General features: G+C 37.8%; 6 protein-coding genes across 14 annotated transcripts; 1 reads left to right on the top strand and 5 right to left on the bottom strand.

The window, feature by feature from the left end:
• The first annotated feature begins 63,073 nt into the window (after positions 1 to 63,073).
• On the top strand, positions 63,074 to 95,145 carry LOC104607181 (uncharacterized). The gene is made up of 8 exons (XM_010272746.3): positions 63,074 to 63,327; positions 71,155 to 71,235; positions 75,997 to 76,192; positions 85,223 to 85,377; positions 85,627 to 85,770; positions 85,878 to 85,981; positions 86,117 to 86,258; positions 94,726 to 95,145. The coding sequence occupies exons 2-8, from the start codon at positions 71,164 to 71,166 to the stop codon at positions 94,795 to 94,797; spliced, it is 885 nt and encodes a 294-aa protein (XP_010271048.1). The 5' UTR covers positions 63,074 to 63,327; positions 71,155 to 71,163; the 3' UTR covers positions 94,798 to 95,145.
• Positions 95,146 to 99,350: 4,205 nt separating this feature from the next.
• On the bottom strand, positions 99,351 to 105,365 carry LOC104607180 (putative transcription factor At3g04930). 5 transcript variants are annotated; one of them, XR_016084178.1, is made up of 4 exons: positions 103,839 to 105,365; positions 103,253 to 103,444; positions 100,066 to 100,199; positions 99,351 to 99,987 (listed from the first exon to the last, which is right to left on the bottom strand). XR_016084178.1 is itself a non-coding variant. In XM_010272744.3 (2 exons), exon 1 carries the CDS (start codon positions 105,109 to 105,111, stop codon positions 103,867 to 103,869), a length of 1,245 nt encoding a protein of 414 aa, XP_010271046.1. In that variant the 5' UTR covers positions 105,112 to 105,363; the 3' UTR covers positions 103,056 to 103,322; positions 103,839 to 103,866. The 5 variants fall into 5 exon arrangements, 1 of the variants encoding a protein (XP_010271046.1); XR_736909.3 differs by having other exon boundaries at positions 103,253 to 103,322; positions 103,839 to 105,363; XR_016084179.1 differs by lacking the exon at positions 103,253 to 103,444.
• A 2,105-nt stretch (positions 105,366 to 107,470) lies between these two features.
• Positions 107,471 to 111,774, bottom strand: LOC104607178 (cyprosin-like). The gene is made up of 14 exons (XM_010272743.3): positions 111,636 to 111,774; positions 111,038 to 111,543; positions 110,847 to 110,907; positions 110,622 to 110,716; positions 110,363 to 110,475; positions 110,040 to 110,208; positions 109,437 to 109,476; positions 109,200 to 109,264; positions 108,936 to 109,049; positions 108,756 to 108,820; positions 108,461 to 108,641; positions 108,125 to 108,244; positions 107,934 to 108,028; positions 107,471 to 107,789 (listed from the first exon to the last, which is right to left on the bottom strand). The coding sequence occupies exons 2-14, from the start codon at positions 111,470 to 111,472 to the stop codon at positions 107,705 to 107,707; spliced, it is 1,638 nt and encodes a 545-aa protein (XP_010271045.1). The 5' UTR covers positions 111,473 to 111,543; positions 111,636 to 111,774; the 3' UTR covers positions 107,471 to 107,704.
• Positions 111,775 to 116,362: 4,588 nt separating this feature from the next.
• On the bottom strand, positions 116,363 to 122,779 carry LOC104607176 (cyprosin-like). Its single transcript, XM_010272741.3, has 13 exons — positions 122,637 to 122,779; positions 120,676 to 121,151; positions 120,446 to 120,540; positions 120,139 to 120,251; positions 119,869 to 120,040; positions 119,177 to 119,216; positions 118,139 to 118,203; positions 117,941 to 118,054; positions 117,770 to 117,837; positions 117,504 to 117,677; positions 117,223 to 117,409; positions 116,930 to 117,138; positions 116,363 to 116,806 (listed from the first exon to the last, which is right to left on the bottom strand). Exons 2-13 carry the CDS (start codon positions 121,136 to 121,138, stop codon positions 116,722 to 116,724), a joined length of 1,785 nt encoding a protein of 594 aa, XP_010271043.3. The 5' UTR covers positions 121,139 to 121,151; positions 122,637 to 122,779; the 3' UTR covers positions 116,363 to 116,721.
• A 2,936-nt stretch (positions 122,780 to 125,715) lies between these two features.
• LOC148801844 (aspartic proteinase A1-like) lies at positions 125,716 to 130,954 on the bottom strand. Of its 2 annotated transcripts, XM_088902033.1 has the most exons (13): positions 130,667 to 130,954; positions 129,712 to 130,153; positions 129,570 to 129,630; positions 129,341 to 129,435; positions 128,930 to 129,211; positions 128,397 to 128,436; positions 127,424 to 127,488; positions 127,222 to 127,335; positions 126,986 to 127,044; positions 126,668 to 126,842; positions 126,437 to 126,556; positions 126,251 to 126,342; positions 125,716 to 126,091 (listed from the first exon to the last, which is right to left on the bottom strand). In XM_088902033.1, the coding sequence occupies exons 2-13, from the start codon at positions 130,114 to 130,116 to the stop codon at positions 126,007 to 126,009; spliced, it is 1,593 nt and encodes a 530-aa protein (XP_088758159.1). In that variant the 5' UTR covers positions 130,117 to 130,153; positions 130,667 to 130,954; the 3' UTR covers positions 125,716 to 126,006. The 2 variants fall into 2 exon arrangements, with proteins under 2 accessions (XP_088758159.1, XP_088758158.1); XM_088902032.1 differs by lacking the exon at positions 130,667 to 130,954 and having other exon boundaries at positions 126,668 to 126,839.
• A 3,012-nt stretch (positions 130,955 to 133,966) lies between these two features.
• LOC104607174 (aspartic proteinase-like) lies at positions 133,967 to 140,264 on the bottom strand. Of its 4 annotated transcripts, none has more exons than XM_010272738.2 (14): positions 140,108 to 140,264; positions 139,086 to 139,453; positions 138,943 to 139,003; positions 138,712 to 138,806; positions 138,509 to 138,621; positions 138,194 to 138,362; positions 138,064 to 138,103; positions 137,697 to 137,761; positions 137,405 to 137,518; positions 137,042 to 137,106; positions 136,804 to 136,963; positions 136,594 to 136,716; positions 136,166 to 136,254; positions 133,967 to 134,348 (listed from the first exon to the last, which is right to left on the bottom strand). In XM_010272738.2, exons 2-14 carry the CDS (start codon positions 139,440 to 139,442, stop codon positions 134,264 to 134,266), a joined length of 1,536 nt encoding a protein of 511 aa, XP_010271040.1. In that variant the 5' UTR covers positions 139,443 to 139,453; positions 140,108 to 140,264; the 3' UTR covers positions 133,967 to 134,263. The 4 variants fall into 4 exon arrangements, with proteins under 4 accessions (XP_010271040.1, XP_010271041.1, XP_010271042.1 ...); XM_010272739.2 differs by having other exon boundaries at positions 136,813 to 136,963; XM_010272740.2 differs by lacking the exon at positions 136,166 to 136,254.
• Between the last annotated feature and the right edge of the window lie 1,630 nt (positions 140,265 to 141,894).

The following is a 141,894-nucleotide window of genomic DNA, read 5'->3' as shown; positions in this document are numbered from 1 at the left end:
TCAACTGTGCTAATAATGAAGCTACTAGGCACTAGCTAGCCTTTGATTCAATTAGGTTATTTAATTTGGAGTTTGGCCTGTTTCTTAGACTCAGTTTTGAAGGAGTGGGAGACAGTGTAAACAAATACAAAATAGTATATACAAGTTTTTACACTCCATATTTATATTTGTACTTGTTCCAGTTTGGAAATAGTGCAAATATAAATATGTTACACTTTTATCTGATACACCTACTTCCAACTGTAAATATATATATATATATATATATATATATATATATATATATATATCAAACTTAATTTACAAAACTAAAAAAATACATAAACATTAATCACAATTTCAAGTACCCATACTTTGAACATTGTCCAAACTGAACCTTAATTCTTAGCTCGGACTGCACAAGCTGTTCCAAGTGTGCCAACAGGTTGGGTGTGGGTCAGCGCTCATGGTCTAGGTAGGTATATATAAGAAATGTGTGTTCTGCAAAATCCTATCGGCAAACACTAGGGCTGTGTTTGGTTTGAAGTGAAAAGTATGGAAATCAAGGGAAAAGGTAAAGAATTTTTTATGAATCTTGTATAGGTTTTCTTGCCTTTTCCTTCCTTTCCCAACCTTTTCCTTTAAACCAAACATAGCCTAAAATTTAATTACAATTTGTTGCATAGTCGAAGAAAAGAAGAAAACATTGGGTTTCCTTTCATTCCTCCTCATCCTATATATGATCAATTTCAAGGTTCATAATTCATTTATGCATTGTTATCGGCTACCTTGTGAATAGTCAGATCTCCAAAGTTTGTTGGACCCAAAACATAATCGGTTCTAAATGGATGCATGAGTGCAAATTGGACACCAATTAAATATATTAATGAGTTCAAAATTTTAAACCCAGACTTTATTATTGAATATTGATTTGGTTTGGCAATCCCCATTTGCAAATTATAGCTATCCCATTCTCGTATGGCCTTTGAATTAAACATTCCCAAAACAATGTGTACTTGATGAGTTATAACGTCAGGTAAAAATACGGAAGAAAAAGTACGAAGAAAAGAAAAGAAAAAAGAAAAAAGTTTTGTACTAGACTTTCTATTAATATGTAAAATAAAAGAAAATTGAGAGGAAAAGCATGCATGCATGCATGTAGAATTTGCATTACTAAATTAAATTAAGAAAAACTAGGACCAACGCCGAACACGGCTCCTGGGAAAAATACTTTGTTCCCAGCTGAATGAAAGGAGAGGACACGCATGCAGCATCCATCTCCGAGCACCCCCCAAGACCCAGTGCAATGCATGGCTAGTCCATTATATCATATGTTGCTCTCAGATCGCTAATAACCCTATCAACTGATTAATTATATATAAATTCCCGATTTATTAAAAAAACAAAATAGTTCTGTTGTAACCTTAATTAATGTAACAATCGGGATTTAATTTTGAGTGAGCTGCAGGGGCCAATCAATTATTATTATATATATACATAATATATAAATATTCAAATTAATTGTTGATTATTAATCAAATTCAAACACAGCCTCAGCGAATGGGCGTGGCATGGGTAGCTGTTGCATGTGACTTGTTGTATGTCGTGTAAATGTACGAAATCGACCTAATTAGTTTTGTTTAACGGCTTCCATCTCCGTGCATCTTTCTTGATTTATTATGATTTTTAAATTAAGCCATCTGTACGTATATGTCTAATAGCTTCTTCTCATCCAATCGTCTGTCTCACTCATCATATCATAAAAGAAAATTCACCTTATTGTATATGGTCGGTCACACACACACACTCCGGTCTCTGGCCCAAGGCAAGAGGAAGATGATATAATTATATAGGCTCTTACTGCGCTGCATGCATCAACACAACGGAAATAGTAGAAAAACAAGCATTCTTCAACATAAAACAATATAAGTTCTTTTCGTAATTATTTACAAAACCTAACCATAATATATATATATATATATATAGATAGATATATTAAACAGACATATATACACGATTTTATTACATTAAAATGATGGATGAAACGAAAACAAATGTAGAAACTAGGGAGCCAGTTGTGTATAATTATAGGTTTCCTACCAAATTAAATAACCAGTAGCGACATATGTACATAGGATTAATAGTAGAATTCACATCGCTCAGCACATCCATAATTGGTCAGAGTTGATAGGCAGCTTTTCTCTTGTTGATGAAGGCCGCAGCTTTGCTGTTAATGTCTGGATCAGCTACCCAGCCCCTTCTATCGCCGTCGCTACGACGTGATGGTGGGATACCATCCAAATCCCATGATGTACCAGTACTATAACCATAACTATCCTTGTTGTAATACGATGATGATGATGATGATGACGATGACCTCCTAATCTTGAAAACGCTCAAGATTGAGAACACGGAGGATGACTTCCTCTCCCCACCACGTCCGTTGCCACCCATACTTGCTAATGCTAGCTTCCTCTTCTCTCTTCTAAGACCCACCTAGCTAGCAAGCTCGCTCTTATTATTATTGTCAAGCAAAGAATTGAAAATAGAAAACTAAACTCAAGGGCCGGGCGGGTGTGTGTTGCTTGCTAGCTTTGATGGTTGATGGTTAGAATTATTAGAAACCTCTCTTTGATTTATAATGGTTGGACTTGGAGGAGCTAGCTAAGCTAGCCCAAGGTTAGGGAATCTTAATTACCGTTCGTTTGGATCAATATGAATGGTGGATATCGCTTGAAATGATATGTCATTCTACCAGAACATTCCCAAGAGCCCCCAATTGCTGTGGTCCTCTACTTTTCAAATTATACGTTTTCTACCTTTCCAGTTCCCCCATGTTGGCTGTTGTTCTTGAACACGTACCCAATCTTTTTAGGGTTTCTCCTCACTTTCTTGAATCGAAGACCCAACGCTTTTTGGTGCTTTGCATGTGTCGCTTTCAAGAATCAAAGACCCTAGGCTTTTTGGTGCTTTTGTATCATTTTCAATACCCAACGCCTGGTTTGGGAAGACTATATATAATTTCTATATCTTTCCAAACAGGGCTTACATGTGGAGAAGGTTAATTAAAAAGAAAAGATGATTCATCGTTTTAAAAATACTACCTATTGGATTTTAATCTCATAAGAGATTAAATCTAATGGGTTTGATTGGTCAATTACATGAGAAATTGCACCTGCACACTTGATTAAAAAATTAACTTTTCTCTTGCAAAACCTATTTTTGAACTTGTCCCACATTGGGAAATTATAAGCTTTGTTTTCAGTATTTTAATAGGAGTTGATTTACACTCCTTAGAATTAGTAGAGGAGAGTATGGGGTTCCATACCGCACAACGCGCACGCGCGTGTATGCGGCACAATGAGGCGCTTTAGAGGCGCACTTTGCTCGCCATTGATCACCGTTGATGAGATCAACGATCACGATTCGATCGGGTGTGATCAAGAGACACAATTCAAAGTTAATAATCATTAACTGTTAACTACTTTTTAAACAGTCACAATGTTTAAAATTGGGACTATTCAAGGTGACTTGTCTAAACCAACACCTACATTTTCTTCATAACTCTTCATAAACTATTTAAGGAGCATGAATCAGACTCCAAAGACACACAATTTCGAAATTTACCATCTCTCTCTCTCTCTCTCAGTCCAGTCTGCTATAGTCTCATAGAAGGTTTCTTTGGAGACTCTTCAATTTTATTGGTTGCAGATTCTCGTCCAAGGCTCTGTTGTATCTTGAGAACGAATTTCCTGTAACCCAACAGCAAACTCAGTGAAACTGAGTGGGAGCAAATAACATTCTAAAGACAGTGTCTTCAGACGCGCCTCAGAGCTTCTCCTCCAAAATTACAGTGACCCCATTTCTTCCAACACTACCTATCTACGGAGCTATATTTCACTAATCGCTATTACTATTTTTGATGATTTTATTTCTCTTTGCTTTCCCGTTTCTTTTCTTTTAATTAAGTTCACAACTATCAGAATGCAAATGACACTTTTAGTGCATAATTACCATTTTGTTTTTCACTACTTCTTAATCCATTTTTGACAATCCAACTGATTCAGGTTAGTCCCATCCCATGGCATTGAACAATAAAAATAAAAATTAACATAACTCTACAGCCAGATTACAAATATAAATATGTAGAATGGTTTATTGTATATATTTGAATTTATAATCTTAATCTTAATTTGGAAGGAATGCAAATACAAATATCTAAAGTGGAAAACCTTGCATTTTGTATTATTTGCACTAATACAAATGCATGGGAGTGCAAATATAAAAATTGTAAATTCTTGTTTAATTTTGTTTTGAATTTTATTCTGCTTTATGTCTTAGTTTATTTCATGTGTACTATAATCAAATAAAATAAGTTAAAATTTGAAACAAAAATAAGTCAGAATTTACACTCAAATCATTTGCATGCACGCCATGATTTTATATGAGTATAAACTTATTTGTATTGCAATCAAACACAACATTTGTATATATTTATACTATACATATTTGCATTTATAACACTCAAACTGAACCTAAGAAAAAATACATAAAATTCCTTTTAACTTCTCCATCAATTTTCCCTTTTATTTTCTGTCAAACCAAAACAAACTGACTAAGGAATTCCTTGCTCCTTGTTTCCAGCCGGAGGAATAGTGCCACTAGATTTTTTGCTCTACTGCTAAGCGGCTTGTTAGCTGATGGGGCGGCGTGCTTAATTTATTAATCCCCTCTAAGAATTAATGTCAGTAAACAACGTTTAACGGTTACTTATTATTTGATAAGTCTTTTTTGAATAATTTTTTAGAAGATCGAACAGTTAAAAGACGTAGTGGGCTTTTACATAAAGATTTTAAAAGATTATTTTTTCGCATAAAAATAAGAAAAAAAAAGCAAAAGCATCATTTTTAGCTTCCTAAAATAGGTTTGAATGGAGTTCTTAGCGCCTTTTCAAGGCAGAGTCCTTCGGCGGCTTGATCTTTCCCCAACCAAATGGGAAAAGCGAGCTTCTAAACAACCAACAATCTGTACGAAAAAAATTGCACCAAACGGGGCTTTAGACAACTCCAATAAATTTGAGCGTAGACACAGTAAAACCCATATGGAAAGGACATCGTGCATGCACTGTGTTAGCTTTTCAGCAAGGTTTTAAAAAACCAAACCAGACATGAAACCGTTTTGGAGACCGATTCCCGAGTTGAACGGTCCGACGATCTGGTTTGAATGGACAGCCCGTTCTAACTAAAAAAATGAAAAACAACTAAAACCATTATCCAAGTCGACGGGCCGGCAATTCGACCACGGGTGGCAATTGGGCGGGTTGGGTTGGGTTGGGTTTGGGTTGAGCTTCAACCCAACCCATTAATGACCCAGTTATATAAAATTAAATGGGTTGGTTTCAACCCAAACCTGCTTTAACCCAATCCAACCCACCCAAACCCATCAATCTTATATTTATGAACTTAAAAAGCAAACTAACTCTCTCTTAATAAAGAAGTTGGTTATAGTGTGGTGGTAATTGTACTTACTATTTACATAAGTGGTGAAGGTTCAAATCACATTACATGCATGTTATTTTTACACAAGCGGCAAAGCCATTTGACTATATTTGCATTTCGGGTTTGACCAAACCACTTAGGTTCAAACTGGTCAGACCAACTTGAACTATCTAATTGGATTATGTTCGAGCTAATCACATCAAGGGTGATTGAACCGTTTAGATCTGAATCAGTTTGGTCAGACCAGACCGGACCGGTTTAGCTAATGGTTGATTGACTTGGACTGGACCATATCAGGTTTGTGCATAGGTTTGGGACCAGAATGACTGACCCAAACCGGGACAACTTAAGTAAATCGGGTCGGTCCATATTCGGGTCGGGTTGTGTGGATATTGGTCATGTAGACGGTCCAGGCCGGGCAAAGCACATGGACACTGAATCATCCCGTCCGAAACCGTTTCAGATTTGGGTCAACCCGGATCGACTTGTGCCAGGTCAGCTCGGATTGTGTAAATACCGGTTGGACTGGACGACCCAAACTGGACAGAGAAAGCGGTACCAAGCCATCCTGTTCAAGGTCTATTTCAGATTCGGGTCGTCCCGAATCAGTATATGCTAGGTAGACTGCGTTGAACTGGTCCAGACTCGGGTCGAATTGATTTGGATTTATGTTGGGTGAAGTGTGTTGATTCAAGATAGAACTAAATTTAGTCAATAATTAATAGAAAATTAATGCATTAATTATAAATTATTTAATTCAAATAAAAAAATTAAAAAAAGCTACAAAATTAATACTTATGTCTGCAATGGTTATCCACAACCCAACCCAATCCAACCCATTTAAATGGATGGGTTAAGTGATGGGTTGATCACATAACCCGCCAAATATATGAGCGGGTTGGATGGGTTCAGCAGGTTGGGTAAAAAATTGTCACTGCTACTGACAATTGATCGATTTGAATTTTCAATTTTTATCCAGATAAACCATTATATCAAACCCCATTTATTAGTGAATTTTCAAAATCCATTATTATAAAAATCCATTTAACAATTTAAAAATTTCGTTATATATAAAGTCGACAAAAAGAAGTTAGGCAAGTCTAGATCAGGGATATGCCTAGAATGGATTTTCTCTATTATTACTCATTGAAACCTTTCCTATAAATTTTTTACTTCATTGTACACTCACAACAATTATAAACATCCAACATGCCTATTTATGACACCATTCCAGTGTCACAGTTTCTTATTCCAGTGTCACAGTTTCTTACTATACAGTAAAGTAAAAATTTGTGAGTAACGAAGGTTCCGTAAGACTGCATTTGTTTTGGTGTAAATTCAAGTTTACATCGATGGAAAATATGAACTGGCTCAGTGATGGGTGAAAATTAGAACCAGTTGTTTTTCTTTATACCAATCATATTTGATTGTCAAGGTATAAAATTTGGTGAAAATTTATGTTGGTATTTAAATTACACCTCGATGTTTGGAGCTAGAGATGAAATAATGGATTTGACTGGCTTGGACTGATATTCTCGCCCATGTGAATCCTTCTGTAGCTTTTACAATTAACCAAGTAACCGGGAGTAGCCGATGAAAAATCGTACGGAAGAGTTGTTATCGGCATCGTCAAGAGAGCTACTGAATATCAATATATTGAGGGGCGAGAGAGTAAAATGAACAAGCTTGGGGCGGAAGAAAAGTGAGGTGGAATTTGACATGTGGCGGTTATGTCCGGAAAGGTTAATCTCTTTATTGTCCAGTACATCCAACGGTGGATTCTTGTGCAGTGTTGGTACTAGCCAACAACAACCGTGTGATTGATTGTAAATCCAATGTTTCACATTAAGCTAGTGGTAGGCAAGTGATCCTAAGAATAAGTAAAAGCTGAAATTTTCTTCTTTGACCTTTTCTTGTAAACTGGTTGGGAAGAGTTTGACACTACAATCGTTTTTATGGTCCGAGGAGGGTATGAATCTGAAGTTTTCTTCCACTGAATCCGGTGACAAATGGATTGTCGAGAAGGAGACAAAGGAGCAACAATATGAGGGATTCGCCTAGTTCAGATTTCTCCAATCTATCTTTAGTACTGCTTCTCTGACTTTTTTCTATTCATTGGTTCGTCAGAAGAGAGAGTAGAATCTCGTACCAGATATTCCACAGAGAAACAATGGCACCAGCGAGAGATGGAGCAAATGGAAAAATGGAGAAGAGAGATATTAGAGTAAAAGGAGTTTTACTTGATGGTAGAAATGGGTAAGTTTTAAATCAATAATTTCGATGTATTTTTTACATCGATTATCAATGTAAAAGAATTTCAGAATGGAATTTTACACCAATTTAAATACATTCTATCCAAATGCCTGCAAAATCAAACCGGGGTATAAAGTTTACCCGAATACGATTTTACACTTCAAACAAATGCAGCCCAAGCAACTAAAGTGCAAATGAAAAGAATGCAAATTCTAGTTTAACTTTGTTTTGGCCATTACTTCATTCTGCTTTGGATTTTATTTTAGTTCGCTTGTACTACAATCAAACTAAACAAGATAAAACTTAAAACAAAATACATCAGAATTTGCACCCAAATCAATTGCACTACTATAATTTTATATCAATATAAATAATAAGTTTGCAGTACAACCAAACACAACCTTAAGAATGATTTCAGGGTGGGAGACAATTGCCTTAACAAAGATTTTGCTGAATTAGGTTAGGGTAGATATGTGGAAACTAGTTAGATTCGCAAATTAAAGATAAAAAAGGGAGAAATGGGATGTTAATTAGCAGTAAGAGACGCTGGCAGCTAATTAATTAAACTCAGCCTGCTGGTTGCAACTGCCTACTGCCCCGTGGGAAGGGGAAAGGAGTCAAGAAAAGAAAAGTTCACAATTCCACAGACAAACAATTTGTTTTTCTAATATATAAATATAAATATATTTGCTGTATTTTCACAAGCTAACTAAAACTACATCAATTGTTTGTTTATATTTACCGATTTACAAAAAGAAAAGAAAAAAAGGACTAACTATAAACACACATACAACGAGACGAAAGAAATAGAAAAAGGACAAATGGGGGTTTAAAAAAAACAGAGAGAGAGAGAAATGGGATTAATCAGGACAGCACATATATAATTCAATTCCATGGGCAACCTGGTGCAGAATTCATTCCAGATTGAAGAGTCGATCCATCAAACTTTAACAATTTGCCATTCGGGATCTGAGATGCGGGTTGTATAAAACTTCGTGATGAACTGTGTGGCTTTCTCGTCTACATCTGGTTCACCCACCCAATGCCCCCTGTCTTCATCACTGCGACGCAGCCGTCCCTTGTTTCTTGCTTCAGCACCTACATCGTCCCTGTGATGCGGCTTCTTACACTTGAAAATGCTGAAGATGGAGAAGAGGGATGACAATTTCTTAGTCTCCCTATCATATGTGGTTTTGTTACCCATAACTACTGTATAATTAACTATACAGTCCAAACAAACAAACAAAAGAAAAGGGGATTTTGCCTTCTTTGTTCTTCACTGGCCAGAAGAAGGCTCTCTCGATCTATTTATACAGAAAGAATTAGTAAGAATCTCTTCGGTATAACCGAAGAACAGGAAATTCTGTGAGATTTTTGACCGAATTGGTTGGTCGAGATTGACTGAAATGACTTGATGCCAAAAATTACAATTTAGGACTAGAGAAAACACCAGACAAGATCCAAAAGCAGAGAACCTAACCCACTTTTTAGTCCGTTCACACCATTTTCCTTCTTTCTTTCTTTCGGGAAGTGGAAAAGAATATAATAGAAAGAAGAAAACTTTTTCTTCTCTCTGAAGAAACAGAAAAGGAAGAAGGTTGAAAGAAAGAGGGACACCACCACACTGTGAAATGAGGAAAGGTAAGAAAAAGATGTACATACTTTTTAGATTACAAAGCCGAGGAACTTGGGTTGGTATTGCCTACTGCCAATTGGTGATTTGGTCTCGTCTGGGCATGTTGAATTACAGAGAATTTTTATTTTTAGGTATGTATAAAATGGACGGAAACTTTTCTGACGGATTTGTTTTTTTTTTTTATGTATAACGGAAACTTTGTCAATAAATATTTTTTCTCCCCTTTTACATTAATTGAAAACAATTTAGAAAGGGTTGGAAAATCAAAGTTTAATGCCATTAAAGAGATAATTAATAGCTGAAGCATTTTAGTTTGAAAAGGTTTACATTCATTTCAGTGAAAATCAAATGCAGCTTGAGGGTAATATTTCTTAAAATTTTTGCTTTTGAGGATAAGCAAAAATAAACCTCCCCTCTCCACTTTGGCACTCTCTCAACATGTAGACTATAGTTTGTTTCTTTTTAATCAAAACATAGAATATAGCTGAAACCTTGTTAAAATTGCTTTCTCTCTTACACCCTTGTCTTTCTCTTCTTTCAAATTTTAATTCTAAAATCCTCTCGACTCTTTTACACCCTCCTCCCAACTTAGGCGAGTTGGGACAGCTTGAGAGCTAACCTTCGCCAAACCTATGGCATGGACCTCAGTCTTGGGCCTTATCAAAAAGAAAAGGTCAAATTTCCAATTTGCCAATCCAAGCCTAATCTGAGTTAAGCCCAACACAAATTGGGCAACATTCAAGCTTTATGTGGGTGAGGGTCGGGTTTGAAAGTCCTCTTGTTCATGCTTTGTATTTGTATATCTTATTTAGGCTTTCATAGTCCAATTTAAAAATTATATGAAATTAAAAAAACACGTAGCAACCATAACCAATGTGTGATCCTACATGTTTATGCATAATAATGGACCATTGTGTTAAATAAATTCAAATCGGATGTGTTGAGCAACAATCCAGATTAATTGTAAGAGTTTCAGAGCTACACTTTTTTTTAACCCAAAATTTGCTTCAGGTGGAGGGGGCGGCCACTTTAGAATTTATTAATCAACCAACCTCAAAAGTAAGGTAAAATAATGCAGGGAAGGACATAGTCCATCTTGCCCTAAAACCAAACAAAAGAGCATACTTCCTTACATTCTCAACCCAGCCCACAAGCATTATATTTTGGAGAATATCTTCATGAAGGACAAAATTCCAACTACCATCCACATTTAATACGTGGTTCAAGGGAGTATCTTGGACCTCATTGTCTTCCAATTCATTGGATGAGAGGACCCAAACCTGACTAATTATGATACCAGAAAAAAAATATTTCCTTTCCCAATTAGCCATTGACAATGCTACAATGCTATGTCATCGAGACTCTCATCATGTCATTCCAAAATTTTGATCCATTTCTAGTCTTAATAAGAAGCACCAAAGAATTGGATTTGACATATTTTGAATACATGAATTCATCCCATAAGCTATTTCTTTGTATGAGTCTAAACCATGCCTTTAAGTCTGAAAGTCCTTGATATATCATTAAGGGATCTAATATCAAGACCTCCCTCTTGAAAGGGTTTACAGATTTTTTGCCATCCAACCTAATGAGTTCTACTACCAAAAGTAAAAGCCCCCATAAAAAATTTGCAAAAATCTGGTGTATCCTGTTAATCACTGATTTAGGAGGACATATTATACTAAGAATGTAGATTGACATTGACTGCAGAACTTGTTTGATTAGCACCAAAATCGCGAGATTTCATTCTTCCTATTCCAATAAGAGCACCCAAATAAGTGAAAGGCAAATGCTTTTGATTAAACCCATTAACATTCTTAATCATGTTAATTGTAGATGAATTTATATTAGGATGCACAATAAAAACAAGATTTTTCTCTACTTACCAGTTGGCCAGAAACTTTTTCATATACATCAAGAAATGTCATCATGTTTTTAAGACCTCTTTTTTCTCCTGTAGCAAAAATAAAAGTGTCATCTACATAAAGGCTATGAGTAACTTTGGTACATACTCGAGGCAATGTGAAATAAGGAACATAACCATTGCTGAAAATTGCATTCAAACCCCTACTTTAGGACTTATTTTGCAAGAATGAAAATGCTAGGAGAGAGAGGATGACTTTGTCTTTAACCTCTTGTAGAATGAAAATAACCTGATGAAGCCATTAACCATCACAGAAAACCAACAATTATACATGCATAACCAAATTAATTCAATCCAAATATTGCTAAAACCAAATCTTTTGAGTACTTACGAAATAAAATTCCAATTCATTCTATCATAAGCTTTGGCCATATCTACTTTAAAAATCACATTACCTCCCCTAACCTTTCTATTAAGTTCAGATGCCATTTCTTGTACCATCCCAATATTATCATTGATACTTCTACCTTTCACAAAAGCCCCTTGCTCACTTGAGATTAATTTAGGCAAAACAACATGTTGCAGAAAAACCCAAGAAAACATATTTGAAATGGCACTCAAATGAAAATAAAATAGAGATAAAGAGAAAGCAAGCACAGAGAACACACAGATTTACGTGGTGCGGTTTATATCCTACGCTCATGGGTGAAGGAGGAACAAAAATCCACTATGCGGTAGGAAATGGAGAAGAAATACAGAATTTTGCTCTCACAGAAAACCCTAAGCCCCAAATACAACCAATGTCTCTCTCATATCTCACACGACTCAGACTTCTATATACAAGAGAGAAAACCCCCAAAATACATGACTCTTCGTATTTAATTTGGACCTATAAGATGAATATGGGTCGGGCCAAACCACCGCGGGGGCTGTGCCCCCGCACCCCCAATGGTGGTTTGTGGTGGGTTACGGGCCCTACGCATCCACCACAAACCACTATGAAATTTTGCCTTTGGGTTTTTCACAAATTAATTTGGAGCGGATTCATGAAGTGGGTAGCCACAAAGAATTCAAGGCACAAACATAACAAATCTCCACCTTGGCTTGAATTCTCTCAAGCATTACAAAATAGTACTCTCCCCCCACCTTCTCCAACAAAAGCCCCAATGGGCAAACTCAAATGCTTTAACTTAGCCATAGGAAGAGGCTTTGTTAACATATCAGCTGGGTTATCTACAGTACCAATCTTCTTCACAATGATATCTCCTTGTTCTACAACATCACGAACAAAATGGTACCTCACATCAATGTGTTTTGTCCTCTCATGGTACATATGATCCTTAGTCAGATGAATAGCACTCTAACTATCACAATGAACAATAGTCACCTTTGGACCCAAACTAAGTTCACCAAACAAACTTCTCAACCAAATAGCTTCTTTAACTACCTCAGTCACTACCATATACTTAGCTTCAGTAGTAGATAAAGCAACTATAGACTGTAAAGTAGCTTTCCAACTAACAACACAACCACCAATAGAAAATACATAACCTGTGAGTGATCTTCTCCTATCAAGATCACCTGCATAATCTGAATCAACATAACCCATCAAACTGTCACTGCTCCCAAACTCCAAACAAGTATCTGAGAATCCACTTTACTACTTGCTAATGTGTCTTGTTAGGACATGACATATATCTACTCACCATACTAACTGCACGTGAAATGTCAGGTCATGTGCAAACCATGGCATACATAATACTCCCAACTGCACTGGAGTAGGGGACATGTGACATATATTTTTTTTCTTCATTTGTCTGTAGTGACAAATTTGCTGAAAGTCTGAAGTGGGCTGCAATAGAAGTACTTACTGGTTTAGCATCTTTCATGCCAAACTGCTCTAAGACCTCTTCAACATACTTCTGTTGTGTCAAATACAACTTCCCTACTTTTCGGTCCCTTTGAATCTCCATGCCAAGAATTTTCTTTGTTGCACCCAAATCTTTCATTTCAAACTCACCACTCAACTGTGCTTTTAATTTGTTGATCTCATATATTTATCTTGTTGTAATAAGCATATCATCAACATAAAGCAACAAATAAACAAAAGAATCATCTGTAAGTTTCCTGAAATAAACACAACTATCATACTTGCATCTAGAATACCCAAGAGCCACCATAAAAGAGTTAAATCTTCTATACCATTGTCTAGGAGACTGTTTTAAGCCATATAGAGATTTCTTTCACAAACAAACATGGTCTTCCATCCCTTCAACAACAAAACCCTCGAGTTGGTGCATATAAATCTGTTAATCAAGTTCTCTATGCAAGAAAGCAGTTTTAACATCTAACTGTTCTAACTCCAAATTATGCATGGCAACCAAGGCAAGCTATGTCTAACAACTGGTGAGAAAACATCATTAAAATCAACACTTTGTACTAGAAGGTAGCATTTTGCAACCAACTGTGCCTTATATCTAACATCCTCTACATGTACAATACCTTCTTTTCTTTTGAAAACCCATTTGCATCCAACAATCTTCCTTCCTTTAGGTGGTCTTGCCAACTCCCAAGTCTGGTTCTTATGCAAGGATTCAATCTCTTCATTCATAATTGTCAACCACTTAGTTGAATTAACAGATGAGATAGGTTCTGCATAAGTATTGGGTTCTATAACATCAACATTCTCTGCAGCTGACAATGCATAGGCAACCAAATCAGCATAACCATATCTCTGGGGTGTTCTAGTCTCTCTCTCCTTGTTCTGCCTCTAGCAATAGAATACTGCTCCTCTTCTTCCTCTTGTACATGTTCTTCTATCTCAGTAGAAATGGGCACCTAGACTTATGTAAACTGAGGTGAGGAAACACTTTTAACTTCCAACTCCACCTTCTTTCCTGAACCTTGTGTTTTATTTGCATCACAAGAATTTAAAGACTCATTTCTTGGGTGAAGCATAGCAGATTCATCAAAAGTAACATCACTACTAACTATAAATTTTGGTGATTTAGGATTAGGACATCACAATTTATATCCCTTCACACCTGAAGCATAACCAAGAAATATGCACTTCTTGGCCCTAGGCTCAAGCTTACCTTCATTAACATGTACATATGCTGGACAACCAAATATTTTCAAATTTGAATAATTATGAAGGTTTTCAGACTATACCTATTCTGGAGTCTTACATTCAATGGCTATAGATGGAGATCAATTTACTAGGTGACAAGCCATATTAACTGCTTCCGCCCAAAAATCCTTTGAGAGCCCAGCATTTGACAACATGCACATTGTTCTTTCTAGTAGAGTTCTATTCATACGTTCTACAACTCAATCCTGCTATGGTGTTTTGACAACAGTATGTTGCCTTACAATGCCTTCATTTTTGAAAAACTCATTAAATTCATTTTCACAAAACTCTAAACCAGTATCTATTCTCAACCGCTTGACCTGTTTTCTTGTTTGCTTTTCAAGCAAAGTTTTCCACTGTTTAAAAGTCACAAATACATCATTCATATGCTTCAGAAAATAAACCCATACCTTCCTGGAGTAATCATCGATGATAGTAAGAAGATATTGAGCACCACCCTTTGATGGAACTTGTGAAGGTCCCCATAGATTTGAGTGAACATAATCCAAAGTGCCATTTGTCTTGTGAATGGCTGTATTAAAACTGGTTCTTTTCTATTTCTCGAAAACACAATGTTCACAGAAGTCAAGATTTCTTGTACTTTGGCCACAAAGAAGACCTCTCCTATTTAACATAGTAAGTCCCCTTTCACTCATATGTCCTAGCCTCATGTGCCATAACTTGATGGTGTCAGACTCAAATAGAGATGATGTAGAAATTGCAACTTGACCTATGATAGTAGTACCCTGTAGCACATACAGACTTTCTATCCACATGCCTTTCATCACAACAAGAGCACATTTACTAATTTTTAGAATTCCACTTTCAACTGAATATTTACACCCTTCAGCATCTAGAGTGCCAAGAGACATGAAAGTCTGATACATGTCATACATTTGTTAATGTTCTCACAACACCATCATGCATTCTGATTCGAATTGTTCATTTTCCCACAGTTTTACGAGAGGCATTATTACCCATCAATACAACTCTATCATTAATAGATTCGTAGGTGGAGAACCAGTCCCTGTTGGGACATAGGAGCAACCCGAATCTAGAATCCATTCATCCTTGGATCTGGTTCTATCATCTGTCACTAAGAAAGCATCCACATTCTCATCCTCAGCCACACTAGCCTCTGTAGAGTTATTCTTTTTCTTTTCTTCTTTCTAATTTTTATTTTTCAACTTATAACATTCTGACTTAATGTGCCATTTCTTGTGACAATAGTTACAGGTCAAATTCTTATGTCTAGATGTTGATCTAGACTTCTGTTTACTATTTGAGTCCTTATCCTTAGACCGCCCTCTTGCAAACAATCAAGAGTCTTGACTATCACCCCTGTTCATAGTCAAGTCTTTATCAAGCACCTCTTTAGAGAATAATGCATTTTTAACATCCTTTGTACTAATGGTGTTTCTTCCATAGATGAGAGACTCTCTAAAAGACTTGTATGAGGGTGGTAAGGAACAGAGTAACAAAAGGGCTTTATCTTCATCCTCAACCTTAACATCAATATTTTACAGGTCCATGATAATAGAGTTAAATTCATCAATATGAGATTTTATAGGTGTACCTTCAGCCATCCGAAACAGGAACAGTCATTGCTTCAAATTGAGCTTACCAGCAAGAGATTTTGACAAGTATAGAAACTTCAACTATCGCCACAAACTTCAAACAGTCTTCTCATGAACGACTTCCCACAAAATTTTGTTTGATAGCAACAACTGAATCATGATTAGGGTTTTAAAATCTAACTCCTCCTATTATTCATGAAGCGGGTCGCCACAAAGAATTCAAGGCACAAACGTAACACAACAGCAAGTATATCCGCCAACAATTTAGAGAAGATTTTATAACAGAAATTATATAAGCGTATTGGCTGGAAATCAGCAAAAGATTTAGGAGAGTCCTTAGGGAAAAGAACAAAAAAAGTGGATGTATAGTATTTAGGGAAAGATTTAATATTAAAAAAAAAAGATTAGTATTAAAAAGTGGATGTATAGTATTTAGGGAAAGATTTAATATTATACACATTCATACCAACAATTAACAAAGAAATTCCATCAAAACCATCATGGCCAGGAGCGCTCTCTGGGTTCATAGAGAAAGCCATATTTTTTATTTCCTCATGACTAGGGACCCGAGTAAGAAAAATGTTATCCTCATTAGTCACCAATTGAGGAATAATGTCAAAATGATAGTGATGTGACTCACATGCTTCTTCAGAGAGTAGTATATTTGTAAAGAACTCCAACGCCTTACTTTTAATGAGAGATGGACAGGTGATGGCAGTGTCATTTTCCCAAATTCTATTAATCAAAGAAAATATATTTTGAATTTTAAGTGAGGTGTGAAAGTACCTTGTATTGCGATCACCATCTCAAAGTCAGTTTTCACAAGATTTCTATCTCAAAAAAACCTCCTCTTGTGCCATGGTCTGGTGAAGAAAAGTATTAGCTTCTTGAAGGGCTTGTTTGTTCATTTCTAAATTACTTTGTTGAAATGCTATTTCTGCTTCAAGAACCTACTGTTCCACAATGCTAACATTGTTGAAGACATCTCCAAATGCAATTTCATTCCAAACCTTTAATGTGATTTTTATTATCTTCAACTTTTCAGCAAGAATAAATAATGCATTCCCTGTAATACATTCATTCCAGCTATTTGTAAGTAACTACTGTCATATGAAATCTGGATGAAGATGCCACACGCGCTGAAACTTGAAAGGCCTAGGGCCACCCAACAGTCCATCATTAATCACCACTAATAGTGGGGCATGATCAAAACAAGACCTATTAAGATGGAAAACCTCTGTTGTCAAAAAGGAGTTTTGCCACAATAAATTAACTAAACACCGGTCTAACCGAGTTGTAGCCGAACCATTTGTCCAAGTGAACTTTATTTCCTACGAAGCCCAAATCAATGAGGCCCGTATTGGAAATAAAATCATTTAATTCAATAATTGGGCCCATATTTAAACTATGGCCCACTTTCTCATTTGAACTAGCCAGTAGCCACAACGTTGAAATCCCCTCAGGCCTCAAGGAGGAGATGGCAATCTTGAGAAAAAACTTCTAATTGGCTCCATAAGTATCTCCTCTCCATATAATTACACTTTCCATATATGCCGGTTATGAAGCAAGAATGAGAAGTTGCCAATTTTTTTGCTATAACTGTTAAACTTCTTTGATCGGAAGAGTCAACCAAGTCTATTTGGAAACCCTCACTAGTCACTCCAAAATGTCCAAATCTTACATTCAAATTCATTTCGTAATAATTCCCCAACATTTTGGGTTTGGCCACATCAGTAGCCCCCTACTCCCTTCAATTAAATGGCTCCATAATTGCTGCTTTAAAGGAAATTTTGTGTATTTGAATCAACTTCTTTAAATGGCGCACCATCTTCTTCTTATTTCCATTCCCTCTACAATTCCAAAAGAAGGCTGAAATCATGGTTAAAAATAACTAACTAATGATTATAAATGAGAAAATCATAAGAAATTATTGAATCTCAACAATTATTACTAGAAGTTGTCAACATAAGCGTTCAATATTTTATATGATCAAACTACTCCTAAATGAGCAATCAAGCTTATTAAATATTTTTTTATGACAAAATTACCCTTAACTTGAGCCTGGGCCCACATCAGGTTCATAGCAGTCAGGGATAATTTTGTTATAAAATTATTTAATAAGATTGATTGATGATTTAGGAGTGGTTAATACTTAGGCCCCATTTGGTTTGTGGGAATAGGGGTCTGGAATCGGAATTGGAATAGAATGATCATTCCCTGTCCCACTCTTGAGAATAAAATCCAATTCCTGCTGATTTTAATTCCTATTCTCATTCATGTCTGAATCAAACAGACTATAGGAAATGGATCATTCCGATCCCGATTCCGACTGCAAATCAAACGGACCCTTAAATGCTTACAACGACAACTTCTATTATTGATCACTAACAGTGATATGACAGAAATCTTAATAAAATGTGAGTTTGGAATAATAGAATTCGAGGTTTTGAAAAGTCATGATGTGCTTAAGAGAAATGCCAAAAAGTTTGGTGAGTTTCAGTGAATATCCCTTATTTTAATTTTATTATTTAAACAACCTTAATGAATTGTTTTAAAACGAAAAATCTATGGTTTTAAAACCAACTTCGTTTAATGGTGTGGGTATCCAATACCTACACATTAAATAGGTGAGAAAAAAGATTCCAAGATCCGAACTATATTAATTGTTGCCTTAACTACTTTTCTGCTGGTTCATCTTCATCCCACATAACAGCGTAGGGTTTTTTTTGCTTGCCATTTCCTTTCTTCCTTCCCAGTAAAGAATAGATACAAGCTACGTTGTTGAAAGAATTCCCATTAACTGAACACGATAGCTGTGCAGCTGGCAGTGAAACCAATGAATTTTTAAGGCGTAAAGTCGTAAATCAAAATTCATTCAACTTCACCAAGACCTCGTTTATAATATATAGTTACATGTCATTGTTTATAGTAGATAAAATAAATGAAGAACATGAACTTGTGCGGTTATAATACACCACACTTTTCAGGCCCATCCTCAACCTCCAGCCCAAAAATAAAACTTGTGCGGTTCTTTTTACCAAGTAGTTTACATAGGCCAGGATGGCCCCACTACAGCTCTAAGTCCAGGTCCCTCTCTGTCTGCATGGAACTAAGATTGAGCTTGAGGCTTTTGCATGGATACGAGAATACGACAAATTAAAGCCCAACCAATTATGTGGCGGTCTCTATGGTTTGGACATTGAAGTTTAACATTTTAATACAAATTTTGGCCTTTTCTTACTTCATGGGTCTCTCCAATTGGAGTTATAAAACCTTTAGCTCTTTTGTAAGCCTATTATTATTGAAGATACTCAAATTTCTATTCTTCCACCATTCATGATTCACAGCCCGATTATTCTTTCTCCTCAAATTCAATGAGTCTTAGGAAATGAGCGTTTAGTCATCTATATTTGTTTTGTGAAACTATATACATGGCTTACATTTTCATTTCTTTCAAAGGCGAGCGAGTGTTCTTATTTGATAGTATGCCCCTCCCATATATACAAAAAAACAAAAAAAAAAACGTTTTGGTGTAATACCATTGGCTCAAGAGTGATAATTTTGGACTCCCGATCTCTCATTTTTGGCTACCCACATCCCATTTACGTGATTTTCATGTCCTCCCATGCAAATCTTCTCGACGCTCCTTTGGGTATATATATATGTTAGTAACGGATGTTGTGTTCCTTGTGGCAACAGTAGTCCAACCTTCACGAGCTTGAATCAACATTTTTATTTACATGGCTTTCTTGGCAGCAACTACTACTTTGTGTCCCAATCTTCTTATCTAATATAATTCTTCCAAGTGATAATTTATAAAATGTTATAACTACCCTTCTCCTAAGTTTTTAGGCCATTTTATCTTTTTCTTCAAAACCTTTAAAACTTAAAAGTTTTATCCTATTTTCGTTCAAATATGAATAACAACTGCATAAGAGAAGGTTGTTGAATAAATAAGGTCTTGAATGAGATCACAGTGCTGTGTTGGGTTCTTGAGAAAGTTAAGATTTGAATGAAGAAGGTTTTGAACGAAATCAAATGTAAAATTGCATTACACTTTTGAAGAAAAAAAAAAAAAAACAAACAAACAATTATATACTTCAATTTTCTTCCTCGATCGACAACACTACCAATCATTTGTATTCTCGGCAACAGCTTTGGTCTAAGAAACTGATTGGTGTGTTTACATGGAAGATATTGACAAATGATTTGCTGTGTAATAGAGAACTTCTTTTCCGGCAATGATTTGCTGTGTAACTTATGCCAGCGGGAAGTATAAGAAACTGATTGGTGTGTTTACATGGAAGATATTGACAAATCAGCCTTAATGGGTATCTTTGTCCTTTCACCTATAATCTAACATTGGTTAATGGTTCTGGCCTAATTTAATAAAGTGAAAGAAAGTTCAGATACTGTAGTGTCACAGTGTCCCATTTTAAAGTTAAGTGAAAGTGTGAAACTACCCTAAATTACATTTTATAAGTTAAGTGAAAGTTCAGAAACATGAAGTTATTATTTACTTAAAATTAGCTTTGGGTTGAGAATTCTTTTTTTTTTTTTAATTTTCTCTTATTTCAAGGGAATAGCATGCTTTCCACAAATTTACGGATCCACAGAAAATGCAATGGAATGTTGATAAGTTCTTTGGTAGACACTGTTTATATCTGTTGAAAGGCACCACATTTTGGAACAACTCAAATAGTGGGAATGGCACTTGTGCTTTAATTAATCCAAAAACACCTAACCCCTATATATCTATCATTATCATTTTCCTGATACATAAAAAAAAACCTAAAGTAGTCTCATGAGGCGTAGTCATTTTCAAAATACTTTTAATTAATAATTGTCATTGCTAGACTGATATGCTGAACCCAGTGGCCTAAATCCTAATGTAGCTGAAATCCATATATTAAATCTTAAAAATGCATTCTATCATCAGATCAGTCAGTGCGATGAATATTTTTAAAAGCCTTTTACAGCTTGGAGTGGTGACCTTTATATATATTAAGGCCCTTGACTACTTAGATTCTCTTCTTCTTCATAGCATTTATTTCAATGTCTGGAGACTGAAGCCCATTTGGTTGTGCGGGGATTTCAAACAAGGAATCTGCGTGGATGTAAATAGTGCACTAGAAATGCTTCTTCCTCCCCTCCTTTCTTTTTTTTTTTTTTTCCGAAACGAAACAGTAGTAGGCGTATACTCGAAATTTTCATTCATTTCCAGTTGCGGAGGCTCTCATCTGAACTCAACTGAATGGTGCACATACTTCACCTTGATCAACGAATATTATATGTATACCCAACTCATGTGGAATCTTAAACGAACAGTCCAAACCTCTAATCAATCACTGATGATGAATAAAGCTATGTATCATTAAATTCTGTGCCCACGTATATGTTCAATCAAGCTTAGTGTGAGGGCAGATGCAAGCAGCCAACATGGGGGTTAATTAAAATGAATTTGCCGATCCAGAAACTCTGTCTCATTTTATTTTTATTCTATTTTGACGACCTCTTAATTAAAGAGGGGCCTCATCTCATGCCAATTATCGGTGTCATTTCTTCCACGTATCGAAGAACAAGAGAAGACCGAGGATTCGAGGTGTTACAACAACAAGAAACGTCAGACGAATCATTTTAATTTTTCTGTCCAACAACTGTTAAAAAAAATGCACCAATAAATTTTCAACCAATTAATGTGAGGAATGACAGAAATGGTAGGGAAAGGAAAGGTTTTTTTTTTCTTTTTTTTTGACAAAATAAATAAATAGACATACATATAATTCTATTACCATGAATTTGTGATGAAATTTTTTATGTTTCGCTAGCTGCTGCAGACTGCAGGGAATTCTTTTATTCGTCATATAGATTATAGACCACAGAACCGTCTTATACGAGAATCCATAGATTCTAAGACATGCAATGTTAAAGGTTACATGTATGGAATTTTATTTGTTTATTTATATCTGTATATCCTCACTTGTCTTTAATTCTGTACAGACTAAAAAGAAAACTCGGAAAGAACTGATATGGCAAAGACACATAGACCCATTTAATTTGTCGTTTCATCTGCCAAGTGTGTGGATCTTGTAGCTAAAATTAACAAAATTTTCCAAAGCTACCGGTTTCCCAAAGGACAAATAGTTGTTTAAGGTATTTCAAAAAGTTGGTAATTAAGAACCAATTCAAATAAGGGTTGTGAGCCTTTCAGATTCGCGTTGGTTGCTAAATGCTCTTACGGAAGACCTTCCATTCCTGAAATTAAAAGCCTACTACTAAACAGATTTATTTTGAAGAAGGAGGTAGTTATTTCCTCAATAGATTATTCACATCTGTTGTTTCGTTTTCAATGTGAAGAAGATTTCTTAAAAGTTTGGCTCCGGGAAATAATTTATCTTAAAGGCTTTCTTTTCAGATTCTTTAAATGGACACCTATCTTTAACCCCGGAAAGGATCCTACCATTCTACCAATTTGGATTAGTTTGCCCAAATTACCAACCTATCTCTTTGGTGAAGATTTCATAAGATCAATCGCGGGTAATGTTGGAAAAGTGTTGAAAGCCCATTTAGCGACTCTGCAATGTACGCCAGAGTTTGTGTGGAAGTAGACATTACCAAGCCGTTGATTGATCAGGTGTGGGCCGGTATAGGTAAAGATGGCTTCTTCCAAAAAGTAACTTATGAAAATATTCCAGTTTATTGTGAGAAATGCAAGAAAATTGGTCATGAAGCCAAGGAATGTAAGAAAATGCAAACTGAAATCAGAGTTAAGGTGGAACGAGGAAAGAATAAACAAGAGAAAGATATCAGGATAGAGGCAAGACCTTCAAAAGGGGCAAGAATGGAGTGGAGGCCAACGGGTGCCGTTAGTAAATTTGGGGAATTAAGCTCCACAAATAATAAAGAAAAACCTCATTTGGTCGAAGTTTCGTCAACCCATGAAGCCATAAGCATTGTTATCAATCAAGATTTAATTACAACTGAAATACGTCAAGCCATTGAAGATGCGCTTCAAGAAACTTTTGGAACACCCTCTCCTTATGCAAAGTGTAAAGATGATTTGACTCCTACAATGGTGAAGGAATCTGATGGTATTGTAAGACCAAGGTCAGCGGATGGATTGAAGAATAAATTTGATAATCAAGCTACTGACACTTCAGTTTTTAATGCTTTTCATGCTAGTTTGGAAAAAAAGAGTTTCAGAAGCAATAGAAAGAGTTGATGAGCAATCCACCAATGAAGAGGAAGGCTCATTTGTTGAAATTGAGGACACCAATGAGTATGAAACTCCGATCAGGGAAGAAGAACATCAAACGGTGGTGGAGGAGACACCGGCATCTCGCATGGAGGTCAGACAAAACATTGAACCGGATGAGTTGGTGGTTCGTCCAAAGAGCGTAAGAAAACCGACCGATTGTGGAGGTGAGATCCCAACTAATTCTCCTACTTTTTAGCCATGTTAAATGCTCTTTTTTTGGAATACTAGAGGAATTGGAAACACAAAAATGGTTCGCCGTTTAAAAAAATTAATTCAAATCCATAAGATTTCCATAACAATGGTAATGGAGCCTTTTATAGAAGCTTGCAGAGCTTCTCAAATTGCAACGAGTCTTGGTCTTAACAGCTTTCTTACGGGTGATAGTAATGGCTGTAAAATTTGGGTCTTTTGGAGTCAATGCTTGGATGTGGAGCTAGTTGAAATTTCCAAGCAATTTATTACCTTGAAAGTCTCTATAATCCAAGGAGCCTATTCTTGCTATATTATTGTTGTTTATGCTAGCTGTAATTACTTGGAAAGGAGGGATTTGCGGAAACGTTTAGAGATTTTCTCAAACAATTGTAATTTCCCTTGCTTAATAGGGGGAGACTTTAATGTGGTTAGAAATAAAAATGAAAGATAGGGAAGGCAGGTAGTGATGAGACCTATTTTTGAATTTAACGATTTCATCTCTAATGCTGGTTTAGGGGAGTTGGGTTTCACTGGCAGCCGTTTTACCTGGTCAAATGGAACAGACTTGACCATTGCTTGGTGAATGTAGAATGGAATTTGAATATCCAAAACACTAAAGTTTACCACCTAAATAGTTCTGTTGCTCTGACCACACCCCTCTTCTTGTTTCTATTCTCAATGAACCTGAAAGTGGTCCAAGACCTTTTCGTTTTCAAAGGATGTGGAGTTTGCACCCCGATTTCAAAATGTTTGTTCATGATTGTTGGCAAATCCAGTTGATAGAAATAACTCATTTATTTTAGCTGAGAAACTAAAATTGCTGAAGAGGAAATTAAAAGAATGGAATGAGAGTGTGTTTGGTGATGCTTTTGACAATGTTCATCAAGCTGAATGGAAGGTGTGTGAGGCAGAAGCTAAATTAGAGAGAGACAATTCTGATGAAAATAAAGCTACTCTCCAGAATGCTACAGATAATTTAAACCAAATGTTAGCTCAAGAGGAGATATTTTTAAGACAAAAACCTCGCGAGAAATGGTTAAGAGAAGGGGATCGAAACTCTAAATACTTTCACTCCTCTATCAAGGTCCACAGAAAACATTCACATATTAATAAAATTTGGGTTGATGACGAAGAAGTCTCAAACATTAATAATATTAAAGCGAAGGCAGTGAATTACTTTAAACAAATTTTAACTGATGAGGGTAGTGAAAATCATGATTATTTATTTCAATCTATTCCTCGTCTAATTACTGAAGAAGATAATGAAAGTTTGAGTCGTATCCCTACTGATGAAGAGATCAAATCACCAGTTTTTTTTATGAACCATGAAAGTGCTCCAGGTTCAGATGGTTTTGATGGCTCGTTCTTCATTAGTTGTTGGGACATTGTTGGCATGGATGTAATTAAGGCCATTAAAGAAATATTTTACACTAAGTGTTTGCCAAGGTACTACACTTCAACTTTTATTGTTTTGATCCCAAAAGAAAGAAAATCCCAAGTATTTTGCAGACTTTAGACCAATAAACCTTTGTAACTTTCCTTATAAGATTTATGCAAAATTGGTGGCAGACAGATTGGCAGAGGTGCTTCCTAAGATCATTTCAACTGAGCAAGGGGCTTTTGTCAAAGGTAGAAATATAAGGGATAACATCAATTTGGTGCAGGAATTGGCTGGGGAGCTAATAAAAAATTAGGAGGTAATGTTATTCTTAAATTGGATATGGCAAAAGCTTATGATAGAATGAATTGAAAATTTGTCCTTTTAGCTCTTCAATGTTTTGGTTTTAACAGTATCCAGATTGAAATGATTAAATTATGCATGTGCAATTTTTGGTTTTCTATGCTTATCAATGGCACTCCAGCGGGATACTTTCATTCGACTAGAGGTTTAAGACAAGAAGACCCTCTTTTCATCAAGTCTGTTTATTTTAGCAGAAGAGGTATTGAGTAGAGGTTTGCATGTTATTTATGAAAATGGATATGTTCCCTTTTATGCTCTTCCTAGAGGTTGTGAATTAATTTCTAATAGCCTATTTGCTGATGATACAATGATTTCTTCAAAAGGTAATAAAAGAGGTCTACAAAACTTAATGCAATTTATTTCAGCATATGAGAAAGCTTCAGGACAATTGGTGAATAAAGAAAAGTCTTGTTTCATTGTTCATCAAAACATGGGTTCTTCAAAGGCGAATATGATCAAATAGGTAACGGGTTTTTCTCAAAAGCATATTCCTTTTATTTACCTAGGGGCTTCTATTGGAAAAAAAAATGTCTTCGAATTAAGGACTTCGAACCTATTTTACAAAAAATAAAAAATAAAATTGATGGTTGGAGTGCTAAGCTTCTAAGTAGTGGAGGGCGTTTGACTTTAATTAAGCATGTCCTCCAAAGTCAATTAATCCATGTCCTTGGAGCTGCTTCTCCTCCCAAACATGGTCCATAGAGTGTTTGCTAATTTTTTGTGGGGAGCCTCAAATTTTGAAAACAAAAGACATTGGGTTGGATGGACAAAAATTTATAACCCTATTGATGAAGGGGGTTTGGGAGTGCGATCCATGTTTGATATTATTAAGGCTTTCAGGTTAAAATCTTGGTTTAAAATCATTAAAAAAGAGGGCATGTGGGCAAAGTTTATGAAATCAAAATATATAAAGTCCACACCTATAACTTTGCTCACTACTCCTTCCTCTAGTAGTAGATTTTGGAAAGAGATGTTGGAGATCAAAGATATTGCTATTAATTCTTGTCAATGGATAATAGGGAAAGGTGAAATTTCCTTTTGGTATGATAACTGGATGGGTTTCGGGCCTTTGATTTGTCAAATTGATGAAAGTGAAGTTGAACCAAGAGGGAGTATGATCTTTTCATGACATTGGAACTATTCCTCATGCCATTCAACAGAGAGCTAGACTCAAATTGTTGTTTAAGCAATGAAGATGATAGGTTAATTTGGAAATTTAATCAAAGTGGCTCTTTCACTACAAAATCTGCTTGGAATATCATTAGGAATCATGGGCAGCACATCTACTGGTTTAAATATATTTGGAAGGTTAATTTCCCAATTAAAATAACCATTTTTATGTGGACATTTATGCATGGTGTTGTTCCAGTTGATGAGATCATATCATGAAGAGGTGTTAATTTGGCTTCCAAGTGTTGTTGTTGTGATAATCATGGGGTGGAATCATTTAATCATTTATTTTCCACTGGAGTTATGGCTTCTAAAATTTTGTCTTACTTTAGTAATCTCTTTAACATTCCCATCTATCCTACTCAACACGTAGTGGATCGAGTTCTTCATTGGTGGAATGTTTGTAAAAAAGATACTCAAGTGAATCAAGTTATTTGTATCACTCCGTCTATAATCCTTTGGACCATATGGAAAGAAAGATGTAAACGTATACATGAAGGTAAGGGTTCTTCATCCTTATTACTTATAGAAAATATTAAGAAATGGCTGAAGGACATCAATGCTCTTACTAATGATCCTTCAAATATGGATAACGACCCTCTTTCACTTCAAGTGCTAAACATTCCTTTAAAAGCTTCAAAACGGAACAAATACAGATGGGTTAGCTGGAAATCCCCAAGTAATTTTGCTTACAAGATGAATGTGGATGGGGTTTGTCGCGGCAATCTTGGTGAAGGAGGTAGGGGTTTACTTAGAAACTCGTTTGGAACTCTCATATTTGCTTTTTACTGTTACTATGGTCAGTCTACCTCTACTCAAACAGAATTTTTAGCTTTGTATGATGGTCTAAGCCTTTGTTTGCAAAGAGGCTGTAAAGAGATTGAGGTTGAAAGTGATAACATGATTATTATTGACATTCTAATGGGTAGATTGAATTATCCTTGGAATTCTGTTTACATCTTGCGTAGGATTAAGAACTTAGTGCAGAGAATGAATATTAAGTGGACCCATATCTTACGAGAAGGAAATCGTTGTGCTGATCTCATAGCTAACAAAGGAATTGATGAAAGATGCACGCTTAAAGTGATCAATGGAAATTCCCAAATTCCTAGAGATTTGGCCCGTCTTATTCATGAAGATAATTTGGGTTTTCCTATCCTTAGAATTAATTAGGTTTTGCTAGGCCTTTTTTTTTTTGGATGGGCCTGAAATGGTGAGGGAGAGCTATGTATGCTTGGGTAATGGGGCAAGGCGGGCAGAATCCTCCCCTGTTATTACAAATTTTTCTTTTGAAAATGGTTAATAAAATTTAAGATGGCCACCCCTCCACCTGGAGCAAAGTTTGGGGTTTAAAAAAAAAAAAAAACCAATTCTCCCATCAACCATCTGTTTGCCCTCTTATTTAATTTTTATAAAACCAAACATATTAAAGTAATAAAGCAGTAGGATGATGGATGATATATAAGTACACATATATACATATATAATTTCTATAACTGTGTTGCTAAACAACACCAATATATACTTGGAGCCTAGCTTGTGGCCTTAATTCAAGGTGTCTCCCACTCTCTCCCTTTCTCTCTTCTCTATTAATTATTTTTAATAAATGTAACAAATCTCTCTTTCTCTTATCACATCGATCAGTTCATTCCCTCTCTCCCTCTTCCTTTAAAATATGCAATATATCCATATGATAGAGGAGTGTTCACTTGCAATGAATTAGATTTTACTAATTTTGAATTTGAATTCAAAACTCATCTAGAAAATGTACAGTAAAAAAATTTTTTGGTTCCATTTTGCGGCTAATATCACAAGTGTATCTCATTAAAAACATTTTGCATATCTAGAAGAGTGTTATGCTACTGAGGGATTCCAAACATGCATTAATTCCAAGTCTTTTGAATTTCTTTGTGCCTTCTCCACTTTCTAAGTCCTAGTTTTCTAGAATATAGTTTATGAATCTTATTAATTGTGGTTCATTTTAAATAGATGCCTTGGTAATTACTCAGCTTGGGGAGTTCTTCCAAGCAAGTCCATATAAATCCCTCTAGTCTTGTAAGTTTGGTAGAATTCAGAATGTGAGCTGAAACACATTTCCAAGTGACGAGCATTGCTCTTCTCTATATAGATTCCATTTAAAATAAATGAAAATGAATAAAATCTAATAAAATTAGTAAAAATCAAGACAAAATTATCTAATAAAATTATCAAAAATAATTCATTTAAATTCAATCTAGAATAATAAAATTAACAACAATGTATCTAACCATAATAAAATTTAATAAACATTAATAGAAAAATTAATACAAGCTTATCTAACAATATGTACATAACCCAAAAATAATGCTTGGATTGGAATCAGTTTGGCTTTTCCCAGTTGAAAATGTCACAAGTGTCCTTCAACATGTATTACTGAATTTTGTTTAATAGGGCTTTGCTAAATTAGGCAGTCAATTTAACTAAGGCAGCTTAATTAGCTTTGTTAATGTAGTTTATATGGAAATAAAAAATACTTAGATTAATTATACCTATATTTGGTTAAGTTAATTTATATATTGATTTAGTTATTGGAGGAAAAAAAGTTGATACTAATAAAGACTTGCCCTATTTTACTAGTAAATATATTGTCCTAGGTTAATTATTAGTAAATATAAAAATTTCATTTCTATTAATAGTAAATTAATTAATTAACTATCTTTGATTAATTAATTATGTATTTAACCATTTTTATTAGGTAAAATACTTTTTTTTCCAAGGCAATTAATGATATAACAATTACATTTCTTTTTATTCCCTTGTATCATTATATTGGATATTGGGTATTCTTACAAATCCATTGCAAGGGGCCCACTAGCTAATACATATATAATTTCTACCGCGCACTATTGCTAAACAGCTAAGAAGCCAATATATAATTGGACATTGTGGCCTTAATTATGGACAAAGTGCAAATACGTAGAAGATAGTAATCTAAATGTCAAGGTTAACTTACTATAAAAGATAAATTAAATTGAACCATGCATATTCAGGAATTTGGAGTTTAATTAGTTAGGGCATGCACGCATATATGTAAAAGTGAAAAATTAATTAATTAAGCAAAAAATGAAATAAAATGCGAATTGCAAAGACATGCACTCAATACATAGTGGAGGAGAAAGGTGAAGATGGATAAGTTTAAGACCAGTCCTTTAAGGCTGCACATGTACTGGAAAGGGGATCCTGGAAAAAAGACGAAACTACTGGGAATTAGATGGCCGGCCCTCCTCCTTCCATGTAGCAGCACGAAAAGAAAGCAGACCCAAATTAGAGTTACTTTTAGGATGTGGTGGGACTGACTTGTTTCACTCCCTTTATATATCACCCTTAAAGGAAGGAAACCACCATTCAAAAAGGAAGAAGAGAGAAGGCTAGAATCCCAAACAATTAAGTTTTATATATATACAAAGAGAGAGAGAGAGAGAGAGAGAGATCAGGGAGAGATAATAGAAATGTGATGCAGTGGGGGGTGTCTAATGTCTCATGTCTGTCCTCTTATTAGTGAATCTTCAGTGCAACAAATCACTTTGGACTTTTGCAACTTCTTTAATTAAGGTACATGCTTCTTAGCTAGGCCGAGTTATCTCAGCTGTACACCATATATAAGCATTGGGTTCCTTTGACCATTTAGGATAAACCGCTAGTGATGAGAGAAGACAGAAACCCGACAACCATAGATGATAAGGATTATTCCAACTTGGGAGTAAGGACTAATGGATGAGTAATGCTCCCATCTTTACTAGAATATATATATATATATATATATATATATATATATACCTGAATGTCATGCATGCAATAATAATATTGCAATTAATGTTAATTTTGCAATTTGATCAGCATTACTAAATATACATATCATGATCTGTTCCGGGTTCGATTAACCTGATCATGGAACTAGCCCATATGCATGTATTTTCAGTCACCCTAAACCTAAAAAATATAACAAAGTGATCGTCTTTAATTTTAATTTTAAGATTCCAACATGACTTATTCGTGAAGAGAATGCTCTCCCCATCCAAAACCAAAAGCACATTCCCTTTCCACCATTTTGGTATCTCTTAAGAGCATTCTTTCTCAAGTATCCCGGCCGAGCAGACAATAATCCTCACCACAATGCTTTGTAACTGATCGATCATTCCAATTGCATGCACTGGTTTGATGAGTACTGTCACAGCATTAATGTAATTACATCATATCATCAGCCTGTAAATAACGATATCCAGCTTCATTAATTTCATCATCTTATTAGTTAATTCGTGAATCTGGAAATTAATTAAAGGCTGTTAGAAAGCCATAGCTAAGCTTCAACTAGCTAGTGTACGTGAGTCTTAATAATGAATTAATTAATTACACTTAATACTTCATCATACATATTAACGAGTAAGAAGCTAATTGGTAGTCGATCGAGGAGAACTTAAGAGTGGAGGTACGGAAATTAAGCTGCAAATAAGAAGGAATATAATAAAATGACAAAAGCAGGAAACGGGTTGCTAAAGACGTAAAGACTAAAGAAGCAAAAAGATACAAAAGAAAGACATAGAATCTACACTGCATTAAGTTTCTCAACAAACCACTGTCCCTCCTAGCTAGCTTCACACTAATGGTAATTATTGATATAAGTATTTTTAATAACTCCCCTCTCCCTTGTTGGATCCACGACTGGTTGGCTAACAAGGGCAAGTTAAAGGTATGTCATGGATGGAAGAATAATCACCCACTTAAATTAACTGGGCTGTGTATATAATTAGTTAATTGACAAGATCAGAGGACTCTTCCTCTTAATCTCACCTACTTCAACATTTTAATTGATTATCTGTAATTTAATTCCAATCTCCATTATCATCATCGATCACTATTTATCGTATCCGGCCAGCGTCTCACACTAGCTAAGGGCCACTCTCCAGTCTCCGCAGCATTATGTTTCATTCGGAGTTCTCCAGAAGAATCAAGCAAGAAGATATGCATTAATTAAATGCTAACTGCAGAAGAAAAAAAAAAAAACTGCAACATGGGATCTGCACCATTTGGTTTATCGCTACGTATATAACAATACAAAATTAAGCATAACCCAACTCCCTACTTGATGAGTCTATGATATCTGTTTAATTAGTTTACATATCATCTGAACACACTAAATTAGCTAGCAGTCCATAGTCCATACCAGCTGATAGATATCTCCAGAGTGTTTTCTTAATTCTTTATTATTGAATTCAACCGAAACCAGAAAAAAAATGAAATAATTAAGAAAAGAAAAAGAACAACACCATCTATCTATCTAAAAAAAAGGTAGAAATGAGATCAGGCTTGAACATATCAAACCTCTGTATTTATTGCAAGTAATTCACAAACTATAAATATATATGAAAAACGCATACAGCATTTATTAAAATTAATGAAAAGGAAACAATGGTAGAAGATGGAGCAACTTGGATCTGATATCACACAAATTCCAAGTGGCAACATATATAGAATGCAGTGCAGAGCCGACCCATCACTTGTTCAGAGTTTGACAATCAGGGTCTGCAGAGACGTGGGTTTTATAGAAGTTGGCAATGTAGACTGAGGCTTTGATGTCTATGCCTGGTTCAGCTACCCAATTCTTTTTATCCCCATCGCTAGGATACACCCGTACTCTATCCTCCCATGCATCGTCTCTGATTTGCGGTCTCTTAGACTTGAAAATGCTGAAGATGGAGAACAAAGAGGAAGCCGCCTTCTTTCCCTTGCTCCCACATTTTCTGTTGCCAGTGCCACCCATGGCTCTCGCGCGCCTGTTTGGAGGAGGTTAACACAGACGACACACAAGTCTAAGAACACGATCGATCGATCGATCGATCGAGTGTATGTGTTGTAGGAGAATACTCTCTTAATTTGGTCTCCAATTTCAAGAAACTACTCTTCAATTTATAGAAGGAGGAGGAACCCTTTTGGTTGTTCAAAGAAAGAGTTCAAACCATGGGCCGGAGATTTTTTTTTCTTTCGGATGTTTTGAATCATTTAGATCAATATGGATGGTTAAGATTGACTGAAATGACATGGTAAATTAAAAGAGATACGGTTATGGTAAAATCACCAAAGAATTAGGGTTTATGGCATTCCCTATTGTTTAATATGCAACTTTTTGGTCTTAATTCCCTATTCCTTCCTTCGGTTCCTTCCTAAAGAAGCAGAAGCATGCGGTAGGAAAATTAAAGTAAAAAACAAACAAAATACAAAATAGGGAAAGGAAAAAGGAAATGATCATTAAGAAAAAAGTTCATCTTCAACTTTTGAAATTACTACCCACGGAGCTATGTCACTGTTACTCATTCTTATAATTATTTATAATAACTTTGTTTTTCCAATTTTTTATTTTTTATTTTTTTTTTCTGTATCAAAATACAAACCATTACTTTGTTGCATATCACATTCTCTTGTCCCTTTAGTGTTCGTGGCCTTTTAGTTTTCTTCTCCTTTTTGAATATATTAGAGCATTCATAATTAAATTTGTTATATAATTGAAGTTGAAGTCGGGACCGACCCCCCGGCCCCAGGGAATTAATTCCCAAACAGATATTAATTAGTACCAACCAAAGACACAACCCAACTACAACTAATGGTTCCAACCTCTTGTTTTATTTGGTTGTTTGTATAGCACAACAAAACGCGTTAGGTTGGCTAGTCCAATCACCAAATGGTGGCTTGGCTTTGAACTTAAACTGATGGACATCAAAGAGCAGAGCCCAGTTTTGCTGGTTCAAATGGTCAAATTAATGGGTCGGTCCAGGTTTTACGACTATCGTCAGAAGCGCTCTTTCTAATTAATTAGATATCTATATAATATCTTTTTAAGTTTCAATTAACTTTAATAATTTGTAAACCGCGAGTGTTCAACTGATCATCATATATTGCTCATATCCTCTCCTCTGTATGCTTAGCTAATAATGAAAGACTGGGAAAAACCGAACCCATTCCCTTCTTGTTGTGAGTAGATAATTACAGATAGATGAACAGTCCAAGGCACTCGGACCCAAAAAGATGAAGGAATCTTTCTTTGTTTTATTTTTTAATTTCTTGTAGCTCCCTTTTTACCTACATACAATATTCTTTCTTTAACATGATCAGGAAGTACATATCCAGATTTATATATACGCGGATAACGTAGATAACTATCTATAAAATTTGGTAGCTCTCTTAGATCAGTAATTAATTTTTGATCATCAGGCAAACCAATCAATAATTAAGCATATGGTGTTAAAATTAAAAAGAAAGCTATAATTAATTAATTAAATCAACTTGTCGTTTAAGGAAAAATAAGCAAGTTAGACATTTCTCTCTTGCATTATTCAGTCAAAAACATAGGGAAGTAGTGTAGTACTAATTAAGTACATCAAGTGTACAGCTTAAGACAACAGGAATAATACGAAAAATAGACATATCCACTCCATAGAATGCCAAAAAGAAAAGAGCAATAGAAATGCAGAGATGCCATCACATATAGATATCATCATCATCTTGCCTTGCCTTGCCTGAAAGTCGTGTTGAAATGATAATTCAATTAAATTGATTTTGAGTGGCGTACCAACTACCATTTACCAACCCCAATCCCACGTTAACTTTTTATTTAATTATTATGTGTTTTTATATTTTTTTTTTTAATAAAAGCAAAAAAAAAAGTGGGAATGTGAAAGAAAAGAAACATGCATCTTTAAACTTTTGTGGCTGGCTTTTGCTTTAATTAATTGGTATCTCGCTCAAAGTCTCAACCCATCAAATAAATAAATCTAATGGTTGGTACTTACCTGTGGTAAAGGTAGGCCATAAGCCGTAACAGACTAAGCGTGGAGGGGGTTTCTCAAAGTATTCTAATTATGTGCAAAGAAAGCGTGAGAGTGACAGTGTGACACTCCTCCTCCTTATACAATTGCAGCCGTGAGGCTGAGGCATAGCCTGCTGCAAGCTGTCTACCTTTTAGGCATCTTCAAAATCCTGGCTTATAAGAGCCAGAGTTTGGCATTGGCATGCGGCATGCGGCATGCCCACTTTGGGGATTCAAATCGCGGAAAGATATATTTCTCTTTGCTTTTAAGCATTAATAAAATGTTTTCTTGCTGTAAACACATACATTGCGTACATGATTTATTATATATTTATATAGATGAAGAATCTCTTAGATATCATTGTCATCAGGAGTCAGGCTAAATTATTATATATATATATATATATATATATGTATACTATTGATGATTAGCCTCATTTAATTATTTATATATGTGCACGCATTATATTAGTGTACAATTAGAATTAGGCAATCAGCTAGCTACCCTTACCCACATACACATACAAGATAGCTAGCTAGTAGCTAGGCACTCCCCCTCCCACTCCCAAAGAAAAACGCAAATCATGAAAACTTGATTTAGAATTTTAGATACGACCAAATTGTTATTTTTAGTTAGTACGGCGCGCGGTGATTATTTAACTAACGATGGATGAGAAATTTAATTTACTTAATTGGCTAAACCTAACAAGCCTAATTAAAATAGATTTGAAGGAGCCAATGCTAAACGCTTAACGCTTAGAAGAAAATCGATCGAGTGCATTAATTGTATTTGGAAATTGGAATGGTCTAACTGACAACTGACAGACAAAACAATTGTTTAAATGCACGCTAGGGCCTGAAGGGAAGGGATGCACCATTCACCGCCGGATCGGAGCCTGAGAGAATTGAATAGTGAGAGGATTGAGGAATGAGAGGAGGAAGAAAAGAACAGTTATTGGGATCTTCTGCCAACAGAACAAGTTCCAACCCCCTCCCAACTTAATCTAACACCGCACACTTTATAATGAGATTGGGACCTATTATAATATAAAAGTGGGATCCGGAATTGTGTAAGCATGTGATCCGGAATAGAAAAGAAAGTAGGAAACTGTGAGAGAAAAAAGTGTTGTAATAAGAAATTCTTACAAGTAGTACTAAGGTACGGAAGCTTGAAAGGAATACGTACGTAGGAGATTGGAGAGGTACCCCTTCATACACGAAACACTTGGCAGGTTTTGAGTAGCCTCCTGTACTAGCCCGATCCCATACCAAGCGCCAAACCCGGTCCCTTCTTTTCCTTGTAACCAGGGCCAGAGAAGAGAGAGACATGCATGAACCTAAACCCTCAAACTTGATCAAAGGCATCTTTGCCTTTTGTTTAAAATGCGCGCTTAGCGTAGCTGCTGCTGCTGCTTCTTCTTCTTTGTACGAATGTCTGTACCTTTGAGATCACAAAACACCGGCCCGCACTAGCTTTATTCTTTTGCAACACAACTCACTACACCATGCATTACAAACGCTTACATTACAGATTACACTACCAAGATATTTGATGAACCAACCGGCCGTAATTTGTACAGCTGCGTTAGAAGTTAGTATTATATATTTGGATAATGATGGGATCTATCATTATTGATGTGCTCCGAATTTCAAACCCCTAGCCTCCAACCACGCTTTTAAAATGCCATTATTCTTTTCCTTTGCCTGAACTGACCATACGGTACCTAATTATTTAATACCACACTTAATTATTTTAGCTACTTCATGCATGGTTGCATCATTAACTATGCCTCAGTTTGGAAAAGTTTATAATATAATTTACATATATAAGGTTTTGCATTCTTTCAAAACTGAGCAGCAGTCACATTTTTATGTTTTAATTCATTTCAATAAATTATGGACCAAATCTCTATTGTGGTGGACACAATTATATTCTTTGGTCGCTCCAAACTCCAATCCATTAATGACAATAATAATAATAATAATTAGGACTTCATTAAATTAAACATGAGACTTCTTCCCATTAACTAATGAAACTGTCTACTTGCAGTTGCAGTAGATCCATCACTCAAAAGAGAGAAGAAGATGAAAATTTTGATAAATAAACAGAAACAAAGAACCGTGCTTTGTTTTATTCATTCCACTAATTTAATCATAACCAAGCTTCTAAGTACATTTATTGTTTACATGCACAAAAAGAAACATGGATCAGAAATGATAAGTGGGGAGGCGTTATATATAGGGAATAAAATATATATGCGATGATAGAGAGCTATGATTTATGGAGGCCAACGACGCCAATCCGCTTAAAATGAAACAGCTGCATGCCTCAAAGTACGCAGTTGTCTCTCTCGATCTCTGATCTGAGTGTCTCCTCTTCCTCCTATCAAGCTTGTATGTTATTACGGAATTTGGTAATAAAGTCGGAAGCTTTCCTGTCAATGTCAGGTTCCCATACCCAACCCAATTTGTCACCGTCATCGTAATATCGCACCCTTCGCATGTACAATCCTTCGTCTCCTGATGAATAACCCCCGTCGCCTGCGCTCCTACACTTGAAAATGTTGAAGATGGAGAACAAACACGATGGCTTCTTTTTAAACGCCATCTTTCTCTTCTCCCCCTGTCTCTCTCTCTCACACACACACCGATACACAGACAACTTTCTAGTTTCTACCTTGAAAGTTGAAACACCAATCGCTCAAACTCAGGCTGCTGCTGCAAAGGCCATAATGGGACCAAGCCTCTGTTGGAATTAATTTATAGCAAGTGCAAGGAAACCATTGGGCGGATCAAACGGTGGGGGAACATTGCCAGGTTGTAATGTAATATTGATCAAGTGGATAGTCGAGATTGATTGAAATGATAGGTTCGGGAAGGAAACAAAGTGAAAGCCCCAGTACGATGTGGTGTGTGATGGTGTCATCTTCTTTTTCTTTTTACTGCACCCAATTTTCTGGCTCTTCCCCCCCTCACCCTAACCTTCACGGCTTCACCATCACTTTCACATTTCACGACCAACTTTTACCAGAAAAAAAAAAAAAAAAGGCATAAAGCATAAGCACAGCGATGCCCATTCCCTATTGAAATTGACAAAAATTGTCACCCTTTGTTTTTCTTTTTTGCAAGCCACTCTAGTCTCTAATCGGGTTCCCCTTTATTGAGCACGCGAATCTTCCACGGGGCAATTTATTTCTGGATCATCCCAAGGGACCGTATCTATACTATTCATTCACGGCCTCACGGGGGTAAATTTCGTGTTAGTACAAAAAATTTGCGTTAGGCTCGGTTTGGAAGGAGTATAAATACTGATGAATCAATTTTTTGCACTAAGTACCTCGTTATTTAGTCTGTTTCCAGGTGGCCGATGATTCAGAGGTCGAAGTGGAGAATTTCGCTGGGTGAGGACCTGGATGCCGAGCTGGGAGGTGGACTAGGTGCCGAGCTGACCAGAGGGCCGAGCTGCATATTAGGTGCCGAGCTGACGAGAGGGTCGAGCTGCATATTAGGTGCCGAGCTGACCAGAGGGTCGAGCCGCATATTAGGTGCCGAGCTGACCAGAGGGTCGAGCCGCATATTAGGTGCCAAGCTGACCAGAGGGTCGAGCTACATATTAGGTGCCGAGCTGACCAGAGGGTCGAGCTGATCTTTAGGTGTCGAGCTGACTAGAGGGTCGAGCTGCATATTAGGGGTCGAGTTGACTGGTGGCGAGCTGGATTGATTGTTGAGCTTTGTAGTTCTTTAGAGACCTGCAAGGAATCAATGTCAAAGGACGCGGGGTGGCTAACCCGGCGAGGTCGCTCTGATACTTAAGTCAGTACACCCATAGAAGACTGCGACCTAAAAATCATAAAGTATGAGAGCTAGAATATGCTTACTTGCCCCCTTATGTCATTGGGGTTGGTGCCTTTATATAACCATTGTTTAGCGTGGGCTTCATCCACCGCATCCGAGATTTCGGAGAGGTCGTCTAAGTGGTCCGAGATTCCCGAAGACAACCGTCATGCACGTTGGCCATCCTCCGGAACGTTCAGTACGTGGGCCAACTTCCAAGGATCGTGGGAGTGTTGGGATATGCATGCCGAATTTGTCGGCAAGTACGTCTCGCAGGTTGCCACCTGGACCTCAGTCAGGCCAGCACGCCCTCGAGGGAGGTCGCACCTTGCATCGATGTCACTTCGGCCAATGACGAGTTGCTATAGGTCAGCCCTGGACGAGGTGCTTCTAGCCGACCTAAATTATGGTCGAGGTCGCCAGGTCGGCGCCTATGCCAGGTCACCATCATCTTGGCTAAGGTAAGTTGTTGCCTAAGTGGTTCCAGGTGTCACCCAGTTGTTCCGAGATGCCATGTGTCACAATGTCGCTGGAGGGCCAAATCCACCCTCATCAATTGCCCCCCACTCCCGAACTGAAAGTAACTTGGTGAAGGGAGTAGATTGCTCATTTTGGCCTGGAATGACTAATACGATGAACTCGTAAGCGTCGATCCAATTTGCTTTTCAGGTCGGAAGAGTCCAAGTGTTTGCAGCCTTGTGCAAGACCTCTCCATCTTTATTTTCGGGGCATGAGAGCGAATTCCTCTGCTCGATGAGAGGTGGAGTAGGTACCCCGAGGACATCTACCTTATTAGGGATGTGACCATCAAGAGGTTCTGCGATCTAGCTAAGTACCTCAAGAGTGAAGCTCATCATGTCGTCCTTAAGAGGGGGTTCTGTGTGACTGCTTTATCAGGTCACTCCACCTAGGTAGATTTCGACGCAGCGTCCTTCGAGCTGGCCCTAGCCAGTGAGTTTGATAAGGAGCCTGCAACCGAGGTGGAGGTTGGCTGTGAAGAAATCAAGTTCGCATCCATCATGGTGTTGAGAGAAAACTAGTCTTTCCTTTGTTTTCTCGTGCTGAATACGAACTGCTTTATATTTCGCCCATGAAAAAGAAGTGATTGAGTCTCACATGGTGCCGAGGTCTTTTATCAGCTCGTCACCTTAGCCCTTAGGCTCTAGGAGCGACTCGCAATCCATACTCCTTACTCTTGATTTTACCCATGCCGAAGAGGCGACTGGGTCTTATGTGGTGCCGAGGTCTTTTACCAGCTCGACACCTTAGAGCTACGGCTGTGCTGCATCAGCCTCGTTAGTGAGGCCGGTCACCCACTCCTACAAGAAGCTACTGAGAGCTCGACCAACAGGGGCAGCACTATTGACTTTAGGTCACCCGCTCGCACGGGATCCTTGGAAGGCTCGACCGACAAGGGCGTCCATGCAGTCCGTTGGCTGCCAACTCCCGCGGAAGCCACGAAGAGCTCATCTTGTAGAGGGTACATCGTGAAGAGGACTGATGAGGCTTTATCCGAGTTGAAATAAAGTCGACAGAGCTGCTTAGTCTGTAGGCCATCAACTTTCTGCTTAGTCTTTGAGTTCATAAAAAATGGAAACTAGAAAGTGAGAACTTATCTTTTTGGAAGAATAGGACTTAGCCTTTCAGAACATGAGAACTTAGCTTTTTGTAGCGTTACCCATAGACGGCGCCAATTGATGAATCAATTTTTTGCGCTAAGTACCTCGTCATTTAGTCTGCTTCCAAGTGGTTGATGACTCAGAAGCTGAAGTGGAGAATTTTGCTGGGTGAGGACCTGGACGTCGAGCTGACCAAGCCGAGCTGGGAGTGGACTAAGTGCCAAGCTGACCAGAGGGCCGAGCTGTATATTAGGTGTCGAGCTGACCAGAGGGCCGAGCTGCATATTAGGTGTCGAGCTGACCAGAGGGCCAAGGTGCATATTAGGGGTCGAGCTGGCTAGTGGCGAGCTGGATTGATTGTTGAGCTTTGTAGTTCTTTAGAGACCTACAAGGAATCAATGTCAGAGGACCCGGGGTGGCTAACCCGGTGAGGTCGCTCTGATGCTTAAGTCAGTACTCCCATAGTAGATTGCGACCTAAAAGTCCTAAAGTATGAGAGCTAGAATATGCTTACTTGCCCCCTTATGTCATTGGGGTTGATGCCTTTATATAGGCATTGTTTAGCGTGGGCTTCTCGCACCGCATCCGAGATTCCCGGAGGCAACCTCCATGCACATTGACCATCCTCTGAAATGTTCAGTACGTGGGCCAACTTCCAAGGATTGTGGGAGTGTTGGGATATGCATGCCAAATTTCTCGACGAGCACGTCTCGCAGGTCGTCACCTGGACCTCAGTCAGGCCAGCACGCCCTCGAGGGAGGTCGCTCCTTGCATCGAGGTCACTTCGGCCAGTGACGAGGTGCTGTAGGTCAGACCTGGACGAAGTGCTTCTAGCCGACCTGAATTGTGGTCGAGGTCGCCAGGTCGGCACCTGTGCCAAGTCACCATCATCTTGGCTAAGGTAAGTTGTTGCCTAAGTGGTTTCGGGTGTCACCCAGTTGCTCCAAGATGCCATGTGTCACAATGTCACTGGAGGGCCAAATCCGCCCTCATCAAATACAAAATTGTAGAGAGCAAAATCTTACATTTTTTATTATTTTGTATCTATCTATATTATACATATTTGCATTTGCACTCCTTCCAAACAGAGCCTAAGTATTCAAAACGTATTTATTCTTGTCTGGCCTTCTTTTTATAAATTTCTTTCCAACAAGAAAAATGAAATTGGAAGTGTAGAGTGTCTAGACAACCGCAACTTCAACATACAAGACGGGGTATGAGGTTGTGAGGGCAGATTGAATCCCCATAAAATTGTGCTCACACCATTCTCACAGTCCTTCTGAGCTGTGCATTTGAAACATCTCATCCAAATCCGATTTCTCAAGTTGATGTGAATCGCTAGAGTAAATATCTGGCCAATCTAGAGAGTCTCTATTCAATGGATGACCACATGACCTGAATTGACCACGAGCTTCCTCCACATGGCACAACATATTTGCTCATCTAGACAACTCAGATATAGAAGCCGAATAGGGGAGGAGCTCCTTATTTACAAACTAGTGGAGACACGTGTGATGCACGGGCTTTGTTAAGTGAAAATTAAACAATAGAAACACATAAGAGTATATAATTGTTCTATATTATAAATTTTTAAATTATTAATAACTATTTATATTTTATATAATAATTTTACTTTTTTTTGCAATACAAAAATAATAATAATTAACTTCATCCAGGATTGTTCATCAAATTGATCAAACTGACTAACCCGACCCCACTCAACCCGAATTGGTTGGCTTTCTAATATTTCTGGTTGGCTTTGTTCAACAATTTTCCAACTCAATTAGGTTGGGTCAATTTTGGTTTGGCTATTTGTAAATTGACCAAAATCGAACTAACCGACCATAAATATATATTAATATTTTATATTTTAAATATAATTTTTCTAATATGGGAAAGTGGGAAATTTCCATATTTGTGAGTATAAAATATTTTATATTATAAATTTATTTTTTCAATAGTACCATTTTAATTTTTTAAATTTAAATTTTTAAGTTTAAATCTTTTGAACCGACCAACCAAATCAAAAACCGTCCAACTTGATACAACTCGAATTGGCCAGTTTTCAATAATGGCCAACCGGTTTCGGGTGACAAACTCCCCAACCTGACCAAGTCAATTTGGTTGGCCAAACAATCTACAACCGAACTAACACGTGAGAATTCATAATTTCATCTAAATTAATTCTTAAATCTCTAACAAATAATAATGCTTTAATATCAAATAATTAGTAATAATTTACAGTGAAAGTACACAATTATTGAAATTAAATTTATAACAAAAATATAATAAATAAATAATAAAATACAAAATATACAATAATTACAAAAAATACAATAAAATATTTAAAATTTTTCATTATTTAAATTTTACTTATTTGAAAGTTATTACATAATATTTAATATATTTTTTATATAATTATTTAGATATTTTTAATATTTTTATTTAAAATACTTATTTACTGAAATATTTAAAAACATTTTAATTTTTTAAAGATTTTTATTTAAAAAGAAATTTAAGTAATTTTGTTATTGAATTTTTTAAAACATTATTTAGTTATTACATAATATTAAATATTTTGTTATATAATTATTTTTGCATTCTTAATATTTTGTTATTAAAATATTTAAATAATATTTCAAATTTTTATTATTTAAATAAAATTTAAATGATTTTGTTACTAAAATTTTTAATCCATAAAATTATTTATATTGTTATTACATAATTTTTAATCCATAAAATTAACTTATATTGTTAATAATATAAACATTATTAAATATATTATAATTATTTTTTGTTTTTAATAAATATTTTAAGGTTATTACATAATTTTGTTATAATATTTAAATAATTATTAAAAAATTTAATTCAAACTTTCTTTAGATAGAAATAGATGAAAAGTGAGGGAGAGGATAAATAGGAATGAGAGATAATTTAGGAGATAAATAAGAATTAGAGATAATAAGAGATAATTTAGGAGAAAATAAGGGATACCACATGGCTAGATTGGGTATGTAAGACAGATTAAGAGATATTTTAGGAGGAACATGAGAGTTGCCATGTGGCTACATGGAAGGGTTGGGAAGGGGTAAGGGAGAAAGGAGAGAAGTTTAGGGAGAGAAGAGAAAAGGGGGATTGGGAGAAGGAGAGGGATGCTGACGTGAGACTTAATCGCTTTATAATATAATATAGATATTGATATAGGTATATTTGGTTAGCTCACCAGGCCCTGACATGTATTTTTCAGCCAGGGGTATTTCCGATAGCTAACAATCACAACGACGGGGTAACCCTCGCCCTTAATAGTTGCAGAGAACTTAATGTAGGCGCATGATCCTAGCGCATTTACTCCTTAGTCTCTAATTAAAGGGTCGTGGTCGGCCAACGCCTCTCTATGTCCCCCTACGTGACCGCAATCTATGGGACGGTTATTTGTCAATCATTACTCCCCACCTTGGCAACTCCAACTATAAAAGGGACAATGTAGCTAAAGGTATGACACGCATACTTGAGCTACCACTTACTCTTTTGTAATGACCTTAACTTACTATGAGCCCTGGGTTAACTTGATCGTCGGATCTCAATTATATATATTATATTATATATCTAATTGTCAAAATATATTTAAAATATTATTTACATTTAAATTTAATTTTTTATTTTAAGTATATCTTTTTTTTAATATTTTTATTAAAAATTTAGGAATTCAAGTTCTCCAAATCCATAGGGGATGGAATGGAGGTTAACTTTTTCCCGGATTGGGATCTACTCCTCACACAAGGTGTCACACACCGACTTCATAGGCACATCTCACTATGCATTGGAAACATCTCCCGTATTTAAACATTTTATTCACGGGAGATGTTTCCAATGTATAGTGAGATGTGCCTGTGAGGTCCGTGTGAGGCACCCTGTGTGAGAAGTAGATCACGTCTCCTTTTTCCCTGATAATAATCGGGGATTTGGAATATGATCCCTGCCCCGAACCCACTCCCTTATTATTCTTCCCAACAAATGTGCCCCTATTAGTACATACAATTCAAACATCTATACACAAAGCTTATACCTTTTCTTTTTTTTTTTTTGAGGGGTGGGGGGTGGAGTCGGTTTGAACCAATTGTACATAAGGTAGTTTCAATCTTTTATCTTCTGATTTTTAAGATATTTATTAGGGGTGGACCCATTTATCAAAATGGGGTGTTCCTTAAATCATAAGCTTAGCTTTTCGACCATAATTAAATAAATAAATCATACCCTTTATCCATCCTCTGTTTACTTTGTTATGGATGTTTTTATTCTTTTCTTTTAATCACCAATCGAATACCGTAGTCCTTGCTATCAATATTCCCTTTATTTAGGAGATATGAGTGGGCCGAATTGTGGCGTGAAAACTCGACTCTGTCAGCCCATTCTCAGTCCAAGGCAAGAAATTAATATGGACAGGCAGCTCGATCTACAGTCTACACTTATATCTTGGTGTAGCTTATCAACGGAAGAGTGACTCACACGTAGATAGGAATATCAGATTAGTCAAGTAACAGCAGGTATAGAAATGACAATGATGAGCTGATGAGATATGGATAAACTTATCCTACCCATCATGGCCTTCTCTCTTTATTCTTGTGTGTGTGCTTCCAAAAAAAAAAAAAAAAGTACCTTCGTCACCCACTTCAAATGGTCAGTATGTTATGTTTGTTGCTGACTAAGAGATGCTTCTGGGAAGCTCAGAGCTGGAAACCTAGCAAGAGCTAAGGTGCTGTACGAGTAATGAGTACTAAACTACTAATCACTCCAACTAGCTGCTATCAGCTTCCTTATCCATTAAATTGCCTGGCCATAAAAGCCCTTGCGTTGCTTTTGATTTTCCTGGTGATCAGGATGACGGAAGCAGCATTTTATTGATGCTCAGTTTCAATTCAATATAGCATGTGATATTTAATTTGTTTTTTTGCTCGGTACAGAGAAGAGAATTAAATATGGTGACAATCTAGTAGAAGGCACTTGCAATATTTCACTACATTTCCCAGATTCCTAGAAAAAGAATTAAAGTTAGGCATTCATTCTCACATTAATTAATTACATTATTTCTAATCTATCCTCACATATATAATAATATGCACAAATCAGATATCCACATCATCGCCATTAGAGATAGATATGTATATATCATATAATTTATTAGTTAAAGGAAATAAACCAAGACATAGACATAGCTAGGAGCCTAGTTTGGAGGATAGGTAACCAACTATATATATTTTATAAATTAATTGATCCATTTTTTGTTGTTGACTCTGAATTAGTTGCCTAATTTCCAATAATATAATGTCAACTTATGCGTTCAAAAAGTGAACAAATCTGTCTTTAGAAGTTTTTTGGATGGATTAGAACTAGCTTCTAGTATTCATATTCCCATTCCATATATTCTAATTAATTAGCTAATAGAACCTAGAAAATATCACGTAGTCTCTTCCTAGACAGCTTCATTCAAATCTGATTCCAACACACACACACACACCTAAGACAGCAAGCTAGGTTGAGATGATTTCCAGAATAAGATATTAGAATTTAAAAATTCAACTCAGACCCTAGGCCTGCCCCAGATGCACTGATTCTTCTTAATGTTTTGATTGAATTGATCTCAAGAGAGAGTGATCCATCTATGGATAATACCGTAAAGGATGAGAGAATCGATTACGATAGTTTTACCATGTGCACAGGGTAAAGAAAGAGTAATTTAGTGAAAAAAAATTGGAAAGATTCAAAAATAAAGTGGATAGAGGGAAAAAGGAGACATGCCAAAAGATAAGGTTCCTAATTGTGGAGTTAGGGTTGGCAACGTGCCAGCCCGTGCATGGCTCGGACTGGCTAGCTTATCACTTATCAGTATATTGAGCGGCCTAGGAGGATTGTGTTGGTATAAGTATAACCATTTAATTTATGTAACCAATTTCTATGTTTATGTTATATTTATGTATAATTATTATATGTAGTTTTTTTTAGAAAAAAGAAAATGTAAGTGTAGTTTGGAAGGAATTGAACCCTCGACGGGCCTTATTGTCTCAGCCCCAACCTATCCCACATTGAGGGCCCGTTTGAGAGGGCTTCAGCATTTTATTTAGCTGTGTTGACTAAATCGCTTTTGATAAACTATCAAAAATAGTTTTTTTCAGAATTAATGTTGATTTCTCCGTTCATGTAAGTTTATTTTTAGATTTCCAAGTTTTTTACCAGACACGAATTTCACTGCTTTTCTTGTAAGGCCAGTGCATGAAAGCAGTCCCCAACAGGCATTGAATTAGCTTTCTGCCAGGATCAGGTTGGGCTCTATCATTCATTGGCTGGGTTTATCGAGCCTAGCAGTCCAGGTTGCTGTTGGAATATGTAATCTCTCTACTGATACAGTACCTAGTGGTGCAATTTGGTCGGGCCCAACTCGAGCTTGACTCAACCCAATATGAGTTTTTGCATTGGTTGAGCCTACATTTTGAGGCTGCAAGCTGGGCATGGACCAGAAAAAACTTGGACTTGACCTAAATTTGGGTTGAGGCCTAAGGTCAACCAAGCCCTATCCAAACCCATAACAACATAACGTAGTCCTGATCCAACCCAAGTCCATCCAAATAAATACATATATGAATTATATTTATATAAAAATATACTTTTCTAATTATATATACATTAAATATGTATAAACATGTATATGTACATTTGCAAATGAAATTTGCATATATTTTCCATCAATTCTGCTCTTAAATTGAGTCATAAAATCTTAAATATGATAATCATATAAAATGTATTCATTAATTATTTCAAATCCAATCAACCCACCCAACCCTAGTTCACGTCCAGCCTAAATTGTGTTGGATTAAGTTTGGGATGAGCCTGGATTGATAAACCCAGGCCAGCCCAAACCCAAGGTTTGCACCTTTAGGGTTGAGCCCATAGTTCAAAGTATCAGCACACCTCCATTAAACCATATGCCTTTTATTTTTTTAGTTTCTTTTCAAATTTCATTTTTAAGCATATATATATATATAAGTTCCTGAAAACACCTGTAAACAGGTGTATCAGGGACCCAGAACTTTGGTTTGGCCGGGTTGAACTTCAACCCAACCTAGCCTAGCTGAGTTGCACCTAAGCACTAATACACTCTGTGCATATGGATATTTATTTGTAATCTGCAAAAACAAGGAAACGATGCAAGATCTCATGAAGTTTGGTGTATCATGTCTAAACCTAAGACTAATCCAATTTTAAGGCTATTCTTTCTCGAATCCTTCTCCAATGGTGTGAGTAGAGCTGTCCATGGGTCGGGTCTATGAAATTAATAATTATTAATCGGGTCTGACCAGAATATATTTGGCATATATAAGTTAATAATAAATTAAAACTTTTATTTGTTTGATAATATAACATTACTAAAAAATATAGTAATATAGTGATGAGGGATAATTTGGCTCGACCAGTGATATGATGACATGCGAAGCGACCCGTTGACTCCTTGACATCTAAGCATCCTAAGACACCTTAGCAGTCCAAGTCACCTCGAGTCACTTAGCTAAGATCGGGGCCCGAGTAACTCACCACACTTACTGATCTCCTTGGGATCACATTGCATGCCAACAGATCTTCTCTATACCCGCCCGAATCGGACGGACCTGGATAAGCCTTATCAGATTACACGGCGTCCATCTTCGGGTGTAGAATGGACTCCGAGTTAGATGGGTCGGTGATCTCAAACATGTTTCATGAGGCCCACGATAGCTCGCCTATATAAAGGCTTCGCCTCCAACCTCACAAGGTACGTGCAATTTAGCTCTTGCAATTTGCTATTCTAAGCTATTAGCTCTCTCACAAATCTCCTACGCTTACTTAAGCATCAGAGTGCCCACACTGGGTAAAGTACCCTGGGACCTCTAATCTCTTTTTCTTGCAATTCGACCCGGCCACGTAACAGTCTGACGCCCGAGCTCCCTTCTATGGGCTCCAGGAAGCTTATGGCCGGTTCAAAAGAGTTGGAGTCGCCACCCATTTTTAAAATGAAATGGGCCCTCATTTCAGGTTTGAAAATATCAATTTCAAGTCTTTGATAGTGACTCTGTCCTTCATGGAAAAGGCATACAACCAAGAGATTCGGGTCCCAAGAATTGGGAGAGGGAAGGTGTTAAGCACCCCTCTCTCCAAGCTGTTGTTGCAGCCCAAAACGAGAGTTGTCCAGGCTCAGTTTCTTTCAGAGAAAACAGAAATGATTGCAAGAGTTCCTTAAATCTAGAGTAACATACTTTCAACTCCTCCTAAGACCAATTTTGAGGTGATGTTATCGGGTCTTAAGTACTGATTTCCCTAAGACCCTCACCTCTCTACCTCTACTCTTAGTCAAGAAGAAATTGCAAGCAATGGTTCTCCAACATTTCAGAATCTCAAGCAACCCAGAAAAAACTAAAGCAAACTTACCTTTTGTATGTGCCTTGACGGGAGTTTTCCAACAGCTCGAAATGAGGTAAAACGAAGCTTGAATGGGTTCTTGAGCTAGGGAGTTCTTTCGATTGCAGCAACTTCCGCTTGAAAATGGATGAGGAGAATTTGGAATATAGGGTTTAGGTTACTTCCGAGTTTCAGGTGAACAAGAGGCAGTATGGGTTGGAAGAAAGCTCCTCTCTCTCTTTCTCTCTCTCTCTCTCTCTCTCTAGGGGACTCCCTTAGGTTTTCTCTCTTCTGTCCCTTCCTCAGGTTGCATCTCAGGTCCCCCTCCTCAAGCTTAAATTGGGCCTCTATTTATAGAGAAAATGGTCTAAAATTCGCTTAGCTATAGTGTTAGTGGTTGAGCAGAGTTCTTTCACTGAAATAGGCAAGATTCTTTCAAAGAAATGGGTGCCCAGTCAAGCTTTCTTAATTGGTGAAACATTTTCTTCGATTTTGGGTGGTTTTCTTGGGTTTTGTACAGCCAATGGGAGTTGAGGGCGTGGCAGACGTTGTAGTCTCGTATTTGGGGCTGTCAGTGGCAGAAAATGTAAATTTGATGAACTTTTTAAAGTGGTTTTGTCTTTTCTTGGTTTTAAGTAAGTGTATGTTTGGTATTTTGGGTTTTTTAAGCATATTAGGCTCTATTTCATTAATCTAGGTGTTATAATGGGTCTGACGTCAGCCATCACCCATATAAGTCTTTAGATTGGGCCAAATGACATGGTGATTTAATCTGGTGCGTCAAAACGATATCTTTCTAGTTTAATGGTCAAATGTATGAATTTGGTCATGAAATTTGGTGTCCTGGGGTTTTTTGGGTTTTTGAACTCAGTGGTGAGGTCTGATCGGACAAACAGGGTTGGGAGGATTGAGATCTGTGGCTGACAAGTTTGGATCAATAAAATTTGCTAAAATAAAATCTTTGTTCCATAAAGGGTCAAACGGGAGAATTTTGGGATGAAATTTGGTGGATTGGAATTTTTGATCACCCTGAATCTAATGGAAGTGATAGGTTTTCGATCAGAGGTGCTGATTGACTGATTTTGTTCAGATCATGGTCTTAGCTTATGATTTTTTTAATCACGAGAGGGTTTGAAATGGAATCTTACTTTTTCAATGGTCAAACGGAGTTGTTTGGTCGTGAGATTTGACATGGTGAGGTTTTTTGGGTTTTTGAGCACAGGTAAGGTCTGATTTGTCTCGTGAAGTTGGGATGATGGTTGGTAGGCTCTAATTAATAAGATTTGTTGGAAGAGGATTTAGTCTTGATGGGGGTAAATGAGGGAATCTTGAGCTATAATTTGGTGGGTAGGCATGGATTAAGGGGAGGATTCAAGTGGATGGTTTTGATTTGAGAAAGATAAGGTCAATCTTGGTAATCATTCAGGGTCATGGGATCTTGGTAGATTTGTGGTGGGATTTGCTAGTTGATTACTTCCTAGTGATCTTGGGGTGATGAGTATGTGGGATTTGATTTTGGAGGAATTGGGATGTGGATATTGCATAGATCGAAGCCGTTAGAAAGGAAGTTGGTGTGATGAACAGTGGATCTTTAGTGTTTAGTCATGAAAATTGATATGTAACTAGGTTGTACTTTTCAAAGTCTAAGGATGATATCTGATCGGGTGTTGATATTGATCTCAAGTCTCTTATTTGTCTTGTGGGTTGAGTCAGAGGAGGGTATTTCGTATTTTGGGAAGTCTTGAGTTGATCTGGTTATGTTTCTGAGTTTCTGGGGTCTAAGATGAGGGTACCAAGAGGTGGGGTGAAGGGACTGAGCAAAAAAATGGGTGCTAACACCTTCCAGTAGGGAGCGACCAGATCGCGCTACATCATATAGTAAGCAACTAATTAAAACTTTACGTTTTTGATTATATAACTTTACTAAAAATGACAGTAATATAGTAAGTTGTTTATATGTTTATAAAACAAGTGCTTTTTACCAAAATTATCTTATATTTTAGACATGAAATATAACAAAAAATACAAGAAAGCCAGGAAACCTTTATACATGTTAACTATATAATTGGTTTGGACCTTAATTCAATTGGTTCGAAAGGCAAGAATCAGTCCCAACCTAAGAACCAATATAATTTCTTTACTCAGTTCAGTTCTATTGGATAGACCCAACCCATATAGTAAGCCCGAGTTGCCTTCTAGTAGGGAGCGACTAGATCCAACTACATCATATAGTAAGCAACTAATTAAAACTTTACATTTTTTATAATTTAACTTTATTAAAAATGACAGTAATATACATCATATAGTAAGCTCGATCTACCTTCCAATAGAGAGCGGCCAAATCGTGCTACATCTATAGTAAGCAACTAATTAAAACTTTACGTTTTTTATAATATAACTTCACTAAAAATGACAGTAATATAGTAAGTTGTTTATATGTTTATAAAACAAGTTCTTTTAACCAAAATTATCTTATATTTTAGACATGAAATATAACAAAAAATACAAGGAAGCCAAGAAACCTTTATATATGTTAACTATATAATTGGTTTGGACCTTAATTCAATTAATTCGAAAGGCAAGAACCAGTCCCAACCTAAGAACCAATATAAATGCTTTACTCAGTTCAGTTCTATTGGATAGATCCAACCCATTGACAGCCTTAGGTATAAGTTCCACATTCTTGTCCCTTTACATATATATAATATATCTTAAACTTCAATTTTGGTAATAAGGGTGCATATATCAAAGAGAAGAAGGCAGTGAGGAAGTGGTCTATTTACTCTGTTCAAATTCAACACATAGGTTGAGTATAATAAGCATTGATCCATCACCAATCCCCACTCCCCAGCTATGTAATTCCGTCTTCTCTATGGATGGTATTTTAGAATGTAAACGGTTCAAACAAAGCCCAACCATAGGTCCATAACCACATCCTATATAGTTCTTTGTCGATGCCTATATACAAAGGCCAATTGGCTAAAGGCACACATTTCAAATATCTTGACTTAACTAGATGAACTAATGAAGCCCTTAAAGAGTGACAGATTGAATTGCAAATTAGATTTCTGCCAACTACTCTCTATCAACACTCTACCCACCTTGGAATTGCAGCCACACATCACCATCTTGTATTGTGAGAGTTGAAGATGAAGTTTGGTAAAAACCAGTTGAGCTTCCTGGGCTCATGTTGATGTCAATTGATGAGGGCAGATTTGGCCCTCCAATGAAATTGCGACACGTGGCACCTCGTGACAACTAGGTGACACCCAGGCAACAACTTACCAAGTCGGTGTCCCGCCGGGGCACCGACCTGGCTGGCCTGGCGCGGCTTGCACGCTACCTACGCGCTGCCTGGCGCGGCTTGCGCGACCTGGCCGACCTGGATTAGCCCGGCACATGATCCGACCTGGCCGACCTGGATTAGCCCGGCACATGATCTGACCTGGCCGACCTGGATCAACCCGGCACATGATCTGACCTGGCCGACCTGGATCAGCCCGGCACATGATCCGACCTGGATCAGCCAGGCACATGATCCGACCTGGATCAGCCAGGCACATGATCCGACCTGGATCATCCCGGCACATGATCCGACCTGGCCGACCTGGCAACCCATAAGACGCCCACCGGAACCAAACGGCATACCCCGCAAGCTCGGTAGCTCACCAAGGAGCTCGCTAAGGAGCTCGGTAGCTCACCAAAGAGCTCGCCAAGGAGCTAGGCAGCTCTCCAAGGAGCTCGCCACCAAGGAGCCAAGCAGCTCGGCATAGCTCCCCCGGGCAGCTCGCCACTTGTAGGGTAGCTCGGTACAGAAGAGTAGTTTGGCGTATCGCAGGAAGATCTCCTGCCTAACAACCTGGCCCAGACACCGACCCACCGACTGACACAGGTGTCGACCGGACAACCTGGCCCAGACACCGACCCGCCGACTGACACAGGCGCCAACCAGACAACCTGGCTCAGACACCGACCCGCCGACTGACACAGGCGCCGACCTAACAACCTAGCCCAGGCGCCGACCTGGCTGCCTGACACAAGCGCCAACCTGACAACCTCGAGGAGTTCACCACCGTACCCCGGTTCTGACGGGATATGACGAGTCTTACCATTTGAAGGCTTTTCACCCACCTAACCCGTGAGGACACCACTATATAAGGACTCCGACCCCCAAAGCCAAAGGGAGAAAAAAAAGGATGGTAACCCCTACTCTCTAGCTCTCTCATTTCTCTCCAAGCTCTCTGTAATCAGAATGCTAACTTAGGCATCGGAGAGTCCCCGCCAGGAAAATACCCCCGGGTCCTCTGATTCAGTTCTCGCAGGCCCCTCAGCTCCCGCCGCCTACAAAGGAGAAGAAATCACCTCATGTAGAGGGTAGTCGGGTTGCGCTGCACCAGGGAGCTCCACCATCCTCTGAGTTGCAGGCTGCCTAGGAGCAGGTCAAATGACGAGTCCACCAGGGAGCTCGCCACCAGGCAGCTCGCCACCAGGCAGTTTGCCACCAAGCAGTTCGCCACCAAGGAGCCCACCGCCAGGCAGTTCTCCACTAGGGAGTTCGCCACCAAGCAGTTCGTCACCAAGTAGATCTCCACCAGGGAGCTCGCCACCAGGCAATTCCCCACCAGGGAGTTCGCCACCAAGTAGCTCATCACCAAGGCATGTCACCACCGGGTCAAATAACGAGGTACTTAGCCAAAAAAATTTATACATCACAAAAAAATGGTACGTGACCAAAAACGGTTACATCAATTGGCGCCGTCTGTGGGAACACGCTACAAAAAGCTAGGTTCTCATCCTACAAAAGCTAAGTTCTCATCTTACCAAAGCTAAGTCCTCACTTTTTAGAAATTAAAGCTATCGCTTTATAGTTTACATTTTTTATGAACTCAAAGACTATGCAGGGAGCTAACAGACTAAGTAGCTCTACCAACATTACTTTCAATTCAGATAATACCTCATCAGTCCTCTCCGCAAGGTCCCCCTACAAAGATGAGCTCTTCGTGGCTTCCGTGGGAGTTGGCGGCCAACAGACTACATAGGCGCCCTTACCGGTCGAGCCTTCCAAGGCTCCCATATGAGCTGGCGACCTAAAGTTAGTAGTGCTGCCTCCGAAGGTCGAGCTCCTAGTAGCTTCTTGTAGGAGTGGATGACCGGCATTATGAAGTTGATGCAGCACAATCATAGCTCGGCACCTCACAAGCAAAGCCTACGGGCCACATTACTGCTTAAGACCCGGTCGCCTCTCTGGCACGGGCAAAGTCAAAAAAGAGTAGACTACGAGTCACTCCCAAAGCCTACGGGCCATATTACTACTTAAGACCCGGTCGCCTCTCCAGCACGGGCAAAGTCAAAAAAGAGTAGACTATGAGTCACTCCCAAAGCCTACGGGCCACATTACTGCTTAAGACCTGGTCGCCTCTCCGGCACGGACAAAAGTCAAAGAAGAGTAGACTACGAGTCACTCCCAAAACCTACGGGCCACACTATTGCTAAATATCCAGTCGCTTCCTCAGTAGGAGCAAAATCAGCAAAAGTGAACTATAAGTCGCCCCAGAGCCTAAGGGCTACACTACTGAACTGACGGAGACCCCCTCGCCTTACTGGCAGCTCGCCACATACAGGCAGCTCCCAAAGCCTAAGAAATTGGACCAACACTTACTAGCTCATCGACTTACGGGCCGAAAGAAATCTACTCCCTTCGCTGAGTTACTCTCAGCTCGGGAGTGGGGGGCAAATGATGAGGGCAGATTTGGCCCTCTAGTGAAATTGCGACATGTGGCACCTCGTGACAACTAGGCGACACCCAGACAACAACTTAACAAGACGGTGTCCCGCCAGGGCACCGACCTGGCCGGCCTGGCGCGTGGCCTGCACGCGGCCTGCGCGCTGCTTGGCGCGCGGCCTGGCCGACCTGGATCAACCCGGCACATGATCCAACCTGGATCAACCCGGTACATGATCCGACCTAGCCGACCTGGATCAGCCCGGCACATGATCCGACCTGGCCGACCTGGATCAACCCGGCACATGATCCAACCTGGCCGACCTGGATCAGCCCGGCACATGATCTGACCTGGCCGACTTGGATCAGCCCGGCACATGATCTGACCTGGCCGACTTGGATCAGCCCGGCACATGATCCGACCTGGCAACCCATAAGACGCCCACCGGAACTAAACGGCATACCTTGCGAGCTCGGTAGCTCACCAAGGAGCTCGCCAAGGAGCTCGGTAGCTCATCAAAGAGCTCGCCAAGGAGCTAGGCAGCTCTCCAAGGAGCTAGGCAGCTCTCCAAGGAGCTCGCCACCAAGGAGCCAGGCAGCTCAGCAAAGCTCACCACAAGCAGCTCGGCATAGCTCCCACGGGCAGCTCGCCACTTGTAGGGTACTCGGTACAGAAGAGTAGTTTGGCGTATCGCAGGATGATCTCCTGCCTGACAACCTGGCCCAGACACCGACCCTCCGACTAACACAGGCGTCGACCTGACAACCTGGCCTAGACACCGACCCGCCGACTAACACAGGCGCCGACCTGATAACCTGGCTCAGATACTGACCCGCCGACTAACACAGGCGCCAACCTGACAACCTGGCCCAGGCGCCGACCTGGCCGCCTAACACAAGCACCAGCCTGACAACCTCGAGGAGTTCACCACCGTACCCTGGTTTTGACAGGATATGACGAGTCTTACTGTTTGAAGGCTTTTCACCCACCTAACCCGCGAGGACACCACTATATAAGGACTCCGACCCCCAAAGCCAAAGGGAGAAAAAAAAGGATGGTAACCCCTACTCTCTAGCTCTCTCATTTCTCTCCAAGCTCTTTGTAATCAGAATGCTAACTTAGGCATCGGAGAGTCCCCGTTGGGAAAATACCCCCGGGTCCTCTGGTTCAGTTCTCGCAAGCCCCTTAGCTCCCGCCGCCTACAAAGGAGAAGAAATCACCTCATGCAGAGGGTAGTCGAGTTGCGCTGCACCAGGGAGCTCCACCATCCTCTAAGTTGCAGGCCGCCTAGGAGCAAGTCAAATGACGAGTCCACCAGGCAGTTCGCCACCAAGCAGTTCGCCACCAGGGAGCCTGCCGCCAGGCAGTTCTCCACCAGGGAGTTCGCCACCAAGCAGTTCGTCACCAAGTAGCTCGCCACCAGGCAATTCCCCACCAGGGAGTTTGTCACCAAGTAGCTCATCACCAAGGCACGTCACCACCGGGTCAAATAACGAGGTACTTAGCCAAAAAAATTTATACATCACAAAAAAATGGTACGTAACCAAAAATGGTTACATCACCAATATATACACTTACAGTACTTTGTTGTATTGGACTACAACCATTTAAGATTTCAAAAACAGGAAAAAAAAAAGTAGGAGATAAAACATATCGACTTATCATGTGAGATCCTCAAGTGGTTAGTTATGTGGAGGCCTCTTTCATGTTAACATCCCCCCTCAAGCGTAACATGCATGCAACAAGAGTTAGCTTGGACCAAATATGATGAAATCAAGCAGAAGATAGTGGTTTGGTAAGTAATCAGCAAGTTGTTTAGAGCTAGGAAAGAACTGAATAGTGAGGACACTAGCATCTACTATATCATGGATAAAGTAAATATCGATTTCTTTGTGATTGGTGTGAGAATGATGGACTAAATTTAAAGTTAAGGCAGAAATACTAGTGTTGTCACACCATAGAATGGAGGGCTGAGGGGGAGAGAAACCAAATTCATCCAAGAGCATTTGTACCCAAACCAATTCAGTGGTGGTGCTTACAAGAGACTTGTATTCATACTCCATGTTTAACCAAGACACGGTTTGTTGTTTTTTGGAGCTCTAACAGATGAGATTGGATCCCAAGAATATACAAAACCCACTTTGAGACTTTCTATCAACAGGCCAAGCAACTCAATCCACGTCAAATATATGCAGTAAGAGTGAGAAAGAGAAAGGCTTAAGCAATAGTTCACGGTCAATTGTACCCTTCAGATAACATAGTATGCATTTAACTACGATCTAGTGCTATAGTTGGAGACTTCATAAATCAACACACCTTGTTGATAGCAAAACTAATGTCTAGGTGTGTCAATGTGACATATAGAAGACCTCCAACCGTGCTTCAACAAAAGCTAGGGAAAATGATTCACCTGAGTGACTATTAAGTTGAATTGAAATGACAATGGGAGTGGGACTAGGATTGGCTTTATGCATTTGTGAGCAAACAAGAAAGTGATGGATGTATTTTTATTGGAAGAAATGAACACCAACCCAAGATCTTTAAGGCAATTTGAATGCCTAATTGAGAAATGAGAGTAGAAGCTATGTTTGAATTGGAGCCTACGATTAAAATATCATTAACATAAACCAACATGAGAGCAATGTCAAAACCATCAGGCCTAAAGAACAAAAAGGTATCAACTTTGGAAGCTTAAAATCCCAATACAAGATGATCATATAGGTGTGTGAACCAAGCCCGAGGGGCTTGTTTAAGTCCATAGAGAGAATGATGTAACTGATAAACATAATTTGGATAATAAGGATCCACAAAACCAATGGGCTGCTTCACGTAGACCCCCTCAGTAAGATACCCATGCAAAAGGCAATATTAATGTCTAATTTTCGAACATTCCACTTGAAGTGAACATCAAGAGAAAGAATGATGTATTTGGTGGTGGGCTTTACTACAGGGCTGAAGGTTTCATCATAGTCCAACCCAGCCTCCTATATGTAGCCTTTGGCCACCAAATGCACTTTGAAAGCACTCAATGGAGCCATTGGGTTTCCGTTTGATGCCAAAGGCCCATTTGTTACCAACAACCATCTTATTAGGTAAAGAAGGCAGAAGAGACAATGTATTGTTTTGAATTAAAGCCTTGTACTCTTCATCCATTGCAAGGGCTCACCATGGATCTTTATGGGTTTGAGAGTAGAATGTGGGCTCCATTTCAGAAAGGGAGAAGCATCTAGGCATAGTAGGGATTTGGCTTGAGTAACCCACTCATAGAACAAGTCACCGTACAACTTGTACTCTTAGGAGCATTAGAGGATGTAGTTCAATGGAGATGACTTCAGGCTATTCATATCCATGAGTAGAAGATAATGCAACTGTGGAGGAAGCAAAGTGGGCTGAATAGTGGGCTCAAGTGAGGCACAAGATGCAGCTGACGTGGGTCCATGAGAATAAAGTAACAAATCAGATGCATGCCCATGATTTGTAGTGGGTTAAGGAAGTCGAATGGGAGGTAAACCGACTAGAAGCATGTGTGAGGGGGTTAATTTGCGTGGTGGAGATGCAGTAACAAATGGGAACTCATCTTCATTGAATACCACATTTCGAGAGATATACATACATCCAGAGGGCAGGTGAAGGCACTTGTAGCCTTTTAATGCATATTATAGCTCTAGGGATGGCAAAGGAGCAAGTTTAGGGAGGGTTTGTATATTCTAGACACTACATACCTTCTTAAACCTCCCAACCTATACCTACCAATGCGTAGCGGGTTGGATTTTGAGAATCCAAACCCTCTCCACACATGAAAATGCAAAACCCTTGCTGGCTCTACCCTCCCCGCATTCAAGGGTAGGGGTAGGTTGAATTTAGAACACACATCTAATTTCCTATTATTTCTTGTTATATATAAGCAATAAATAAGTAAAATAGCACAAACTAATAACAAATTTTCCAATTATTTGATTAAGACATGTAAAAACACATAAACTATCAATTATCCTTCACATAAAAATCAATACAATATTAAATTCAGTAATATATGGATCAAGGAGAGTCATGTTTAGCCTAATATTGTACCCTACTCATATTTGTATAGGTTGTAGAATCTCAAAACCCATCCCCGCCTCTAAACCTGTCCTTCAAAAAAATCCCGCCCTATATGCGAACAAGTCTCAAAGTTTCATTTGGAACTACAAACACATGATGAGATGCTCCATAAGGTGTCCCGATGTTGCACTGTTGTTGTCATCTATGGAGATGATTTTGAAACAGCCTTTGATTCCATAAATGGGTGTTTGTTGCTCTTTCCCATGCCATTTGCAAGCAACTAGCGAGACCTAGACTGTTGTTGTGTTTTGGTATTTCAAAGCATGGTTTTTAAAACCGACCTAGAGACCGAATCGGTCAGGGGTCCGGTTATAGGGTCAAATGGTTTGAACGGTTAACCGGTCGGGTCAACGGTTTGTTGACCAAAATCAACAATTTTTGGAGAAAATCCGGTTTGGGGGGAAAATGAAACCGGTCACCTGACTTTGAAAACCATGCTTCAAAGCTTCTTTTTGCCAAGCTCAGTCTTCAGACATGCAATATGGACTTCAGTGATTTTGAACTGAGGTATGTCTTCCTCTTCATCTTTTTTCTTTGATGTCTTGTCCTTAATCTCCTCTTCCTTCACCAATGATTCAGGCCTTTTGTCTCCATTTCATGCTCCGGTAATCGAATTTGTGCGCGTAGCATGATGAGTATCAAGTATCTTTGAAGTTCACTCACTAATTTGTTCTTCATCATCAACTAACCTAGCATCAAGCCTCATCCATTCATCTAGAGTTATTGGGAGCCCCATTAATCCATTAACATCATCTTCACAATCTTTAATGTCTAACAACTACAACCCTACAACTCCCTCCAAACCAAGAGAGCCATTGGTATTGGCTCTCGTAGCTTCACTATAAGAGCTTAACCCAAATGGACTTTGATCAATCCCAAGCATGCTTAAGAAATCACTTGCAATTGATGCAGTAGCACCATCCAAACTCTTTTATGGTGGAACCATATGCATTATAACCATTCCAAATTAAATGGGTTAGACTAGAAAGATTTGAGACTTCAAATAAGTGCAAGCAAAGTTTTTGTTGTAGTGAGGAGAGGTGTGAGAGATTTAAAAAAAAAAGGAGGGACTATCGTTATGTTTATTTGAAAGTTTTAAGATCAATGGGATAAAATTGACCATAAAAGGATAGTTTGGAATTAAGAAAAATTATATAAGTCATGTGACATTACATGCAAATGGATTGTAATGACACATTAACTATAAGGGAGGATTTTGTCCATTGTTAGAAAACCTAAGGATACCATAAGTAATTTTTCATACAGTAGGATAAGTTTTTGTCAATTTGCTAAACCATGGGGATACTTTAAGTATTTAACCCAAAAATAAAAAAAAAAATGGTTGGTACTTTGTCCATTGTATCAACTTTTAGTCCCCTATTCGAACAAAGATAGATGAACAACCAAGAGTTAAAGAACTCAAAACTTGGCATCTGAATTTCTTTTTTCTGGTGATTTGTATGTAAGCAAAATCCAAATGGCAAGCTCTCAAATGATGAGACCTCCACATGCAACCTATCCTTTGGAGGAATAATGCTTCATTATTTGTCTTATATCGATGCCTCTACAGTCTACAACATGCATTGTCTCTTTTTCATCCTCTGGTCATGTACAACACTTGAAACAAGAAGGAATGAGAAAGGGGGAGGAAGGAAAGGGTTTTTTGATGAAAATGAAACTAGAAGGATGAAAGAGCAAATCTCTGTCTCTTGGAGGGAAACTCACTTTTCTCAAGGCAGTAGTAGAAAATCTTGCCCAATACACAAATGAGTATGTCGTGAATCTCAAAAGAAACAACAAAGCAAATGGTTAAGCTCTAAAGAACCTTCCTCTAGGGCAAAAAGCAAAATAATAAATCATTTGCTCTAACTATTTGGAATTCCTTATGTTTGAGTAAAGAACAAGGTGGGCTAGCTTTGAAAAAGATGACCAAAATCAATCAAGCCAACCTAATAAAACTTGAAGAATTCTAAAAGAAAGAAATGATCTATGGGTTTAGGTAGTTCAAGATAAATATTTGAGAAATTTTGAATTCCTAGAACATTAAGCCCCAAAAATCAAGTCATTGGCTTGGAAACAAACACACAATATTAAACAAGGAATTATATGGTATATTAGAAATGGTGCATTGTGCAACTTATGAAAGGATAATTGGATTACAAATCAACCCCTTCAGATGATCTTTCAATTAGAAAATGAAACCCAACTAAATCTAGATCTAAAAGTGAGGGATTTCATAACCCCAGAACCATAAAAATGGGACCATGTAAAACTGGTTGAGATCATCTCTCTTCATATCATGGACAAAATTATGGCCATTCATATCCCCTCCTCTAGCCAAGAGGACACCTTGGTGTGAGGCCCAAGCACATCGGGCTCGATTTTGGCCAAATCAGCTTACAATCTCCTTAGAGAGGAAGTGCTATTGGAACCAAACATCTTAAAGTTGATCAAACATTCAAGGAAATTCTACTACTCGGAAAAGATAAAGGTGTTTCTTTAGCTACTAATTAAAGATAAATTTTGCCAACCAAAAGCAACCTCTAAGCAAGAGGATTGAGTACCCAAGATGACTACCCCTTTCTGTGGAGACCTTGAAGACAAATACCATATTATAGCCCGATGCCTGGTGGCATTACAAGTTTGGGGAAGTTTAGATAATTTAGTGTATCAATCGATAGACTGTATTGGAACCTAATAAATTGGTGGGAAAAAACAGCCATTGAAAATGTAGAAAGGAACTCTCCTTGGTTATAGAAGAGAGTTGCTACAACTTTTTGGTATTTGTGGGAAAAACTGAAATGAAAAAATTTTCAACAACAGAGTGTACTCACCCCATGATTTGGTATCTAAGGCTTGGTACTATGGCCCCGTTTGGTTTGTGGGATGGGGATGAGAAACGAGAATATTGCAAGAATATTCCCTTTTCTCATGTTTTCTTTGAGGAAAAGAGTGGGATGGGGTGAGAAAAAGGTGGGATGGCAAATCCCAAAATCAAGGATTTGAGGTCGCACCAAAATGGTGTGACCCTGTTCGAAAAACTCAAGATCATCTTTATCCTCGTTGCTGCTGCTGGTAATCTCCACCATCTCCAGTAACAGATATGCCAATAACAGATCGTCTTCATCCTCCCTCATGCATATGTTGGTAATCGCCGCTGCCGGTAATAGATTTGGCGCTGTTGGTTTCGTCTTCTCCCTTCGGCTTGAGACACGTTATTGTAGCTGCCCAAGTAAAGAAACCCAGGCAATACCTTCGATGGAAAAGCACTTGTTTGAATGTCAGAATAGTAACAAAAACAACACGAGCACAACAAGAGTACAACAAGACCAAAAAGAAAAATTAAACTCGCTTTGATCCAACAAAGATTAGCTTCACCGTTAAAATCTGATTTTCCAGCACCAGAGTTTCCACCGTCAAAATACTGGATAGAATAGGTAGGTAGAGGCTTTTTCTCGATTGTCGCCAAGCATCTCAGCACCAGAGTTTCTCCGATTTTCCAATATCTACAGAGTGATCGTCATTAAACGCTTTCTCTCTCTCTCTCTCTCACACACACACACACACACAGAGTCTTTCCTAGAGAGTTCCTTGAGATGAACGACGTCAATTGTTCTTTTGTTGCTTTCTTCTCTCTATGCTGTCAAGGCGCGAAAGTCTGCAAGAAACATCTCTAATCACTCGAATGTCATTAGTCGTCGACAACATATTGACACTCTTCGATGGTCGAATCTTGGAGTAAGAAAGGACGTGCTAGAAACCAGCAGTGGCAGAAAGTAGAAGACGAGACAGATCTGCCGCTGCTGGTAACACCACTGATGACGATGGTAGGCATTCACCGGTGATGAGGGCAGACTGAACCTCCGAGACCTCTGTTTTGTCTTGGATAATTTTCCTTCTATTTTCCCACGTAAAACCAAACACTGAAATGTTAAATTTTTACACATTCCCATCCCATCCCAACCCATCCCAACCCATCTTTTCCCATCCCACCCAAATCTTCCCATAAATCAAACGGAGCATATGCTAATGCGTACATAGAAGCAAACAACAACCTAAACCAATTGCCAACGAATCAGGCAAAACAATTACGATGGATCCCTTCATTTGCTAATCATGTCAAGTTAAACTTTGATGCCTATGCAAAATTAAATGGAAAATGCACATTTGGGTGCATAATGAGGGATGCAGATGGCAAAGATCTAAAGACTCATTGAGATAAAATTGGTACCACTACCATCACAATAGGAAAAATGTGGGCTGCTCTTGAGGCGCACAAACTAGCTTCTCATCTTCAAAACTACTCTATTACCATAGAAGGAGACTCTCTCCTTGTAATTAACATTCTCAATGGTGTATTGAAGGTCCCATGGCAATGTATGTCACTTCTTAATGAATGCAGTTCGAAGTTCTTCCTCAACTTTATTGTACAAGCACACACAGGGAAGGCAACACAGTAGCAAACTGGTTGGCCAACCATTGCGAAGAATTGGATGTTGATTGAAACTTTGGCTGTTGGGATTTTAGCTTTCTCCTTTTCTTGGATGCAGCAGGGAGGTCTCTTCCTCGCTAGTCCTAATCCCTTTTGTAGTATAAAAAAAAGAAAAGTAAAAATAAAATAAAATAGGATAAAATATAAGAACCTCCCCTGGGGTTTATGCCAATCATAAAAGCCTTCCTCGAAATTTCATTTTAACAAAAGCTTCCCCTGTAGTTTTGAAAAATCTCGCAATTACATTCCTTCCATCATTTTCTGGCCAAAAAACATTGGCCTAATGCATTTTTTTTTTGCAATATCCATTTTACCCTTATATCTATTAATTCGGATGGAAATTTATTAAAATACTCCAAAAAATTTAATTTTTAATTAAAAATGTCCATAGGTCAAATTAAAGAATAAAGTATTTTAATTTTATAAATTCATTATGATTGAGTGAAGTCTTAAAAGGGCAAATCTGACATTTTGTTGATTATATTAAAAGATTTCCGAACAAATAGTAAAGGAAATTCTGTAAAGGGAGGTATTGCAGGATTTTAAAACTACAGGGAAGGTGTTTATTAAAATGAAACTTTAAGGGAGATTTTTATGATTGTCAGAACCTCAGGGTAGGTTTTTATAATGCAAAATTCAAAAATCAAATGACTTACAATGGTCTGCACATGAAAATTATCATTTACATGTAAAACTAACGTGGAATCTTGTAATTGGACCCAGAGCCCGCTTCACAGCCGAGGGCGTTCAGCTAATCCGGACGCATCTCTTCACCGCCTGTCTCGCTCAATTATTTGTTCCGTTGAGAAGCGAAAGAAGAAGCAAATAAAAGGACCCGGGTATCGAAATCCACGATAAAATCTCAGCTGCTTCGTTTCGAGGAGAGCAACAAAAAAGTCACCGATCGATCAGATTCAGAAGGAAGAACGTCAGAAAAGCAAAAGCAACATCGAAACAAGTCTCACCGCTAGTTGCTCGTTATTGTGACCGAGAACGAAGGTTAGCGTTTCTCTCTTTCTTGTGCTCTATTTGATTATATTCTTTTTTAATTTTTGAAAGCCGAATATGTAAATTGAAATCTTTTCCAAAAGCCCCAGAGAGACAAAATAAAATAACAAAAAATAATTCCACTCTAACAAACGATTTGGCGACATACGTTTTAGGGTTTTGTATCAACTGCTAGGGTTTTGTTGTTTGAGGAACATATGCACGGTCCATAATTGGTGCTGCTTCGGTGTTAACGTAAAGCGTTCGGTATTTTACTCTTTTGTATAATGGATTAATAACCAGGTAGTTTTCTAGCTTGATTCCACCCTAGTCTCATTTTCTTGTGAATCTTTCAGGACTGTTTTCCAACACGACTTGTTTCTTTCTTGTGATTTCAAGAAAACTGGATCTCATGAATAGTTTGAAAAAGCATTGCTTCTTAAAGCAGGGAACACATAAAGGTTCTCTTCGTTGCATAATATTTGTTTCTTCTTTTTCTAAAAATGAAACTAGAACATTACTGGTTTGAAAAACACGATCTATAACATTGTGTCCAGTAAGGTGCGCGATATTCAGATCGACCATTGATTGAATATTAATTAACTTTTTTGTTTTTTTATTTTCGATTATACTTTGGACCCAAGTCCATTTACATGCGGTTTGGTATGCTATGATCTATCTGAGCTTTAAAGCAGCAGTTGTAAGGGGCTTCATGGGAGTTTTTGGTGTGACATACCGAATAGTAGTTAACATCAACCTTATGGGAATGGAAACATGTTTTCTTTTTGAAAGCATCTTTTTGTTGTTTTTTTTCTTTGATACAAACAATTATATGGTTCGGAGAACACCCTACAAAGCAGAGAGAGAGAGGGAGTACACCCAACCGTAACGCCTATCAAATAGCAGGCGTTTTGAAGGTCGCTTAGTGGCAGGGCCGGAAGACTTGGAAGTGGACTGTTCATCTTCCCCAACTTTCCCTCTCTCTCCTCTCTCTTCCCCGATCTCTCTTCTTGCCCTTACCCTTAACAGCATCGGGATCTCCATTCTCCATTCTCAGTTATCACATTTCTGTGGTTCTTTCATCAAAGAATTCTACCTCCACGCTATTCATGCATCAGGAATATAAAAATACCAGAAACCTATTCTGAAAGGATCTTTGCTGGCTGTCTGTTATGCTTCAAAAAGATAACAAAATGTTGATAGACTAGGAGGGGCACTTGATCCGGGACTGGGAAGAATAAAAACTAAACGCTAGCTGGTGGTTGCTACACCCTCTAGTAACCCAGGACCTCTAGGAGTTAGTGGTCATTAATGGACCATTCTGCTAAGCTATTCATACACAATAAGGAAAAGACTTCTTGCCCTCCTTCAGAGTTCAGACATTGTTGCTAAATATAATTATTCTTCAGACTGGACTGGGTTGATAGTTGAAGGGGATCGTTATTTGTTAATGAGTAGTTAGTTGGTTTCCATTAAGGGCAAAAGGGCCTGGAGCAAAAGGCTTTGGCTTCCAAGATGAACTTCTCATTCAGATGGAATACCTAGATATGCCAACAACCTTCTAGACCAGTTAGCGAAAACAGGGGTGAATAGAAAGACATAAAGTTAATTGTGGGGAATGGGGATACCAAGTCTGGGTCTGCATCTGTGAACCTGCATGTAGTTCTGTAGTTCTTGGTCCTTAGGGGTTATGGGTCCTTATAACATATGTACTTGTCTGTCATCACTTGCACCAGGCTACCAGGAAATGGCTCTAACATGAATATCACTAGTCCAAAATTATAAATGCCAAGCGCAAAAATAGAATCAGCGCAAAGATTTTCAGGGGCTGTTACTATTGGATGTTAGTCTTAAACTCAAACGTGAGAGATGTTATATATGCATGGAATGTAGCATAGCCTTTGATCCATTGGGTTCAACATAGAATTTGTCAAGTGGTATACCAATATGAGCACTAGCAATGATAAAGTTCATCATTCAAAACCACGGTTGATGACTCTAGAGACTATAAGCATCTATCTGGTGATAGAGGATAAGCTTTGCCTTTTTAGTTGTTGATTTACTCACTTAAGATTTCTGGGTTCTGGGGCATCATAAAATTTAATGGATTCTCGATCGTATTGACCTTTTGATTTTATTTGGGAATCCTTTACACATACATGATGATCCAATAGGCGCACTTGGAAAGGATCGAAGTCAATGTTGGTGAAAGACTGGATGAAGTAATGGCTAAATTTGAATGGGTTCGGCTTTATCCAGATGCCAAATGCTTTCCGTATCTTAGGCGATTAACTTTAGATCCCCTCTCGCCCCTGTGATAACGTTGTCGTGCAGGCTAAGCTTTCTAAGAACTTGAAGTTGGGCGATCTTCTCCGTGATATGGGCAGACATCTGTTGTTGGGCTATCAAGCATTGTAGTTTCCCATGATTGCGGCATCGTTGATGACAACTATAGCCTATAGAGACGAGATTGAAGACAGGGAAGAGAAGAAAGGGAAGATGAGAAATGGGTTTCCTCCGTCCTTTCATTTCGGAGAGTTGGGAGAGAGAAAGAATGAGAGAGGATGGTGAGGGAGGGGAAAAGAAGAGAAGAAAGGGAAAACAATAGGTTAAATAGGTTTTAGGAGAAAAAGGACAAAAAAGAAAATAGAAAAAGTTTAGTGGGATATTTTGGTAATTTTATGCATTTCGTCATTTGACTTAACGGGGGGTCTTTGTCACAAAACAAAGTATAAGGGGGTCTTTGTCACAAACCCTTTTAATAATATATTTTTGATCAATAACTATTCAATATGTTAGGAGAAACCCAAAATAGAGGTATTTTTTATGAATCAAGCTGAACATGTTTTCATTTTGTATCGAGAAGATACAAAATGAATACCATTTATACTGATTGATTGGTTTTCAGTTTTAGTATCATGCCTTTTCGATTAATTGTTGGACTCACAAAAATATTATTATTTTTTTTGTGTTTTTTACTAATGTGCCATTTTCTAGAAACATGGGAAAGAAAAACTTTTATGTTAGTAAATACCCCCATTGTTTTTTTTTGATAGTAAATAGAAAACTTTATGGACAATGGCGGAATTAAAGTCGTATTTACCCCCATTGTATTTACATCAAGAATTAAAGTTGGAAATATTGTTAAACTACCGGGACTTATTGGTGGAAGGAGACTCTTTGCATGGTTGTGAAACTGCCTAACAAATATGGACAATGGAAGCTTAAAAATATTATGAGGGAAGTGTAAGGCAGTTAGTGCAAGAATTGAGGACTCAGTTCTAATAGACTCAAAAGGCAGCTAATAGTATGTCAAATTCTCTAGCAAAGCAAGGGGTGGATAGAGACTTAGAAAGCAATTGTATTAGGGGTTACTACTAGGGTCATTGGATCCACATGCTTAAACTATGGGCAAGAAAGCAACAGTTTTCTTAGGATTTTGGGGTGCTTGGCACATGATCCATTGTACATATTTCATTTTCTTTGATCAGCAATTAAGAAAGTTGATAATGGGAGGAGAAGAAGAAATTATGTGGCCAAATTAGAAGTGGATGGGGAGGGAGTCACAAATGAAGATGAGATAGCAAAAGTGCTGGTGGATCATTTTAAACCAATTGCAGGGAAGCCTCTGAATAATAGACTAAGGTTGGAAGGTCTAGATTGGCTCAGGTTGTCTGAAGAGCAAGCAAGATGGTTAGAGAGGAGTTTTGAAGAAGAGGAAATTAGGCATGCAATGTTTTCAATGGATAGACCCAAAGCCCCTGGACTAGATGGCTTCACCATGTCTTTCTATCAAGATTGCTAGAATGTGGTAAGAGAAGACCTTTGTGCTGTGTTTAAGGAATTTGAAGTTAATAGCAAAGTAAGCCTTGGAGTTAATGCCACTTTCATAGCTCTAATCCCTAAGATAAAAGAAGCAAAAAACCCTAAAGATTTTAGGCTTTGATGACTAGCATTTACAGGGAGCTATGATTAAAGTAGTGCTACCCTCCATCATTAGTCAAGCACAGGGAGCTTTCGTGCAAGGGAGACAAATAACAAATCAGATTCTAATAGTGAATGAATATGTGGAGGATATGAGAAAGTCCGGAAAGCAAGGATTTGTTTGTAAGTTGGATTTAGAAAAGGCCTATGATCTGGTGGATTGGAGCTTTTTATTAGAAATCCTAGGGTGTTGTGGGTTTGGAGTCAGATGGTGTAATTGGATAAAGGGATGCATAAGTTCTTGCCATTTTTTGGTTTTGGTTACTGGGGGTAGTCAAGGATTTTTTCCCAGCTCTTAGAGGTTTAAGGCAAGGTGACCCCCTTTCCCCTTTCCTTTTTACCCTAGTTTTTAGTAGCTTGATCTCTAAGGCAGACAGGGAAGGTGTAGTGAGAGGACAGAGGATAGGAAGGAACGGGATTAGGGTGACCCACTTACAGTTTGCCAATTACCTAATAATCTTTTATGAAGGGGGTGATAGGAGAACAATAAGTAATCTCAAGTCTTTGATAGAGTCCTTTGAGAGAGTATCAAATCTAAAAATAAATTTGGATAAGAGCTGTGTGGTGGGAGTGGATCTGGATGAGAGGACCCTTGAGTCGGTGGATGAGTCTTTAGGTTGCCCTATTTCCTATTGGCCTTTACAGCTCTTGGAGCCAACCCTAAGGAGAGCACTTTTTGGGCCCCGGTTTTAGAAAAGTTTGAGAAAAGGTTAGCCTCATGAACAAGGAACTATATTTCTTCAGGGGGTAGAGTTACCTTACTGAGAGCTTCCTTAGCAAATCTGCTGATCTATTATTTCTTTGTTTTTAGGATTCCGGTCAGGGAAGCCAAGAAACTAGAGAAATTAATGAGGAATTTTCTTTGGGAGCCAAGGGAGGAAAAATGATCACTTAATAAATTGGGGAAGTGTATAGGAGGAAAGAGGAAGGTGGATTGGGACTGGGGAATTTAGTTTTGAAGAATAAAGCACTCCTAGGAAAATGGTTGTGGAGATGGCCCCTAGAATAGGAGAGACTTTGGCATGAGGTGATAGCTAGCTTACATGGCAGTTTGGGCAATGGATGGGATGCAGGTGTATCGCGTCAAGCCACTCTGGCAAGTCCTTGGAAAGCAATTCAGAATATTCTTCCTCTTTTCCTCAACTGTATCAGGTATGATGTCAATTCTGGTACTTCTGTTTTGTTCTGGGAAGACATCTGGGTGGGCAATTCTGCCCTTAAGGACAGTTACCCTTCTCTCTATTCCATTTCTTGCTACAAGGGTAAAACAATTTCTCATTTTCTTCCAACATCTAATTCTCCATCTTCCTTGAGTTGGGACTTTGGATTTCGTAGGGGTTTGAGGGATCATGAACTCTCTCATGTTTCAGACCTGTTGTTACTACTTGAAAGTGTTTTTCTGGACCTTTCCAGTTCTGATGTGAGACTTTTGTCTCCAAACCAAAAAGGTTACTTCACATGTGCTTCCTTTTTTAAGTTCCTTTTCTCTCCCTCGAGACAAGTGGGCTTCCCAGCTAAGGAGATTTGGGCTAAACCTGTACCTCCTAAAATTATTATGTTCTGCTGGGTGGTTTTCTATAGGAAAATCAACACTTCAGACTTAATGCAGAAGAGAAGGCCTTCTATGTGTTTGTCTCCTAATTGGTGTGTACTTTGCAGGGCTAATGGTGAGGATTGCTCTCACTTACTTTTAACTTGTCCTTTTTCTGCTGCTATTTGGGGTTGGATCTTTGCTTTGTTCGGTTGCAGATGGAATAGGACCACAGCCATAGATCAGATCTTTGATTCTTCCTTCTTTGTGTGGCCCACAAAAACTGGTAAAACAATGTGGAGGAGCATTAGAGCTGCTGCTCTGTGGACAATTTGGGAAGAAAGAAATACGAGGATATTCCAAGAAAAGGAGAGAAATGTGCAGAATGTGAAAGATTGTATTTTGACCAGGGCAATCCACTGGCTGAGATCATCATATTCCTTCAAATTATATTCTTTTGATGACATGTGGAGGAACTGGAGGGCTGTGCTAGTAGCAGTAACAGAAAGAACAGGGTACCAGCTGTATGGGTACCCCCTTCAGCAGACTGGACAAAGCTGAATTTTGATGGTAGCAGTCAAGGAAATCCGGGGCCTTCAGGGATTGGTGGGTGCTGAGAGATGAAGATAGTAATATATTAGCTTTGTTCTCAGGCTCTGTGGGTATAGGAGACTCTATTAGAGCTGAGCTCCTAGCGGCAGTACAAGGCATTCAGGTTGCTAAAAAATCCAGATTCAGTGATCTGGTGCTACAGGGGTATTATGAGGAAAGCTAAATGGTTCTCAAGGAACATGAATGTTATTTTTCAGTGGGTGGGTAGAACAGCTAACACCATAGTGGTTGGGCTAGCTAAACAAGGGGTATCAAGGGAACAGTTTTTCTGGGCTGCTTTTTAAACTTTTTGTTACTAGTCTGAGGTAGTACATTGTTGCTATTATGGAGAGGTACCAGCTCATGCCCCTCCTTTGGGAAGGCTGTATTGTAATATCTTATTGATTTTATTGAATAAAATTCAGTCATTTATAAAACAAAGTTGATAATTACCTATAAAAAACATGTTTTCCCAAATTATTTTTCTTATTTTTTCTGTATTCTTGAATAATATGCAATTCGGGGTATCATCTTACTAACTATACCCCTTGGGGCTCAGCACATTTTGGGCCTTGGTATGGTCTAGGGTCTAGATCTTGCTCTGATAGTAGGACACTGCTTATTTTTAGATGTGAATCAAAGGGTTGCAGAAGTGGCATATGGAGTTTCCAGTATCTGAACTTAATATAACATCCCCCTTTTGAAAGAGCTTTCATTGTTACCATATCTGAATTTTTTTAGTGTTTATTATTTGTATCATCATTAGTAATAACATTCTGTTCCGTGCTTTTATTTTTCAAGGTGATTTATGGGGACAAGCCGTATGTAATGTGTATCTTCTGTTCTGTTTACTGTTTTACTCTTTGCTGATGCCCTAGCGAAGCAAGGGCTTTTAGGTCCAAGATGCTTGCTTGTTTGTGTATTAGTCCTTGTTCCCTGATCCTCTATTTGAAGTTTGATCCCTTCTGCTGTAGCAAAGGTAAACCTTTTAGTTATTGTTTGAAAAATTGGGGTGTAAAAAATAGCACGTAAATTCCTTTGTTCTAGAGCCCTGGTTTCTCAAGTTCTATAATAATGTTTTTCCCCAAAAATGGGAGGTCAAATGTCAACAATAGTGCAGAATTCCAATAATGAAGACTTCTCCCCAAAAATGAGTGGCCAAATGTCATGAAATGCTACCTTTATGTTGTCATAAGGATGGTTTAAGGAAATGTTGACATCATGATAGTTGGTGTCTGGTTATATATAAATGAAGTAAAAGGAAATAGTAGAAAGGTGATTTTGTGTTCTGCTTGCTTGACCTATCCTTGGCATGGTATGCTGGCTGTACACACCTGTGCTTGATCATGGGTTGTTTTTTTACAGCTTGTCATTGTGCTTGATTTATTTTCACCAAAACTTTTTTCCTATATTGCTGGTGTACAGATATGAATTTGATCGTGTTGTAAATTGCACTGTTTGATCATGGACTGTTTTTCTTTTACAGCTTATCATTGTGCTTGATTTATTTTCACCAAAACTTTTTTCCTATATGCTGGTGTACAGATATATGAGACTATGAGTTGATCATGTTGTAAATTGCACTGTTTGGTCTTGGGCAAACTAGAAGGACTTGTTTGCTCAGAATAGAGTTGCTTAGTTTCATGGTTCTTCATCTTTTTTACTTGTATTCATTTGTGGATGATATGCTGTATACGAGTTTTGATCCATTTATTGCTAATATTATTATGTAGGGAATCGAAATGGATAATAAATGGTACGATAGCAGACAAGAAACATGCACAGAAGATAAACGGCCACATAGAAGAGAGGAGGTACGCACTGTCTGAAGTCTGAACAATGAATGCACATGACATTTTTAATGAGAACCAATGCAATCTGCAACATTTCATTGATTTACTCTAACCCTCCTGTATGATTTTGCATAGCTTTATTTTTAATTGTCATTCACCTGAGTGATAAGTTTACAACATGAATATTGGTAATTGTCCTGATCACTTTTGCAATGGGCTAAGGATGATCAGGTCTTTTTTCCTTTTGGATGAATATGATACCCCTCCCCCCCGCACCCCCGGTTTCAAAGTTGTCACAAGAGGCCATGAGACTGAAGACTCAATATTGATCAGAAATGAAATCATCAACTATTTCAGAGACTTATTCTCCTTGAATGGATGTTGGTTGGGGCCTGCCTTGGAGGTGTGGAATGGGCCCAGACTCACTGAAGAAAATAAGTGTCGGTTGGGAAGGGAGTTCAGCATAGAACAAATCAAAGAAGCAGTTTTCTCCTTACATGAAGACTAGGAGAAAAAAGCGGTCCTCTTTCTCTTTTTTCTTTTTTCCCTAGTGGCTGATGTCTTAGAAGCTTTTTTGTCAAAAGCAGTCTCATTGGACCTCATCCAAGGTTTTAAGGTAAGGGAAGAGAAAACTCCTCCAATATGTAGGTAGACAATACTATTATCTTTTTGGAAGCTTGAAAAGACTAACTTTTGAGTATGAAAAGGATTTGTAAGTGTTTTGAAGCAGTAGCTGATTTGAAAACTAATATTGGGAAGAGTAAGCTTCATTGCTATATCTTACCTCATCAGCTCCTAGTGGAATTCAAAGAAATTCTAGGGTATAATTTAGAGTAGTGGCCTATTAAGTACTTTGGGATGCCTTTGGAGGGAATCCAAAGTTTGTTGGTTTTGGGATCCAGTGATTGAGAAGAGAAAAATAGACACTGGGAAGGAAAACTATATCTCTAAATGTGGCAGATTAACCTTAATTAAGTCTGGGCTCTATAACCTTCCTACCTATTTCCTTTTACTGTTTAGAATGCTAAGGTTAGCTGTAGGATTGAAAAGCTCTAAAGCGACTTTCTGTGGGATGGAGGAGATAGGAAAAAAGATCATCTGGATAGATGGGAGTGGTTTGTAAGCCGAAGAGAGAAGGTGGTTTGGGTCTGGGTCACATTCCAGAGAAGAATATTGCTCTCCTTGGGAAGTGGATTTGGAGATTTCGAAATGATCAAGACTATCCTTGACTTGGTTAGTTGGTTTATGACAGCTACTTTCATTGGGTCCACCTAGGCTGGAAATTAGGGAAGAGAGGTAATATCTTTTGGAGTGCGGTTTCTCATGCTGTGGTGAGGAGCATTTGAGAGGAGCCAAATAGAAGAATTTTTGAAAACTGATGTTCTACTCTGGAGAGGCTGAAAAGGCGTACTTTGGTTATGATCTTTTCTTGGATGTTGGCTAATAATACCTTTTCTAGATTTAGCTTTGGAGATTTGAACAGAAACCTCCTAGAAATTCTTTACTCTTTAGTCTTTCCATTTAAGCTTCTTATTGAATCCCTCCCTTCCCCCAAGATTTGAGATCAGTTTCTTCTTTAGTTTGATGGATGTCTTAGGGGTTCTAATGATCTCCCTGTGGTTGCTAGCATTGGGGGAGTGGTTTTGAACTCTGGTGGCAGTCTGTGGTGGTCTTTTAGTGGCTCTACCTCAGCTTGAGTCTTGGATCAGAGGTTCAAGCGCTCCTTACTGGTCTGTGGATTGCTTGCTCCTTTCAGGCTTCTTCTATTGTTGTGGAGGGAGACTCCAGGAATGCGATTAGTTGGTTCAAATCTAAAGGCATTGGTCCTTGGGCACTTGTTTATCTCCCATAAGCTGTCTTTTTTATTTTGCAGTTACAGTCTTACAGATGGATGCCTAGGAAACTAAACCAAACAGATGAGAAGTGAGATCTCTGTTTTAGATAGCAAACAGGATGAGAAAATGGATAAAGCCTGAGTTTAGGTATGCCATCCGAGGGTTGGGTGGGCGCAAAGTGTTTTTTCTTATGTGTTTTTTGGCAAGGTTTGTTTGGTGCGGGATCCTGGAATCTTGGCAAGGGCTTCAGCTGCTTCTCCTTGGAAATCCATCCACAATCTGCTTTCAGTTTTCTCCCCTTGGATTAGGTATGGTCTAAACTCCGGTAACCGAATAAATTTCTGGGAACAACTTTGGGTCGGGGTTTCCCCTCTGAAAGACCAGTTTCCTTCCTTGTATGCTCTTTCAGACTTGAAAAATGAACCCATTTCTTCTTTCTTGGTCCCTTCAGCCTCCACTTCGGGCTTTGGTTGGAACCTTGGCCTGCGTAGGGCAATTAGGGACACTGACTTGGATAGCTTGGTCTTTGCTAGCCTCCCTTGAGGGTGTCTTCCTAAACTCTGCTAAGGAAGACACCTGATTTTGGACCCTTTCTAGCTCTGGTACCTTTTCTTGTGCTTCTTTCTTTGAAACCTTAACTCAGCCTCTTTCCCCCTTGGGGTTGTCCTTTCCAGTTTAGGAAATTTGGAGTAGACCTATTCCTCCTAGGGTGGGTTTTTTTTGTTGGGAAATTTTCCTGGAAAGAATCAACACTTACTTCAAAGAAAGAGACCCAACTATTGTCTACTTCCTAATAGATGTGCTCTTTGTAAAGCTAATGGGGAATCTGGCTACCACCTCATGGTCTCTTGTAAGGTTGCTAAAACTGTTTGGGAGTGGGTTTTCTCCCGTTTTGGGTGTTCTTGGTATCCTTCGGAGACTGTCCAAGGTTTGTTTTCTCCTTCTTTTTTCAGTTGGCCTAAGAAGCGGGGGAAGACTATGTGGAGGTGTATTAGGGCAGCGGTATGCTGGTCTTTGTGGGAAGAAAGAAATTCACGCAATTTTTCTGACAAGGAAAAACATTGGAAGATTTGTTAGACCGAATCCTTTTAAGAGCTGTCCACTGGCTAAAATCTTTGGAGCTGTTTTCAGATTGTCCTATGGATGACTTGCTAAGAAACTAGAAATAGATTGCTTCCACTGCTAGATGCAAGAGGACTCTTTGTCCGTTCTGGTCCCCTCCTCCCTCGGGCTTTATAAAGCTGAATTTTGATGGCAGCAGTGTAAGGAATCCAGGGCCCTCTGGGATTGGAGGAGTCTTCAGGAATGAGGAAGGGATTGTTACTGCTTTATTCTATTGGAGAAGGTGACTCTCTTAGGGCTGAGATCCTTGCAGCGCTTGAAGGAATTCGAAGAGCAAAAGAATTAAATAATTGCCGCTTGATTCTGGAAGGTGATTCGAAGGTGGTGGTTAATTGGTTGAAGACAGAGGACAGTGGTTTGTGGAACTTTAACAATGAGAAAAAAACAGTTCTTATGACTGGGTAGGGACATTGAGATTCAGTACAGCTGGGTGAAGAGGAGTGCCAACTCATTTGCGGATGGGTTGGCCAAGCAAGGAGTGAATAGGGAGGCTGTTTTTTGGGCTAGTTTTAAATTTTTCTTTGCATTCCCTGTGTTTTCTGTTTTTGGGGAGCCAAGTTATTTTATCTCCCTTTGTATTCTTTTTCCTCTCTTCTCTTAATTTAATGAAGATGATGTTATTGATAAAAAAAAGGTTTGTTTGGTGCGGGATCTGCAGTGTTTTGGTTGCTTTTGATTCTTCTAGTGATTGGTGGAAAGAGTTGCTGTGATATTTGTTTGTGTTTTTTTTGTAGTTGTATCTGGTTTTGTTTTTAAGGTGTTTTGTATTGTCTGTAGGGCTGTTTTTCTGTTTAAAGGGTTAATTTTGTTAGGGTGGGTTTGTTGTATTTGGGTCTGTTTTTGCTGGGTGATTCCTTATCACCCTGTTGTATTCTCTTTTCCCTTCTTCTATAAAGTTTATTTTTTATTTATCTTAAAAAAACTATATCAAACAGCTCTGATCTTTTGGCTAAATCTGGTTTGGGCAGGGATTAGTTGTACAATGCAAACATCTTACTATCACTTTGATAGGGCTATTGTTTTTTGCTGTTTTGCCCTATTTGATCGTACATTTCCTCATGTACATCCCTACCTTTTTCTAAAAAAAAAAAGAAAAGAAGTTTTGCTAAGTTTTAGATCTTCAATTTCTGCTACAATATTATGTAAGTTACTGGATTTTAGTGGCTCTACCTCAGCTTGTCTTGGATCAGAGGTCCAAGCACTCCTTACTGGCCTGTGGATTGCTTGCTCCTTTCAGGCTTCTATTGTTGTAGAGGGAGATTCCAGGAATGCGATTAGTTGGGTCAAATCTAAAGGGACTGGTCCTTGGGCACTTGTTCATCTCCCATATGTTGTCCTTTTATTTTACAGTTACCTAGGAAACTAAATCAAACAGCTTATCTTTTGGCTAAATCTGGTTTGGGCAGGGATTACTTGTACAATGCAAGCATCTTACTATCACTTTGATAGGGCTATTGTTTTTTGCTGTTTTGCCCTATTTGATTGTACACCTCCTCACGTTCATCCCTCCCTTTTTCTAAAAAAAGAAAAAAAGGTTTTCCTAAGTTATTTGATTTTAATTTTTTAGTGATTGTATCTGATGGGGGTAGAAGTGACCTCCAATTAAATCCAGAGGGCACGCCTCTGGCTACAAACTCCCACCTTGGAAGTTCCAGTTGTACACCCCCCTGAATGCCACCAGTCACAACCCTGGGATTTCACCCCGGGCCCTCTGACTGCCCTTTCTCTTGCAGGTGCCCTGCTGACCTCCAAGCTGCCTCCAAGTCTGGGTAGCGACTTTTGATCTTCATCAGTAACCATGTTTATATTTGTTTTTGTGGTATAGGCATATGAAGACTCCCTTGCTGAGGACTTGGGAGAGGATTTTCGACTTCCAATTGATCATAGGCCCACAGAGAATATTGATCTAGATAATGTGGAGCAAGCATCTTTAGACACACAACTGTCATCATCTAACATAGGCTTTAGGCTTCTCCAGAAGATGGGCTGGAAGGGGAAGGGACTTGGCAAAGATGAGCAAGGTATTGATTTACCAGACAACCAGTTGAAATAACTACTTAATATTCTATATAATGTAGCTAATGTCTGCCCTTGATTCCATAGCATGATTTGTCAATAAGGTTTTTCTTGTAAGTGTAGTTTCTTTCATTAATGGATAATATGCATGCCCATTTCTTATTTTCAATTTTAATATCACATGAACTTTGCATTGAGCACATGCTTTTAGCAATAAAATGTTTTTTTTTTTTTTGCACAAAATAACTACCAATATGTCTTTTTTATAGATTACTTTCTTTTAACAATGTTGATATTTGATACTAAGACAAGATGATTAAGCAAAACTCTTTCATTGGAATGGCAACAATCTTATGAGTAGCACCTTTCTCAAGACTAGTACTTTCAACATTAATGGTTATGGATCATGATATCTGGAAAGATATTAGTTTCTTCCACTAGAAATTTGTTATTTCTTTGATTGATCCTATATCCAAATAAAATTGATGCAAATACATTTCTATTTGTTGAAAGACTAGTACTTTCAACATTAATGGTTATGGATCATGATATCTGGAAAGATATTAGTTTCTTCCACTAAAAATTTGTTAGTTCTTTGATTGATCCTATATCCAAATAAAATTGATGCAAATACATTTCTATTTGTTTTTGCAATTTGCATATTTTCAATTCTAAGTTATCTATTAAAAGAAAAAAAGAACATGACAAGCTGAATCTGCCTTTTAGTTACAATTTCACACCACTATTGATGTTGGATAGAATATTGCTCAATTGCTGGCTTTTTTATTGGCTGGTAAAATGCAATAAGGTTGGAATAGATGGGGTATCTTCTTTCTTTCACATCAAAGCTCAGCTTTTTTTCCCCAGAGCTTTACCCTCGTGTGGTTTGGTTTTTGAACTTCTTTGATGCTGCCTTGGGAGCTAAAAGGGGTTACTTTTGGAAGAAACATTGCATTGGAGGCTGTTCTTTCGTTGAAGAACAATGTGTTAAGACCCAAGTCTCACACTCTGCCCACGACTCAGCCAGCCCATCAGCTATCCTAGGCAAGAGAGTGCACACATCTCCACCTACAAAGTTTGTTTGTTCTAGAAGGCCACATTACATTATTAGTTACTGAGTGAATTCTCAGGAGACATCACGTGTAATAGTATAAAATAACCACCTGGTGGAAACTATGACAGATTGGAGTTTTCCCACCCAAATTGTTCTTTCCCTCGTTCTTCTTTTAACTGTCATCTCCATTTTTTTGATCAGTAGTTTACCTGTCATCTCCATTTCAAGAGGAAGAAAAGGTTGCGCTTCAGTCCTAGGTGTTGAATTTGCAATCTGAGGATGATCTAGTATGGAAAGGGAACAAAAGTGGAGAGTTCTCAGTCCTAGGTTTTGAAACCCCCTTCCCAAGCCGGGCCATTTGGGGGACAGTGGCTCCCTCTAAAGTAACGTTTTTTTGTATGGGGGGCAGCCTTAGAGAAATGTCTCACCAAAGAGATGCTGGTAAGAAAAGGTTTTAACTGCAGTGATCTGAGATGTAGCCTCTGTGGTGGGGAAACAGAATCAGTAAACCACCTGTTCTTACACTGCATTTTTGCATCAGAGATCTGGAGCCATTTCATAAGAAGTCTGAAGTTAAGTTGGTGTATGCCAGCCTCAGTTAAAGCCTGTATGGAGGCTTGGCAGATCCGAGGGATGACTAAGAAAGTAAAAATTTGCTGGTCTTCTATTCCCTTAGCAATAATGTGGGCGGTGTGGTCAGAAAGGAATAGTAGGGTCTTTGATCTTAAATCCTCTACTGCAGCCGAAGTTATCAACTCTGCTGTAGGTTTTGTTAGAAGTTGGCCGTCTATACTTACTGAATTTAAGGGGGATACTTCTGATTGTAATTTTTTGAGGATGGACTTTTTTTGAGGTCCTTTGGTTTTGATGTGTACAGTTTCTCATGGTACAACGGACCTTTACATGAATACAATGATACATTACCTTTGCTCAAAAAAAGAGGAAAACGTCCCTTGAAGTAGCTCATTTTGTATTGGTTTTATCATCTGGTATCAGAGAAACAATCCAAGGATGCTGACTGCCAGGATTTGTGGGAGATCTGAGGGACATTAGGGTAACTCTATCTGCCATAGCTTCCAAGTTGTAGAAGATGTTTGCAATGTTGGAAAAGTAGAGTAACCTTGAATGGTCTAGCAGCAGAAATGCTTGAAAAGGGGAAGTTAACATTAGTTGAACCAACTAGGTTGATTTTCCAATGTTGGATATATAGAGATGAAAGGTATTTTGAGTTCCAATAGACCCCTGCATCTCAGTGAATTCCAATAGCTTCCATTTATTTATTGTAAGGTCATTTTCTGGCAATGAGAACTTGATTGGACTTTATGAAAGATGTGTGTATCAGATTCACCTTTGGCAATGAGAACTTTTACGAGTCATTGGCTAAACGGAGATAAACCAGATCAGTTAGGGATTACCAAATTGAATTTGAGAGAATTGCTACCCAAGTTTAGGGATGGTTGGAGAAGCCCCTCATTGGTTGTTTTATGGGAGGTTAGAGAGAGGACATATGTTTGAATTTGACAGAATTGCTACCCAAGTTCAGGGATGGTTAGAGAGAGGACATATGTTTGGAAGTGAAAGCTATGTAGCCAAACATGATAATGGCTGTGGTGGGCTTAGCAAAGCTCCATAAAGAGAAATTAAATCTACTGAAGAAAATGGCCAAAACCCTAGGACCTATTTTTAAGACTCCTTCAAAGGGCTGATCCATCACAGGGAAGAGCACCAAGAAGCTTTCATGGTGTGAAATGTAGACAGTAGGCCCAATGTGAAAAGATTTTTTGTAACAATTGTGACGAAAAGTTTGTTTTGTGACACTGTTGTAAATCCCAATTGTTGCTTCCAAATGGTTAATTATGTCCATATCACCAACATATATTCCTTATTTAAGTTTTATAAAAAAAAAGATTCCTTCTGTAAGTTGATGAACTGTTGGGGGAACTAGATGGGGGGTGGGGCTGTGGAAGTTGTAACCAAAATAGAGGAGCTTGGAATGGAGGTAAACTTCCATGAGTTCTCAATCCAAGCTCTAATTGAGCTTAACTGTCCATAGATCCTAAGAGTTATGGGTTGATCTTGGGCCGAAATGTATTTGTTCTTAGTGATAGCGACAACTCATTTAAGGCCATGTTTGGGAGTGCTTATTCAAAATAAGTGCTTATTTGGGTCGGAACCACACCATTAAGCACTTATTGGTATTTGGGAAATAAGCCCAAAATAAGTGCTTATTTTAAAAATAAGGGCTTATTTTTTAAGCCCAAAATTTCAGCTTTTTTAAGTGCTTATACAATAAGCACTTATTCAATTTTTTTCTTTGAAATACCACTTATCCCCAATCATCTTCCCCAAGGCCAAATCCTATATCACACAAGAGGAAGGGAAAAAGGTTACTGAGCAGTTTAACGAATTTGTTATACTACTAACAGTGAACAAGTTTATAAGTAGTTTTGGAACATGTAGAACATCAGAGAGGGTGAGTCCAAGAGGAAGGGAGGTGGTTCCTTGACCAGCTATGGCGGAGAAAGAACCATCAACAAGTCTCACCTTGTTCTGACCAAATAATAGATGATAAGATTGAAAACAATTGGACTTACCCGACATATGGTTTAAGGCTCCAAAATCTATTATCCAAGGAGAGTCTGAGGGATGTGAGGACACATGGAAAGCTGTGGAAGAATTATTGTTACCTGATGTAGACGCAAAAGGAGTCGGGGGGGGGAGTTGAATCCATCTAGCGGATTGCCCTCCCATACAACTCCAAATGGTCACAAAAAGAATTAATGATCTACCCTTGGACCAGTCACGGAAGGGCTCATGGTAGTGGTAGATGATTGAGGCTTTTGAGAGGCTAAGTTTGCTGCATTAAACTTCTTTTGACATTGCTGTCCCGACTTTTTATTCTGGTTTGATTTCTTACTCATCTCTTGGGCCCACTTTGGCTTCCCATGAAGTTCCCAACATGTATCCCGAGTACGTCTAGATTTCTGACAATGTGTGCACCATAGTTAATCCTTGTCATCAACTTTCTTTTGGAAGTCACTCTTCTTGAAGGAATTACCACCTCCCATAGCAACACTCCCTTTCCCCTCAGAATTATTCATCACATTCCGTTTGCTCTCTTCTAACTGTACTAGAGCATACACTTCTTGCACTGGTGGGAGATCTTTACTCCCCAATATCTGAACCTTGATAGATTCATATGTGGAATTCAGCCCTAAGAGGAAGGCAAACACCTGCTGCTAAGAAACCAGAGACTTGTATGTTTTAGCATCTGCATCACATTTCCAGTCTATGTTCTGATAATGATCTAGTTCTTTCCAAATAGAGGTCAAGTCTGAATAGTAGACGGAGAGAATATATAACTGATATATTTTAGCATGATGCCGTTGTTCTGAATATGTAGATTTAGCCTTCTCCCATATCTCATGAGTTGTTTCTGCCCACACAAAGGTCTTTCTCACTTGTGACAGCATGGACAATAACAGCCATGACATCACCATGCTGTTTTCCTAGTCCCACCTATCATGTTCCACACCTCCAGATTGTGGTTCTTTAACTCTACCATTGATATACCCCACTTTTCCCCTTGCAATCATGTAGAACTTGATTCCCCTTGACCATTCTAGGTAATTGAGACCATCAAAGGGAATCACAACCATGGGAAACTCATGTCAAAGCCTGAACTCATTCCACTCTGACTAGAGGTCACACCAGACATACCAGAATCCTCAGAAGACATGGTACTTAATTTCAGTTCAGTCACAATTGAGTCAAAGAGCTAGTTCTCAGTTCAGTTCAGACTCATAGTTCAGTCAAAAAATTTTAAAACCTTAGTCCAGCTACAGTTCTAGGCACAAAAAAATTCTTGTTGTCACACATCATAATCAAATCTGATCACACATCACTTGTTCTCATATTTCAATCCTACTGAACCAGTTCAGATGTACAAAACTTATCAAAAATCAGGTTTGACCAGTCCCTCCAAACAATTTTCATCAATTTTTCACATGACCACTGAAGTTTCAATAGGAACTACGGAAAGAAAAACTGCTATCACTGCAGTTACAGATCATGCAGACCTGAACAGCCCACCTTTCAGGGCACAAGAAGGATCACTCGATGCACATAGGCTGAGAGGAAACACTCTCACAACAGCCACCGGTCATTAGACCCACATAACCCACTCACCTGGGTATAGAAGGATCAATTCGATCCACAAAGTTGAGGAGAAAAGAAAAAAAAACCTTTTATAGTATTCAACTTCCCTCCCCTTGGTGTTTTTTGGGCCCACGACCAAGAGGGGAGAGGAAGAATCACACATCAAGCCTCCTCATGTCAATCAGAAGTCCCTTTTCTCTGATTCGATCACCAATGGACAAAGAAAGCAGCTATAGAAAGAAAAGGATTGATTACACTTCTTCTAAGACTTGATTTATCGCTTTGATACCATGTTTTCTTGGTAAACACGCAACAGGATCTCGGAATAGTGAGAGAAGTGGAGGGAGAAGAGAGAGGAGAGAAAAGAGAAAAAAGGTTTTGAAGAGAAAAAACCTCAACTGGTGGCGCTGGCCTTTTTTGATATTTATATTAGGGTGGCTTTGATACCATGTTTTCTTGGTAAACACGCAACAGGATCTCGGAATAGTGAGAGAAGTGGAGGGAGAAGAGAGAGGAGAGAAAAGAGAAAAAAGGTTTTGAAGAGAAAAAACCTCAACTGGTGGCGCTAGCCTTTTTTGATATTTATATTAGGGTGACCATTCAAATAGTAAAACAATGTAAAATTACATATGTGCCCTTGCGTTACTAAACTAAAGTAGGACTAGCTTATTCAACAAAACCAAACTAGCAGAGTTAGATAGAAGGTGGGTTAGAAGTGTGTGGAAATCAAGAGGAGTGAAGTGGACCTCGACTCCTTCCTGGGGAGCTTCTAGAGGTCTAGTTACTCTATGGAGAGAGGATGTGGTGGAATCGGTTGAGGAACTCATTGGAAGGCTTTCTGTGTCTTTGAAATTTAAAAGCTTGGATGATGGGTTTACTTGGTCTCAACGGATATATATATGGGCCAAATAATTATATAGAGAGAAATGAGTTGTGGGAGGAATTATATGGAATTTAATGGTTTTTGGGATGGCCCTTGGTGTTTGGGGAGAGATTTCAATGTCATAAGGTTTTGTTATGAGCCGAATAACTCTTGTAGTGTTGTTACCTCTAGTATGAGAAAGTTTAATGACTTCGTTAACACATGTGCATTGAAAGAGATACCTTTGTTGCAAGCCAATTACACCTGGTCCAACTTTCGGGAAAACCCTCTTTGTTTGAAATTGGATAGATTCCTTTTTAATGAAGAGTGGGAAAATCATTGGAGGGATTTGTTGGTCACTCTAACTGTCCCCTTCCCAGCAATGGGCATATGTGAACCATTTGCTATAGAAACTCTGTCTCTACCAGAGCACAACTGATAGGAACTGAAAATGGTAGGGGCATTAGCCATATGGTCAGATGCTCCTGAGTCTATAATCCAGGGAGGTCCCTCCTTACCTGAAGCGGATACAATATTCACAGTTGCATACGAACTACCTATATGTAGTTGGCTCCTACATTCTGCTGTCCATCTGGAAGGTTAGAGCTGGGTGAATCTTTCTTACTCATAAGTTATCCAAAGCTCTCCAATTCTGTTCTCACTACTGCTACTGCAATGGATTCCCAATCAATTTGGGAGAGAGGGGCTGAAGAGTCTCTTGTAGTGGCTACATTTGCATTTCCCTTCTTGTTTCTTATCCGAGCAGGCATAAGATTTGGATGAAGCTTCCAACAAGTGTCCTTGGTATGCTTAGACTTCTTGCAATAATCACACACCAAGTCTTTATCTTCCCTTCTAGTCTCACTACTCCTCTGTCTCCATTTAGCTTAGGTTTTGTTGTACCAATCATAGCCGACTGGTCAATCCCATGCTGTCTCAGCATTACATTCCTCCTATTCTCCTCTCCAGAGACAAAAGCATAGGCTTGAGAGAGTGTCACACCCTCCCTAGAAAGAATATGCTGCCTAGCAATATCAAATTCAGGGTTCAGCCTTGCCAATAACTCAAAAACCCTATTCCTCTCTACCAGTTTGTGATAAGTTGCTATCAAATTCAGGGTCCAGTCCTGCCAATAATTCAAAAACCCTATTCCTCTCTACCAGTTTGTGATAAGTTGCTATCAAATTCAGGGTTCAGTCCTGCCAATAACTCAAAAACCTTATTCCTCTCTACCAGTTTGTGATAAGTTGCTGCATCATTTACACTTTCCCATACCACAGTTTCTAAGTGATCTATTTCCTGCCATAGGGTTTTCAGCATGGAGAAATACACAACAAGAGGTTTTTCTCCTTGTTTCATACTTATCAACTGATTTCTTAACTGATAGGCTCTGGCTTCATTTTGCTTCTGAGAGTAGGTTTCGGTCACTCCATCCCAAATCTCCTTAGCAATATTAGCCTATAGGAAGATTTTTGCAATATGAGGTAACATAGATTACACAGCCAGAACATTACCACGTAATTCTCTTGCACCCATCGGGAAGAGTTTGTATCAGGTTTCTTCTCCTCCCTAGTGAGATACCCTAATTTTCCATGGGCACCAATAGCCATCTTAGCTAATTGTGCCCACTCCAAATAATATCTACCATCAAGTTTTACTGTAGTAATGATCCCAAACCCAAAAATATCACTACTACCTCCAACACACAGTCCCACAGTACCGGTAGATTTCATCTCGGTATTCCAACTCTCCATTTTACTTCAAACAGTTCAACAATAAGAAAAAATAGATTGAAGACCTTTAAAAATTAATTTAATACCACTCACACAGAAACCAACCCTTTTAGAAGAAGAAAACCCTAACTGGAGGGAAATCTCTCTCCTCTCCATGCCTCCCAACAGAGAGAAAAGTGAATCGATCACTTCAGGAGGCCTAGAAAATTTAAGAAACCAAACCGCCCTCTTCAGAAAATCAAAAGAAAACTAACAATACCTGGGCGCCCAAGATCAGATCAAAAACAAAGAGTCCAACTTTTCTGTGACTCTTCCTCGTACTCCAGTTCTTCCTGATTTTGATGTCGAACAGTAGATCACCTTCTTGATGTCTAGATCCCACCAAAAACTCCAAGAACTGGGCAATCTATTGCAGATTGATCAGCCCTTTACTACTTCATGCAGTCGGCTGATCTAGGGCTGCATGAGAATGCTTCAAGAAACCCTAGCCGATGCTCTGATACCAAGTGGAAATCTGCTGAATTAAAAAAATATGAAAGAAAGTAGTTTCTTGAAGAGAGGAGAAGAAGAGAAGTTGAAAGAAAAGAGAGCAATAATCTGGCCGCCCTTATAGAAGAGTACAAAGACAACTATGCCCTTATAGGGCGGAAAAACATAAAACAGCATATATAACACTCAAAAAACATAATAAAATTTGGACTCACATAACTACTGTGGTCCCCACCTCTTATCTAACAACTAACATAAAAGATCTACTTAGAAAAACATCATAACACTAATTAATCTTCAACAGTATTGAATCACACGCCTTGTGTCCCCATAGGGGCTGCAATTAATTTTTCTTGAGCATAGTACAGCACTTTCCAGCAACTATCTAAGAAATCTCCTCCAAAGTCGACGGGAGCCGGTAGTGGGACTCGAATCCGCATCTCTTTTGGGACTACCCAATTTACGTACCAACTGAACCACCACAGTTGGCAGTTTGTTTTCTCATTCGTGCATGCATTCTAATACTATTTGCAAGGTGCCAAGGTGTTTGATGATGGTCAACAAAATTTGGATGCATTACCTGTTAAGATAACATAAAACAATTTATAAATGATTATATTGAACTTTTCAACTATTACTAGTTTACAATCTGTTCCCAAAATATTAATGTAACAACACTCCATTTTCTATTATCTTACTATTTGTACTCTTGTCATTTTAACATGGGGGTTGTGTGCAGGAATAGTTGAACCAATAAAAGCTGGGATTAGAGATCCAAAGTTAGGAGTGGGGAAGCAAGAACAAGATGATTTTTTCACTGCTGAAGAGAATGTTCAGCGAAAGAAACTTGATGTTGAGGTAGAGGAGACTGAGGAGCAGGCAAAGAAGCGGGAGGTAGGTCATATCAAACCAATAGGTTTGTCTGTCATGTTTGCCATTATCAGATGTTCTGAGGTTGATGCTTTACTTTTTCTGAAATGTACATCTAATAACAGAAGGCAGCATATAGCATATATGTGTGTCTTTTGACGGGAATTGTATATGTTAAGGGAACATCAACTTTGGAGAGTCTTGAGAATTTCCTGCAGTTTTTATTACCTGGTGGCTTCTACTGCCTGCTTCGTGCACATGATGAAAATCCAGGTCATAGCAGAACGTGAGCAGAAAATTCAAACTGAGGTGAAAGAAATACGTAAGGTGTTTTATTGTGATCTCTGTAACAAGCAGTACAAATTGGCCATGGAATTTGAAGTTCACCTTAGTTCATATGACCACAATCACAGAAAGGTAAGGTTCTTTTGTGGGTTCAAGAATAGATTGAAAAAGTCATATATTTCTTAGGTTCTGTCCTTGTCTAAATCTAATCTGGCAATAAATACTTATCATGCTAACAGCGGTTCAAGGAAATGAAAGAAATGCATGGAAGTAGCAGTCGTGATGACCGGCAAAAGCGTGAACAACTACGTCAAGAAAGGGAGATGGCCAAGTTTGCTCAAATGTATCCATTCATGTTTATTGCGATAGTACACCTATATTAAGCTATTATGTGTGCATAAATCCCCCTTGTTCTGTTCTAATTTTTTAATGATTCAGATAAATCATGTTTTGAGTTTGTTTTTTAACATCCAATTAGAGCAGATGCCCATAAACAACAACATCAAAATGATCAAGCAGGGGCAACTCCTACTACATTGAGAAGTGCTACTGCACTGGCAGATCTGAATCAGCGGAAGACATTGAAGTTTGGATTTTCCTCCAAGACTGGTTCATCCAAGGTATGTGAAGCAGCATTTTTTTCTTCACATATTTTCTGTATAGAGTCAGAAATGTATACAAAGTAGCTGTAGGTACAGGCTAGACCCTATGACAAATGCAGCATAAAAAGATTTGTTATAAATAACATGTAGAATTACTCATAAAAAACCTTAGGATTTAAAAATGAAATCCTTCTATCCTCTCTTTGGATAAAGATTTTGTTCTGTAAATGGTGTACCGTATTTGTATCTGAGTCATTAACATGGCATCCACCACAAAATCTCATTGGTCACCACCTCATAAGATTTTTTTTTTATTCAAGTAACCTCATAATTCAGAAATTGAAGCATCTTTGTTTCTAGGCATTTGGAATAAGGTAGGAGATGCTTCACACAATAGGGTTGACATTCCAATCAAGATGCCTATTTCCATATTTACCTCCTATTATCTGCTTCCAGCACATATTGTTTCATTGTCAAAATTCCAAAGCCACTTTCCAAAAACTTTGTATACTTTCCTTGGAGGTATAATGCTAAGACCTACACCTTTGGTGGTGGTTATCCTACTCCCATCCACCGGGCGTATTTTCAAGGCACCAAGTATAGGCTACGGGAAGGGGGGGTGCCTTGTGGCCTAGGTCATGTCTTTTTTTTAATGGAAACATAGAATCCTAGGGTAACTCACTAGGTTCCATACCAACCAGCAAGCAATTTTTTTTTTTTTTTTTTTTTTTTTTTTTTCTGATATCTTTTGAAGGGCTAAACAACGGGGGGTAGCCCATAACCCCCCGCCCCCCAACCAACCCAGGTGCAGGCGGGATTCAATCCCAAGTCTCCGCTACCACCGACATGGGACCTTACCACCAGCTGGTTGGCACCTTGACCAGCAGGAGACCTAGTAATTATTATTAATCTTCATAAAAAGTATGCTTTATATTGAAGCATAGAAAATCAGCATATTCATGAGAAGAAAAAGAAGAAAGAACAGAACATTTAGAAAATATAAGGGCTTAACCCCTGTTTATGTCTAAAGACAAGTAAAGAAGGGAGAGGGAGTGTCTTGGCACCTAAGGAATGCCCGGCATGTCAAATGGCTCTATAGGGGCATGCTTATTCCGGTCAATTGGATTAGATCTTCCTATAGTCTGGCAGATGGACTGCTAAGCAAGGGGTTCAGAGACAGTATGTTTTGGGCTCAACTGTAATGTTTGGGGGGTTTAGACATCTGGTGTCTTCTGTTTCTTCCACAATTTTTTGTTTCTCTGCTTTCGTTTAAAATTAATAAAATCCTTTCATGTGTTATTGATAAAAAAAAAGAAGAATGTCTTGATTGCAAAGAATTTACTTTTTCGTTTCTGGTTCAGGTTTTGTTGTCTTCAAGGATTAAAGACAGTATACACACCAATATGTGTGTTGATTGAACCCTACCAAAATAAGAAAATAATAAAGAGAGACTAGTATATAAATCCACAAAATGAATAATTTAGTCTAATACTATATATTTTATTATTATAAACTAGAAGTATAAAGAATATAAAGGTATTTTATAGCACCATTTACAAAATGGATAGGCACTGAAGTGAGGCGGCCCTCCATGGGCACCATGTTGCCTAGGCATTGCTTTGACAACTATGGCACAATATGGTATTTCTTCAATGTGTCCCCCATGCTCATTCTTTTCAAGAATCTCAGCCATTGATGTGGACAAAGTGGAGAGAGAAATAATAATCAAGGAGATTGCATAAAGCACTTCTTACTTTCTTAGCAAACTGAGCATACATCCTTTTGAAAGCAATCCTTATTTCCATTCGACTGGTTTTTTGTCCAAACATTTTATCTTATCTCTGGATCCCAACTTGCCTTCAATTTATAGTTAGCTCTTAATGTAAGCCCCTTTGCTTGGTGTAATGGTTTAGGGGTTGTATTTCGAGATACAGAAGGTGAGGTACGGGCACTTTATTCTGGTCCCATAGAGCAAGGGGATCCACTGATAGCAGAATTAATGACTCTGCTTCAATGGCTGAAACTTGCAAAACAGTTTGGATTTCAAAGGTTAGAAGTGGAAGGGGACTCTCAGGTGGTGATTTCCTGGACAAAATTTCACAGCCAAACCCCTTGGGTTTACAGGCCAAGGATTAGGGAAATTGAAATGATAACAAGGGAACTGAGTGTTACTTTTAAATGGGTGAGAAGAACTGCAAATGGCATGGCAGATACTTTAGCCAAACAAGGGGCAAACAGGCAGCACTTATTTTGGGCTAAATTGTAAGGCTGATTTTGGGGGATTGCAACTCTAGTTGTATCTGTTTACTCCGATGGTTGTGGGTAAAGTATCCACAAATTTGTAAGCTCAAATTTCATATTATGATTAATGAAACTTCTGCTGATAAAAAAAAGTGCAGCAGTGTGGGCTCAAGTTTGTGAACGGGCACTCTGTAAAGAATCCCAGATAACCAGAATTTAGTAACTACCTTTTTGGTTTCAGTGGAAGCCCTAGGCACACCCAAAGCAAAACCAGATTTATGGAAAAAACCTTAAAAACAAGGGATTTTAAAATGTGAACTTAATAATGACTGATTTCAAAGTGGGTTAAAGAATATCAATTTTTATTTTGTTTAATTAAATCAGTGATTTAAAAGGCGCACCTAGGCGCACAGGCGAGGCGCGTTTTGGGGTATGTGCCTTGCCCGGGTCTTAAGCGCACCCCTTTCAAAAGGCATGCCTGGTGTGCCTGATGCACCTTGCGCTTCAGTCCAGGCATGCACCTTTTTAATTTTTTGCGCTTTTTTGCTGTTTTTTGAGAACTCCCTATTTGCTAATATTGTTCATTCATTCATTGCAATAAAATATCTTCTTAAAAGGCAATGAAAGTTGTAAAATCATTATTTTTTATGTGAGAAATAAGAATTTCAGACCCTAACATAGACTTGTTCGGGCTTGCCTCGAGGGGCATGGTACAAAGGCGACTCATAGAATCAAGAATGCAATATGTTTTACATCACATTAGCTACTTGAAGCAATGCAATTAAAGAGAAAAAGAGATTGTGGGTTTTACATGCTTGAAAATGCTTTATATGTTTGCTTTTATTTTAATTTTAGATAATAGGTTTTTTAAAACATTTATTTTAAAATTTAAGTTTAAAATATGTTTTGGTTTTTTTGCATTTTTAAATTTTTTTTGGCATTTTGTTTTTGATTTTTTAGTTTTTTTTTTGTAATTTTGCGCTTTTCTTAAAAAGGCATGTGCCTCAGGTGCAAATTGGCCCTTGCGCTTTTAAAACATTGAATTATATACCTTACTTTTTTCAAAATAAAAACAAGGGGTTTTAAAATAATAGGGCTAAAACAAAATATATGCAATGTGAACTTAGGACTAGATATTAGGGTACACTTGGGATTGGAGACCAAGAGATATCTGAATTTTGACCAATTCCATTAAATTAGTTTGGTAATCCATAACAAAGAAGAGATTGAGGATGTTGCCCATAGAATTAGAGTCAGATGGACAAATTGGAGGGGCTCATCTGGAATTTTATGTTGTAGGACAATACTTCTTAAACTGAAAGGAAAATTTTATTAAATGGTTATAAGGCTGGCAATCAAGAAATAACCTGTCTAGAAAGTGAGTGGGGGAGAAATGCAAATGTTCAGATGGATGTGTGGAACAACGAAATGGATATGATCAAACTTATTTGATAAAACTTAGTAACATCATCATCATCATCCATGCCTTATCCCAACTATATGGGGCCCATAGTTTTCAAGGCGCCAAGGTGAGGTTAGGCGACTTTGGGGTGCCCAGGCGCCTAGCCCCTCGCCTAGGCGACTTTGCCGATGGATTTCTACCCTTTTGAACTAGTTTTTTTGGGATTTATGTATTCTGCATTTACTTTTGTGCTTGGAACTTGAAAGAACTGAAGATTTTAGATCAACAATACATAGGGAACAAATACTAAAATAAAAGAAGAAAATGAAAAAGAAAAGTAGGGGGCGGAGCCCCTGTTCTAGACCCAGAAAATCTGGTGAAAAATATTAAAATAAAAGAAGAAATATGAAGAAGAAAAGAAGGGACGGAGCCCCTGTTTCAGAAACCAATGATGAGAACAAAAAAAAAAGCTGAAAAAATGGAAGAAATTAAGAACAAAAGAAGGGGGCGGAGCCCCTGTTCTAGACCCAGAAAAGCTGGTAAAAAATATTAAAATAAAAGAAGAATATGAAGAATAAAAGAAGGGGTGGAGCCCCTGTTTCAGACACCAATAATGAGAAAAAAAAGCTGAAAACATGCAGGAAATTTAAGAACAAAAGAAGGGCGCGGAGCCCCTGTTTTAGTCCAATAAAATGATTAAAAAAACTTGGAGAAAAGATACAAAAAGGAAGAGGAGAAAATGGGGCGTAACCACTTTTTTAAACCAGGAAATAGAGGACAAAACTAAAAAGAAGAAGGGTTAACTCACCTTGACTTTAGAGGACTGTGGGAATGATGGAGGCTGTTCTCTCATCTTCCTCAGGTCGATACTTCGATTCTATTGTCAATGTGAAACCCTCGAAGATTAACTTTGTTTTTACTTTCCTCAATACAAAAGCATGATAACATGCAATAGGTTCTATTATAATAACTAATACAACCAATAAAATATTATATATTTTATATTTTTTTATTAAATAAATATTTCTATAAGAATGCGTCTAATATAGTTGGCGTTTGGGCGAGGTGTTCTTTGAAAAGCGCATAGTCGCCTAGGTGACGCCTAGGCACAACTATGATGGGGACAACTACATGAATCCTGTTTTGTCAATCTGTTCTATTTAAAGCCATATCCACTGTTAACTTATTAGTGCCTAAACCATTTCTATTTACTTCTACTCATCCTTTTCGGTTTATTCCTAATTCTTTTAGCCCTTTCAACTTGTAACAAATCACTTCTCTGACTGGAGTAGTTGGTGGTCTTCTATTGCACATGACCAAACCATGTTAGTCTACTCTTCTCATTTTATCACTTATTAGAGCTTTTAGGTTCCTGGATGGCTTCATATTTTTTGATGGTAAACAGTGACTTTGATTAATGTTCAAGGAGATTGAGTATAACTGCCACCTTCATAAGCAAGGTGACCGCTCAACACAAATTAAACACGCGCCCAAAATAGGTTCTCCCTACTAACTCCTTGCTTTGCTAAAGAATCAGCATTTGCATTGGCTGATCTCCTGGTCCATTTAAAACAGACCTCCAGCCCTTGTTGGGCGAATAATTTCCCTTACAGGTTGTCCAAGGGATCAAGTGCCCAAATTGTTTTACTGCATCCATCCTATTACCAATTTCCAATCTCCCTCCACTTCCAATTGTTGGATATCTAGTTGTTTAGCCATTTTGAGCCCTTGTAGAAGTGCCAAAACTTTTTCTCTAAGAGTCTCCCACACCTATTGGGGTAGAAAACAGATCCATAAATCTTTCTTCTCCATCCCAATTTCAGAGGGGCCTAGATTATCTATAGAGCTGCCATCAAAGTTGAGCTTTACACCCACAATTAGGAGCAGGTTGCTATTGTTCTCTAATGGAGACAACAGTGGTTTGTTGAGCTACAGTAATGAAAAGAAAAAATTTAAATGGCTGAGTAAGGATATTGAGGTGAAGTACAGCTGGGTCAAGAGAAGTGGTAACTCAATGGCTGATTGGTTAGCTAAGCAAGGGGTGGTTAAGGAATTTCTGTTTTGGGCTAATTTTTAGATTTTTTCTGTCCTTTTTGTTGTTGGGGAGTTAAGATAGTTTACCTCCCCCTTTCTGTAATTAAAGTTTCACAAATCTTATTCATTAATAAAGCTTATTGTTATTATCAATAAAAAAAAGCTTATTGTTATTAATAAAAAAAAGGCATTGGGCCTGTTAGGATTAGAGCCAAAAGGTTGCATTAACTCCGCGGTCTACTATGTGCTTATTTGCAAATTCCTTAATGCAAATCATCTTTTATTATCTCTGATAGAAAGCCATTGTGAAGCCATTCGGGCCTGGAGCTTTACTTTGTCCATTAAAAACATTGCTTGTTTAATCTCTTCCTCAAAATTCCTTTTTGCCCACCTATCCTTTTGCTTGGCCAATGCACCCCTTCCACTACTGAGCTGTCATTCAAAGGCCTCTTATAAATGGATTTGAAGTGGTCCACAAACTTCTTGGCTATATCATCCTGATTGGTAATCACCCTCGCTTTTACCTCTAATTTGGTCACAAAATTCTTCCTTTTTCCAATTGCTAATTTGTGAAAGAATCTAGTATTCCCAAATCTTCCTTAATCCACCTATGCCTTGAATAAGCATTGGAAGTGCAATTGCAGCAGCAGGTTTGTACTAGTTGGAACGGCACGATGATGGTGACTCGCACATTGCTCTTTTAAACGGATCAACAAAATGGAACACAAAATATAAAACCAGGAAATATCACCAATGATGGGTTGGTAGGGTGGACGGGAGTATCGTTTAAATTGGGAAGTGTGGACAGCAATGGGAAGTAACTGGTAAGGCCTTGAGTAGAGACAAACAGTTTGGTTGAGATAAAAAGTCGAGGCTTTAAAAAAATCTGCAAGGGGTTAATTGGTTGGCAAAATTTTTAAAACTGACCTGGAGAACGAACCGGTGAGGGGTCCGGTTCCTGGTCGAACGGTCCGATTGTTATAAAAATGGCCCGTTTTTATAAAAAAAATAAAATAAAAAAGGGTCAAAACCGTTCCAACAGTTCGAATGGTTAATCGCTCGGGTCAGTGGTTTACTGATCAAAATCAATGGTTTTTGGAGAAAATCTGGTTTTGGGGAAAAACGGAACCGATCACTTGACCGGTTTCTGGTTTTTTCGGTTCGACCGTTCGGTCAGGTTTTGAAAACCATGCTGGTTGGTGTTGAGTCCTGGTGAATCAAGCATGTCCTTGGCAGCAGTGAACCTAAAATAGTTAATGTTCGCGTTTCTGGGAAGGTTTGTCGGTTGGTATCTTTGAGGAATTGAACATGATGGAGATCTCTAAAACTTATACGATTCTACTCTAGTCATGCTCCAGAGATGGATCTCTGATCTTTAGGTGTAAATCAGGCTATGCTGGGCTAGCATGACACGACTTGCATGTGGCCCATGCAAAGTGTGGGTTGTGTCGTGTCGGCCTGTGGGCCGAGTCAGGCCGTGCTTCCATCCCCTACGATATTTTGGGGGGTCGACCAGACGGCCCACGGCCCGAGCCTGAGCCTACATGGGCCCATCTTGTGCTGTGGGCCGGACTGGTCAGTGGGTCGAGCCTTGGGCTAGGCTGGGCCATAGATCGGGTCAAGCCATGTTTTGTAAAATTTTTGAAAAAATAATGAAAATTTTAACATAAATTAAAAATATATACAAAAAATTAAAAAAGATCTTAAAATTTTATTTTATATGAATTTTGATGTATACACAATAATAAAATGAAATAATATAATAAAGTTGAAAATAAAATTATATATATTATATAATTATTATATATAATATAATATATATATTATACAAAATATATAAAAATATATATATGGGCCGTGATGCGGGCTGCGGGCAGCATGGTCCACTTGGTCGTGTCGTGCTGACCCACGGACCTGAAATCCTAGGCCTGACAGCCCATTCGGTCGTGCCATGCCTGGGCCGCAGGCGGGTCAAAATTGGGTCGACTCAAAATTGTACTGGGCCACGGGTGGCATGACTCGATTTACACCTCTACTCTGATCTATGGTTTTGTGTTGGTAAGGACTTTGCTCACTGCCACTTTGGTTGGGCCACGCAGAGCAGAGAGAGGTGGACTGGTGGTGGGCGGGCCTGGGACTTTGCTCACTACCACTTTGGTTGGGTCACGAGGAAGATTATAAGAGCAATGTCCACAGCCGATTAATGAAAATAGCTCATCAGTGTCAAAATTAATGAGGTTTTTTGGGATTTTGAAATGTTTCGAGGTGTCCATATATGATGCGTTAGTGGCTGGACCTTTTTTTTCTCTGGAAGGTCAAGGTATAAGTGACCAAGTGTTCCACTTATCTCTGGAAGGTAATGGTATAAGTGGCCAAGTGTTCCACTTGTTGAGGTCATTACCCCTAAAGTACAAGATACTATCTGTAATTTTCTCAAAACTATACAATAAAGAAACAAATTCAATAGGGGTATTTTGGGCATGTAAAAATTAATAAAGGAGGTTCACCATTTAGTTAAGGTTATTTTTGTCATTAAAAATTAAAAGATACATGCTAACTTTTTCTGTGATAGGGGATTTATGGTTAACATTTATCAAATTTCAACCAAGTGAGGCCATGAGGGGAGGTTAGATAGTTTCCCCCGTATTATTTTGGTATTACAATTTCCCTTCGCAACTATTCTAATGAATTGACATGTTAACATTTCCGGAGTCAACTAGATGGCTCATTTCATTATATGTTGTTTATTACTTTGTATTCGGTGAGAACGATGCTTATTCCAACTAATTCATTTCTTCTAATTTTCAGAACTCGTTCGGTGGTGCTGCAAAGAAAGCAAAGGTAGCTTCAGTTTTCAGCAATGATAGTGACGAAGACTAGTCAATTTCTCTTCAACCTCGGGAACTTTGCAATGAAGACTGAACCTTGTTTTAGTATTAACAAGAGGATTTGATTTGAAGGAAATAGATGTACAAATAATATATATAGCTTTTCCATCTTGTTTATTCATGTATGTTGGCCTGTTGTGTTTGCTCTGGATTTATGACAGTTATGGACTGTGGATCACCTTGGTAGATGTTTTGCTCTCCTAGTTTGAAGTTAAATGACACAATTGCACGCACATATGCATTTGCGTGGTGGGTGTGATCACGTGACCGTGTCATGTGGCTGGATCTTAAAAACAATGAACAGTTGGAGTATGCCTCTATTTTATTTTCTTTCATACCAGTCTGGTCTAATGATCCTTGATGGTACTCGGCAGTGCTTAGATCATGTTGTAATTAGGTTTATTGCGAATCCTTTCCTTCCCCATCAATATTGGATTTCACAAATTGTAAATTAAAATACAATTATTGATTAAAGCGAGGTTCAAAATATCAGATGCATTAAATAACTACCCGTAAAATTTGAAGCTCTATTTTAAATGCAGACTCCACAATTTTTATTAATGGAGATGCATATATTTAAAAAGCAAGATTATATTCAAAAACGTTGGTATGTATTGCTTATTTTGCCAGTGCATCAATGTTTGAAATATTAATATTGTGCATCATTCTTCTCTTGTATATTGTCTTGGATTGAAAATGGAAGTCTCCTGATATTGTCTTGTAAGGTGCAAAATTTTGTCAGCCCGTATTGGAAGTCTCCTGATATGCTCCTACGGGGTGTTTTGGGGTTTAATCCGGTTCAGGGGGTAGAAGGGCTATAGACTGACCCCTCTGAAGTTTAAACCAGGTTCATGAAAAAAAATAAAAAATAAAAAAAAGTGGGTGCAAGGGATGTATTGGGCTGTATCGACATCTTGAACCTTGTGGATATATATTTCGATGTGTTGGACGTATATGGATATGATAGATATAGATATACTTGAATAACAAAGTTATACAATGTATAATTATGCAAGAAGTGCATATTTTGTAGACTGTATGAAGTATGGTTTCAAAACCGGACCGGACTGGAAAAACCGGGAACCGGTCACCTAACTGGTTCCGTTTCTCCCCAAACCCGCTTTTTTCCCCAAAACTGTTGATTTTGGTCAGCAAACCGCTGAACTGGCCAGTTAACCATTTTTCAAATTCTTTAAATTTTTTTATTTTTTTTTGTTAGAACGGACTGGTCGTTTGGGTCGAACAATTGGACCGTTTGAACCGGTAACCGGACTCCTGACCAGTTTGGTCACCGGTTCGGTTTTAAAAACCATGGTATGAAGAGATACATTAATCTATGTAATAGGACATGATATAGATGGTCTAAGTGTAATTATTATATTTTAATTATAAAATCATTTTTTTTTATTTATGATTTTTACTTTTTTAGTAACAAAAGAATAATTCAAAGTAGTGTTAAAATATCGTGTATTTTGTAAATAATAATTATTTTTCTAAATAATAAAAATATTTGTATTTATTGTAGATTAAAATATTAATTAATAATTTGTTAAAGTATAATCCTAATGTCAAAATATATAAAACCCACAACAATTTATAAGATGTATATCATATGAGCATTCAATGAGATATTACATTAACGTTCCAGCAAATAGTTACAAGTAACAGCAATTAAAGAGTATGGATGTATAACAATCTTCATCCTTGACTCTGCAAACAATACGTGTGTGAATACCAATCAATCAGCAGGGATGACAATATATGTTGGCACGGGAGGATTGGTGTTACGTTGGAAACTCCACCTGGATCACTTGTTGGTACACTTAGAAACCAGTTCACATTTTGGGACGTTGATTATGCAACCAGTTCACAAATAATTAGGAAAGATGTTCATGACATGAAAGTGGACTATATCCATGGTCATATTAGGCTATCTGGCACGAGGGAACTCTTGTTGAATATTCAAATGCATTGACACAGTAATACCACTTAAATATTAATATTACTCGATGCTTGAATGAGATTAAAATCAGTGGGACAGAATAGTGAAACCAGAGTTTTGCCAAAAAAATGAAAAAGGGTGGTGAAGAAGGGATTGAATCCCAAGTCTCCGTTACCAGCCACTAGATAGACGGGATCGGCTGCCTATAGAGGACACATCACCGGTAGCATCAGACAAGGAAACCAGCTTTATTACAGTTCAAATCAGCAATAAAACGCCAATTAATATACATACATATTTTTTAAACTTGGTTGGTGTCCCTCGCATTTAGGAATAGCAATGGGGCGGGAAAAGGACAGAGAGCGATTCCTATCCCCATATTTGAATACAATCAACCATATCTTTTAAAATATTAATATACATACGTATATACATAATGTACATGCATATACACAAGGGTCCATACAGATGGATGACAAGGGACCACGGGGCTAGGAGTACTCTTCCCGTCCCCACCCCATCCCCACCCCATTCTGGACTAATCCCCATGGAGATCAGAAAAATTGAGAAAATTTCCATCCCTAAATGCATTGAGAAGATGCGGATCCAACTTGGACAAGTTTGTAGAGAAGGGTTGAAATGTGGGGCATAAGCAACGGAGACGTCCTCAATCGTTATAGAGGAGATTAATGGAATGTTACCGCTTGATAATTTGATCAAAGGGTGGTGAGAAGCTGCTTTGTGAGGGAAATATTAGGATTCTCTCTCGATCGTACATCATACCTGTCGAGAGACAAAACATGGTGACCAGGTAAGCCGTGATCTGGAGAGAGATGGGGTAGATGGAAATAGGGGTGTCAATTGGACTGGATTTGGTCTAATCAGATCCAGTCCCATGTGTGACCATTATAAATGGACCATATCCAATCCAATCCAGAATGTTTTGGACCAATTTGGACCAGTTCAATTCAACGTCTGAACCGTTTAATCTGTTCAAATTCATTTTGATTTAGATTGGTTTCAACTGAAACCCGGTCCATTGACACATTCTTATCTAATATCAATAGACCAGATATTGTCTTAATCTAACGCAATCCAATATAAATTTGTTCCAGATGGACCAGGTCCAATCCAATCCAATCTAATAAATATTTTGGACTGGATTGGTCCAATCCAATGTCTTGTTGGTCCATCCAATCCGTCCAAATGGACTGGACGGGGTCCAATCTAAAACTGGCCTTTTCACTATTGTGGCCCAGTCTATTTCATTGTTGGGCCCATCTATTGGGGAGTATCCATCTATTGTGGTCCAATCTATTTCATTGTTGTAGAGCCTGTGGGGTCAAATTTGGAGAAATAGACCAAGAGAAAGGTTTTCTATTTGCAACAATACCAACAACACAACCTTCCCAAAATTATTTTCACACAATTTGCTCCATACCTCGACACCGACCCGCCAGTCTGGGTTAAATGAACGGATGGTATGCCATTCTATTAGACGATGTGATCACACGTTTTGAAAAGGCCATTCGTGTGTGCACACCTGGAGGTGACTGAAAATCCTTCTGTCTTACCACCCACCGCTAACGTGGGAAATTCTGCTTATCTGCGTTATGACTTGATCTCCTTTGTATTTGTGATTCATCTTCTTCTTTTCTACATACTTTTTCTATTATTCAGGTAATGAGTTGGGATAGACATAACAGTAATTTAAATTGTTGTGCACATTAAAATAACCTACTTGTTTATCTTTCAAAAACTCCAAATTTTTATGAATTTTGGGGTCTTATGAAAATTGGTTCTTAAAAGCTCGAGTGGGTAACCATCACTGACCCCATAGTACATGGGCGACTTTTGTAATTTACCCTTGTTTTTTTTTTTACTGATGTCAATTTCAAACACAAATTAAAACAAAAACATTCATGTTGTAGACGTAGAACACCCCTAAAATGATGGTTGTCAACACCAAAATAAAGCTTATAGCACAGATATTATATGATGAGAAATGATACTAAAGGAACCAGATGAAAGCATGCTCCTAAACTAGGAATTCAAGAATTTGTTTTTGATTTCAGTTTTGGAAAAAAAAAAGAACAATTTTGTGTTTTCATTTTAAGCAACATTTTTCTAAACCAGATGGTTTTAATTTGTTTTTGAAACTCGCAACAAGAAAACAATTCACATTCGAGAGACTCCAAGTTAATAGGTAAAACCTGAGAGGAGGTCATGGTATTTTTTACTGTAAAAGGATCTGTTAGCTTGTATGGATACATTTAAATTTATGATGACAATTTTAACACGACCAAGCATACAGTAAACACAAGCATTTTTTTTCAAGGAACAAACTGCTCTTCTAAGCATGTTGTTCGGATAGTCAGCATCCTTAGTTTGACTTATTTGAAGACATTTAGTTTGGGTGCAATTTTTTTTTTTTTTTTGGATCAATAACAAGTGCATTTTTTTTTTTTTGACTTATGGAAACACCAGGTGCATTTTTTTTTATCAATAACAAGTGCTTTTCATTAACAGAATTAAGGGATTAGTACATGAAAGGGGAGATAAACTTTCTTAACTCTACCAACCAATAAGACCACCCGACAGGTGTGAAGAAAACAAATGCAATTACAATTGAGCACAGAAAGAATTATCAGATCTTTTAATCCAATACCACCTTATAATCTCCTTCTATAATCAGCTTTCTAATACACAGCTCTTTAGCTCTTTGTGCTCCTTCCAAAGCCACCAAAATCTCTGCCTGAAGAGTCACCTGTTACAATTACATTTCATTCCTCATTCCTGAAAACATTCATCATTCCAGAAAACATGCAATTACATTTCCTTCCTCATTCCTGAAAACTCCCCCAATGCCTCAAGGCCCAAGATTACCAGCATTGCTAACCATCAAAGTTCAATTTGATAAAGCCACTAGGAGGAGACCAAATAGGACATGCAACCACCTTTGCTGGGTCAGAATTTTCTATCTTGATCCATTTCCTTCATAAATCTACCATTGTAAAATCTTCAAACATGTTCAGAGTCTTCAGCCTATTTGGATCACTTCCAATAAAGTTTCTACGCTTTCTCTCCTTGTCTGAGAAGATCCTTAAGTTCCTTTCTTCCCATATTGTCCAACATATAGCCGCCCTTACGCACCTACCTACACATCACCCTACCCCTTTTCTTTGGCCAACTAAAAGTTGTAGAGGCAAACAAGCTTTGCATATTAAGTGGGGGGACCACCTGCATCCAAACAAAGAAATAAACTATTCCCAAATACTATTAGCAAAATGGTAGGAGATAAGTGGTTACCAGTCTCACCTTTGGCTTTATAGAGAACACATCAATGAGGGGATAAACAACTCTTGGGTCTTTTTCTTTGAAGCAAATCACTTGTGTTGATTCTTTCCAGGAATGCTTCCCAACAGAAACACCCCACCCTCGGTGGAATAGGTCTACACCAGGAAAATGCAACCTAGGATTAAAGGCCAGTTGAGTTGAAGCGTTGAATAAAGAAGCAAAAGTGAACAACCTATAGGAGGAAGATTTCAAAATCTGACTATCAGGCTTTGTAGAATCCAGGAAAACTCCTACAAGGATATACCCAAAAGAGTCGAGGTACTATCTAATTCTGTATCTCTAATGGCCCTTCTCAATCCCAGATTCCAACTAATGCCAAAATTAGAATGAGAAGGAATCAAAAAGGTAGAAATAGGCTGGTGCTTGACATTGGGCAAAGCATAGAAGGAAATTGGACCATCAAAAGAAGATCCCCAACCCAAATTTACTCCCAGAATTTAATGAGATTGCCTGAGTGCAAATCATACCCGATGAAAGGCAAGAATAAAGGCAAAGTATCTTGGATTGCTTTCCATGGTGAGGCTCTTTTGTCATAGCCATAATCCCAACATCCCATCCATTGACTGCAAGCCCATGAATACTTTTTATTATCCTAGCCCACAACTTTTCCTTCTCTAATGAAAATCTCCACAACCACTTCCTCAAAAGAGCCTAGTTTCTTTTCTAAATGTTCGCTAACCCAAGCCCTCCGAATTTTTTCGCTTCTCTCACCATGTCCCAACTGACCCTATTATCCTTCTTCTCCCCTTGGCACCCAAAGAAAATCTTTCATTAATTTTTCGAACTTCCTAGTTGTTCCCTTGGAATTTTGAGCATCGACAAATAATAAACAAGCAAGTTAACTAAGGTGGACCTAATCAATGTGATTCTCCCACCCAGAGACAATTTTTCTTCCAAGCAGCTAGTCTCTTCTCAAACCTTTCAACGACTGGATTCCAGAGCATTCCATTCTTTGGAGTTTGGATTATCATCTAAGGGCAAGCCTAGATAACTCAATGACGAGTTAGACACCACACAACCAAAAATGTCTGCACTTTATAGGATCTCTCCTTCCCCCATATTTATCCCCACTAAGGAACTTTTCTCAAAGTTCACCTTAAAATTAGATATTTTCTTGAATAATTGCACAAGTTTTAGATTCCCAATCCAACTTAAATCTCCTTCACAAAAAAGCACCGTATCATCTGCAAACTACAAAATTAAAAAATTTCAATTGATTCTGTTTCCAACCCCAAATGAATCAAGCAACAACAATCGGAATCCGATTCCGATTCACAACTAAACCAAACATGCATGATGAATAGGTGATTCCAATTCTGATTCCAATCCTATCCACAAACCAAATGAACCCTCAGTCTTCCAAGAACCTCTGATATCAAAGTAAACAGGAAAGAGGATAGAGGGTCTCCTTGCCTTATTCTCCTATATGTCAAGAAAAAAAAAATCCACCATTGTCCCATTTACGAAAACAGAATATTGACATGTTCTAACATATCCCATCACCCATTTATGCCATCTATCCCCAAATCCAAAACTTTTCATCACTTCCAACAAAAAGTACCAATACACCATATCATAGGCTTTCTTTAAATCAAGCTCGCATACCACTCCTTTCCTTTCTTCCTAACTTCTTGAAATCCTCTACACTTTAATTTGCTATTAAAATTTGATCAGCTATCTGTTTTACTTTTACAGAGGCTTCTTGATTAGGTGCAATTATGGAGGGAAGGACTTGTTTAATCTGAAGAGACAACACCTTGGCAATAATCTTGTACAAACTATTCACTAAACTAATTGGCCTAAAGTCTCTCGGATGGACAGCATCCTCTTCTTAGGTACCAACCAATGAAAGTGGAATTCATCCCTGGATTAATTACTCTTCTATAGAACTTCTCAAAGACTACCAATAAGTCCTTTTCTAGTATGTCCCAACAGTCTTGATAAAAAGCCACTAGAAAACCATATGGGCCTGGAGCTTTTGATCTATCAATAGAAAACATACTTCTTTTATTTCCTCCAATTCAAATTTTCTTTCTATCCATACCCTTGCCTCTAATCCTAACCTTGGCCACTCCAATCCTTCAACCCACACCATACCATTCAAGGGTCTTCTAAAAATAGATTTAAAATGTTGCACTGAGGCCCCGGCAATCTCATTCTATTGAGTAATTGTTGAATCGTCAATTTCTAACCACAATTTATCTTGATTATATTATTTTCTCTTGGACTTTTTTTGTACTTAGCAAGTGTCCTCTAAGACTATTTATAAGTTTTAAACAAATTTAGATCCATCCAAGCCCTAGACTCTTTCAAGTAAATCAACCAAACAAGTTTTAAACAAATTTAGATCCTTTCATTATTTAATAGCTCTAACTAAAATTTTCTCAAGTATTGTCAATTAATCATGTCCTCTAAATACTGATCTCTCTCTCTCTCTCTTCCCTTTTTATTTTTGACCTTATAACTATTGACCCCTTAGAACCAGTTTAAACGTTAACCCCTTACACCTTACTATATTCAAACTTAACCCAATGATCACTAGCCGCCTCTCTCCTTCCTGATATCAAATCTCAATCAACTAAGGGCTGCATTAATATACTTATTTCTAATGTGTTTGTTTTTTCAGTTATAAAGAGTTTTTCCTTTTGACAGTCTAATAAGAAGGTGGCAATTGGGATAATGAAAAAAAATGAACCTAATTAGTCTGTCAAAACTGCTAAAACAAGAAAATTTGTCTACACAAGTAATAAGCTTCTTGCTACAAGGAAGATGGCCAATTATCTGATTATGTTAAATAGAAAATGGAATTAAATTCAAAATGTGTTTAAAGTCGATTTTGTATTTAATTAGTTCAACATGAAAGGTAACATTTTGAAGAAAGTGAGCCTACTATGCATAGACATATTTTAATTTGCAGCAGAGAGAATACTGATACAGAAGAGAAAGAGATCTTATTTAAGTAAGGTGCCTTTTTATTGGACAAGAGCAAGCCGATTGTTGTTCATAAACAACATTTCTTGGAACAAGGCAAAGAGCAAGAATAAGGTAGTACAAGGGGGAAAAAAAACACTACAATGCTTTTTAAAAAACAAAGGATTGGATCAACAGAAAAAAAAAACTAAGTATAAAGATGCTACAATTGATTTACCATAAAGTCAGACTTCTCATAACTATTCTCCTCTTGCCTCTTCTCCACTTTCAGCAGGTACACAGCAGACCTGAAATTGCTCCAGGCAAATACTTTTTACATAAAAAGAAATTACTGGCGCCGCAAAAAGGCTATCTGCCTGACCTTCTAACTAAAAAACCCAATGGTTTAAGGGAAACCATACAGAATTGTCTGACCAAAAATATATGATTGATTAGAATTCATATATAACCTCAGATATGTAAATCTATACAACATAAATGTATGCACAAGAAACTCTGAAAAAGACATATTGGGATATTGAAATTACAGAAGCATAGGAAAAGCAGTCACTGAAACCATGTTAAACTAAACATTCATCACCAGTTATTGCATCAATTCCTCCAATTTGGTTCCTCAGATTAAATGAACTTGGGTTAAACATAATTGATGTTAGAAAATCTTATTGTGGAACTGTTTTTTTCTGTAAAATAGATGATTAAACCAGGAAACTCAAATGCTGCAACCATTCTCTACAAATATCAACTAAATATTATGCACCAGAAAAATTAATACTGATCAACCAAAAACTCCAAACACTTATTACCAGTAGCCACAGAAAACTTTCCGTCAAGTCAACTCTCCATTGCCTTCAATTCCTCTATCGCCGCCTTAATCTGATCCTGCACCAGCTCAATACGCTTCAAATACACCTCCAACTCCAAGACTTGCTGTTTCCTCCACTTCTCGTCCACCACCTCCCCCTTGGAGAAGCTCATCGCAACCCCCCCAAAATTAAGGGGTAACGGATTCAACGCCACCCCTCCGAGACCTCCGAACCCTCCTCCATTTGAGTGTCCGTTAACTGCGCAATACAGCAGCTCTTTAAACAGCGGCGAGAGGCAACTCCTCACCGTCTCTTCAACAATATTCGGCATGGCAGAGTTGGCCCTACAATTCAACACGTTCTCCTCTGCACCTCTCTTCCTTCGTTTCCGAGGCCTCGAACCCTTCTTTTCCGAGTCATTCGCATCAGCATCATTATCAACACCACTGTTATTAACCTCGTTAGGGTTTCTATTGCTATTATTCTTGTGGTTGGGAAGGTTTGTTTCTTCGTCATCCAATCCGGCTTCTTCAACGCCACCAGTACCAGCTCCACAGGCCACGCTGCTCCAGATCTTGCGGGAGATCTCGAACGTGACCTGATCGTGGGGGCTCTTGAAGGCGAAGTCCTTTCCGGAGCTGATCCGGTTAACAACGTTCCTGTACTTCTTCTTTAGTCGCCGAAGCTTCTCGACTAACTGGTTCTTGTTGAAGTCGAGCTGCAACCGGCTCTTGATCTGGTCATAGAACGGGGCGGTGTCGTGGTGGTGCGACGAGTTATGGGTCCGTCGTTGGGTTGTATACTCGAGGAAGCCCTGCAAAAGACCGATCTCATCCTCGTCGGTCCATAGGCGCTGGAAGAGACGACGAGAGTCTTCGATGGTGGTTGAAGGCTTCTTTTCTTCAGCCGTGGCCGAGACGGGTTGAGTGATTGTGAGGTCGGGTAGGGATGTGGCAATTTCGGAAGGTGGTGGTTCGGGAACGGTACCGTTAGTGGTTCCGTCGACGGCGCTGGTGGTGGTGGCGGCGGCGGCGGCGGTGGCGGAATTTTGAAGGGCGTCCTTGGTGGTGGTGTCTCCGGAGGAGGAAACAGTGGAAGGAGGAGAGTTGAGATCTTCTTCGTCTTCGTCTTCGTCTTCTTCTTCTTCTTCTTCGTCGTCGTCGTCGTCCTTGGTTAGGTCTTCATCTTCATATTCTTCGCTTTCTTCTTCGTCGAGGTCGCCTTGTCCTGCTTCAGCTATGTTTTGATCATCTTCGTTCTCGTTTGAAGGCATCTCTTTATTTCGGGTTTCGGTGCCTAAGGATTGTTTGGTTTGATTTAAGAGGATATCAGAGAGAGAGAGAGAGAGAGAGAGAGAGAGCAGTTACAGTTGCGGTTGGAGGAGGAGGAGGAGGAGGAGGAGGAGGAGGAGGAGGAGGAGGAGGAGGAGGCGGACGGGACGGGCGTCACTTCTTTTGAATTTTTCTAGGGTTATGGCCGCATAACTACTGGTTGGGCTTGGGCTTGGAACCTGGAACCTGGAAAGGAAAACGGGATTACGGGAAATCACGTAGGTGTTTGGCATTGGTCAAGGAAAACGGGAAATCACGTAGGTGTTTGGCATTAGTACTGAAAATATCGCACCGTTTTCTTATAAAAGTCATGTTGCGCATGTAGAGTTATAACCTCCGTTTTTTTATAAAAATGGTGTTTATTTTTTATTTAGAACCAATGTTGCATTTTTCTGAAAAACCAGCATTGATTTTATTTGGTATTAATATTCCTAATAAGAAAATGTTGTTCAAAGCATCGCTAGAGAAATAATGTCTATATGATGCCATTTTCTCAAAAAACAGCATCGATGCCGAACAACCACCGTAACACAAAAACTGTATTAGTGTGGGACTGTGAGAGAGCAAGCTGAAAGCACACATGAGAGATACTCCTGATAAACGGTGGGATGCAACTGTGAGGTCGGTGTGAGATACCCTTTGTGATAAGCATATCCCAATTCATATAAAACAGCGTATGAGTTAAGTTCTTGCGTTGCGTTTCCGGAGGGACGCCTCTTTGGGCTCTTTGTGGTTATGGGTTCCCCCGCCCACGGATACTGATTTTAGCGTTCACGTGGCAGTTGATAAAGCCAGATCTACTATTCATTCAATCATTCTTTAAATCAAATCTTACTCTCGCTTTTCTAATTTCTATGGGATAATTGATGGAATGGGCATGATGATGGGGTTGCACCGTTGCAAAGCAAAAGCAGCAATTTTTGTTGACGTGGATCTGATTCTAATCATCCCTACCCTTAGCCTTATCATATAAATAAATGGAAGTTTTATAAGGCTGTGTTTGGTTTGAAGAAAAAGATAGGGATGTACAGGTTTCTCTACCTTTTCCTTCAAACCAAACACAGCCTAAAAGCAATGTCACAGTATTCTTTTCTTTTTTATTAGCTATGAAAAAGTAGTTTTTTTTTTTTTTTTAAGTGATTCATTTATCACGTTTGTAAATTAGACGGTTATACCTAAGTCATGCAATTCTATCTTTTCTTTCTCCTTCATCTGTGCGTATGTAAAACAGCAAGTTTATGTTCATCTATTTTGGATGCCTTATTAGCCTTTGGGTCGAGTCAGGGTTATTCCTGCTTCTGGACCGGTTGCCTCTTTAATGCAATAACTATCTAACCCTTCTCTAGGTTAAGGAGGATTACATGTGTGTATTATTATGGTTATTGAATAAACATTAATTATATAATCGAGGGAAAGTACAGTTGCAACTCGGGCAGGGTCAGGTCAGGTCGAAGGTCAATTTATGCTCAACCATAAAGTTGCAAATCTCAGCTTGGGGCTGATCTAATCTGAGGCCAAGTCCAAGTTTTTACCTCAATCCCAACCTAAGCTTAACCCAAAACAATTCAGGTTAGGCTTAGGCTTAGATTGGATCAGACTAGGCTCGATATAGGTTGTATTTGATATTCCTTATTTTAAGGATTTATTTATTTTTACTGTTAAAATGCTTATACGAACATTGAGTTTTTAACAACAAAAAGGACATAGGTCTTTAAAGTAAGAAATGCCAAATGCAGCCTTACTCAAATTGAGCAGGTTGATTTTGAAGTAATATATATATATATATATATATATATATATATATATACTATAATCATCTTGTTTTAGATTTTATGGTCAATTTAAGAGTAGAATTGATATATTGTATACATATACACATGTATATATAATTAAAAAACATGTTTTTATATAAATATAATTCATACATATATGAAATTATTTGAATGGACTTAGGTTGAATTAGGTCAGACTCAAGCTACCTGACTTCTCAACCAAGGCCCAATCCAAATTGGGTCAGATTCAAGTTTTCTAACCCAGGCTCAGCCTGCAGACTGAAAATTTAGGTCCAACGTGTACAAAAAGTTGGGTTGAATAGAATCTTGTTGGGGTTAGGCTGGAACAAAACTTATTGCACAATAAACGGAAGAATAGGCATTAACAATATGATATATCCACTTCCAATGGGAATATATGAGATAAAGAATATAAACGAGAAAGTGTAAGCTGTATTCCCGGCAACCCGGGCAGAGTAGTATAGTTAAAGGATTTTCATTGTTCAATAATAAAAAATTAACAAACAGATGCTCTAATAATAGAATTATTATTATTTTTATTTGAGATAGCATCGCAGACGTACATCCATGATCCATCCATGTAGGTATTGGCAACATTTTATGAATGATATATGCCAGCTTTCAATATATAATAAGTGCAAAAGGGAGAGAGAGATAAATCAAAGTTGCGTTGAAAACGAAAAGAAATAAAAAGAAAGAGGAGTGGTAGCATGGTAGCACGCGCGCGAACGCAATATGGTGATTATGCAGCTTCTGCAAACCCTATTTGGAGGTTACCAAAATCGAAGACAGTGTGGTACACCTGCATGAACATATCTCCAAGGATCCTGCATGCACGTAACAATTACTAATATATATATATATATATATATATACAAAAATAATGAAGATTTAATTATTTAATTAAAATTATAACCATAATTAATTCATATAATAATTATGATCTATGTAGCTAGATTAATTTCACATACCAAAGTGGACCTCCGGGAGGAGGAGGAGGCGCATCTAGTGGGACAAACCCGCTGAGGCATGTAGTGGCATCGCCTTCACCAGTTTTAAGAATGTACTGATCATCATCCATCACACACATACACACAATTAATTAATTAAATTACATCATTCTCTTCTCTTGTGTAATACAATTATTAAGTCATAAACATACTTGTTGTGGAGTTAAGTGGAAGGAATGCTTCCCAATGGTAAATGAAACATTTGGCATATCTGGGATTCTATTGCAATCAACAAATGCTTTTCCACGTGGCAAGGGCATGTAGTCGCACAACTGAAATATGTAACAACACAATTTATTTATTTATATATACTATATAACTAATGAACGAATGAAGGTAGCTTGAGCTAAGCTTAATTAGGCATCACAAAACATTAATATAAATGATCATGAATATATATATATATATATATATATATATATATATATATATTGCAATAGAAATTGGAATTACTAGTAGTAGTAGACTGTAGTAGGTTAAATAATTACACTGCCAAGGTAGTTGAACACATAGTCCACAATGTCTTTTTGTTTGAGCAAGATTTTGACCAAAGTAACCAGCATCTTGCACATGGCGCATGGAACACCTCGAGTGGACAATGTATAACTATGGGATGATCCCTTATTCCCACTTTGGCTTCCATGATCCGTCACCATCTCAATCCCATTTCTGTTCATTCTCGCCATATATATTATATACTCAGAATTAATCACATATTTGTTTGGAGCTAATTTTTTATTTTTTAAACTTAATTTATCTTTCTAACCAATTAATATTAATTACCTCTCATGCTCTGTGCTATTATAACTGCAGACACTGATCATTGAACAAAGTTTCCCGGATTTGACCTGCTCCATCCAGTGTGAAAATTAAAACAAAAGTATAATTAGTTAGATACAATTACTTAGCCGTGGTAATTAACTGCATATTCAGATTAATGAAAGAAGTAGAAACAGAACCAACCTGTGAAAGTATAAGTTCCATCATTACTCCTCCAACCATACGCACCAGCTGTCTACATTCCATATTCGCTAGTCCTCCTGCTCCAATGGCATGATTAATTTGTGCTACAATCTCCTGAATTTAATAATGGAAGAGCCAAATAGGATAATTACCGCGCCAGGACACAACAATAGTTCAATTTAATTAATTAATCCGAAAAGATAAGAATTATTTGCTGATGAAAATAAAACAGGTCTTAATTAACAAGAAGGTATGAGCATATACAGGTGGACCAGCTATTAAAGAAGTCCCTGAATCCACGATCGCAGTACATCCACCCTTACAAATTTCTGAAATTAAAGACAGAAATATGAAATTCGAATTAATTAAGACGGAAGTTCAGTTCAATTATTCAATACGTTCTAATATTAATATTTCTTTAATTTACGGTAAGATTTTGTTAATTACCACTAAATTAAAATAATGTATATAATTAAGGCATTTGAGTTCAAATTGAATCACCTGTTGAACGGCCCCCAATAAGAAAATCACCCATTTCAACCTGGAAAAATAAGGCAGCAGAAAACAAAGTTAATTTAAACCCGTTAATTAGAGTCCACCAGATATATATAACATAGAAGAAACGAATGATTTGATTTTCTAATTAAAGCTCTAATTAAGGATTTAATTACCATAACAGGAAGGAGAAACAGTGGAAGATGATGGTCGATCATAATGGCCTAACATCTGTTTTCTTTTTAACATTTTGACATATTTCGAATTTTCATCAACAAGTATATTTTTATCATTATTGCAGCACAGCTTCGTTGTTGTTTTATATTATTCTTTCCAAACGTAAATCCTTTGATAATTAAACTCTGGGTGTCTGTTGCTGCAGTTAAATTCAGGTTTGTGTAACTCATCATAAAAAAAAAAAAATGCTATTAAGGGATAAATGCGTCATTTTCCAGTACTTTTTGTTTTGGATAGATTAATCTTACCTTTTTTTTTTCTGTGTAATAAGTTAATTTTAGGCCACAAGCTTAATTATTTTGTAATTAATTGTTTAATTACATGTATAACGCTAGCTGAAGCCATGAAGATATATAATTATGAACCATTCACCTGCCAGAAGCCCTTTTGAGCAACCGGTATATAGGTATGCTTTCCTTTAAAGTGTTTGGGATCAACACCACCAAAGATGATCTCACCCGCTTTCTCAGCCTCTGTATTTCGATTGAACCAGAAGGAGAAGACCTTGTCACGTAAAAGACCTTGTTCCCCCATGCTGTACCTGAACTCAACAAGTTACACGATTCAAAATTAAAGTTAATAGAAAACTTGAGGCATACACATGCATATATATATATGTGTGTGTGCATGGGAATTAATAGAAAACTGTTAACATGCATCCATGTGTATATATATATATATATATGTGAATATACCAGATAGGTAAAACATTTCCTGCAGATTTTTCTTGAAATCCCAACCCCATGATTCCATCAAATTCTGCCATTAACAAGGTGAGACTTCTTTCTCGTGTAACCTCAGCGAAAGTCTGAAAGAAGATAGAATCATGCATAAATTACTATCTCGCTCTATCTGCAGCCAAACGGCCGGCCCAAACCAAACATAATATATATACGTTTGGGAAAAAAAAAAAAAAAAAAGACTCCAAGCAGATATATAATTAAACAAACCCACTTGATCTTTAACGATGAAATTTCCCATTTGTACATTATCTCCGCTGAAGAAGCCAGAAATTGATCTAGACCCATAAATTATACTATAATTCTTCCCTGAATTAGAAACCATGCACACAAGAAGGAATTTGAGCATATATAGGAGATCGACATGCTTAAATTAAAGAATTGCTATATACTTATAGTAGTTGATAAAATATTGTATTGCACCATGAAACAACATTACCGATTTTTGTATATGTACTGGACCGGCCTGAAATATATTTGGAATGTAAATAACAGTTTATCTGCACGATCAAATTAAAGCTTTTTCGTAAATAATTAGTTACGTTGTTGGATATGGGTGTCAAGAATCATGATGATATGTAAAGATTAATTAATGAGCTTAATTAATACAACAGAAATAAAGGAACTCACAGAATAACGGCACTTGGATGAAAGAACCCAGAGGTTAGAACTGCCGGTGTCGAAGACAACAGTGAAGTTCTGAAGTGGTGAACCAATACCGATCTCCCCAAAGTATCGGGTATTGAGGATATTACTGAGAAATACTTTATATGCATCTGACTCACCCAACTTAGGGCAGACCAAGCGAGTTTTTGGGGACACGGTACCTGCGCCTGAACCATTCAGATTACTACAGATGTCTTTGAGGTCGATTGCATACTTGCCGCCATCTTTGCTAATAATTCTTGCAGCATTTAGAGTGTCAAGATCCAAGCTTCTCTTCTTTAAACCGATTCTCAGTAACCCATCAGCATCATCATCAGAGGAAGCAGGCAGAGGGAAAGAGCATGTCAAAGCACATAAATAGTAGATAAACAACGCAATAAACTTGGGCGTCCTCATCATGTCTCAAACTCAAAGGAGAGAGGAGGTTGCCTCTTGCTTCTTGCCTCTTGCCTCTTGCCTCTTGCTGCTGCCTGTTAGTACGTACAAGAAGGAAAATTATTGTATTAATTAAAACTCAGTCTGTATAAATACATGTGATCATGAGAGGAAACGATAATAATACCTTTATAATTTGAAATGTAAGAGCTCCGATCCCTCCCTGTAACAGCAAGAGCTAGTGTGAAGTATGTAGTTGAATCCCTTATTTTTAATTTGTAGCTCTCATTGGCTTTTATATATCAACCAAGCATGGTTGCCGTGGTATATATATAGGTATGGGATGGGGCTTGGGAGCACCGGAGCAGAGAAGGGTGGTGGGTTTCGTGGAAACAATAAAATATATAGAGAGGACAAACAAGGGATGACACAAACATGCTTCAAACTCATGTTTGGAACCTTCATTTAACAATAACATAAAAGATTCATGTATAAACATTTAATCTGTATTGTCTTTTGCCACACTCGTGTATATATATATTCACTCATTCGGCTTTCTTATTTTCAAACGAAAATGATGGCGTGGACGACTCGTTCATGCTTAGACATAAGCTGATCATGCCAATTTCAGTTTTCATGTGAAAATAATCCTAGAGCCGTTTACCAATTAAGATTAAGATTAATATTTTAATTTCCTTTCTACACAAATTCATTTTGTTTTGCTAAAACCGAAAATCATGGCCTTCGCTTCGAGGTATATATAGCTATTGTATGTAAATTTGGATATCTCTCTCTTCATGGTGCTATATTGTACACGTTTAAGCAGTTGGTTCAATCGATCGATCGATCTGCTGGGAATAAATCCATGTGGTTCCGTTTTAATTAATTTTGTTTTTCGGTAAACGAATGAGCTATATACATGCATGGTGATTGTAATTTGTAAATGTGTCTTGGATCATCTTTCTCTCTTCCTCGTCAGTTTTCTTCGTAATTAATTGTTTATGTTTCCTCCAAGTAATTAAAGCCTTCCCATTATTTTTGTTTGGTAGAAATTGCTTCTTCCACAGTTTTCAGTTTCAACAAAACTAGACAAACAATAAAAATTGTGGTGTATCATATATATATATATATATATATATATATATATATGCATCCACTTTTTCCCATTATTCATTCCTTGCACGCCATCGCCATGTTTTGGAATTCTATGCGTAAATGAGTGGCCTACGCTAGCTAATCCGTTATTGAGGAGAAGCTAGCTAGCTGGTTAGGAACTTATGAGCTACAATTGTTGAATATACGTACATACTTTTGAAAAAGCTGAAACACATAAGGGATATATAAAAGCCAAAACATAATTAAGAATTGGTTTAGTGAAGTCATTTCTTATTTGAAATGTCCATCAATTCTCATTTGGTAAACGATATATATATATATATATATGATGTCATTAATGGAAGATATATATCTTAATTAGATAGAGGGTCTTGGGATTTGGGAGACATTACCCATCCTATCGATAGGAGACATTACCCATCCTATCGATCCATGTCTAGAGATGAGCAGGCAAAATCATGTTGTTGATGCCGGACGGGAGGTCCACTGAGTACTATCTGCGTGCGTGATTTATATTTTTATTTATTTTTTCCTTTTATAGCTAGATTTTGTTTTATGTCTATCATTTGCGTTCCTTAGCTTGTACTTTAATCTTGAGTACAAAATCCTTCTCTCTCATGAAATTAACTGGGCAAATCAAACCATCCACCTCTTTCATTCTTTCCTTTTTCTCACCAATCCAAGTTTCCAGCCCACAACTCAGCCACACATCCTTTATATTGTATTGTGGGATGTGCGGTAAATAAAGTATGCGTATTTGGTTTCATTGGGCATTTATTGAGGGGGTGTTTATCTAAAAAATAATGTTTTAAACAGTTTTTTATTGTTGTTGTTGTTTGATTGAAAGTTTTGAAATATTTCAAGTCACAACTTAATAAATAAATTTTACTTTCCACTTTAGCATGAATAAACGTGTCCTGCAGTTTGGGTGTTTAATGTGGCATTTATAGAAACATTTGCATGAGTGTTACAGTGTGATTTATGCTCTTGATATTTGAGTCAATCTAACGTTCCAAACCAAAGTGGCAACAGAATTGGGCTACATCCGATTCCCTTATGCAACCGAAGATTCAAGCCTTTGACAAGGATGACAGCCATGTCCTTATCCAAAGCTTCACCATACACCAGAGTCTCCCATGAATTAATTGACCAATCCATATGTACAAACCACTCGTTACCATGCCCATGCTGTCCTTTCCTTTGCAAATTGACCGCAACTGAGAAATTCGCCGGTGGAGACGGACACCGAACAATTGATCGTGAGTCGTCGTATTGGTCCACCGACAAAACAGGGGCGGAGATTTTGCTTCTTGTTTTCGTAGCACCTTATCCAAATTGTTCATGATTTTATGAAAAACGCAATCCAATTCACCATCTTAATGCAGGCACAACAGATACAAAAGACTACTGCTAGAACTGGTACTACTCCTGGAGTTAGAGACAAACAGCAAAATATGGTCCGGGAATAAGACTAGATCCTAGATTCTAAAGGAAGGCAATCTCAGGGTCGAATGTTGAATTGAATTGATCTAGAACAAGGAGAGAGATGATAGATGGGAGGAGATAATTAAGAACAGGGCGGAAGGTGGCATAGCAAAGGGAAGGGAGAAGCCATCGAAGAAGAAGAAAGCGAAGCAGGTCTAAAAAAAAGTTGCCGGTGTCAAACAACGACTTTCTCTCTATGAGGGTGGACTTACCGGTGTCCACAATAAGGTTTTGCAAAGAAGCTCTCTCTACTAGGGTGACGGCAATCCTAAAACTGAAGAGTTGTTGGGTTTAGGGTTTTAGGTAGCATTTTTCGTTTGGAACGGTGATCCGCAATGCACCGGATCATAATCACGCCACACCAGCTCAGCAGCCACTTCATCGCCACGTAAGATGTGTTTCAAGAAATGCTGGACCGTTGGGGGAAGCAAGAATTTAAAGCTTCCCCCAACGGTTCCATTCACATAAATCAAAGTGTTTGTATTTTTTTTTTCTTTTTTGTGTGTGTGTTTATCTAAGAAACAGTATAACCAAATAGTGATCTTATAAGCAATAAACAATAATAAACGAAAATGCCTACATAGCGCCGATGTAACAGCGTTTATTAAAAAATACCTACGGAACCAAACACAGCCAAAGTGAGAATGAAATCTGGGTGTTGTTTCATTTAGCTGCCATTCTGCTCTATGCAACTTAAGAAGCTCTACCCTCAAAGTATCTTTAAGCACCCTTGGAAGAGATAAACGCCGGGGTGAGCCACCCCATGTAACCAACTCGGTGTGATATCATGATATGATAGCAAAGAAACCAACCAACCGACCATCACCAAAACGGTAGCTTTTTATTATACATGGATTGTGAGAATTGATCTTGTGTTTAATAACATAAACGGGTCATATCTTTTGGATGCTTAATGGTATCTATATGTTTTTTGGGTGCTTAATGGAAGCACACTCCAGGTAGCTTCTCTGGAATACAAGTGAATAGAAGTGCTCAACTGCCACGGCTGAACCAATGCATCTCACTTTCAACACAGAAGCCCTCCCAAATGGGCCCTTAGGCATGAACTAAACCATTGTTGGTATCTCCCTCCAATTGGAAATGCTCATCTAGGACTATCAACAGATTTCGAAAACTACTCTATCCGATATTCTATTCAATTCCTTGGATTGATTCCATCTAATTGGATAAAAATTCAAGTCCAATCAATCCTATCCAAATACGACCTGATTATGGCCATTAACAACTTATCATTAATTTGTCTCAACTTCAACTTCAACTTCAACTTCAACTTCAATTTAGGATCTGTTCATTTTTTAGAAAGTTACTTATTTGGGTAAGTTCACTTACTTAGGTAAGATAAAATTATCTCAACATGTTTTGTCAAATTTTTTCTTAAATGGAAAAATTAATTACCCCTGTAAAAGAATTATTTACCCACTTGGAAGATGAGATATCTATTTTTTCATAAATCTTACATGAATGTAAAAAAAAAAAAATTGAAAAAAATATAGCAAAAGTGATGAATAGGAAAGAACAATTATATAACATATTGACCTACTTTTCCTTTTTGACAAATGGTCAATGTGTATGATCACTTGGTCTCTATATTATCTCAATCAAAAAGGTTTTCTTTTGTGCAATCATAATTTATAAATAATGTTCCAAATAGTATTTGTTGGGAAATGGGGTCATTGCGCCACATACCAAATAGTATTTGTTGGGAAATGGGGTCATTGCGCCACATACATGCATGCATGCGAGCGTGTTGCACGGCTGCAAGCCTCCATACTCTCATCTCTTTATCTAAGGAGTGTAAATTAACTCCTATTAAAAAACTCAAAACAAAACTTGTACTTTTCCAATGTGGAACAAGTTAAAAACTGTTTTTAGTAAAAATGATACAGTGTTCATGTCGTTGATGTTAATATATTGCGAACGTTTATGCATGCTTGATTAATTGAATAAGAATAACATTCGATGTATGTTTAATACTTTGTAGAAGAGAGTAGAGAATAGAGTCATCCATTAAGGCTTCCAGCAATTTGCTGCTTGATAAGTGATGGATATATAGAAAATAATTTAAACCACTTCCAATCAACACTCAAAGATTCTATAGTCTACCATAACCAGAAACTACATGCCAGTAGAGCCAAGAGAAGAAGTGCGACAAGTCTGAATACATGGGCCGTATTGGGCCAAGCCCAATACGGGCAGAATGGAAACCTTAATAAGCTGAAGCTAGGCACTGAGGGCCTTTAACAATAGGGCTAAAAAAGATGAGTAGGCACATTTGGATTTGGGCACAACCACTTTAAAAAGTGTTTTTTTAATATTTTTATTTGGTGGATGGTTGAGAAAGTAAACAGAAAAAGAGAAATGATAAAGGGAAAGAAAAGGGAGATGAACAACTGATCAGCATAATCCTATTGGTTGGGCCTTGAAAGTTGAAGCCTCCTCAACTCAACTCAACTCAAGCCTATGGAGGAATGACTTAAAGAGGCAACAAACTCGTTTGTGCAGGTGCATACATGCATGTACTTTGTACGTATCAATCTTATTCTTGTACATCCCTCCAATTGACAGCAAACAAGAAGTCGGAATCTTGTTGGCTAAACCAAACCATGCCACTAGACAAAAGATAATAAAACATAATTAGGCCTATATTAACTTTAAGCAGCTTCAGCGAATCCTACTCGCAGAGTGCCAAAGTCGAACACGGTGTGATACGCAGCCATAAACATATCTCCAAGGATCCTGCACACATATATATATATATATATATAAAATATGTAACTCCATTATTATTATTATTATATATATGGAATATGCATGGTAATTAAGAATAAGATAATTTGGATGACAGAAATGTCGACTTACCAAAGCGGACCTCCTGGACGAGACAAATCCAGTGGGACAAAACCACTAACACACCTGAGACTGCGGCCATCCCAAGTTTTGAGAATGTACTGTTGTGGGGTGAGGTTGAAGGAATTATTTCCAATGGTAAATGTAACATTTGGCAACTCTGAAATGCTATCGCAGTCAACAAAAGACTTGCCATGGGGACTGGGCAACTCCTCGCACAGCTGAAATTATTAACACTCATCGTTTTCGTGGCTTGTTTGAGACTTGAGAGTAGATAATAAATAATTAATAGATTAATACATTACCTTGCTCACATAGTTCAAAATTTTCTCACTGCTTTCCATTTGTTTGAGATGCATTTCAATCCAATCAACTACCGTCTCACAAATGGTACATGGAACACGACGTTCCCCCAACGCTAATCCCACGCCCCCAAAATGCCGCCTTCTAACCACCATTTCAATGCCATTGCCGCCTCTATAACTGCTGCTACTTCCAAATCACATACACATTAATTAGGGCCACAGAGATAGACATCGATGCATGGATCCAATGGGCAATTCACAATTCTAATTAATTAACGAACCTGTACTTATAAGCCATGCAGAGACCGATCCTTGCACATATTTCATCCACACTACCTTCTCCTTTAACCATTATTTTGATGAAAGATATGACTAACTTACAAATGGTACATGGATCCGCTGGAAACCCTGCTCCTCTCTTTCCAACCAACGTCTCGATGCCACTAATGCGCCTCCTAATTAATTTACACTTTTACTGAATGGTCATGATTCATGATCAATAACGCACATCAACAGCATAATACTGAAAATTAAAAAAATTTCTGACCTCTCAGAATGCAGTCTCTTATCAGATTCGCAGTTACTGAACCTTGAGCATAATTTCTTAGATTTGATCTGCTACACAAAGGGTAAATATCGTAACACAGACTATGGTGATTACTAAGATTGATTCAATTCAGATCGATGGATGCATGAAACAGAAGACGAATTAACGAACCTGTGATAGTACGAATTCCATCATTTTTACTCCATATGTACGCACATATTTTCTACATTCCATGTTCACTACTCCTTCTGCTCCAATGGCCTGATTAATTTGTGCCACAATAGCCTGAAATGGAAGGGCTATTAAAAAAAAAAGAAAACTACAATGAACAGAACTAGGTTATGGTTATGGTTATGAGCGAGCGCATACACTTGGACCAGCTAGAAAGGAAGTCCCAGATTCTAAAATTGCAGTACAGCCACTCTTACAGACACCTGCAAATAAAAATATCAATTTGGAGTAGTTTTACTTGAGTTAGAAATTACAGAATAAATGGGAATGGATGCAGGTTGCAACTGTTGCAATTGCATTGCATTGCATGCAAGAAAAATTAAAAATTAAAAAAAAAAAAAACTAATATTGAACCAAATGTTTGAGCGGAAAAAGGAATATTGGCTGTGAGTTATACCAATAAAATCATAGGAAAATTGCTATATATTAAAATGCACTCACATTCTAATGATCAAAAGCAAAAAAAAAAAAAAATGTTTCTTATATACTCTTGTGCTTATATTCTAAAACAGACAAGTGAAAGCAAATCCAAATATAAATAGCTTTCTCACAGGAATAATTGACCTTACATATTCCAATCTAACATCAATGGAGCCTTGGTTTTGCAAATAACATACAAAAGGTGATTTTCTGAATGTGTTAGGATGAGAATACATCTTACATATTATGTTATAGTTGTATTTGGATAACGTTTCGGAAAATGTTTTCTAATTTTGGGTAGCAAAAAGCTGCTTTGGAGTTTGATAACATGTGATTTTCGAAGAAAAACATTGAAAGGAAAAAAACACTTGGCAATAAAATGCACAAATGCACGGTGCTTTGCTTTGGGAGGGCGAAATTATGTGAAGCCCTGCCACGTGGTCATTTTCAAACAACTATTTTGTGAACAACGTGTCAGATTAAAAGGGGTAGGCTCTTTGAAGACATGTAGATCTGTCATGTAGCAAGATGAATAGGGTACAAATTATAGGTTGACACATGAAAATGTGGTAAAACAAAATATCACAACCAAACACTTATTTAACTAACTGCACAAACATGCACTAAAATTAAATGTCCGTCTATTTTTTTTCTTCACAATAAGCTTGTCTTCATCAATTAGTTGAATAAAAACTAATACAACCGAAAAATAATAATAATAATGTAAAGTAAGTATTTGAGTTTACAATGAATCACCTGTTGAATGATCCCCGACAAGAAAATCTCCTATTTCAAGCTGGAGAAAGAATTAAAGCAGGAAAAACAAAGTTTAAGTCCTCAATGTATATGACATAAAAGAATTAAACGATGACATGACTTTTTCTAAAACAAAAGAGATTTAACATAATGGGAGTATTAATAGAGGATAATGGCCTTATGTATAACTCAACTTTTCAGTGCTTTTGACATACTTCTGATTTTCTAGAGGAGCATTAATTTCTATGGTACAACGTTTTTCTATAGTATAATTTGGTCAGAAAATTGATCACAGGACTTTCAAAAGAATTTAAAAAAAAAAGATCTAAGTAAATTAATCTAGCTAGAGTGGGTGAATACCCGTTCTAATCACTTCACACGTGCACACTCGTGTTTATACGTGTGTGTAATCCAATTTTAGAAAACAGTACATCAAATTATATCATCTTATTTATTAGTATATAAATTGAATAAATTTATTCATCATAAGTTTGTGTTACAATTTATTAGTAATAATTTTCTCATATCTCTCCTCTGGGCGGTACGTAGCTAGAGATAGGCATCCTTGATTAGGTTTAATATTAGTACATAATATATATGTATGACATTATAACAATTGTTGCTAATAAATTAAATTCAAAAACAAAAAAGCTAATTCAGTAGTAAAATGTAATGGATGATCATGCACCCACCTCCCAGCTGTAGCCGTTGCGAACAACAGGAACAAAGGTGTGCTTGCCCTTAAAATGTTGGGGATCAAGGCCACCAAAGACGATCTCACCTCCTTCCTCATCCTCTGGATTTCCATTTAACCAGAAAGAGAACACCTTCTCCCTCACAAGACCTTGTCTGACCATGCTGTACCTGAAATATATCAAACCAAGAATATCAATTAGTACTAATTAAAGGACAATTAATGAATTAATCAAATGAGTAAAATGACATTAATTAATATAGTATACCAGATAGGGAAAACATTTCCTGCAGACTTTTCCTGAAAACCCAGTCCCATTATCCCATCAAATTCTGCCATTAACAAAGCAGGACTTCTTTCTCGTGTGATGTTAGTGAACGCCTGGGAACAGAAATTGATAAGAGAAGATAAAAAGAAAATCATATATGATTAATGTATCCAATACCTATTAGCCACTGATCGTATGTATATATATATATATATATATATATATATATATATATATATATATGTATATTTGATCAAAATGAAAATTAATGAGACACACTGCAATAAGGGAGACAATATAAACCCACTTGATCTTTAACGATGACGTTCCCAACTTGAACATTGTTCCGGCCGGTCAACCCAGAAACTGATCTAGATCCATAACCTGTGGTGCAATTGTTCCCTGATATGATGATCGAATTAATAAACCCAAGTACAGGAAGATGACCAGTCTCAGCAAGGGATCCATACATTCATATATGCAATGAATAATTATATATAACCATGCATGGTTATGCATGAAGAATTAATTAATTACCAATATTGTTTGTAAATTGGCTGCTGGATCCGCAGTTCATCTGCGGCATGGAATTGCTGTCACCGCCGTAAATAAGTTGGTGGGTGGAACTTGCAGTATCGAAAACCACAGTGAAGTTCTCAAGTGGTGAACCGATACCAATCTCTCCAAAGTATCGGGTATTCAAGAAATTACTCAGGAAGACCATGTCGGTATTTGAATTACCCAAATTACGACAGACCAAATAATCTTTTGGAGACACTGTAGCTTCATCTGAAAGGTCCAATCTACTGCAGATATCTTGCAGTTCCTTGGCATACTTGTCCTCTTTGCTAATGTTTTTGGGGGCATTTAGACTGCTTACATCCAACCTTCTCTTCTTTAAACTGATTCTCACTACCCCACAAGAGGAAGTTGGAGCGGGTAAAGAGCAGGTCAAAGCACATAAACAGATTAACAATACAAGAATCTTCCGCGGCCTCATCTCCGAATATTTCCTGAAGTCCAAAACAACAAACCATGTATAATATCCCTACAATATTAATCCTGCAGGTCGATCTAGCATGGCATAAAAAACCTAGGCCCAATATAATCCAGCCCAAACTCCACCCCAGGACTATGGATCCAGGAGCACACACACTGTTTCTTGGGTATATATTTGTGATAACAGTGCTCGAAATAAAAAGTTCTATACATGCATGAGCAACAATTTAAAGACTTAATAATATTCAGCACAATATCAAAAGTGTACTTAGTTAATTATGAAATAAATTTAACTACAGTTTGGTTTAGATAAAAATGAATAACTAAGTTAAATATATACAGGGACACAAGAATAAAGTGAATATATATAGATTGCGAAGGCCGCAATGGACCGGGAAGGTTAAATGGGATACTGGATACCCCACCCATTCTGATCGGGATCGACAAGGGTCCGCCGAGGGGGTGGGGGGTTCGGTTATTACAACAGTACGTACTGATGCCGCATGAATCACACGTCCAATTGATCGATTGCTTTTCAGTTTTCATCTCAAATAAGTAGTAGTTTTAATTTTCCACCGAGTCCAACCGTATATATCAGATGCACTGGTAGTGGTAGAGGTGATGGAAACTCAAAGTGGAGGTGGTGATCGGTGTGGACTGTAGAGGCTAAGGATCACCGTTTCAATAGACAAAGCTTCTATTAATTGTTTTATGATATCGGTTGATGGTGGTTTATTATATGTGACGATGCATGTAGCCGTGCGGTTGGTTGTGCTCAAAGAAGAAAGTTCCTTATGGACCTTATCTGTACGTACTACACACACGGTTTGGACTATGACACTAGTGTTGGGCTTCAGGTATCAGTTACAAGTACCATTTTGATTCATCCAGACCCAGTAGTACTTGCCTTTGGCTTCATGTTCACACCCCATGTGAAAAAGATGAGAAAAAAAAAAAAAGAAATAGTAATCAATTTTTTTCCTATACTTTTTTGTTTGATCTTTAGTTAATATAATTTCTTTTTTACCAAAGAGGAAAATAGTAATCAATTCCCCCTCCCCCTCTCTCATGTCTCCCCTTTCTTTTTTTCTCTTACTAGCTAGATCTGTATCTCTAATTTCTCTCCTCGAATTAGAGATACATCGCCCATTGTCAGTGAAGGCAATAAAATAAATTAAAAATCAAAATGATTCCTATTTCCTACTGATGCAAGCAGATTAAATGGTGAACTTACTTGGATTAATTGGAAGCAGTTAACGAATATCAGTATATATACAAGATTATTAGATATTAATATCAAATTAACATGCAAAGCATATATAAAGCAAATTAAGTGCTCATCATATCATACATATGCATATGAAGTAACACGTAATGATGGATGATCACCTTACTCACAAGCAAAGTGTTGGGTGAGAAGCCGAGGAGATTTGGAAAAAGAAAAGAAAGAAAAGCTAGCTATGAGCCTATGACGCGCGGTGAGAGGAAAACATGCATACCTGATGAATTTCAGGATTGCAGCTGGTGATGAATTAGAGCTGCTCGAAAACACCTGGATGAAGATTGTATCATATTTATGAGGCTTCCGGCAGTTATGCACCTGGGGGTGGTTGTACGTATGTCTTGGTATGTTAGCACTTAGAACTCAGGGGGACCTTCCTGGAAGCAATAAAGAAATAAACAAGAGGTGAAGTGTCGACAGACCACATTCTTATTCATTTGGAACCTTCGTTTACATTAACATAAGTGGTCACCATTTCCCCCCTCTTTTGTCCCTTTCCGCCCTATTGCTGTTTGCTGTTGATCTTGCTCCTCAAATTAAATTAAGCATTCGTGGGGTAATTATAAGATTGAGATTGAGATTGAGACACAAATAGCGTAAATGTGTGAACTAAAATATCAGCTACCCCCTGTGATATGTGATATGTATGTGTGTATGTATGCAGTATGCATGTGTGTACATTCTTATTTCTTTGCGGAAAGCACTTTTCGTAACCACCAATCCAACGACTTTGAGTGTCACTTGAAAATTTGCGCAAGGGGCCGGCCGGCCGGGGTGGCTCATGCACACACTACATCACATACTGTGGACCATGGATGCATGCGCATGGGAGAGGAGAGATTGATCAGCTTAATTTCCGCTCTATGGCTTCTACGCTCAGTCCAAAAGGACTTATACGGTCATGGACATGATGAGTTTGGCCACAAGCCCCCTCACAACCTCTTGGTGCTTCTCCGCACCCACTGTGGCACCACCTTCCATGCTCCGTCTTCAATCTTCTAAGGCCCAGCTCATCAGTTTATGAAATCATGACACTGGTTTTGGGGTGCAGGTTCTGCTTATCACAGCGTCCCAACTAGATCTAATGTGGCATGCATGTTGTTAGAGTAATCATTAACAAGCCCTATTCATGATGTCAATTGGATGTGTTTGGATTGATCTTCTATCCATCCATCTGTAGTTCGTTCTGAACCTTCAATCCCCCCTAATGATATAGTTAAATATATAAAATTCAATGGATAGAAGCCAATCCAATTCCAAATCCATCTTCATACATCCCAAACCCATTAACCTTATATTAATGCATAAAGCCACATGTTTCGGGTCATTCTGGACTTAAATGTGATACCTATATATATATATATATATATATATATATATATAGTAATGTGATGCATCAGGTCAATCGAAAATGTGGCGGCAATCTTTGATTTGGCCATTTGATACACAAAAATGCAGAAACCCCTTCCAAATGAACTCACCAGGATGGCAAATTCATCATTCATATCTGAAAAAGTGCTGCCTATCACAAAATGAGGGATTCCTATACTTGTGTAATGAAGTTAAGGGGGCAACTCGGTGGCTTGGGTTGGATTGAAGGCCATTCCAGGCCCAATCTGAGCTTTATCCAATATAATTCGGGCTTGGGCTCGGCTTACATTGGGTCAGGTTTATGAGTGATATTTTGAAACAGAAAAAGCATGTATTTTTAACGAATTAGTAATTAAGTATTTCATTGTTGCTTTACGGGTTTGAATCACCTAGACACCAGAAAAGGCATGCATTTATGAATTGGATTTGAATCACCACATTGCTTTTCAAATTCACACTCACATTTAAAAGTTGAAAAGCTAGCAATGCAACTTTTAATTCCGTTTTTCATACCCCGGCAAAGCTTAGAAGGATTATGTTAATCTTCTTATTCTGAGAATTGGATAAATCTGATTGTTTTTTTTTTTTTTTTTTTTTTTTAATTTTCTTTGTTGGGGTGAGTTTTGAGAGAGTGACGATGAGTGCTTTTTGTATTGGGCATGGGGCAAGGTGGGCTATGTCCTCCCCTGTATACAGGCCGATACGTATCATGCCGATGACTTTTCGATACACCCCTCCAGGGGTTGTATTGGATCAGCCACTGGTTCAGAGGGTAACTGGGCCTTAAACCGACCCCTTTGAACCGGTTTTGATAAAAATAAGTAAAACCTAAAAAAAATCGACCCCTCTAGGTGTATCGGGCATATATATATAAGAGATTTTCTTGGTGATATTATTTTTATCGAGATGTATTTCGAGCAAGACTGTTGAATGGAAGTGCCTTGTCGTATAGAGAAATGAAAACGTTTAAGTTCATCGCCTAAAAGGGTTGTTAATACTTAGCTAGAATCATTGTTAATGAAAATCTAGAGAACCCAAAATGGCTATCAGTTAGTCAATTGAAAGGCTGTTCGTTTCAGGGATCCTTTGGGAGGGCTTCAGCATTGATTGAGTTGTGTTCACCGATACACTTTTGAAGCAGCTATCAAAATTAGTTTAGTTGGAAAATCAATTTGTCAGATCAATGAAAGTGTTTTTGAGTTTTCCTGGTTTTTCACCAAACATAGTTTCACAGTTATCGATGTGGGGCTTATGAAAGTCAGAAATGGGTGTGTAAAAGCCCTTCCAAACAGGCACTCAGGCCCTTTTAAAAGCCTATGTTTCAAAGCTGCTGAATCGTCAGTTCAGTTATCCCAAATGGGCCCTTAGAGAACTTAGACTCGTAGCAAAGACTTGCTGTCACAGCCCAATGGGCTCCATACTTAATCCGCATCATCCTGTATTCATGTAACAAGTTTTTAGTATAGATAAGTTCAATTTTGGAGCATGACGAAGTCAACCCCTTCTTCTACCACAAAATTTAGTTTGAATATCCATCAAGCCAACACAACTTAATAAAAATTGGGCTCAAAGACTTTTTGAGAGATGTCAATTAAATTAAGTTAACAATGAGGATGATTGGCATATTTTCCAGTGGGAGAGGCTATAACCATTTGAGAGATCGATGTTTGTGAACCCTTTTTTTTATTTTCTCATATATATAAAAAAATTTAAATAAAATACAATGAGCATCTCATCTCCGATGATTTTCCAAGATACATGATATATACTTTGTTTGTAGATGGTGTATGGAGGGCGATTGTAACATTAATTCAATGATGTGTTTGCTTTAGGGATGGGTGGAAATCTTCTATTGTGAAAGTAATTGTATTGTACGTATTTCTAATCAGTAGAAAGTAATACATAAGGAGAAGGAGAAGCCTGTATAATTAATTGCAGTGGAGTCTGGAATAAATATAGAGTTATAATAGGTAGGTGCAGGAGGCAAGGCAACACAATGCTCAAGTATGCATTATCCTTCTTCCTCTTGCTTAGTGCTTACTACAAGAATACAGACAGATAAATAATTATGTATTCACGTATTGATGACTATATATTTGTAGCCAAAATTGAAATAAAATAAAAAATCAATGCATGCTTGATGAACACATTTATTTTTTGTTTGTCATCTTTACATCCATCAACGAGGTTGGTGGTTGCTTATTAGCTAGCTAGGCCTAGGCAGCTTCTGCAAATCCAACTCGGAGATTACCAAAGTCGAACACAGTGTGATAGGCTGCCATGAACATATCTCCAAGAACCCTGCAGTGCAGCATGCATGCATGCAACGCAAACCAAATCCAAATATCATTAACACATGGGACGTGCAATATAACTTAATTAAATTGTGTTGCCTTTTTTTTTTTATTTATATAAAACTAGAACTAAAACTAATTAAATGCATGATGGAAGTGGATGTACCAAAGGGAACCCCCAGAAGGAGCAGACATCTGCAGTGGGACAAAACCACTCACGCACGTATTAAAATGGCCTTCTCCGGTTTTCAGTATGTACTGCATATGTGAAACTTTTGTTAATTAATTTATTTGATTAAAACTGAAAACCATATATGTACACATCACATTATTTAATTAATTCAATCCACACCTGTTCTGGAGTGAGCAGGAAAGTTGCATTTCCAATGGTAAATGAAACATTTGGCAACTCTGAAATGCTATTGCAGTCGACAAACCACTTCCCTTGGGAATTAGGCATGTGGTCGCACAGCTGATGCACATTAATTGAACAGACATCATCAATTACAAAATAGCACAGAATCCCCTGTGTTATGTGTTATATATATATATATATATATATATATATATATATATTACGTACCTTTCTGACATGGTTCAATATTTTATCATTGGTTTCCATTTGTCTGAGCTGAAGTTCGACCCAAGCAACCACCATCTCACAAATGGCACAGGGAACACCTTCGCCCACCCATGCCCATGATCCCTCCACGCCCTCTTCTTGCCTTCCAACTACCATTTCAATGTCATTTCTTCTTCTGCTTCCAATAATTAATATATACTAATATTACATGTATGCAGTACCTCCAATTCCATATATATATATATATATATATAAATCAATTTAGAGGAGCTGGAGCTAATAGCTAGGGACATGAAATTAATTATTAAGACGACATACGTGGTGGCTTTATTAAATATGCAGAGGCCGATCCTTGAACATATTTGCTCCGGTTGGACCTGCAACTCCAACTCCACTAGATTAATAATGTAGGTCAATGCATAAAATATATATATTTATTAAATTAAACGAGTATTGTGATCGATTATATATAAATTTAAAAGAAATATATTTAATTAATAAGCACATCATATATATATATATATATATATATATAAACGAATTAATGCATGCACCTTTGCTATTAAGAGTTCAATAATTGCCACTCCGAAGTTACGCACAACTTCTCTACACTCCATTCGCAACATTCCGGTTGCTCCTATGCCATTATTAATCTCTTCCACTATGTCCTGATAAGGGCCGTATTAATTAATGATCACTATAATAATACCAAATTATTTAATAGACAATAGCTACGAAGATATAATAAGCTTATACACTTGGGGCTGCAAGTAAGGAAATCCCTGAATCCACAATTGCTTTGCAACCAGTCTTACAAAAACCTGCAAAGATAACATATAATGTAATAATAATAATAATAATAATTAATATGATGATGATGAACTCTACTTCTTCTATTACTACATTAATATGCCAATCAAGGTTGCAGTCTGGGCTTCTAATTAATTTGTTTCCACCTACCACTGTTACTTGGATGCTACCTAATTAAAGGTAGCAAATGGATCCATTAATTGCAATCAAGGTTACATCAACGGATCACATCCAGCTATACAATCCGAGACTATTATCAAATCTTTGGATTTTGATCGCATCAGATTTGGATTTAATCCACATCTACCTAATTAATTGTGATCAAAATGATAAAGAAAAATATTATAAATATTGTAAAAAATTAGTTACTTTTAATCTACATCTTTATAATATTGAATTTATTAACTATAAACATTATACTATTGTATATATATGTAAAATAACAATTTTTAATCAAATTCAGATTTTATTTGAATCGGATATGTTAAATCCACATCTCATCTTTAGATGCTCTATTTTCTAACATGTGATAATCAGATTGGATGTCAAATAAGATATTAAACTTTTGGAATCCATTGACCGCCATCCTATAGGAGGGTGTCTGATTATTTAAGCGATATTTTTGCATGCCATGACAGCCAAAGGGTTTTGACCAATCAAAACCCACTTATGGATTTTAATAAATAACACCTGATTGAACTATCTTATGATTCCAACTGATTAATCAGAAAATTTTTGAATATCATATCTTTCCAATATCATAATCCATCCCACATGTGGTACATATGCCATGAGAACTTACAGCATGGGGTTGTGTGGTACCAATCAATTTTCATATGCCATGACAGTATTCTATTTCAGGTACAAGCAATTGCCTATAAAAGGAGTTAATAGAACAAAATGATAAGTGGTACATCACCTGTTGAACGGTTCCCAATAAAAAAATCTTCCATTTCAAGCTGCAGAAACAAAGCAGGCAGAAGCAAATGTACTTAGGGTCCTTTGTATTTATTATGATTTAAAAGAAACAGATGGTATATATGCTTTTTTTTTTTTAGAATAATACAACTTCAGTGGAAAGTTGGAAAGAAAGAAAGAAAGAAAGAGACAAACAAACAAAAATTGATCGTCACGACAATAGCCAGAGAGAGAGAGAGAGAAAGGGGATAAACGGTAAAAAAAAACAGCTCAAAACTAAAGTTGCAGTTTATATTCCTACACTTTCACTTTTCAATTATTGAAGATGAAATCCTACTTACTTCGTCCATCTGAGAAGAAAAATTAATATTGGAAATGTTGGAAGAACAATAATGAATCAAAGGGCTAGAATCGAATTAAGAAAAGAGAAAGAGAGCATTAAATAATATTGGAAACAATAAGAAAAAAATGAAATAGGTAGGTAGGAGACAAATAAAACAAAATTAATTAATCAGAGCCGGGTAGACGACCCACCTGCCAAAAGCCCTTCTGGGTAAGCGGAACAAAGGTGTGCTTTCCCTTAAAGTGGGTGGGATCAACACCTCCAAAAACGATTTGACCACCTTCCTCTGCCAATGGATCTCTATTTAACCAGAAAGAGAAGACCTTCTTGTCCACAACACCTTGCTTAGCCATGTTGTGCCAAATAGGTGTAACATTTCCTACAGATATTTCCGTGAATCCCAGACCCATTATCCCATCGAACTCTGCCAAGAACAAATTCATACCTCCTTCTTTTGTGATCTCAGTGAAAGTCTGAAAGCAAGAACTAATGCAATCAACATTTATATATTGCATTACTCCTAGCTATCTATTTATTACGTTGATCATAAATGTTACTTGAGAAATTAATCTCAAATTACAAGTAGAATGTGATTAACCCACTTGATTCTTGATGATGGTATCCCCAATTTGTACATTATCTTGGCTGAAGAAGCCGAAAAGTGATGTAGATCCATAATTTATTTGGCATCTGTTTCCTGAAACCCAAACAAATTAAAAGAAGAACCTGAGCAGCAAGGCACATATAAATTAAGGAATTGGAGCACCATATATATATAATCATTTTTATGCCACAGCCCATTTCCACAATTAAAGTTATACATAATATTACCATTTTTTCTGTATGTGTTGGACCAGCCTGAAATATATCTAGAATGGAAATAGCAATTGATCTGCATGGAATAATTGTACATCATTATTATGATTAGAGAGAGAGAGAGAGAGAGAGAGAGAGAGGATGGAGGTTATATTACAGATAGAAGGCATTTTGATGATGGAACCCAGAGGTTGGAACTGGCAGTATCGAAGACAACAGTGAAGTTCTGAGGTGGTGAACCAATACTGATCTCGCCGAAGTATCGAGTATTCAAGTAATTACTCAAAAATACTGTATCCGTAAATGAGTTACCCATGCACATTAAGTAATTCTTTGGAAACATGGTATACGAATCACCCAAATTTCTGCACCTCTCTCGTACATCCTTCACATACTTGCTCCCTTTGCCAATAATTCTTGCAGCACTTAGACCCTTCAGGTCCAAGCTTCTCTTCTTTAAACCGATTCTCACCAGCCCATCAGAGGTTGCAGGGAGAGGGAAGAAACAGCATGTCAAAGAAGATACCCAGATAAACATCATTACAAACTTCTTCGCCCTCATGCTTAATTCAATATATATATATATATATATTAATTGCCTGAACAACACAACATTTATCAATCAAAACTATAATCAAATTAAACAAATTCTTCCACTGAAACAATGGTGACTATTCAGAAACATATCAACAAAATACATCTATGAGCAGCACTAAAGAAGAATGGAAAAAAAAAAAAAAAAACTTGCGGAAGAACAAAATATTAAAGTCTCTGGATGCAGCTGGGAAAACTGAAACAATCTGTAATATTTTTCTGTTTATTCAGTATTTTAAAACGCGAAAACTCGCCTCACTTCCTAACCAATCAAGCAGATCGATGGCTCGGCAGACTCTCAATTCACAAATCACTAAAAATTAAACTAACAAAAGCGTACACGGCTAAAGAAAAGAAATTAAAACCAGGTTGGACCATATTTTTCCACCTCCATTTCAGCCTAATATTCCACCTCAAGTAGCCTATTACATGCAAAACATGTACCAGAGGGAATATATATATACATAGATGTACATGTTTTTCATATATAGTAATGGCGAGAGAAATCATATACGTACCTTATTAGTAAGCTAGCTTCAGTTAGAGGATGATAGGATAAAAGATCCACAAAAGAGCTGATGGAGAGAAAGAGAGAATTATTTGCAACTTGCTATTTTCTCTATTTATTGTATATAACTATAATTAACCAGGAGACTCTTTGAAAAAAAAATTTGTTGAATCGTTTTTGTGTTGTTCAAGGATGCAAAAATCATCAAAGAATATCAAACCAACTGGGGTAGAGTATTAGCAGTAGACCAAAGTTGTAGGCCCAACAGGACTCAAAAAATGAGTCGATGATGAGAACAAGGGAAATTAAAGGGGAGCTTCGTGGAAGGAATATAAAGAATGAGAGGACAAGGAAAACGTAAGCTTTGGAGCCATACAAAGTACAGGAGTGAAGTTGGAACCTTCGTTAACAAAAACGAAAGAGGTAATCCATTAATTTCATATACATGGTCATTTATGTAGGGTGATCAATGTGGAATAAAAATTTGCTTTTCTATATTAGGCAATTAAAACAAGTGGAGAAAAAACATACATATAACCTTAATTATTTAGATTGCGTATAATTATGAGAGTGGGCAAGGCATGGTTCTGTGTGTGAGACTAGCTTGTCAACAAATAAAATGTCCAAATTATCAACCTTAATTATTTGAATCTTCAATTTCACATCTAACTCCATGTGTTAACTACATCCGTCTTATTTTATTCATGTAACGATAGATGATGTCACATTCATAAAGAGCCGACCTTATCTTCTATCTTGCGAAAACTTTCAACTCACCACATTATTTTCTACTTCTACTATAAAATACGATTTCATCTGTTTTATTAATATCAAACACAAATGGCCTGTAGTTGATGTAAAATGGCGGAGAGGTCGAGGGAAATCGATCAGTCCAATGCCATTAAAAACACACATTGGAGTTGAGCATATTTGTATGTAGTTGGTACCACTGTTTTCAAAACCGGATTGGATCTGATGGTCGGACCTGAAAAAATGGGAATCAGTCACCTGATCGGTTTTGTTTTCCTCTAAAACTGTTTTTTCCTTCAAAACCGTGAACTTTGGTCAACAAACCGCTGAATCAGTCAATTAATCGTTTGAATCATTCGAACCGTTCAAACGGTTTTGACCATTTTCTAATTTTTCTAATTTTTTTTTGTCAGAACAGACCGATCGTTCGAATCAAACGGTCGGACCATTCAAACCGATAACCGGACCCCTGGCCAATTCGGTCAGCAGTTCGTTTTTAAAAACCATGGTTGGTACAAATTAAACTGCTCCGAAAAGCATTTCCAATTTGATTAATGCTTCCAGACACTAGTTATGAGTTATGAATTGTGGCATATAGAAACAACAATGAGATTCAGCCCAACATCAACTGTGACCGGCTGCTAGAATCAGTTCTCCATATTCTGCCATAATGTTAATATAGTAATGGGAAAATAGAATGTCAAACAAAACCCGAAAACTGAATTTCGTGAGCGGTAGAGGTGCAGCCTCAACGCACTATAATTGTTTATAAACATATGTGTCTGTATTTTGTAAACTATCAGAGGAAATGATCCTCTGTTTCTGTTTCTCGTATCTCCACACATAAATCAATTCGTCAAACCATGGTTTTCAAAACTGGATCGGACCGGAAAAACCGGTAATCGGTCAGGTGATTGATTCTACTTTTTTTTTTTTAAATTGGATTTTTCCTCAATCGTTGATTTTGTTCAGCGAATCGCTGAATCGGGTGGTTAATCATTTGAACAATTTTGACCATTTTTTATTTTTTTGTCAGAATGGTTCAAGCGTTCGATTCGAACAATCGAGCTGTTCAACCCGGTAGCTGGACCCCTGACCGGTTCGATCACCGGGTCGATTTTAAAAACCATGCATCAAACAACCTCATTTAATTAGTAAGGGCAAATGCTAGTATGTAGGAATTAATTTATGATGTGAAAATTAGTGTTACTATTGTTTGCTTCTTTTGGGTGGTCTCCGATGAGTCTGTCGGTCACTTTGGTGATCGTTGTTGTGTGGATCGTTTGTACAGTATAAATAAATACAAAATACAAGATTTTGTAGTCTACAAGATCCCTTGATGTTTAATATTGTGGCTGAGATTGTTCACTTGTCCCACGAAAGACAGTGATTTCCATATGATACTAGTATGACCCGTGAGTAAAGTTTTGCCTCAAAAACAATGATTCTATTATTGTTCTTTGGGCTTCAAAAAATTATTGCACTTGAAGGTGATTTTTGAAGCTCCCACAGATCAAGAACAGTTTATTCTCAAAGTCATTATTGACACGGGTGTAACATATCTCAGTGTCTCCTAAGGATACAGTCTTGAGCCTAGGGCTGCAACTTGGATGGCCCCAGCCCAAGTTTTTGCACGGGTTGACCTAAATTTGTGGGCTGCTAGCTGGGCCTGGGCCAGAAAATTTGGGTCTGCCTACCCAAGGCCTCAACCCAAGTCTAATCCAATTCAACCCCAGGTCAGCCCAACGTGAATCTGTCCAAATAAATACATACATAAATGCATATTGTTTATATAAAAATACTATATCATTTTTCAAATATATATATTATGATTAAACTGGAATCCAGATCTGCTCCCAACAAATGCACCAACCATCCTCCCAACTAGCCACTAGAGCCACACATCAGGTGTATCTTGTCATTCATGGGGAGATGTCCCCGATGTATGGTTGTAGTGACTTGTTGGGGAGATTATTAGGATTTAGGAGCATATTCAAGCTCCTTAAATTGGACCATAAAGCTGAGTAAAATATGAGTATATAAAAAATATATCGAAACTTTATCAGCCCACCTAAATTTAACTGAGCCGTGCTGACCCAACCCAAGCCCAAGCCTAATCCGAGTTGCATTAGACTAAACTTGGATGTAGCCTGGATTGATAGACTTGGACCTGACCTTGGGTTGGGCAATGCCGGAACACAAGGTTTGCACCTTTAGAGTTAGGTCTGGATTGACCGTTAACCCAACCCAACCTGCCGAAGTTGCATCCCTATTTGAGCCAAACACCCACTACATTTGATGGATTTAAAAAGCAAACCAATGTCTAGACACATTCACCATAGCTGTGTTAGCGTAGCTTGAGACTTTGTAAAAATTAGATGCTTTTTTATGGCAGTTTCAATTTTGTAGTTTAAGTAGATTTCAACCCCAACTCACTTACACATCTAGTCTAGTGGCAAAAACGAAACCCTGTTTCATTCCACTGCACAAAAATGAGAGAAACCCCATCTAGTCTAGTGGCAAACTGGCAAATTAAGTAAGAGCATCTCATGACGACTCATGTACACCACGATACCACGTATGATCATTACATTGCTTCTTTCCATATATTTTTACATTATAAGAGCTTCCATGTAGGTACTAGGTAGGAGCTAGCAACCTTAATTTGCTGATATAACATATGCATATCTGAAGTTCTCAAGTGCTGGAAGGACGGTCACTTCCTCCGATCCGCCCCTCATCATATCCACTGATCACCAACATAAAATGACTCCAGCCTTCTACCTCTGCTAAACTCATCACATACTGAGACTAGAGCAGTAGAGCCAAGAGATTAGATATAGGCTTATTAGTGTTATCAAACAGCTTCCGCAAATCCAACTTGGAGATTATTGAAGTCAAACACTGTGTGATACACTCCCATGAAAATATCTCCCAGAATCCTGCACCCATAATTTTTGTTTTCCGTTAATTAATTTCTAAATAATAAAACCACAAGAAAGACCAAAATAAGCATGAAGCCAGTTTTACTTTTGATCCATGTTAGTTTTACTTTGGGTTTTAAATTATCACAAGAGGATCACATGATGACACCCATCTTTCATAAATAAATAAAAGGAGAAATAATTCATTCATTCATTCATTAAAGTAATGAAAAGCTTAAATAATTTAGATAAAAAAACAAGTCATATGGTAAAAAATAATAAATTATTTACTTAATAGCAAAAATAATTAACCAATTAATAATATGATCGAATAAATAAAGGGAGATTAATTTAGTAAGAAAACAACAAAACAATTTCTTAGATAATTAATAGAATTATTAAAATAATTAAACAGATAAGCCATGTGGCAAACATGATGTGGCCAAGTGGAAATTAACATGCAGCCATTTGGCCTTATATAATCCATATTTCACTTAGGAATGCTTGACATGTATATGTTTACTTTTGCCAAAGCCAAAGTACACACTACACGTACGGTAAAAGCCCAAAAAGCAGGATTATATCTGATGATGAAGAAGATTTGGCCCAACCTCGCAATCACTCTACGTGGCAAAAACGAATAGCTCGGCATTTAAAACAGCGTACCCAGGGCGCAAATACCAAAGGGAAGAAACCAGCAGTCCGAACTCCCTTCGAGGAGTCCGAACTCCCTTCGAGGAGCCCAAACTCCCTACGAGGAGCCCGACCTCCCTACTAAGAGCTCGAACTCCCTACGAGGAGCCCGAACTCTCCCTTAGGCCCCGAGCCACACAAAGCAGTGACCCAAACTGGCCCGCCTCATGGCAGTTCGGGACACTCCCCTATCCGAACTCAAGACTTTACCTCGCACATCACTCCAGCACTTCGCCTCCAGGGCGCCGAACTAGACAAACCACACCGTACCTGACACCGAAGGAGTCCGTATCCAAGGGCGGCACACCTGACTGACTTGGGATCTGACGCTTGACAGCCGCACTTCAACGGCCACCTGCCACCGCCACCTACCACCGCCATCTCCAGTTATAGAGACGACTCCGACAAAAAGAGTAGTGGCGGTTCTGCCCCAGCAGAGGTGATGACACCCGAACTAGCAGAAGCACGGAAGTAATCATACCCGACATGACAGAAGCTTAGGAGTGAGTGCGCGAGGTGGTTATAAAAGGCTCTCTACCCCCCAAGAACAAGGTATGCAAACTTTGCGCTATTTGGTTTTATCTTGCTTTTAAAGGATTCTAACTTGAGCTTCGGAGCCTTTACACTGGGTTCCCCCCGGAGCTTCCTCATTTTCTCCGTTTCAGGTTCCCTGTAATTCAGTTCAGAGGCAAGGTCGTTGACAACTAAGATCAACCGGATTGCGCACCGTCAATATCCAAACAGCACGTAAGTTAAAATGCCGTAAGAAGAACAAACCCAACATAACTATAACTAGGAAGGCGTTTCTATATATGGTTTTGCTCTTGATTTTCTGGTCTTGGGTTTCTTGAGTTCGGTTGTTGGTAGTTGTCTTATGGGGGTATTTCTTTCTCTCCGGTGATACCAATACCCGGATGGCTAGGAGCAATGTTGGGTAATAGCTCGATCTGTGCTTAGATAATGTTATTGGACCCCCCCATCCAGGCATCCACATTACCTCGTGGCTTTGAGATTCTTTCCCAACTCACACACCATGGAACAGGAACCGTGTAAGAAAAGAATCAAATGTTAAGGGTAACAAATCCAAATGCTGCACACCAGGTCCACACTATAAGCATAAACTGCAGAGTATTATCACATACCAGAGTGGACCCCCAGGAGGCGGCAAATCTAAAGTAATAAACCCACTGACGCAGACAGTGAGACCCCCCTGACCAGTTTTAAGAACATACTGAAAAGAAAAAGAGAAGAAAGACAAATACAAGTTAGACAAGAGAAATTTCAAATTTTCCAAATAATACAACAAAGATATGTTTGGAGCAAACTAATGTAATAAACCCACTGATACAGACAGTAAGATATCGCCCTTACCAGTTTTACTGATGAAAATAAAAAGAGAAGACAAATACAACTTAGACATGAGAAATTTGTCAAATCATAAAAGAGATCAAAAGGCATGTGCTGGAGTGGATTTGAACATTTTCTCTTCAAATTCAAAAATTGGCGAAGCCCTTAACCTCAAGCAAATAAATAAAAAAAAAAACAAGTCAAAACTCATAACAAACCGCACCTGTTCTGGAGTGAGGATAAAGGCCTTGCTCCCAATGACAAATGAAACATTTGGCAAGCTTGCAAGGCTACCACAGTCAATAACTGACTCTCCTGCACGACTTGCTGGCATGCTCTCACACAGCTGAAACAAAATTCAAAATGGCTCGAGATTTTATTATCAACCTGAAGCTCTGCATCAAGTTAAATCAGGGTTCTGGAAATAAATGACCTCACTGACATAGTGGAAGACTACATCCTTAGTTTTGTTTAGTCTAAGCTGGTTGCGAATCCAAACAACGGCCATTTCACAGGCGGCACACAGTACAGTACTCTCACCAGACAATGATTCCTCGCTGCTTTGCTTTTCAACAACTGTTTCAATATTGGCGCTGCATGGAATCAGGTTTCAGTTTCAGTAAAGTGAGAATTAAAATTGATCAAATCATGTACATAAAAGACTTCCTGACCTCACTTTCTGATCCCCATTGAAAAAGCATAGACCAATCTGTGAACACACTTTATCAGGTCGCACCTGCAAACAAGCCATATATTTACTCTTTTTTTTTTTTGATAAGCAAAGTGTGATGTATTTCATTCACGAAAGGAGGGCGAGACACCCTCAAACATGTACAAAAGCACCTTCAGAAGTACATTTTACACCCATTTATGCAATTAGAAAACTGCATCAAAAAATGATATATAAAATTCCACCTATTCAAGAAACTATGTATTGGTGGCTTGCCCTCCTTTATGGAATGTAAAATGATAATTTGATTGTCAAGAAAATTTTTCAAAGATAATGAGAAATAGTGAATGGAGAAATAAAATACCCCTGCTGTTAAGAGTTTCCATATCAATTCTCCATACTGAGACACAACTACTTTACATTCCATGCTCACAACTCCTTCTGCTCCAATGGCATGGTTGATTTGAGTCACAACAGTCTGGGATTGAAGATTGACTATAGAAGATCAGAGAAAGCAATGCACAAAGGAGAATAAAAAAAAATAAAGAAATTAAGAAAAGAAAGGGAATGGGGCAGAAGGAACAGAAAATATGAATCAATCATGAATATATTTCTAGGAATGAATAACCAATTTGTTAAGATGTAAAATTGCATACAGTTGGACCAGCTAGTAAGGATGTTCCAGAATCCACTATAGCAGCACAACCATTTTCACAAAATCCTGAAAAATACAAACCCAAGAGTTTATAAAATCTTGTTTACTTCACTTCTATCAGTAAAATTTGCTATGGCACAGAGAATCAGAATTCCAGTTTTTTAATGCAACACCCAATAACAACAGTAAAATGTTATTTTAATCCCCTTTTCTTTTAATGATGTTGATTCATTAAACAGCAATGATATCTTCACTTCTCAATCCTTTGCTCAGTCTTCTTGAATAATCTCTAATTCATAAATTATAATAGAATCAGTCAACTATCCTACAAAATGAAGCAGGATGGACTTGTTATAGTAATACATCACCTGTTGAATTATTCCCAATAAGAAAGTCTCCCAACTCAAACTGGAGAAGGAAAATAAACACAATATATAAGATCATCTAATGATAAAAAAAGAAATAGCACACTGTGATGTAAACAAGATTAAAATTCACCTGCCAGTATCCCTTTTTAGTAATGGGAACATAAGTATGTTTTCCCTTGAAGCGTCTATCATTAACACCACCAAAGACTATCTCACCTCCTTCCTCTGCTTCTGGATCTCGGTTGAGCCAAAAAGAGAAGACAGCATCATTTACAAGACCTTGCCTCACCATATTGTACCTGTTGCCAGAACATGAATCAGTATAACCAGTCCATGCCATTGAAAGTGAACAGAAATAAAGAGTAAGAGTGATTTCAGTTTTCTACAAAAAAAAAAAAAAAGTGTTAAAAAATAAGAATAATAGTCGGATTGTGTGAAACTATACCAGAAGGGCACAACATTGCCAACAGAAATTTCTTGAAATCCAAGACCAAGTATGCCATCAAACTTTGCTAGTAAGAAAGAGAGACTTCCTTCTCGTGTGGCCTCTATGAAAACCTGAAATATTGTTGCAATACATCCATGACCGCTCAATACAGCCAAATTACAGGGGACATATTTGAAGTTAAGACTGAAAAAAGAACCCACTTGATCCTTAATAACAAGATTCCCAACTTGAATGTTATCTTGACCAAAGAAGCCAGAAATTGATCCAGATCCATAATGAATATTGCAAGAATTTCCTGATCAAAATTCACAGCAATTTTAGTGCAGATTTTCTTGATAGAATATTTATAATCTTTATTATACTAACAGCCTTATAACTCAAGATATCTAGAGATCATGAATGACTAAAGGATGTTTCCATGGAAAGGTTACCAATCTTTGTATATGTACTTGACAGGTCTGCCTTGAACTTGGAATGGAAATAGCAAGAAATCTGCATAGAAAAAATATTAATCGTAAAAGAAAATCCTTGAAGATGATTACAGAAGATGAAGAGATTTGTATAGAAAACGTACAGAAAAGTAGCACTTTACTGATGGGACCCAGAGGTTGGAACTTCCAGTATCAAATATGACAGTGAAGTTCTGTGGAGGAGAACCAATACCAATCTCTCCAAAGTATTGGGCGTCCATATAGTTCTTCAATGATACTATATCTACATCAGAACTATCCAGATTGCGAGGGAGGTTCTCTAGACCATCTGCATACCTGCCTAGTTTCTTCGCATGTCTTGCGGCATTTATACTAGTAGGATCCAGTTGCTTCTTTTTTAAACCAATTCTCACTAACCCGCCATTAGAAGAAGGATGGAGTGCTAAGGCATATGTCAGGGCCGACAAACAGATAAGTAACAGAAGAAAATTTTTCGTCATGTTTAATTTCCCTGGTTACAGAACAAATAAACGATATGTTATTGGAAGGGTTGACCTGAACCCAAAATTCTGACTAGCCAAAAAAATTTGAAGCCTCCAAAACTTGAAATTGACATAATAGAAGTTATATAATTGATATTAGAAGGATGAAAATACTCTTGGGTAGCAAATGCTTAATTAAGAATCAGAATTACTTAATAATTAAATTCGATAAACCCAGAAAAGGGACAGAATCATGCTCAAAGAACACTAGGAACCATGCTCAGATTAAATTGATATAAGTCTACACACAGACACACAGAAAATGCTAAAATAAAAGGATATATAGAAAAGAATACTGAAGATGATCAAAAGAAGAATAAAAACTAAAATGGAAATCCTCAGCAAACACATTGTATCTAGAAATCCATGAAATATTTTTTTTTTCTTTTTGAAAAGAAAAGCAATTAATCAACTGAAAACACTGAAAAGAAAACCTTGCCCAGCTAGAACAATAATCAATTGAAGAATATTTTCATCCTTGAAATGCCTATGGTTCACAGAGACAGTAATTTAATGAACTAAATACAAAGAAAAATGTCATAAGCCTAACTAGAATATTATTAACCAACTGAAATAATTATAATAATCTTCTTGATTGTTGAAATGATGATAGGAGGGTATACCTTAGTGAACTGAAGCAAGTAGGAATGTAGAACTGTTTTTAGGAGATGAATTCCAATAGGAAAAAGGAAGGAGAAAGGAGGAAGTTTTTAAGGCTGGAGCCTGGAGCTGCTCTCAACAGTACTGTTAGGAACAGCAAACAACGACTTCAGTGTCAGTGTCATGTCACAGTGGCGAATTTACCCCCGTTTTGATTGGGTTGAAAACACCAGGAGAGGAAGCTTCCCGGAGAATAATAAAATGCAAAGTGTACGGTTGTACGAGCTTTAATTTATAACGAAGGATGTTTCTGCTGGTACGTTCAATGGATGGAGCTTTGCCTGTAACAATGTTAATAATGTAAATGCTTGCGGACAACTCTACCTTGTTGTATTAATGTTTTAATCGAGCATGCAGCAAGACATGTACGCGATGGGGGTTTCTTGCAGATCCCGACTCCTCACACCTCACCGAGTCCCAAGTCCCAATCAGCTAAAGAGCTAAACCCACCCCCCCGGGAAGGCCAGAACGTGGATGATGAAGTGGGATTTGCGTGTTGTCTATTGGCGAGGCCACCACAAGCAGGTGACTTAAAATAGGAAGCCAGTAGTCAGTAGACATCATCCATGATGCCATTAATAGATGGAAGGATAATATTAATAGATGGAGCTAATTAATTACGACCCTTAACATTCTGCTGAACTGAACTGAACTGAACTGAGATCGGATTGAGGACATGTCGCGTACATGATGCCATTTATGGAAGATGTTTCCAAATGCACCCCTGCCATGCATGCGCGCTGTCAGATGGTACCTGTTAGGCGCATTTTGTGAGTAGCATATCCAAATATCCAACCAAGGTTTTAAAAGGGTAGAGGTGTAGACGTGTAGTTGAGCCGTAATTTCTTAAACACTTAGAAAAATTAATAGAATTTGATTTGTTGTATTGGTTTTTCTTTTTTACTTGTTTATTTGGCCTATAATTATTGAAATGCTTGTTTCTATATGTTTAAATTATAAAAAATATGTCTTTTTTTGCATTAAATCACTAAAAAATCATTCATACTTAAGGCTTACGCATTTTTAAGCCTCACACCTTTGTGGCAAAATTTGTGCAGTTCACCTGTACGCCTCACACCTCTAGGCTTAAGTCTTGTAAAGCAATGCTACCAATCAACCTAAAATAGGTTTGTTCCTCGTACAACCGCTCTTCACACCAACCTCACACAATGTTGCAGTCATACATCGGAAACATCTCCCAATGAGTGACAACATACAAAGTCGGATTTAATCCTCACAAGACTGCTTATACCGTTTGCACAGTCTCTTACAGCCTTGCATTGGAAATATCTCTCATAAAATAAGCATACAAGTATGAAAATATTTTCAATATATGGCAATGGTGTGATCATGATCCTGTGAGCACAGAATCAGATTTTGCAACGTACCTATAAGTATGGAAAATCTTTCTCACACCCACTTCATAGCACTAGCACTTGCAGCAATGAATTAGGCTGCATTTGATTGAGGTTTAAATAAATTTATGTAAAACTCAACCGTCGGTTCGCATTTATACCTATTTGTTTTTTGTATAAAAGTAAACGTGTAAAACTCTACACCCTGTCCACTTTAATTTGCAGTTGTTTCTTTTTCATGTAAAAGTTACATAAAAAATCAATGTAATATATCATTTTTTTGGTTGACTTTTGTAAATGATACATCCATAAAATCGATGTACTTTTATATTCATTCCCATTTAAAAATTTCCAATGGTCCAATAGTTTTAAACCGGTGGACATGATGGGTTTTT

Source organism: Nelumbo nucifera, chromosome 3 (genome assembly GCF_055504915.1).
Source record: "Nelumbo nucifera cultivar China Antique chromosome 3, China Antique-T2T, whole genome shotgun sequence".
Classification (NCBI taxonomy): Eukaryota; Viridiplantae; Streptophyta; class Magnoliopsida; order Proteales; family Nelumbonaceae; genus Nelumbo; species Nelumbo nucifera.
The sequence above is the reverse complement of the archived record's forward strand: the minus strand, read 5'-3'. Positions and strand labels throughout refer to the sequence as shown.

What these genes read in the sequence shown, in the direction of transcription:
- LOC104607176 (XM_010272741.3), bottom strand. Translation starts at nt 121,138, where the DNA reads ATGAGGCCGCGGAAGATTCTTGTATTGTTAATCTGTTTATGTGCTTTG. An exon ending in CCAATTTACAAACAATATTG is followed by an intron (nt 120,541 to 120,675) that starts GTAATTAATTAA and finishes TCATCATATCAG; the next exon opens with GGAACAATTGCACCACAGGT. An exon ending in CCTTTCTAGCTGGTCCAAGT is followed by an intron (nt 118,055 to 118,138) that starts GTATGCGCTCGC and finishes CTTCCATTTCAG; the next exon opens with GCTATTGTGGCACAAATTAA.
- LOC104607181 (XM_010272746.3), top strand. Translation starts at nt 71,164, where the DNA reads ATGGATAATAAATGGTACGATAGCAGACAAGAAACATGCACAGAAGAT. An exon ending in ATGGCCAAGTTTGCTCAAAT is followed by an intron (nt 85,982 to 86,116) that starts GTATCCATTCAT and finishes ACATCCAATTAG; the next exon opens with AGCAGATGCCCATAAACAAC. An exon ending in CCAAGACTGGTTCATCCAAG is followed by an intron (nt 86,259 to 94,725) that starts GTATGTGAAGCA and finishes TCTAATTTTCAG; the next exon opens with AACTCGTTCGGTGGTGCTGC.
- LOC104607174 (XM_010272738.2), bottom strand. Translation starts at nt 139,442, where the DNA reads ATGACGAAAAATTTTCTTCTGTTACTTATCTGTTTGTCGGCCCTGACA. An exon ending in CAGTAAAGTGCTACTTTTCT is followed by an intron (nt 139,004 to 139,085) that starts GTACGTTTTCTA and finishes TTTTCTATGCAG; the next exon opens with ATTTCTTGCTATTTCCATTC. An exon ending in CTAAAAAGGGATACTGGCAG is followed by an intron (nt 138,104 to 138,193) that starts GTGAATTTTAAT and finishes TTCCTTCTCCAG; the next exon opens with TTTGAGTTGGGAGACTTTCT.
- LOC104607178 (XM_010272743.3), bottom strand. Translation starts at nt 111,472, where the DNA reads ATGATGAGGACGCCCAAGTTTATTGCGTTGTTTATCTACTATTTATGT. An exon ending in CATCCAAGTGCCGTTATTCT is followed by an intron (nt 110,908 to 111,037) that starts GTGAGTTCCTTT and finishes TTGATCGTGCAG; the next exon opens with ATAAACTGTTATTTACATTC. An exon ending in TATTGGGGGCCGTTCAACAG is followed by an intron (nt 109,265 to 109,436) that starts GTGATTCAATTT and finishes CTTTAATTTCAG; the next exon opens with AAATTTGTAAGGGTGGATGT.
- LOC104607180 (XM_010272744.3), bottom strand. Translation starts at nt 105,111, where the DNA reads ATGCCTTCAAACGAGAACGAAGATGATCAAAACATAGCTGAAGCAGGA.
- LOC148801844 (XM_088902033.1), bottom strand. Translation starts at nt 130,116, where the DNA reads ATGAGGGCGAAGAAGTTTGTAATGATGTTTATCTGGGTATCTTCTTTG. An exon ending in CCTTACTTGCAGCCCCAAGT is followed by an intron (nt 127,336 to 127,423) that starts GTATAAGCTTAT and finishes GGCCCTTATCAG; the next exon opens with GACATAGTGGAAGAGATTAA. An exon ending in TATTGAACCATGTCAGAAAG is followed by an intron (nt 126,557 to 126,667) that starts GTACGTAATATA and finishes AATGTGCATCAG; the next exon opens with CTGTGCGACCACATGCCTAA.